Genomic DNA, 109781 nt, shown 5'->3' with positions numbered 1-109781 from the left:
CAGTACCATTCACTAAACCTGGTTAGTGGCATCACATTGCTTTTCATACTTCTGTCATCTTATGCTTTAAGTTCGCTTTGATGTTTGCTGAGTATCGGAGGATTGAATCAATGATCTCTCTGTCTCTCTTGTGCTATTTTGTAAAAAAAAAAAAAACACCAAATGCAGCAAATGAACATGGCAGTAAACAGGGTTTTAGAACTCGTGACTTAGATCTTGCTCTACTTCTGTCTGGGTAAGGTATAGTGTCCTTTTTAAACAAATATGAACTCACTTTGAAAATTTTAAGGCCACTTTTATCAGAAATGACTAATCATACTGGAGTTTTCCTACTCCTGTATTAATGGAAATCTATTCATAAAGTGAGAAGTGTACTGTTGTTAGAAACATGGAACACTGCAGTTGTCAGTGTGGCCAAGTGCACAGAAAAAGCTTTAAGCCTTTTTTAGCCTTCATAACCTCTGAACTGCCCCTAGCTGTAGTTATTACATTGCGTTGGGTGGAAGTTATTTGCAAGTTGACTGGCTCTTTACTTTTTGTTGTTGTTGCTGCTAGCTTCGCTTAAGGGAACCACTGATATTTATAGATGTATCTGAAGGTACAGTTTATATTATTGAAGAAGCAACTTAAGTAGTTTTAGAAACAAATGGAAGAATGCAATCATTGGTTCAGTTCTCTGTTATGTATAATGCATGATCTACTCTGACGTGAATTTGCTGCTGTCAGTGTCCGTAGCCATTACAGCAATTCTGACTGTTCAACTGTTCTTGACGTTACAGTGGACTAAAGAGGATGGACATAGAACTGCCACCTCTGCTGTCCCTAACCTGTTTGTTCCATTGAACACTAATCCAAAGGAGGTCCAAGAAATGAGGAACAAGGTTTGTAATAGCAGTATTTTTTAAAATTTATTTATTTGTTTTGGTCATCGTTACATGAAGTAACATACTTCTGAAATAGCATACTTCTAATGAACTAACTTACTTCTCTGTAATGGAATTTGGGGGGTTAGATAAGACAACTTTGGTATTGCCTCCCCCTTTATAACTAGATACTGAAACAGTTCCTAAATTTTCTGAACTCATCTTGGAAAAAGCTGGTATTACTTGTCCACTATGTGAAGACTTCCTTTGTCATATGTTTTGTTACTGTCAGACCAGTTGCTGGATGCCTCTGAAACAACCACCACAGTGTTTATGGTAGTCATTTTATTCTCTAAAGCCACCCTTTTACATGAGTGATCTGTTTTGACTTCATGAGTTGAAATTGTGGCATAGATGAAGTCTACCAACCTATCTCTGTATTGTATTTTATTATATTACGATATGCTGTGATTGTTGCGAAAACTTTTTTGTCCTCTGGAACTGCATGTCATTCTCTTCGAAATGACCTAGCAAGTAATTTTCCAGTCTCCAAATTTCAGATCTTCTCGTCAACAGTCTTCCAATGAGAAAGCCTTGAATACATAGATTTTTTTTTCCACTTCATTTCTTTTAAAGTGTAAAATAAGCACCAGCATCTTGTTAATGCTTAACTTGTTCTTGTTTTTTTTGCTGACTTCTAACTCATGGCCATATGGAACACGGGAGTTAGCCATAATGCTATGTCACAGGAAAGTCTGTGTAGCGTTACTGACAGCAATACTAATTTGTGCTAAAAACTTGTATAAAGCTGACAGAGCTTTTGCTTTTCCTGACTCAGCAGTGTAAATTAATGGTCACTTGAAATGAGCAGTCTGGTGAAATTGCTGAGCACTTTCTTGGTGTTTGAAACACAAATATTGCTGTATTAAAAATGAATGAAGTGGCTAAAAGGAGAGAAGTAAAACTTTACAACTTTTTGCTTTTCTCATGACAATAAGGGCAGTAAATGACAACAAATATATTTTGAATTAGTTGATAGGAATTTTTTGCCACTGCAGGATATCTAATTTAAATAGATAATACCTAGATTTAAATACCCATTTTCTGTTCCTATCTTCAGTTTTCGAAGATCTGGGGGTATTTAGAATGCAAAAAAAGAAGTTTGAATACTCTCAGAAGAGTGTCAGTTTATGTGTAGGTAAATGTTTTTATGCCCTTCTAAAAATATGGGCCTGATTGGATGCAAAAATGGAATGTTATACAATGTTACAGTAAGCTCGGTAGGAAGATGAGATTGTGTTATAACAGACTAGTGACAGAAACCTATAAAGGACAGATTGGGTACAACAGACATAAAAATCAGCTCTGCAATTCTCTTCTTTCCTTGCTTTTTTCCACAAATTGGATTTGTCTGCTACCTGATCTCTACAGTTTTACTATAAGCCAGTACCAAAAAGTGAGGGACAGTACAGACTGGTTCACTCACCCTTTCAAATTAAAAAAAAAAAAATGAAAAATTAACTACATTTTAAATTTTTTGTGTGTGTTGTTTATGTGACTGTATTCTGCTGCTTTCCTTTACAGATCCGGGAGCAAAACTTACAAGATATTAAAACTGCAGGCCCTCAGTCACAGGTTCTTTCTGGTGTAGTTGTGGACAGGAGTCTTGTACAGGTGAGAGTATAAAATGTCTAAAACCATTAGCTTAATCTGTGATGTCCTCTGCTTTCACCTAATGTGTTCCTATAAAATTATTCTTTAATTGGCAGAGGGTAACTGTTTATAAGGTAAGTCTTAGAGGTAACACTATTGTCTTTGCAAGAGTGCTCAGGATCAGAAATTTAAGAGGCTTCAGTCATGTAGCTTAAGCATGTCTGTGGAGGATGCTCCTTTTCTTTTTTTGTCTGAATGTAATGCATGAAATTCAGAAGGCTTATTTATATGGATTTAGATTCTTTTTCATAAGTAGTTGGGCTTTGTGATAGCTTTTTTTGTTTGTTTGTTTTCCAAGTTTATGTATCTGTTTAAGTATGAGTACTGGCCACAGCAGGCTCACTGTGGGGCAGTGGTGTTGTGTGTTAAATATTATGATAATACATTTGAGGAGGAGTTTGCAGAAGAAAAACCTATTATACATCAATAAAACTTCAGAGCAGTATATCTGGATATACTACAGATACCAGCTATGAATCATAGCTCAAAATAAAGTACGACTTAGAGCTATGCAGTTATTCTGTTAAACACACCTGAAAGACTTTAAAGCTCTATATATCCGAGTGCTTTAACTGCCTCCGATATGCATTTTATGATACACTTTGAAAAGTTTAACAAGTTTTATCGTGACCATAGCATTACTTATGTTGGGGGTCATATTGTGTGCATGTCGATTCATTGTCATTGCAATTTTATCTACCAGTTACTGTTTCTCTGCATGTTTTTAGCAAGTGCATAATGCTCTTGGTTGATGTTTTAAAGCCCGGGCTCGGTTTGCTCTGTTTACTCAATTTACTGTTGCAGGATGCTCCCCTCTCAGACTGTACGGAATCTATTGAAGGGCTCGATCTCACAGAGCAGGCCTTTAGTCCCGCTAAATCTCTGTCTGTTAGAAAGGTACTGCCCTGTCATACTGCTCTAAATACTGTTGTTCACCCTTCATTTTACCTCTTCCTTACCCTGTGACCTCTTCCCTCTGTTAGTTAATGATTTGGCTATAAAAGAAAGAAAAAAATAGATGGATCTCCGAACTATGTATTTGTGATTATACAAGCAGTTAAATTACCCCGTTAAAGTATATTGTAAGGATTTTATCTTTTACCTTGTCTGTAGAAGCTGATGAGGAAACGCTTTTGATATTAAGCTGTTGATTAGGTTCTGCATGTAGTGGGTTTGTTTTCGTATGCTATTAATATTAAATTACTCTAATTTGAGATCCATCTGGAGTTAGCTTAATGTCAATTTAATTACATCAGTGTAATTCCGAAGATATCCACATGCTCAGCGTGTGCCATGTCACACTGTTAAGCTTTGATCCTGCATTTTGTTTCCTTAAAACTTCCTCCAATAAAGGCTGATCTACAAGATGACTGAGTAATGCCCCACACATCTAAAATGCATCGGCATACTTGTGCTTAATGCAATATACCTTAAATATAGAATAAACTCAAGAAATGCTTGTATGGTTGTCCTTTGAAGCTGAGTAAACAGGTACAGTTTGCATAGTGGAAACACTCTGTCCTTAGTTGGTTTTGTCTCCCAGGTTTTGGAGGAGTTTCTTAGAGGTGATCTAACACAAGCACAGTGCAAGCTGTGCTTGATAAGCATCACTGTCTGATCTGCTGCAATGTTTTATCTAACAGATTCTTAAATCTCTATGCCTAACATCTTATCAGAATAGTTTTCCCATCAAAAAACAGAATAATTTGATTTACATCATTGCTGCAAAACTCATGACTTTATAACATTTTCTAGTGTAATCAGTCGGTTTGTATTGTTGGTAGATGCATCATACCGAGAATTCGATTAAGTTGTTTTTCAGTTTACAGTTTATTTTTCCTCTCAGAATATGGATAAAACAACAGTATTATTTCCAGGTTTAAGAGCAAAAGTAAAACAAAAAATCTTCATGGTAGTGCCTGCCCCTTATTCGGGCAGCTTCTCTGCTTGATAACAATACCTTTTGAAGTGAAAATTATTTTTATGATAGGCATCCATTGGTTATCACAACAGTTTGTTTCATCAGGGACATGCGTGATATCTTTCCGGTATTACTTTTGAAAAATGGCATCATCTTTCTATAAAACTAGTCAAATATTTTAAATGGATTTTTGTACGTGTCAAGGAACCAACAAAAGGCCTAAAGGTTATGATACTGCCTAGTAGTGTAATGGCAGGGTTTAGACATCATTTGGATGTCTTTCTGCTTTGGGGTGTCATTAAAGTGCTTTCCTCCTGAAATACCATCTAAAATTATATCAGAATGTCAGTTACAGTAGAAGCGGCCAATTTCATTCTTTCTTATCTATGTATGTATTACGACCTGAATGTTTAATAAAGAATTTCCTGGTGGGGGCGGGATTTAGAAAGATGATGCTGAAATTTAGTTGCATATTGTAGAACAAAGGAAGTATAAGCAAAGTTACGATGCCCATGTAAACCTCACAAGGAATGAAGCTGTAAGGAGACCTATACACCAAGGACTTAAGGACTTCTAGGTACCAGATAATTAGAAGTCTTCAGCTGACAATTTCTTAGACACTCAATTACAATTAAAGTAAAAAAGTTCCATCTAATTGCACTAAGTCTTAAAATGTATTATGTTTTCAACTAACATTGAGATTGTTATTAAATAGTAATTCACACTATTTCAGATGGAAAAAAATCCTATTTGTGTTTTGTATGCATGTAATGCTTTGAGTTTCTTGTGCCTATGCTGCATTAGTACATTCTCCGTTTTGCCTTGTCATTTGCTTTTTCCATGTTCTGAGAAGTCCTGGCCATGTTGCAACACAAACTCCTTGTGCATCATGAAACTCTATTCATGTTACAGACTTGGTTAAGTAAGATTCTTTGCTGAACCAAGAGGGAATGCTTGTTATTCTTACTAATAACAATTCCGCAATCTGATTAAAATGTATGCAAATTTTCATCAAGTGCAGGGGATTGCCTGTTTCGTGTCTGTTCCTTCAAAATGAAAATTCTGTGGCTTTGCTCTTCATGAAAAGCCTCCAAGTTCTGCCCCAGAGGGAGGTGGCACTGTGTTTTAGTGATGACTTCTACACGAACAGGCCTTTAAGAATCTTGGCTTTTTGGAGAAAGGCACTGCATTAACATCAGATTGTATTAAGTGTGATTGTTAACTTTGAAGTTAGACAGCTATGAACGTGCTGTCTGATCGAGAGAAATTGGCATGTATAAAGTGCTAATTCTGCTCTGTTGCTGAGAACAAGATGAAGTGCTTGCCTGTTGCATAATAGCCACCTCAGAGTAGGTTTGATTTTGTCTCTGAAAGCAAGATTCGGTGGAGAAATTGCAAAAAGACTTGGTAATCTAAAACTTCCAGGTAGGCTATGTGAACTTCCAAGGCTGGAATGAAGGTATATTGTATATCTTTAGCCGTAATCGACTTTCCTTTCTTGGATTTCTTGGATCTTTCTGGGAGAGTGTGCTCCTACAGAATTCTTAGGAGTGAAAACATTCTGTTCTTGGATATAATTTATCTGCTGTTTCTTCTGGAGGAGAAAATGTTGATATTCAAATCTTTACACGAGCAATCAAACTTCTGTCATGGAAAATAATACTCGAATCAGCATAATTCAGATTAATTCACTACAACACTAATTTTCTGCATGTCATCCTTTGTTGCCTTGCTTGATGTGAAAGAGTTCCAGGCCCTCTATATGGAAATCTATTCCTTCTCTACAGGCTCTTCTAATGTTGGAAGCAACTCCAGACCAATTTTCTTGTTCAGTTTTTCTGAATGTTCATAGGAATCTCCAAATAACATGGACAGGCTGATAGCTCTGCAAAGTCTGTCTACTTCAGTGTCACATTTGAAGATCTAAAATATGTCTTCTGTTATCAGATAGTCCTTTGTATTCCCTTTCCTTCGCTCTTGTTGGTCTCTTAGCTTTCTGTTGTATGTTTTTATTAAAATTCTTGGAAGACTGCTCTGTAGCCAGTTCGTGAAGTAATGCATCCCTTCTACTTGGATTTAGTGATGTGCATTGCAAAACTTATTAAGTTACTACACGGATTTACTTTCTCTATTAAATTGAGTTCTCTACTCTTTCAATTTTAATTTCTGGCATTTGAACTGATCATATATTGTTGATAACTGATCAAAACTGGATGAGTTAATCTGAAAACACATTTTAGCAGATGATGCCTTTCCTGGTGTCTTACCTAATTCTGCTTTTGGAATCCAAAACCACAAGTGCTCTTCCTTCACCATGCGTTATCTAATTTCTGTTGTTGCCTGATCTTTTCCAGTATTATTTCTCTTGGTTACTCAGTACAAATACTGTTGGCATTGTATTTTTTTTAAGCAAAAGTGACAAACTCAATGTGCTGCTTTTATTCCCAGCAGTTAAAAAAAAAAAAAGCATTTAAAGAAGAATAGACAATACCAGTGTATTGATCATCTTGCAGCAAGGTGCACATCTTGCTGTTTGTTGTTACTACTCAATCAATAGGCATGCAGTAAAACTTGGTTTCATGTGAGAGCTGTTCTACCCAGTCATTTTGGGTTTGGGTTTATCTTGCAGACTAGATTCAAAGACTTTTGAATGTTTGAGGGATACCAGCGTGCACTGTATGTCTTGTTCCTTCTCTGTTGGCTTTTTTAATCTTAGAAAGCTCTAGAAACTTAATGCCTGAGATCGGTGCTTTACAAGCCCATTACTTACCACTGAGTGTCATGGTTAAATCTATGTACGTAGTTTGGAGGGTGGGCAAGAAATAAGGGGGGAAATCTAAAATTACCATGGGCACCAATTTTCAGCCGCTATTGAAAGCTCAGACCTGTTTTGAGGGATGCTTTATGATTTTGACAAAACAGTTAAGATTTGTACAGATGATGATGTTCTGTGACTTTAATGTGTTACCCTGTGATAAAAGCCATAGCTATCAAGTGTGTTTTTTTTTTCCCCTGGTATTAAGAGAGCTGGTGCTTAATGAAATGCGTTGAGAACAGGCTTTTGACATTCTACTAATACTGTGTGTCTGAGACAAGAGTTCTTCCTCTCATTTTATGGAGTAAGGGAGGCAATTTGTAATATTTTGTTTCTCTCCTGCTGTTACCTTCAGGATCTTACAGCGGAGAGTTGTTATGCTGTTTGTTCTTCCATACTTCTTACTGGCTGACGTTTGCTTTCTGAAGAGAAGCACGGATTCTGCCAACCAGCTGTGCTTATTTCCCTGGGTTGTACCACACCACATTTCTGGAGCTCTCCACGAGGCTTTCAGAAATACCTAGCTGTTCTTGTCTAGCACCTTTTTGGTACTGACAGTTTGTCCTAAGTGCGGTTAGCATCCTGAGGAGTTCTCTGCCTCATTTCACCTTCAGTTCTGCAGTAAAGATCTTGTGCTTGTCCATTAAGTGTGGACATGGAATGCGCGTTTCTTCTTTCAGGTGCTATTTATTTTTGAACTCTGCATTCTAATGATTTAAGTATTGATACAAATAACATTTGAATGTGAAAGTGACTTAAGCAAATCAGCCCATGCTTCTTTGGTAATGGAATTCAGGTACCTCTTTTCAATAACAAAGACGATTCAGGCTTCACAAGGACAGGAGGCACAGACCGCATGTCAGTCATTTCCAAACTAGTACCAAATAAACGAGACTAAGCATTTGTCTTTCCAGTGGATATACGCAAAACAAGTCACCTGAAAGATACAAAAGCTACCCAGGCAAGCATCTTCTGTACCTGAGATGACAAAAAGCCAATGGCTTTAGTCTTTGCTGTATGGTTAGAGAAGACAAATGTAAAACCGTTCTATTAGAGAATCTCTGATGCAGCTGCTTTTGTCCATTATAATTTATTGTACATAGAATTGCTAACGTTTTATTTTTGTTGGTATAACATTTTATGTGGCTTTTATGACCAATGTTATAGATGTAAATATGCTAACTCATAAAAATGACAGTTAAGCTTAGTTACTTAAAAATTGCTTGTAGTTAAGTTAATCTGGTGTACGCAGAACACTTACAAGATGGCTTTTTACTCTAACATCTGTTAGATGTTATGTAGTAGCTAGCAGAAATGGCTTTTCTCTTATTTAAAAAATAAAAACCAACCTATGAGCTGAGTCCTGTTAACTTCTACAGGTATTTTGTACCCAGATTGCCATGCAATTGGGCCTAGTATCCTGCTTCTTTTGTGGGGAGAAAAAGAAACACGATAATTCTGTGAATTCAGCTAGACTGGCTGCTGTTTGATTTACCGCTTTAATGGTGGATAGTCCCTGGTGGAAACACTGATGTGTCTGTAAGAGTAATTGATGAGACCTATTTTCTCCTTAATATTAACCTGATGTAGATTTAAAACTAAATTCTACTATAGGATTTTTTTTAATTACTAATCTAACAGAAAATAAGTGTAACATTTTTCAGGATATCTTTTTGTTTTGTTTTCAGTTGCTTTGTAGCCGCTGTACTTCTCAGGGTTCCGTGAATTACTGCTGAGTTGCAGATGTATCTTAATTTTCTTTTGTCAGGGTGAACTGGTGACTGCATCAAAGGCAATAATTGAGAAAGAATATCAACCAAAAGTCATAGTGAGCACAACAGGACCAAATCCCTTCAATAAACTCACTGATCGAGAACTGGAAGAATACCGCAAAGAAGTAGAAAGAAAGCAGAAGGGACCAGAAGGTTGGTTTGTCTGTGCATTGTTTTTTTCTGTAATAGACTTCAATAAAAGCAAGCATGTTACTAAATTGGAATGTGGGTTACCTGCAAAGGCCGTAGGTTATTTTGCTTGTGTTCCAGTTTCTTCCAATGTGAATTAGGAATTTGACAGGAATGCTGGAGATAGGGAGGGCAATCCAAGTGCTGTAGAGTATTCTGTAAAATGCATTGAGTTAATTTGAAAAAAATATCCTGAGGTGTTCAGTGTGGCCAGTTAATGCTCCTATTAGGAAGCTGAAAGCTTAAAGCTTCAGTCATAAAAGTGTTTAGGTACTGCAGAGTATCCCAGGTTGTTCTGCTGTGTTTCCCTTAGCACTAGAGATCATCTAGGGTAAGAGAGAGATGTTGCTTTTTAGTAACAAAACTGCAGTTTTCTAACTCACTGAAACCTCTGGATTTGAGAACTTTGGGAAGATAACAAAATTTGATTGCTACTTGGAAATGGCACATCAGGGAGACTTCCCAAGAAAAAGACTTTCTAAATTATCATAGAATTAGGAGAGAATCTCTGTAAAATGAGATGACTGCATCTGAAGTAGTTATCCTGCCCTACTTCTGTAAAGTTTTACAGGATAATACTTCCTACACTTCTAATTCATCTGTGGTTAAGGTTTGAATTGAATGGTGCGGGAACTGTATGATGCTGGAACTAGAAGTGCAGTTTCTTTTGCACTGTGTGCTCCCTGCTGCTGCTTCTTGATAAGCCAATGTAGGAACCACTGGAGACTGTATATGTTCAGTTACACAAGTATTGGAGTGTCTGGGGGACTGGGATACTGTGCTGTCATGCCTGTATAACTGCATACCGTTATTCTCTCGGTAACATTGCTACATCCTTCTTAGATAAGATAGCAAAAAATGGAGAGACTGTGTTAGTGAGACAGACTCCAGCTGGGGAACAGAGTGCTTTGCTTAGAAATCAGAACATCAGTGAGCAAAACACTTCTCATAAAAAATCTCTGGATTTGAAAGGCAGGTCAAAAACCTTTCAAGGAACAGATATGAAGACTTTACAGGATCGTGACGCATCATCAGTGTCTAAATCTTTAGATAACACTCAGTTTGCTGCTGCACGGGTTTCTTGTCAGACCATGCAGCCAGTCATCACACATCTTAACCAAGAAGAGCCAGCTGGGCAGAAGTCCTCCCAAAAGGAATTTCATACTGCAGTGATCAAAGCGTTAAGGTCCAATCCCGACCTTTTGACTGAGGCCTCAGAATATGGTACAGTTGCACTTGCGATCTAAGGAACAAACTCTGTCTTCATCGTTTGGAGATTCTGTCAGTTGACTCCTATCTGTGGGACTGATTTCACTGTTTAATTGTCTAGGTGAACTGTCTGGAACAATGATTCTGTGTTGTTCCTGATGTATGGTGTACCCTATTAATTATTCCTTTGCATCTAGGGCTATTTAAACCTGGAAGCAAGGGGGACCCTCCTTACTAATAGCAAATATGCAAACCACTGTGAAATCTGTTTTGAATCATTCAATTACTGCATGTTTCTCTGATCAGCTGTGCAGTCTTTCATTCTTTTCTTTTTGTATGCAATTTTATTTACCCTGAATTTCAGTAAAACAATTCAAAGCAAGCAAAAGAGCATTAGCTTGTGTTGGTCTGATAGCACACACCCCTCCCCCCATTTATTTGTATCTTCCTTTTGATTTTTTCTCTCAACTTTTCTTAGGACAATATTCTGTCCTAGCTCATAAACCATTATATTATTCATATACTTTTAGTTATAAAAACAAAAAATACAGAACAGCACAACTGTGACTTGAACGGTGTTGTTAATACCAAGCTGTCACTTAAATTTCTTTTGCTTGTTTTGATATTATTTAATACCCTGGCAGACTTTTGATTCAGAAAAATGTGTTCAGATTTCTTGTGTTTGAAGCAAAAGGACACTTGTCTTTTCCCATGCTGAAGCATTTTGTCCGCCTCTTTAATTTCTGTTTGTCTACATCTGCAGAACCTTCAGAAGATGGCAGACAACAGAAAGAGCGAAGTCCCCCTGATCACACTTCAGCGCGCACTCCTCCCAGCACACCAATTAAAGTAGAGGAAGGTATGTTCTTCTGATTTGGGGGCCAGGGGAAGCCAGTAACTGCATCATTAGTGACTGACGCATGAAAATATATGTACTAGTATCTAATAAAGGTAAATTATTTCTTGTATTCTATTTTTATACTACCTAAAATATACCACTCTGAACTGCGTGATAGGAGTTCTGTTTACAATAATAAAGAAGTGTGCATTAATATAAAGACAAATTTTCATCTCTTCAGAATTGCCTTGTCATCTCTTGGTGTTTCTCAACTGATTTACTTGTTTGTGCACTTTATGCAAGAAAGACTTGCCCTTATGAAATGAAATGTCTGATGGTGAAACATACTAATTAGTTGCTTTGGTAAATCTCCTTCACTGATTGCACATTTCTTAAACATTATTGTACTTGGATTACACCTCAGTAAATGTTTACCAACTCAATTTCAATCTTAGTTTCATTGTTTGCTAACCTGACATGGTAATTTTGACTGAAATGAGACAGGGCTGGGAGAGTCTATGATTTCCTCAAAAGAAAAAAAAAATCTTGAACAGGTGTAATCTAATTTTTGTCTTGTTTCCTTTACCTCGTACATTGGATATATCACTCGTCTGTTAGTCTTCCATTCACTACTTCATCTCATTCTGTTTCTATAAGAATGGTTGCAACCATTCTTCTAATTTAACACAATGGCTGTGATGAATGCATAGATTCTCTATTTGTGCTTTTTTCTTCTTGTGGCTGCGTTACAAACAGGAGATGGATATGCTAAAGAGTACCTGTTACCATAGTAAGTATCATTCCATACTCTGACCTGCTTATGTGCTTTGCTTCACTCTTGCTTCTTTGTTTACTAATTTTTCTGTTGTATTGCGCTTTTTAAAAGGCAGGCTTTTTCAGTTGAGACACTGATTCCCGTAGTTCTTGATTTCATGAAACTCTAGGTAGTTACAGATTATATGTTAAAATGCCCTCCCCCTTTGAAAGAGACTGCAGAAGTGACATTGTGTGTTTCCATATCTGTGTCTGACTCCTTATAGTTTCAAAAGGAATAGTCTGAAGTTGTCCTTCAGCTATAGCTGAAACAGGTCTGGGAGTTTCTGCCCCAACAGTTTGCCGCTGCCTGCATGGTTTATACTTGGTGATGAAAGTTCCTAATCTATTCCAGTTCAAAAATGGTACCAGTGATGTAGATCTGAACTAATCCAGCACACACCTACACGGAAGTGGAAATGGAATTAATCCTGTTACATGTAAGCTGTAGGGAAACTCAAATTCCAGCCAAGGAGTGACAGCAAGTACTTGGTGGCAGCAACTTCCGCAGCTGTTTCAGCCAGATCTGCAGGGCTACATCAGATTATACTTTAAAGTAATAAGGATGTTTGGCCCACTCCATTTGTACGTCCTGTTGTATCCGAAAGCCAGTGTTTTTGTCGTAGATATAAACATCAGATTACGTCATAAACAACTGTGATAATACTAATAAAGTTCTAAAATCTGAAAATTCTTCTATGCTGAAAACTCTGTTCCACAAACTCATATGGGTATAAACTTGACAGGACAAACATACAATGCTTACCTTAGAGACTTGAGTAGTTGAAAATGCACATCATGACAACTCTGACTGGCAGGAGTTCTGCTGAATGACTGTTCTCTGTATACAACCACCTCTCAGTTTTTTTCCTCATATTCTTTCTGTTAAAGTGTAGCTAAGTCAGAAGTGTTTTATGTTTGAGTTATAGCCTAGTTTGTATGTTTGTCCATATGTTTGTTTAAAAAACAAGCAAGTAAAAAAAATATAAACCTTTATTTTCGTAAATAATGTTAATTGTAAACACAAGTATTAATGTTACTTTTCAAAGCTCTCTTATGCCACAATATATTTTATATACATATATATGAAGGGAGAGCATGGATGTAGACTTGATTATTCTGAAGGGAGGAAAAAAAACAGCATGAAACTGTCTGAGGTACTGTTGAATTCTTAAACTGTAAATAGTTTTTTTTGCAGCAAGATATAATTTGAAACCTTCTGGGCTACATTACGGAATTCCATCAAGTAAAATAACAAGCCTTTTACATATTGTATGCTTTTTAGTCTAATATAGAGTTCATTAATCTCCCTAACTCTGTAAAATACTGCTCTTTGTGAGCTAGATAAACAGACTTTTGTTCCATTCTGTCTTAATGTTAATCTCTTTAGTAGAGAAGAAGGTAATTTGACAAACTGGGAAGGGTTACAGTAAGTTTAAAATAAACTTGTTTTAAAATAATAGTAATAAATCTGACCAACAGACAAATACGGTGCCTGTTCTAAAACCAACCCTGCTAATGTTCTCAATTAATTCCTGAAAAAGTAAAATCCAAACCAAAAAGAGTGTAGTGGTAGTGAAGAGCTGTAGGTAGTACTTGTTATGTATATATATATGATGGACATTTGTACTGGTTAATCTAGAGCTTCAGGAGGCAGCTCGTAATGTACATAATTGCTTTCTCTTTTTTACTGTTTTAAATCCTGCCTGCATTATAACTTTAAAACTTCTAACTTGTGCATTCTGTGTGTTTGGAACTGAATACTAGTGTGTTTTGTTTATTTAACATATTAGATGTTTGTGGTGCTCTAGGCAGAACATGTTGGTTTCCTACCAGGTATTCACAGAACAGCCCTGTAAAGATATTACAGGATAGTAAGTCCCATGTGGCAGAAATAAAGTCACTGTCCTCTCTGTAAGAAAAATTGGGAAGTATCCAGTATTTTCTCTAAGTTCTTGTGAAAGCCGTCAGTGTTTTGGAGGAAAAAAAAAGATTTTAACTTTTAAAAGGGGAAAACATAGATGCCAAACATAGATGCCTTTCTTTTGTGCCTAACAGTGAGTATGGCCTGGATTTTGTTCTAAATTCCTCCTTACGTAACATCAGTGGAGATGTATTTGACACAGCTAAGGAGATACTTCTCAGCTTCAGTGCAGTGTTGAAAAATGCGGGGAACTTGAAAAGTGATCGTTGTTGTGTATGTATGCACAAAAGAGCTTTCAACAGAACATCTCTAAAGCATAGTGGTGAATGAGAAGGGTGTTACAATTTGAGAGTAGTGGTAAAATTCACCTTTGGACATTAAGTTGCCACTGAATTTTTGATGGTCCATTTTTCTGGGGTGAGATTTGCTGTATTGCATAACCTGCTGAGCTTATTTAATTTGATAAACTACATTGATTTTACTTATAAGAATCCGTAATATATATTCATATATCTTGCAAAAGAAGTGAAGCCTTTGTGATGGGAAATGATATTCAGAAACCACGTGTGTTAGACCTCATGCAAGAACATTATGGAAATCCATGTTTTGCAATTAAAAATTGGCAAGCCAATGGTTTAGAAATGAATGGATTTGCATATATCAGCTACAAATCAGCACCTTCTTTTAAACCTGCTGGGATAAAACTGAAAAATTAATCAAGATTCTGAATGCCATGGTGCTCTCTTCAATGCCAATGAAAACTGTAGGTTTAATTCCTGCTTACTCTACTAAGATCTCACGTTGCCTGCAAGTGATACACACTAAACATAAGAGAAATCTAAACAGTTGCTTTCTCGCTGGCTTACACCCACAGAATGGAATTGAGCTTTCTCTCTTCTGTGGTAAGAATCCCAAAAACAAACAAAACTTCTGAATATCTTATTTCTATCTCTGCTGAAAGCTAAAGAAGGATAGACCTATTACAAAGGCTTTTATGCAAAGTAAATATGTTAGTTTATTTTATAGAGTGCACTTACCATCGACTTGCTTGGCTCTCCCTGCCCGAGGGACACGAGTGAACTAACTGGGTCATTATCTGTCCGTCCATTAGAGACACAGCAGGACCAGACTTACAAAGATGACAGTGATGCTGCAACTTTCAAGCAAACCCTCCCAGATCTCACCCCTGACGAGCCTTCAGAAGCACTCAGCTTCCCTCCCTTAGGAAAGGAGGAAGGGAGATGTGATGAGGAAGTGCCCAAAAGCCAAACGGAATCACCTGCAGTGGAAAATAAGGAACCCCAGTCTCAACCTGCTGAAGAGCCCGTAACACCGACAGCTGAGGAGGGGACAGCAGCTGATGCAGGTAGTGATGAATCTCCAGGAAAGTCCCCATCAAAAAAGAAAAAGAAGTTTCGCACTCCTTCCTTCCTGAAGAAGAGTAAAAAGAAGAGTGACTCCTAAAGGCCAAACACACTGCAGAAACACTGTCATATTTTAAAATTCATTAACCACTAGAATGTACCAGATTGTACTGAGTGTTTTGTCTTATTATGTAAATGAATGCAACAAGTAATCCAACCAGCCCCTCGAGTTATGGCTTGATTGTTTAAGGTTATAACCAGAAATTAACATCTGAAAAGGTGCTAATCCTGTGTTTTCAGCAGCTACCGCAGATCTGATCCCTACTTTCTAATCAAATACCAATGATTTCCACGCAGAAGTCATTGAATCACTATTTATACTTCAAAGCCCCCACCGCTTTACAGGAGAAAAAGTTTTCACAATTAAAAATGCAACACAAATTGCTTACCACAAGAAGCTTTCTCTTTAAATATTCTGCTCAGAGTCCCAAGTAAATTTCTTCTTAAATGTTGACTTCTAGAGAGGATGCTTTTGCAGTGGTGTTTTCAAGGGGATGTCTTGAACTGACACGTAGGCTTCTGCAATCTTGTGATTACAGATCATGTTTTAGTAAAGCTTTAAGACTATCCATTCCTCCTCTCTTCCTCCTCTCTTCTGACTATTGTAACGAAATGAAGGTGTGTTTCACTTTATTTTACGTCTGGCACTTGAAATCATCTTTGTCTAGGAGGACTGAAATAACTGGCGTGTTCCGCTCGTGTGCGTTGAAGGAGCCCAGCCTTTCCAGTGAGTACAGCTTGGGGGAAATCTGTCTTTCAGTTCTTGCCTCCCTAGGAATCAGTCATATGGTAATTGGGCTGTTAGAAAAGGTTAAAGTGACTCTGCCAGAAGCTTTCCAGCTGGTGATGTGAAGCCTGGGCAGCTGTATTTTAGGCCTTAGTACGGGTTTATTGCACCTTCTTAAAAATACCTTGGGTGCACATGCAAACCTGTTGCATATAAACCCTATTCGCGGCCTTTTGTGTTTATCCCTTACCATGATAAAAATGTAAATGTGTTACACTATTGAACCTTCTTTTGATATTATTTTCACTTAAAAAAAAAAAAAACCACACACTGGCATTTCTTTATTTTTGTTGTTGTTGTTGCCAGCAGTAAAGTACAGAAATCCCAGCTAACCTTCTTAATGATGTATTTTCACAGATGTTTGCTATAAATGTTTGTTTAATATGTAGCATGGTAAAGAAAATCACTTTCACTACTGAATTACCTATTTTCCAGTTATTGCCATGCTTCTGTCTATCACTAATTGTAAAAGTAGTTTCCAAATCTGATAGGTAAAGCTTGCAAGAATTCTCCAGAAACCGTACGTAACTTACCCCAGCCCCAGGCGGGGAAGGCTGTGAATCGTGTGCGGTTTCCAGTATTAGCATTTCTGGTTGTAACAGCAGAAACCACTGAAAACTCCTTCGTGTGCGGGAGAGGGAGATGCTTTGACGTGCAGTAAGGGTCAGTAACAGAACATGGATGTTACCTTGTAGGATAATGTATTATTAACCATTGTGATTGGTAAAATAGCAGGAAATTAATGCCTTACAATTAATTCATGCAGTAGAAGCATCGAGTAAGAGGTGGGTTCAGCAGCTGGGTGCAGCTTCGGATTAGAAAGGCCTACATTAGGCCTGAGGCGTGGTGATGCCTTGGACTGGTTTCAGACAGTGAAGGGAAAACAGCTGAAATGGCAGAGCTGTAAGGCTTCAAGTGAGGGAAGAGGTTTGGAGGTAGTATCGAGTACCACGAGAAGTGTAACTTCACCTGTTCTGGGATGGGGAGAGGTAGGGCGGGAGTAGGAGCAGCAGGAATCACTGTGCGCGAGCCCCCTGAACAGTACTGTTTAGTCAGGACTGCATGGCACTAATGGCTTTGAGCTTGTACTTTAACCTTGTATGTCCTCTGTACACTAGGAAGCATACAATACTTATTTTGCTAAATTGTGTTTTATTGCAGGGTCGTAATTAAATTACTAATTGCTCTATGTTTCAGTTCATTAATGGAGTCCCTCCATTTATCTTGACCACATATGCAATGACTCTTAATTTCTAATTTTGTAGTTTGTTCTTTTAATTCTTTGTATTACAATATGAAATGTAGTCATGTATGGTATGGTTACACACTTTGGGGCAAAATAAAGTCCTGTATTTTTCTTTTTCTTGTATCATTAAGTTCTACTCACAAATAAAACTCTTTAAAAAAAAGTCTCTTCCCCTTCTGCTTTCTAGTTTTATTCTACAGTGTTTAATTAGCTGTTTTCTGTTAACGATTAGTATGTTGATTAATAACTGATTTCGTGTATTCTCAGAAAAATACTTCAGTTGGCTTCTATAGGACTTCCTTCCTAGCCATTCCACCTGAGCAGTAGGCAGGAGGGACACCAAAAAGCAGCAACAACTGGGTTTAGGCTGAAGGTCTGCCTGGGGGAAGGTGGCAGGGTCCTTCCCCGCCAGCCCCTCCTGCCCCCTCTGCCGAGAAGCCTCCGCAGCCCTGCCTGGGAGTTCTCACCCTGTCGGCAGCGGTCGGCTCCTTGGGGAGGCTTCTGGTTCCTGCTGTGGAACTCCGGACTCCAATCTTGCTCAGCCAAGTAGCAGCAGTGATGTTAGGCTTGGATGAAGCAGTGACTACGTGTGTACAACGTAACGGTTTATTTGTAATGCAAAAGGACAGTGGTTGGTCATCAAAAACATACCGTACAGTATTAGAAGTACAAAACATCTCAGTTGTGTATTAAAAACAGTCCACCTGTGCCAAAGTACCAGTCAGGCTCAGGAAGCCTGTAGTGTGCTGCTTGTTTTGGGTTTGATTGTCGGGCTTTAAGGCAGTTGATGCAGCTTTTATGAGGTCCGCTGAGAACTTGTGCAGATCTCATGAGGTGTATAGAAACTTCCCGTTAGACAGCTCTTGTAAATTTGTTGTCTGGTAGCGAAAACCAGGCAGAACTCCATTTTGTGGTGGCTTTGGCAGTGGGGTTGCTCTGGCTCATGCTCATGACCAAAGCAGATGAACAAAGGGCAGCGCTGTATGCACTGCAGGGGGGCAGTTAACAGCACTGGGTGCTGAACTCTAACTTCGGGCTATGCCGCGCAGCACAGTGCTGCTGTACTGCCACTCTCAGCTGGCCCAGCTTTGTCCCATGATCTGAATACTTTACTGAGCTGCATGTTCTTGTTTTTTTTCTTTTTTTCTGTTTGCAGAACTAGCCAAGCCAGCTGGGAGGCCACGGCCGACAGAATTCGTTGTGGAGGCTGCAAGAAATCTGAAATTTGCTGTTGCTGCATCTTTGCATCTGGCCTTCCAGAGGATCTTCCGCTTTGGCTACTGGAATCAGGTAGCGAGAATCAGGTCTTGGGGAGATCTTAGAAGCTGGTGACAGTTCTGTGGTTACTTGCTACCTTTGTCTACTCCTCCTTTGTCTGCTGTTTTATAGAACCAAGTAAAATGAAGGGGATGAGGAAGAAAGCTCCACAGACAGTGAAGCAAACCTCTGCCCCTGCCAGCCAGTAGACTGAAAAGGAAACAAATTTGGTTCTTTAGCACAGTTGTCCATGCATATAAGTGAGCAGGCATTCATAGCTCCTGCTCTCAATAACAAAGGGAGAACACAGGTGGCAGTACAGCTAAAATCACTGACTTTTTACTGTATATCCTTGCACATGTTACAAGCAGGAGGTGGCTAATAGTATCACTGGTAATAGTTCTCTTCCAAGGGAACAGCATGTTAAAGGTGGTTATTTTACGTGGGATATGTTCATTCCTGCCAGTGTAGAAACTGGGGGAGTTCCTATTCACTTATCCCACTTTAGTCACTTGGAAACTCTTAACTCTGCCCCAGCACTTCCTCCATGGCTGCTCATACGAAACGCATGTAAATCTAATGCTGGGAGGCACGAAGGGCAGTACGAGTGCTGCACTGTGGAGCTGTTCTGCCATTTTGGTTTTGCTGTTAAGTCCAAAGCTAGTCTCTTCCTTCCTGGCCGTTCCCTGCACGCAGTACCCTTGCTGAGGCACAGGGCAGTCGTTTGTGCCAGCGTGAGCCAGTTTGGCCTTTGGGTGCAGTGAGGAACCGGTGCTGGCTGTGCTCAGAGTTAACTTTGCTCAGAGTTCAGGCTCTGGTGTGCTGCATGGCTGCTTCCCCTGAGGGCCACTGGTCACTGCCCCGAACACCAGCAGCATTGGCCTTGTGTGCCTGCTTTAATCTGGTTTAGGAGTTGCAGGAGCTTTTAACGCAGGAGAGTTCTTTTCATGTATTGCAGATTATTGACCGTCCCTGCCTAATTTGTACAACATGGGGATGGAGCTTCGTGAGCTGTTAGAGCAAAGGAGCCCTTGATTGATCTCACTGACTGGTTTTCCCAGAGCCAGCCCTGGCACTGAGGTAGCCCCATGCAGCAGGCTGGGTTTCTTGCCAAAAAGGCTGAAACTAAGCCCAGAAAGGGTAAGAGCTGCTGGTCAGCTGCTGGCTCCTGCTGCATGCCGGGGTGTTCCTCTGCCTGTGCAGCCATGTGCTGGGATGGGTTAGTTTGATGCTGCTGAGATGCCTAAAGAATCAGGCACTACCTTTGGCTTAGCGTTACCTCTGCTCGTATGAACCTTTCAGTTCATCCACGAGGCTCCTGTTGATGCTAACGGGGCCCTCGCCCTGCCCTGGCCCTTTCCCTGCAGCTCTCGGGGACATCTCCTTCTGCAAAGGCAGCTGTAGGGCTCGGAGCTGGGGACTGGGGTTTCCCTTCCTGATCTCCTCCCCCCCACCCAGGCTGTAGGCTCCCCCAGGGACCTTGGCAAAAGGAGGAAGGGCCCTGCTCACCTGTGGCTGACAGGATCGGGCCCAGGGCCCTGGCCAGAGCCCCCAGGCTCCTCAGGATCCCCATCACTCTTCCTTTTTGGCCGGCAGAACCTGTGAAGGCAGAGAGTCGTTAACCAGGCTGCAGCGTTGTTCTGCCTGGGGCAGGGACAGCCTGAAGGGCAGGGCACTGCTGGGGCTCTTTGAGCTGGTTCTTTACGCCCTGTATCTGCCCATGTATCTGCCCCTCCTCTCATTTCACACTCACTGCACTTTTTGTCCCACAACAAGGTAAATGTGACTGCATCATTAAACACTCTTCAGAACTTGTCAAGCATGCGCGTGCATGGACAACATAGCTCACCCCCCACACACACACCAAAGAACACTTAACAAAGACCAAAACAGACGCAGAAAAAGGCTAAAACTTTACCATATATAGAAGAGCTAAATCTGCTTCCCTAGATTTTAAAGTAGTTAATTTTTTTTCTGCTGTGGCACAGGCATGTAAAATATAGGTGCATGGTTGCAAGTTTAAGTAAAGGCCACATAAAAGGAAAGCCCTACTTTTTCCCCTCAGCAAGCACTGTAGTGCTGGCGGCCTTGGTAATGAACCAAAGCTAAAGAAGGAGCTGGCTTCCACAGATGGCAGCTCAGCTACATCTGCCTTACAGGGTTCCGTAGCAACCAGCACCACATCCAGCTCTTTTCCAAGGAATCAGGAAGAAATGACTTCACTGCTGGCAGATGGCTGGTGGCTCCTTCAGAGACCCAGGCTCTTCCTTGCTCGGTGGTGTTTGTGCTCTTTGCCCAGGAGCCTCATTTTTTACCTCCTAGTCTTGATCCTCTTCATCATGACCAGCACGGTGGTTGCTTCAAGTTGACCCAGCGCATTGGAACAAACCAGGTTCCAGAGTACTTTCCTGTACTTCATTGTGGGATGTTTTAGATGTTCTCGGGGTTGGGATATTGTCTTCCCAGCCCCAGCGGTCGTACCTAGGGTCCTATCTAGCTTTCTTTTGGTAAAAAGAAAGAGGCATTATGGACAAGCCGCAGCCACAGTGCCTAGTCCAGCATTCAGCCCTAAGGCAGCCCAAAGACCCAGCTGTTCCTCCTGATGCATCACCAAACTTGAGGTCACTCCCACATTTGAGCCAAGTGCATACAAAGACACTTTGCCCAGGGGCTGCCCCTCCAAGCAAGGACACTCACCATAGCCTGATACCACTGCAGACAAACATGGGATAACAATGGCAGCAGCTGGAAAAACACACAAAAGAGACTGTCAATGACCAACAGAGAGTTCAGCTAGAAGAGCAATCGCGAAAAACACGTGGCCTGAACTTGTTACTACTGCAGAGAAGTATGCTGAGCTCCGGGGCACTGAATCATACCATTTAATCCAGTCCAATAACAAAAACACCCCCTCAAAGCCAACCTGCACGAAGAGCCATGTGCTCTGAGCAGGTGTTTCCCATTAGTGCCACTCGTTCCAGGAGCCCAAGGGAGAGGGGTGGGTGGGGCAGATCAGCTCAGGGGCAGCTTTCCAGAGGAAGGGGAAGGGAATCGCTCCCATTTCCACCAGGCAATGAGCTGCCGTACACAGAACCCCGCTGTCCCCATGCACAAGGCTTTACTCAGAGATGAAAGAGGCAGCTTGAGAAATAAGACAGTTAAGTTCAGCAAGAGGTTACAACATTTTTTAAACAAAAAAGCCAAGAGCTGCTCAGCAATTACTGCCCTCTTACTGCAACAGGGACCTTTTCTGCCAAGAGGGAAGTGCTTTCAGCATGCAAAGCAGAATCTTTTCTGGGAAGGGAAGGACGATTGGAGAGCAGGAACGATGGATTTGTTGCCTTAACTGCAGGCGCCCTAATTCCTTGGGGAGGGAGAGAGAGTGGGAAAAGAGGTCCCTCCTGAGGCATTTCTAGATGGCTTAGCTAGGGAAGAGCCAGTGTCTTCCACCCAGGTACATGGACTGGGAACTTTTAACTTAGAAGCACAGTCGAACAAACTGAATACCACCTCTCACGCCTCCTCAACAAGTGGCTTTCAAAAGCAAGGCAAGCTGTAGGTAAGAGCTAGAGTTTGAAACCTGTCCAACACACGGCTGTTCCTAGGCAAGCAAGCTACTAAACAGATGCAGTTTGTGGTTGGGAGTTTACTCCTAAATCAGTCTGCATCGTGCAAAAGAGAAGGCTCCTTTCATAATTAGCCTTATTTGAAGCTTCTCAACGATAGCAGTAAATCTTTTCTCAGATAGACACTTTGGTATTGCCCCGTCACTGATGAATCCAAGTTCATTCAGAATTGTTTCCCAGAATAATGGCTTAAGTTGTCAGAGTACCGTTTATGTAAGCAGTTATGCATCTTTGAAAACCATCTGCACTCATCAAAAGCAACGGGGAGTTTAGCTCCCTCCCTGAAAGAGGAGCTTGCAATGCAAGAGAGCAGGGCAGTGTCCAGCCAGCACAGCCCCGAGCCCCGACGTTCAGGACAAAGCCGATTTGCCCTCGCTCTTGCTCAGCCTGAATCTTGCTCCAGCCCTCACCTTAACATGGTGCAGCTCTCGTCAGCCTGTTGCCTAAGAAATAACGCAGCCACTTTTGAAATACAAAGAAATGCTCTCTTCTTTTCCTGAGATGAGCTATTCAGTGAATATTTTGCTTCTAAGGTCTGGTGATGGGGGGAAAAAAAACAAAACACGAGCTCCGCAGTGAGATGGGCCAACAGGAGCACTGGGGATGCTTCCAAATATCACCATGGCAACTTCCTTGGATACAAACAACACGAGGAAGCAACAGACACTATTCCTTCCAGTTTGTATAAACAGAAACATCAACTTCTGCTACTAATACCTTGAAATTAGAAGTGTGCCTTCTTAATTAATGAATAAATATGCAAAGAAAAATTACGTGTGCTTAGAATTCAGGCGTTTTGACTAGCTCACCAAAGGAGTACAGCAACAGTCCAACACTCAGCAGGGTCACATTTGCAGCCCATCCAATTAACAGGAAAGCTGGAATCAGCAGCATAATAGCCTGCAAAAATGAATGAGTCACACTGTTACATTTAAGCCAGACTTGTTAAAGCCTCACTCCAGGTGTCCTACCAGGTCTTTTCCCCTGATGGAATTACGCTTAAACCAGGGCAACCTTTCCTCCCAAGCAGACATTGCAAATTCATCTGGACGGCCACACATAAGCACAATTCACTTCTCTGTTCTCTCCGTGCCACATGACTGCAGACCACATACGCACTGGAGTCACCTATAACACAGGTGATAGTTCCACAGCTCATCTCCCAGTTGAGGAAAACATTGTTTACGCAGTTCTCTCACATGATCTGCATTCTTTTCTGCCTCATTGTGTGTGGAACTGTCTAGAAATTTAGTTTCATTTCTTCATCTTGTGAGCTAGCACAAGAGATCAAAAAGCTTGTGTGCTACAGCTCCTTTAATTTTTCACAGCAGCACTGCCTGATTCGAAGGGTTGTGTCAAACCCTCTTGAGCTTTTGGAGCCCATGTTTTTGGAGCCAAGAAGAAAAAATGGGGGAATTCACTAGGAAAAAAAAAAAGAAAAGGTTATTCCTCTATTCAAAGGGCCTGGATTTCAGCTCCCCTGTGATCTCTCCCTCACACACATTTTTTTTTTTCTGTGAAAACCGATCAGTTAAGACCTGCTGCACGGTTTTAATTCCACTCCCATAAAATGCCTCATTTTGAAAACTCGGTGATTAATGACACACTGTAACCACTGTGCTAAGAGAAGCCACATTTGCCATACAATCCAGATCCATAAACAAATCGCCAGAATCACCACAGCGAAAGGAAGAATTCCCCACAAAAGCCACTCGAGCCACACGCATCTGCAGAAAACATGCCCAGGGGCCTGCAGGTTTCGGCAGGGAGCACGTGGGTGTGTACGAGAAGCAACTGGCCAGTTAAACTAAATGAGTATTTCACAGTAACTACACTTCTCTGTGCAGGAAAGAGGAAAGAATATAGAGATTCACAGGGTGAACCACAGTTTGCATAAACTGCAGTGCAGTGACAGCGAACACAGAGGAAGATGATGCAGAGGATAGAGCAGCACTAGTGCAGCAGTGTGAGTTTTCTTAGGGAAATGCTTCCCCTGTGACACAACAAACACATCGTTAGCTTTTGCCTGCCAGGGAGCGGGGTGGAGTTGATTTCCCTAGCAGAAATAACTTTCAAGAAAAGCCGGGTCAGTTCACCAGGCTGCAGTGCGATTTGCCACTGTTGAAATCACACTGGCCTCAAAATAATGCATAATAAATTGATGGAGGCTTTAGCTGTCCAAGCAGACATGTTACCAAGCAGCAAGAGAAGTTCAGAAATGCTGGAAACCTGCTGTCTTTAGTTCCACACACAAATGTAAGTGACAAGACACATCTACTTGTCCCACAGCCATATAAGCTGCGTGAGCCATTCCCTGTCATCTCAGTGCAGTACCATCATCTCTACGATGAAAGAGGCAAACAAAGCAAAGAAATGCACACTTCTGTCAGAGAAACTGCTGCCTGTATGTTGGTAAATGCTGTTGTAATATGGAAGACCACAAGTTGTAGACTAGAGGAAGAATTCTGTTTACCCCTGCCCACCACTGAAATGAGACAGAATTTTCTTTTGATCCGACGAGTACAGCTATAGCCTCCAACCACCGCTTATTGCTCTTTAGACTGAATACATCAGATATAGGGGGGGAAAGAAAACAAAGATTTTTATATATTTTTTTTTACCCTTTTTACAGCTCTGATTTCATTTCCTGGCTTGATTCGGCGAGCATAACCTCCCTGGATGACAGCCATTGTTATTCCAATAAAGAAAAACATCTTGCCCTGCTGCATGCTATAAGGGAGGCAAAAACACAGGTTACAAAGTCATGCACAGAGTGTTCCACCCTGGGATGCGCAGGTCCAGTGTAGACCCTTTCCTGAGCAAGAGAGAAAATGCCTTTAGATGCTCACGTGAGCAGTGCAAGTTCTTAATACGTGGACATTAATTTCCACGACAGGCAAACAGAAAGAAGATGAACCCATTACTCAGAGACAGGGTGGCTGCTGGCAAATACTGCAGTGGTCTCTAGACTGCTGCGATGTAGCTGAGTTGTTCCTAGGGTGGCCCACAAAGAGCCCACACGTTACCTCGTGCCATGGCAAATCTCTGCCCTACATGCAGGAGCTGTTGGTTTCCGAGGAATTGGCACAGGCACGGTGGTGATGAGGCACTGCCCTGGGAAGCCTGCACTCCTTCCACCCTGAAATATTTCAAGTGTCCCTTTCACCTCTCTTATCTACTGTACTATGTGGATGTTCTCAGCTAGAAGTTCTCACCTCTGTAACAAGCGTGTTTGACACACAGCCTATACTGTCGGCATAAAGTCGAGTATCTCACTATATGGCTATCCTGAAAGGACTGTGCAGAAGCAGGCTTAATGCCCCAGAAGACCTTTCCTTGTTGCGCACACATTAATTAAGCCACAAACTGTAATGAAAGACAGACACGAAGAGATGAGACAAAATCCTGAGAATCACTGAAAGGAAAGGACGCACATACGGAATCAAGCTGCAAGATCATGTTCCTGGCTGGGAATCTTCCTATGAGCTGGCAGGAAAAATATTTCAAGCTGAGCTTCTTTTAGTGGATTCTGTTCTTTCTGCTCTAGTGGTTGACTAGAGGAAATCAAACTCTCAGATGTAATGACTGTGCATCGTATGCAATGCAATCACATGGCTATCCCTCAATCCTTTGCCTTTTTTTTTGAGCCTCAAGATTTGTCCTGATACTGAAAAACTCTTCTGGAGAAGAAGAGAAAAGATTTTATGCTAGTCAATCAATACAACTAGCCCAGCTACAGATATTTCAGAAGCTTTAGTTTAATCTTGTGCAATGATTTTCTTTAGGTGTTAGAAGGCGTGCATTCAATGAGTATTTCCTGGGGTGAGAAGCGGCGTGCCTATTTTTTCTTAAATTCTTCCCACAAAGCCCAAGTGCAAATGAATGCAGTGGCTGTTTTTTGACTCTTACCAACTGATGTTAGTAATAGTCTTCAAGCCTCTTTCTTGAAAATAAAAGACCTTAAATCAAGCTTTTGGAAAATAGCCTAGATGAAATACATGACATGTATCTTTTAAGCATGCTGTACCTGCTGAACTGGAATCTCTGGTGAGTAAGAAAACTCAGCGTATACTCCAAACCAGAAAACAGGAAGAGGTACAGGAAATAAACCACGCCCAGCATTTTCAGATTCTGAAGATCTAAACAAAGAAAACACCACAAAAAAAAGGGGGGTGGGGAAGAGAGAAATATGGTGGTCTTTTTCAAGCATTGCTTTAAAATATAACAGCAACAGTTATATAATAGCAGTAGTTATAGTTGACATCAAATAACTATACAGGGAAAAGGTCTTTCCTCGGATGCTCATTTTAAATAGAGACATGGCAAGACATGCCATGAAATGGATTCTGCTCATTACCTTCCCTCTGGTGAGAAAAGAGCCCGAAAGACTGATCTCTCCCTGTGTCTTTGTGGTCTCACTCATCCAGTCCAGTCCCTATTCCTCACATTTGTACCCTCTGATTTCTTTATTTTTAATCAGTTCCTGTATTCAGTCTAATACCTTGCAATGTTGCTTTCAGGACTATATTGGCTAAAATACAGCATCCCTTCTTCTAAGCCATCTACGGTCTTTGATAGATAGTCTTACTTGTTTTCCTGTGAATGCAGTGTTTAACATGTTTTCTCACGAGGCAAGTATTACCCCTTTCCTGATGCAACAGCAAGGATGATTAGTTGTTGGACCTGGCAAATGTTGATTCATTTTCTATGGCTTAAATAATTTAATGTAGTGAAATGTCCAGCTCAAACCCTACATCTCCAAATCCTGAAACAAGAAATAAAATTCCAGTCTAAAATTTCTTGTTTTGCAGCTTGGACCTGTATATTAACACGTCCCTTACTTATGCCTTGAGCTGTCTCTTTAAATCACTTCACTTCCTGCAGCCTACCCAAGCTGCAGCCAGTGCCTGAAGAATAAGCGAGTAGCAAGTCAGAAATCCTCAAAACACTAATGTCTAAAACCTGTTTTTTTGGGGAATATGAGGGTCAGCATAAGTTTATAAATTAATAGGGTGGATTTTAAAAGAGCACTTTTTAAAAAGTACTGCTTCCAAAAGGGCGTGACTAAAATCTGCACTTAGAAACCATCCCCACATACAAAAGACATAATGTAATACAGAAAGCAAGTTAACACTTAACTCTTCTCTGAAGGGGATTCCTTTCCTCGGGTGACTGCAGAGAACTGAAATAAAGCCAAAGGACTGAGCAAGTCAACGGCTGCCTGAAATCCAGATGTCACAGAGGAGACCTAATGACAGAAAGAGGTTTATTTTAAAAAAAAAACATGTAATTACTACTGCAATAAAATGACAGCAACAGTCAGAAGTGCTTCAATACCTACAAGCATTACCTGAGATGAAACAAGACCACTGGTATTGGGGTCTGAGCAACCCCCAGTAACATCCCAGACTTCCTGAACTGGCTCCAAGACTGTAACTAGAAGGTAAAGCACTGAAAGCAGTTTTCACTGAAAACAGATTCGTTCCTGGGTTGCTTAAAAAGCAGAAGCAGCTCATTCTGCACAGACTGAAGGTGGCTCGGTTTGGCTCCCTTTTTGCATCACCCCTCCTGTCCAATGAACATTTACCGGGTAGGGAATGGCACACCTGCCTGCAGCCTCGTGGAAAGCTGGGGATTTGTGTGTGCTACAGGTCTGAGAGCAGTAGGTGCAGCAGCACATCAGGTGACAGCCTGGTGTGGTACCGGTGGTTCTTTTAGCCAGCCAGTGACACCTCCTGGGGAAGCAACGGAAAATACCATTTCTAGAGAGATTCCTTAGAGAGATTTCTAGAGAGATTCTACACACCCACATTGTGTGGCTTTTTTAAGGGGAAAATTTATTTTGTAGCACTTCTGGTCCTCCTACTCCACACTTCTCAACCTAATTATACATCTAGTGACACCATCCCTGCTCTTCATCACCAGGAGCTTAGGAGATGTTTTTTCATACATCTGCAGGGAATTAAATTTTTTAAAGTTGTTTACTATTATTATTATTCTAAAACATGAAAAGCAAATATATATATATATATACACTGTGTAAATTCTTAAGGAAACGTTTCCTTTCAAAGTAGGAGAATTAAGGCTGTTACTTTGCAAGACAGTCACAGGAAGATATAAGAGGGACTCAAGAATCCTAAATAATCGCATTTAGCATTTAATGCCCTCAAAGCACTGCACAGGCTTCATCTGATGCGCTTCCTCCTCATCCCAGCTGGGGAGGGAGGAAGCTGCTGCCTCCTTCGATGCTGAGATTAAAGGGTAAATTACCAGCGGAACTTAACTTCAGCGCGTGCCTCGAGGATACATATGGACTGGGTTTAAAAAAAGCTGTAAACAAATCCACCTTTAGAATGGTATTAACACAACCTGGCTTGTTTTGACAGTCTTCTGAGCATCCAACAGCCCAGCTCTGGAGTCCGTTGGTCTCCCACCATCAGTCAGATCAATATAGCAGGCTGTTTTACATAAAGCCACGAGGCTGCTGATCCACATAAAACAAACTGGGCTATTTGTTTCCCCTTCCACTGCATGTATTACAGAGGGTAAAAAGACACTCCCAAGAAGAAGTTTCCTCGTGCTTTTATGAGGTCTGTTAGAGGATTTCCTGAAGCTGGCTCATAGCAATCCTCAGTTCCTGTGTTTGTTGGCATGATGGTGTTTGTAGTGCAGCACACAGACACTGGTAACAAGCAACTCTCTTCACGAATGTCTGCGAGTAATACAAAAATCTGCAGTTTGTACCTGTTTTGAGTTATTATTCATGTCAGACAGGGTGCCAAGCTGCTTTTGTACTAAAAGGCTGATTTTATTTATATAGAAATATATATTAATTTCTTTTCTTTTAAACTTCTCCTACCTTTGCCCTAGAAGCAATGATCTAGAAATGACTTCACCCACTGATTGATGAAAAAAACATAGTAGAACTGATAAAAGCATTTCGCCAGCCCCAAATAGCAAAGCACACACTGCCCATTTCAGGGAATGTCACCAGCTATGTGGAGTTTAGATCCTCTTCAGGTTCAAAATCTACAATGTCGTGTTTAATCTTCGTGCTTATGACTTATTATTGAAAAATCGCTCGATTTCACTTCATAATCACCCAGAGCACCTCGAACATCAGACATTTCTCACAGTGTCTGTTTCCTGTTTTCGTCTAATGCAGAGAGATTAAGTAACAAGCCTTGAAGTCACGGAGTCTGTCCAAACCAGGAATGCAGCCTGGGCCTTCCAAGCTCCAGCACCAGCACTCAAACCAGACACCAGAGAACAAAGTTGTAAGACCCTCCCTTCAGCAAGCCAGCCTTGATCATAGCAAGCTCAGCTAAAAATTGACTCAAAAAATCTTAAGGGGGCTAGACTCTACTAGACGTGCTTCTATTCCTCCCTTCTACCAAGCAGGTCACAGCAGGAGCTGTTTTGGCAACTCACATAAGACCAGCGTCTCTGGCAGGTAAAAGATAAAAACGCTCCCGCCACTATTCACCTGAAAAACTTAGGGAAGAGTTGAAAAAAGGGCAAAAAGGGTAGCAAAAACTCTGTTATCTTTGGATGAAAACTCATCCTTGCTCCCCCTGGCCTCCTTCACCTTCCCTTTTCTACAAGTCAATTCCAACATAAATGAATGAAATACTTGCACTTCTCTCGAGTCTCTTGGACTCAATGATCCCTGTGGGTCCCTTCCAACTTGGAATATTCTACGGCTCTCCAGTGAAAAGGAAGACTGATAAAGAAACACGAATATCATGAGAACACAGCATATTTCAAAGAACCAGATGTCCGATCCCGCTGACACACCTTCCTACCAGTTATCGTTACCATTTCCCCTTCTCACAGTTACGTCCTTCCAACATTTTCCACCGCGATACTGCAGCAGCCCCTGCTCCAGCTCAGCCCAGCCAGGAGCCAGAGAGGCAGCCAGCACACCTGCCCTTACCCAGTTGTCTGGAGGCCAGGGAAACTGCTCCTCTTCCACTCCAAGTGGGAGCGATTACCCAAAAACCAAGCAAAGCAGCCTAACAAGAGCAATTAAAAATACCCTAGACCACACGAACTGCATGGGTCCGCTACCCAAAGGCAAGCTGGAAGGAAACAGCACGAAAGCACTGATGCTGATCCCAATCATAAGCTCCAATGCCAGAAAAATCACCATCTCCTCAGGAATTAAACAACTTGTCTACTTAACATGACCTCGAGAGGCACCTATAAACCTGCCTCATGCAACACCTACTGCTGCAGGGAGGCAGAGTCCCCCAGAGCAGGGAGAGAGCGCTCATTTTCTTATCACAGTTCAGTCACGTTGAGGAGCACAGATTAGCTTATCTAGCTTATTGGCAGAACTCCCAAGAGGATAATGAAAGGGGGAGGGTATTGGTCAGGGATCGTACAGGAAGGCCCCAAAACCATTTATCCCTCCACAGTGAAGGTGGAATTGTTTTCAGAATACAGATTCACCCTGCAGCACTTCCTTACATAAACACGTTGCCGTCACCCCAGAGTGCAGCTCTAACCAGGGACAGGATTTTATCTGGAATGCTTAGAAGCAGCCAAATAGGAAAGAGGAACAGATGACACATGCAAGAGCTGTAAAAAAATAAAAAAATAAAGCTGCAGTGTTTGGGAACACACATAAGCAACCAATTTCACATCTGACACACCCTGCTGGGAAACACTCAAGGAAGGTCTGAAGCTTTGCCCGGCCAGGAGCGTCGCAGACAAGTTTCCTGAACAGCATTTCTCTGTATCAGCTAGGTTTGGCTGTCCAGAGACTGAGCATGATTCAACGTCTGAGTGCTGCTTAGAGGCAAAGGACGACAAGGAAGATCCAGTCCAGCTGACAACCCGAAATCAAGTGTTTCATCCAGACACGTAGGACTGAATTCAGGCTCTCCCACACCACCAGTCTTCCAAGAGACTTTTTATCAGATAGAAATATCTTGGACAGTGTCTGATCACACGGTATTAAATCATGATGCTAATACATGTGCTGCCCCACAAATCCTAAGAGGATTTTAGACATTTTCTCTCTGAGCTGTGCTGTCTTTCACAGACCTAAGAGTCATGGCTACTTTAGTGTTCACAATAATCAAGCACAGATAAAATAACAGTTAAAAAAAATCTAACGTACTGGGCAACTGGAAGAAAATCCACAGCCTCTGATGGATGTGCTTTTATGATTAGCTAAAATTCCTCTCTGGGGAGTCAAAATGATCATAGCTCCCTCCCAGGTTTCCAATAGTTTTGGGGAAATTCACACTTAACACACCAAAGGCAGCAATTCATCATCACGCTAGCTATAAACAGTTCTCACGTTACGCTGGGCTAGGAGGTGGGGCCATCATACAACCACCTTGATATCAGCCTGAATAGTATGAAATCCTGGTCCCAGGAATGAGCTAAATTCTTGAGATATTGGCTCAGCCCCTTCAATACTTCCAGTATTTCAACAGTTCTCAAATCCTGTTTTTGCAAGGAAGACAGACCTTCAGATTGAGAGCTCATTTACCCGTTTTTCTTTGGGAAGTGTCTCCGGAAGCAGGAAGAAGATGAAAATTAAATCAGCCACAGCAAACGTGAGTGCTAACAATGCGGAACGACGATAGAAGACTTCTCCTTTCTCTGGCTCCATGGCTAGGTAAGCTCCAATCATGGGACCCAGGGTAAAACCAAGGGAGAAGGCAACACCAATCATTGCCTGCAACGATACAAATGCACATCGACATGTAGTTTTAGTCACCAGTCTGTTCAGGTAGCTCAGTTCTAAAGCAGTTTGGATTCCTGGCATTTGCCTTAAAGAAATGCAGACACATACACAACGTAACCAAAGAGCACTGAGTGTGAAAAACCTGTTATTTCCAAATATCCCATTTCATTTTCTGCCTATCCAGCAAAGCAGCAGTGACAAACTGCAACGTGGTGAAGGGATACTATTCCTTACACAATGATGAGTGAAAGGAAGTTGGGAAAGGGAATAACAAGTTTCACCTCAGGGATTGTTCAGCCAGCAGATCCTTCAGCCATAGAATAAACTTCTGTAGTGTAAAACTGTTTGGGGAAGACAGGACAGCACCATGGTAGGAATTCATAGTGATGTCTATAGCTTCTAAATTGCTTTGGTAATTTCAGTATTAAGGAATATATTTCTGATAGAGCAATATATTTCTGATAGAGGCTGAGAGGCTTCCCAGAACAACCTGAATGCGGTACAGGTACTAAAGAGGATTTATTAACTCGCTGTGAAACCAGCACACAGGAAAAGAGGTAGAACCTGCACATAGGAGATGGGAGTTTAACAGAGAGAACATGGATTTGAATCATTTGTCTCAGTTTGGTTGGTTAACAATACAACAGTGCAGGATTTGGCTCATTTTCTTTAAGAAACATTCAAAGACATATACTCACACATGCAGGACCCAAAACTGTGCCATCCCAGAAACCAATCCTCCTGCTTTTCAGTCTATTTGCCTTTACCTGTAGCACTAAACTAAAGGAGGCCAGGGCACACTCAGGTGTCCCGACCGCCCCCCATCTTCAGCCCTGTTTCAGCCTGCCCAAGCAGCATTCTCTCAGACAATGCCCCAGCACACTTTGGGAACGGCATCAGTCAGGACCCTTCCCAGAAAGCAGAATAAACATGCCCACACTGCTTTGGAAAAGAAGAGGGAGTTAAGCCATATGGATGTGAGCCCAAGCTACTTGCTCTCAAGCCCTAAAAATAAGCTATGACCCATTTTATTTCCTACTGCTGTATGGCTATCCTCCTCCAGAAATGTATCTTGTCTCACCAGGATTGTAATAAATTGTTTGGAAAATTCATTAGCTATCACTGTGAAATCCCCTCCCAAGACGCAGCTGCCCCGCACGGTGGTTTATAACTCTGTTAATAGAAGTTTGGGCCCCCGAGGCTTTTTTAAGATAAAAGATCTAACTGGCAATCCACAGGCAAAGCTCAGCCTGCAGGGTGTTTCCATCTGGTCCGCTGCCTTTTGGAAGAGGAAAGGGCAGCTGTTCAGCCCACTCGCTGCTCAGTCAGCCAAAGCCACATCCATCACCTGCTGAGCTCAGATCCTGAAGGCACTGCATCATCCAAGGAAGGGCAGGGGCATGCTGGGCACTGCTGCTGCGCTGCCACAGCTTGGAAAGGTGAGAAAAAACAGTTGTCCTATAAGCGAGCTCCAGTTACCAAAACTGGGCCATTCTGAGATAAAAGATCTTTCAGTTTCTCAGCTATTATCATCAGGATTAAAGTTAGCAGCAGGAGGAATGGTTTTACCAGTTAGGCAGGTAGCTTTTCAACCTCTAGGACATCTGCATTTCACTTGGAGGTGAAAGCCACTGACAAGGAAAGTGTGAGAGCTCGCCAGCAAAGCCGTCTGGCACATTTTCAAAAGCAAGGCAGTATAGAAGGTCCTGTTTTCACTTGATCAATGAACACGCTGCTGAGGAAAATATTCGGAGCACCTGAAATCAATTAAAAGTTAGCCAGTAAACCCAAACATCTACCCCACAGGTATCACTTACCATGCCCTTGCTCCGTGCTTTTGGAGAGTGCAAGTCAGCAATTACAGCTGTGGAGAGGCTGACGTTCCCTTTGCTTATTCCACCTATGATCCTGGAGAGGAGAAAAATGCCAAAGGACCTAGAGGCAGCCCATAGCGTGTAAGATGCCATCAAACCCATCTGCAGAAGAAAGAAAGGGTTCTTTATAAGGGGTGGGAAAGTTTTTCTTATTCTGCTCATTTCGCTGCTAAACATTTGAGTTTCTTTTTCCATTCTTCAACAGCTGCTCCAAAAACTATACAACAGAAATGCCTGAACATGCTGATACTGTGCTGTGTCCTGGACAGTGATATAAAAAAAAGTAGAACCAAATCCATAAGAACTTCATATAAATGAAGTAGTGAGACTCTTAATAAAATAAAAAGTGTAAGAAAAGCTCAAAGGGAGCTAAATCAGCCCTGGGCACAAAACCGCTTTTGTACATCCTGCTCCATTTGTTTCCAACAGAATTTTGAGTTCAAAATAAGAAGAATTCACACTTCTAGCCCTTTAATTTCATAATCAATCATAAGCACACATATATTTAGTTCACTTTCCACAGCCCAACAGAATAGCAGGCTTTGTACATCATTCACTGCCAAGTTCCACCATACTTTGACTGCTTCTGTAATTAGAACCCCATACTCTGACTAGCAACAGAGAAAACTTCTTGGGGAATGTTCATTTTCATAAGAAATCCGTCCTTTTTTCACTGCCACATAGCAATGTCTAACCAACGCCAGGCTCTGTGAAATAGGTCATGAAGCGATCAGCACTCATTAGACACTTGGGGAATTAAAATTTACAGGGAGTAAATCTGTCATTTGTGAACTGTGCATCTGAAGTCGGACTCTCCTTCACAGGGGTGAGGGACTTTGGAAAATCCCAGATAGGTATTTTGGTGCCTTCTGCGTACAATTATGGAACCTCAGCTTAAGCACTCAATTTCAGAAGTGTAGCCAAGTGACTTGGCAAGAAGAAGCCCACAACCATCACGCCTGGAACACTCAATTTCCCTACCCTTTGTGCCAACCACAAGACCGTAGTGCCTACAACTGTGCAGTGAGGTGACATGACTGAAGCCAGCATGAGACATACCACTGTCAGCAAGATGACGGGCCTTCTGCCCCAGCAGTCTGACACAGCACCAGTGAGGGGAGAGGAGAAAAACTGCAGGATGGAAAACATTGAGCCAATCAGACCTAAAAAAAAAAAAACACACATAGATATCATTGCACTTGCTACTTTAATCTTAGATACAAAGCCAACCTGTTCCAGACCTACCAGTCTGTTAGGTCTGTTAAAAACACACAATGAAATGTAAAACAACAGCTATAAACAACAGCTTGTCTCTGAAACCAAACCACCCTCAAAATACCGATCTTCCATGGTTATTTGACTGAGGAGGCAACGGCACAGACAGGCCAGAGCAAAAGCGATAAGCTGGATGGGTCGCTGGTGACTTCACTGGTGAGAAGCTGTTTGAAACTCACTGGTTACAATGGTATGTAGTCAGTTTGGGAAACGTTGGAGAATCTGCAAATGTTTTCTGTTCCTAAAGCAGAGGGAATAGTCACAGTTCTTTTAAGAATTTTTTGATTGTTTGAACCTGATTCTGTCAAATATAATTAGCTTTTCTTTCCTTCTTATCATGGAAAGAAGGACACGAGCACTGCTGTTAGCAAGGCGCACTAAGAGGTAGGAGTGATTCCAACAGACTCCAAGAGTCTTTTGAAATCTGCCTCCAGCTTCTGTGATGTTTAATTCCTCTTTTCTCTTGCCATCTCTGGCTTCACACGCTCATTAATTTGCACTACACCCTCAACAAGCAGGCAGAAAAATGTCTTGCTGCCATATTTTTTCCTCTAAAGGAAAAACTGGGTTATACATCTCAGATCATTCAGTTATTAAAGCATTAAAGCTAAAAAAGGCTGAGGAGACAGAGACCAGAAGCACTGCTCCCATCGACTTTAAGGGAGGCAGAATATTGATACCAAACACCTTGGGGAGAAAAGTTCCTTGTGATAGCTCAAAAGCCCACAAAAGCCGGTCCAGTTAAACATTGGTGTCCTCAGGGCCTCAGCATGAACAGGGCAGGTTTCTGCCCTGCACAGGCGGCAGTCTAAGCGAAGATGAAGGACAGCAGAAAATATCCTGCACTGGCCTCTGCTTAACATCCCAAGTGTAATGAACCTTTCCACTGTAACCATTTAAAGTGCAACCAGAAAAGATGGGCTGAGGCAGCAGTTGCCTACAAATAAGATGGTTTGTCCATCCTCCCAGGCTCCTGCAGCCTTGGTCAGCTCTCCGGTGAGTGAACTCCACTCAACCTGGCAGAAAGCTAATCTAGGAAAAAGTGTTCTGCTGGTTTAGGAAATCAGGTGGATCACTAAGAGGAGCTGTCATCAGAGCCAGCAGAAGAGATGGAGTCAAACGTGGCAGATACCAGGTCAATGCAGCCACCTCGTCTACACCCTCACTGCCTGTGGATGTCAGGTAATTAGTGAACATCCATCCCATCATTGCTCTGTACTGCTCCTAAACACTTTTCTCCAAGAGAGAAAGCAGCAAGGGACCCCAGCTTCCTTCCCGAGCCAGTTTATTTGCGAGTTCCCAGTTACATATTATATTTTCTTTGAAAAGCAAAAGGGTCAGGTGGGCCCCTCTGGAAGGAACAGGGAGATTTCTCCTTCCCCTTGAAAGCAGCTGAGCCAGACCAAGGGATACAGCGCTCCCAGGGGTACGGGACACAGCAAGAAAAAGGAAAGGCAATGAATTGGACACGACTGGGAGCTCCCTGCCCCTTGTTTGAACAAATTCTGAGACTGTGAGGAGCCAGGAGCCAGGTCCCAGAGGAGACAGAAAGCGATTTCTGAGGGATTAAGGAAAACTGTTTCCTACCATTCAAAGCCAGTAATCCGACTGAAAACGAGCACTGGATTTCCTGCACTGCTCCTACTGGAGCTCACCCACACCAGAGTGTTCTAGTGACAGCAAATGCTTCTTGACCCTACAAGTCAGCAGCTCTACCGCGTTTAATAGGACTAATGAGATTTAGAAGCAGTGCTGCACTCTAGCTGCCCAGGGGGAGGTGGGAATTGAACTCACGAGCTCCTAATTCCAGTGTTCCCTACTGACTGGTCTCCAGTCACGTACAGATCAATTGTGAGGGGAGAAGAATTTCTGTGACCGGGCAGGGTAGAGCACAGCAGGCTCCTGACCCTCAGCTGGCAGTCTGACAATAAGGAGCAGCAGGCCTGCACTTCTGAAGAACAAATTAGGATAATTCAGGTTAAAATGGACCTCTGGAAGTCGCCTACTCCAACCTCCTGCTCACAGGGTCAGCTCTGAGGTCAGACCAGAAAACGGTCAGGGTTTCATCCGGTCAGAGGCTGAAAACCTCTGAGAACGGAGACTACAAAACCTCTTATGCTCTTTGTATGTTTTTTATTTTTTGTCAATTTCCTCATCATTCTCACAACATTGCAAATAACTTGAAAGCAACGCAGATTTTATTTCAGCTGTTTAAATTCCGTACCTCCAAACAAGACACTGTTGTATTTCCGCTCGGGAGGCATCCCAACCATCACCGCAAACCAGTCCACGCCACGTTGCAACGACAAATACAATCCATCCTGCAAAACAGAGAGATGGGAAACAGAAGCAGGAAGAAAGTTGCTCTGCTTTATTTTCAAAGACAGCACCAGAGCTTCACGAACTAGACGTGATGTAAGATGATTCCTTCTCTCCTTATTCCCCCATCAAAAATTTCATAGAATCACAGAATGCTTTGGGTTGGAAGGAACCTTAAAGATCATCTAGTTCCAAGCCCCCCACCATTTCCTGGTTGACCAGTTAGGCTAAAAATAGCTTAAATTGGGAATGCTAACAAGCAACAGGTAATTGGGTGTATGTGTTTGGGTGGGTGGATGTCTGGATTAGATCTTTTTAAAACTATCAGGCCTGCTACTTGCTAAAACCAAGAGTAAACAACAGTGGCACGTCCCGCATCCTTCACTTAATAAAGCAACCTGAGAGACGCTCTATCCCTCTGTGTATAGATAATTTAGACTGGGAGAGCCAGGGGCCTGTAGCTCCAGAAAAAAAGAGGTGGTGAGAAAAAAGAATGGTTCCAGAGAAGAGGAGGGGGACTTGAAAAGAAGGGGGCCCTAAAAAAAGGGTGAAGAAGATCCTGGTGATAGGAAATACTTTGGAAGTAAAAGATTCTGGAGGTCAGAGTCCGTGGTTAGGGTTAGAGACAGAGTAGGAGAAAAGACAAAGCCTACAGCTGCAGCTGGAGGCGGCCTGGGTTCTGATACAGAGGTGTGGGCTGAAAAAATAATTCTCCCCGACAACTTCTTCATCTTGTCTGGTAACACCTGAGAATGGCAACTGTGAGCAGCTGCACAGCTGGGAACCACCACGACCTTCTGCCCCGAGTTCCCAGAGCAGCAGCCACCTCCCCGCTAAGGATGGAAGTTGAAAGCTGGTGAACGTGATGCTGGGGGTGGGAGCAAACAGGATTTCCCAGGAGGGAGGCCCCACAACCTCTCTGCAAAGCTTGTGCCAGGGCTCCATCACCTGCACAGCACAGAAGGGCTTCCTGAGGGGCAGAGGGAACCTCCTGTGCTCCAGTTTGTGCCCAGTGGCCCCCAGCACGTCCTGGTGCCTGGGGTTGTTCCTCCCCAGGTACGGGACTTTGCACCTCTCCTTGCTGAACTTCTTGAGATCCTTGTCAGCTCCCCCTGCAGCCTGTCCAACAAATCCAGCCCTTAGCTATCTCTGGTGAACGAACTATAAAAAACCCTTAGGGATTTTTTGCTGGTACCACTGCCCTCAGCAGCCAGATGACAAGGGATAGATTTTGCACACAATTTCCATTTAGAGCACAAAATGCATTTAGGCATCAGTGTCTAGTTCTTTGTTTATCAAGACTGGGGGAATCTTAAGTTCTCAGCTAGATACAAACACATATTTTTCTTCAGCCAGATCTTCTGTATCCCAGTTTTCAGAACTAAACCTCAGCTTCACAAAGCAACACACACATCATACACGAAAGCATCTTTTAGAGATGAAAGCAACTGCAACACATGATCAAATAAAAAGGAAGAGACAGGGCCAGCAGAAGGTAAGTACAAGGAACAGCCCCTAGGAAATAACTGAATTTTCCCCCAGAACAAATCCCTCCCTTTAATGAAATAGCAAGAGGGAGGAACCTTATACAAGTTCACAAAAAAAATCACTTTTCAAACAGTTTAAATGGGCTAGATGTTATTCTGCCTACAACTATTTGAGTTGCCCCGAGACAAGGGAGTTTTCTTCCACCCTCCCCTAAACACCTCGTACCTAGCATTTCCAGCAGGCTGACCTCCTCTGTGACGTACCTCAGTCCGGCTGTAATAATCAAGGATGGAAGGAAACAGCGGCAAGATGAGAGCGAATCCCAACAAGTCGATGAACAGTGCCAGGAAGACGATTGCAATAACACGATTGCTGTTCTGCTCTGGCTTGTCATCGACGGAGCTGCTGCTGGTTTCTCCCTCTCTCAGAGCCATGTTCACAAGTGCTTTGATTCTAAAAAATGACATTTATAGCCAGTTAACAGGAAGAATTTTGCAGGCCTTTCATAAGGGTATCTTGCTGATTCTTCTCACTTCTCACTGCAGAACTCAGAGCAATAAATGTAAGCTGTGGCTTTATTAAGTTACCTCATTTTCAAAGGGAAGAGGGCCTCAACTATCTCTTCTTGGTTCTTAGCTCAACACCAAGTTTGCTCTCATAAAAAACAGACAATGAGGGCAATAAGATTACAAACTCTATTACAGGGGCATCCCAAATAAAGCAAAGAACTAAGAGGCCTTCAAAGTTTGTTAACATGCAAGTAAACTTCCCCAAAATGTTCAATCCAGTATTACAGTAAAACAGATAAGAAAGAGTGCTCGTTTTGATTATCCACATTCAAGTAACTACTTGAATGTGAGTACCTTCAATGTATCCTGCAAACAACTACAGCAATATCGCTTTTTTTTTTTTTTTTAAAAAAAAAGGTAAACTACTTAACTATTGCAGGAATGCTGCCCTCAAGATAAATCCTGGAGGGCAACAACAACTCCAGAACAAAATTCTGAAACTTGATTTTTTTTTTTTTTTTCAATTTCTGGCTGACAGCCACCAATAGGGTTTATGAGTTGAGGAATCAAATGACTGAGGCAGCATTTTAGTTTGTCTGAAATATCAGAACTACTAAAAGGGATGCTTTCTTTGATAATATTCCAAAACTGTCTTAAAGACCTTAACAAGGATGCAGGCCACATCACACTCAGTATTTAACAAACGAAGAAGTCAGTCAACACTCTGCAAAACTTCCATTTCAACAGATATTAAAAACAAGGAGCAAAACACAAACCATGAATCTGCAAACTTCAGGTTTGTAAAACATTTTATCTCAGCCATAAAACAATGAAATCCTTTCCACTGCAAAAATCCCTGAACATTTGTTACACTAAAAGAGTAAAAAGGGAAACAGAATTTCATCCAACTGAAAGTCATTCAATACCAAAATATTCATTGACTTCAATAAATCAGGACTGAAAACAGGACTAGATTTTTTTTTAATATAAATTCTGTTCTAGGTACGACATACCATATTACATATACAAGGCACTGTGCATGTAAAATCATGCCAGACTAACTGAAGATCATAACACTTTGTTATGCTAAGCTATAAATTGCTTTGTTATGCCAAGCTATAAATATTTTCATGACATTTCTCTACTTGTGGATTAAGTTTACTAGTGCTGAAGCAGCATGAAAGTTCAAACACGATGAGGTAACCATGGAAGGGGGCCACCTGCAATCCATTTATTAAGCTGTTGGCATTATGCTTTTAAATCTGCCAGAGAACAGAAGGGTTTGGTTATGTTGAGGAGCCTTTTATTTAAAATGGTGTGTCCTCACCACTACAAATATTTAGCATTTTTTGTTTACCCCAAAGGATATAAGAGTATCTGGAGCCCAGAGCAGCCATTTGTTTAGACAAGAAGTCCCTGGCCCTGGGTCTACCTAGCCACACGTTTAGGGATGGGTTCATTATGGAAGTTTCTATCCTGTTTCTCTCACAATTTGGGTTTTGTACCAAGGTAAACTTTATTCCAGGATTACTTACGCAGGGCAACATCCTTTATACCTCACTCCTGCTGCCGTTTCAGCTAGCGTGTGGCTTGAACCTCTTGATGCTAGCACTGACCTTTCAGCTAGCTCCAGTTTTGGCAATGTGGTTGCAGTTTCCCTTATGCAACATCCCAAAGCACTACATGTTTCTGCCTTTGTGCTCCATTGGTCTTGTTGTTCAAACCTCTCTATATTTTTTTGTTAGGCAGGAAACCACGAAACATTTTATAGACCCTGGCACCCTGTCAGCAAAAACAAAACGCTTCACCTCCACCACGACATCTGAGTTCCGTGGGACGCGGTTTAAGCGGGGGGAAGTTTTGGGGCTTGGGGAAGTTGTTCCTTTGGACACGAAGTGTCCCTGACCCCCTCGGCTCTGCCTCTCAGTGATTCCAGGCCCGTGTCCCGCTGGCTCCTGCCCTGGCCCTGTGATGACACCCGGCATCGCTGCGCCTCTCGGGAAGCGCTGAGCGGCCCTGCCCTGCCCCACGAGCAGGGATGTGGGCTCTGGCAGCAGGGCGAGCTCCATCCTTCTGGTGTTTTCTTACCGCCGCTTCCTCCTTCTGAAATCGCCTAGGTCTGGCTTCACCTGCTTAAGCCGTGGGAAGGCGTCTCTGTCTCCTTAACAAAGTCTTGAATCGGGTTAAGAGCTGGATTTTCAACCAGGAAAAAAAATATTAAATCAAATCTCAGATCAGAGAGGAAAGAGGGGCCTGCGAGAGAGAAAGGGGCGGCCGGGCAGGGCCGCGGCGGCGGAGGGCGAGGACCCGCCGTCCCTCCCCTCCTCCTCCTCGGCGGAGCCCCTGGGACCCGCACCCCGCTGAGGCGAAGCCGTGCCGGGCTCTGCCCGCCCCCCTGCCCTCCTCCCTCCGCCCTTCCCTCCCGTGCCGCCGGCAGGGCCGGCCCGGCGCCGGGCCACCTACCGCTCCTCAGGGGGGGAGCCCTCCCGGAGCCGTCCCCTGGGGATGCTGCGGGGCTGCGGCTCCTGCCGGGCTCGCCCCGGCGGCCTTCCTCTTCCGGCAGGGGTTGGAGCCGCTCCCGAGGCCCCGCAGCGGGCGCCGCCGAGGAGGGAGCCCGCCTCCGGCCGCCCGCCTCCCGCCGCCCCGCTGAGGGGAGCCCGAGGGGCCGCCGCCATCTCCCTCGCAGCGCTGAGGGGAGGCGAGGGGGGCTGCCTGCCAACGGCGAGGAGGGCGCCTGGCCGCGGTGGTGCTGAGGAGCAGCGCTTCAAGAGGCTCTTTGAGAGACCCAGAATAATAAAAGACTGCCCCAGCTCTAGTAAATTATGGGTTTTGCACTTAGGGGCGTCTTGTACTACACACTGTAGCAGTTCTTTCTCGTATCAAAGAGATATTTTGTTTAGTGAGAATCATAGAACCATTAAGGTTGGAATAGACCTCCAAAATCATCTTGTCCAACCATCCCCCTGCCACCAGTATCACCCATTAAACCATGTCCCTAAGCACCAGGTCCAACCTTTCCTTGAACACCCCCAGGGATGGTGACACCACCACCTCCCTGGGCAACCTGTTCCAATGCCTGGCCGCTCCTTCAGAGAAGAAATGTCTCCTCATTTCCAACCTGAACCTCCCCTGGCGCAATTTGAGGCCATTCCCTCTTGTCCTATCACTAGTTACCTGTGAGAAGAGGCCGACTCCCAGCTCCCCACACCTTCCTCTCAGGTAGCTGTAGAGAGCAATGAGGTCTCCCCTGAGCCTCCTCCCCCTTCTCCAGACACAACAACCCCGGTTCCCTCAGCTGCTCCTCACAGGACTTGTGTTCCAGGCCCTTCACCAGCTTTGTAGCCCTTCTCTGGACATGTTTCAGGGCCTTGATGTCCTTCTGGTACTGAGGGGCCCAAAACTGAACACAGTACTCGAGGTGTGGCCTTACCAGAGTTTAGTACAAGGGGACGATCACCTCCATGGTCCTGCTGGCTACACTATTCCTGATACAAGCCAGGATGCCGTTGGCCTTCTTGACCATCTGGGCACACTGCCGGCTGGTGGTCGGCTGCATGGCATAGCGCTGCAAGGCGTTGTTGTGGCCAAAGTGCAGGACCCAGCACTTAGCCGTGTTGAACCTCATCTCTATGGCCTCTGCCCAACAACTCATCCTGTCCGGGTCCCTCTGCAGGGCCTTCCTGCCCTCTGGCAGATCAACATTTCCCCTCAACTTGGTGTCATCTCCAGACTTACTGAGGGTGCACTCAATTCCCTCATCCAAATCATCAATGGAGATATTAAAGAGAACACACTCATTCTAAGAAGAGAGGAACGTTATTTCATTAGTTGCTACATAGCCATGTTGCACAGCAACAGTTAGTCGTGGCTTTGATAAACCCAAATTTTCTGGTATCTGACTAACAGAAAAAGGTAGCTGCAAAGTTCAGTTCCTTTTTGAAAAGAGATGTTCCTCAAACAAACTGCTCCTTTGAAATATGAGGTTTTGAACACAGAGAATGTGAACAAACTTGGTATTAATACTTCTGTCTAATGCTGCATCTGGTGTCCAACCTGCCTAAATAGAATGTGTGTATATGGTTACAAGCGGACTGAAAGCATCCACCTTCATAGTTTTAAGTACTTAATGATTTAAAGCAAATTAGTACAGGTTTTGAATGGCCTTCTTGTTCCCTTCCAGGTAATATAGTCTGGATGGTGGTGTGGACTTAGTAACACACGCATGAGGACCTCATGTTTGATGACGTGTCTGCCATGGATTCCCTAACAGGTTAGATTTGGAGGAGCTTATCTAAATGTACCACCAGGATTATCATGCTAATTAGGTCAAATAGTGAGCTGCCATTCCCTTGTGTATGTGAGTATTTATGTACCCAGTTTGGTGGGAGGAAAGGAATTTGGTACGTATAGCACATAAGCTGTAAATTTAAGGATTCTGTAAGGATCACTGCTGATTCAAGATTCTGTTTTAAGGTGCTCTGGGGTAAGTATGAATTATCATTTAATGTCTAGAAAATACACGTAGATATATTATTCTGGCTCTGAACCTCTGCATATAACTGAGAAGGAACCACCTGAATTCAGATATATTTCAAAGAACAAAAGCAAAACAAATGAAAAAACCACAACTGCTCCTGTTACTAAACCTGAAGATTTTCTGAGCACCGAGTCCAGCTGCATTACTGCAGTCAGCCATGTCGCACAATCCTGCATGCAAGCACACAAAGGAAGCTGTTTCTAGAACAAGACAGGTCATTGGACAGCCCTATCTCATTGGAAGGCCATTCCAAAACCTTGCAAGTCTACTAGATAAGAACTTAATTTTAGTTTTCAGATTCCATTTATTAATGTTGATTTTTTTATGTCAGTCTTATTTTTATTTTTTTTTATTTTTTCGCAAGTAACGCCTCTTTCCCTGTGGATTTTCCTTCTGTCACTAAAGAGCAATAGTATTAACATAAACATTAACAACTTAAAATGATTTAATGCCATATGGGGTTTAGTTTTTTAAAATTGAAGTCTTCATCTTAGTTAATATTTTATACTCAGGCAATGTTCAGATTGCATGGAAAATTTTAGTTATCTACCCCAGACCTAATTTACTGGATAAAAACAAACAAATACCTCAAAACAAAACAAACAACCCCCCTGCATCCCCCAATCCTTACAACTAACTAGTCATTTTAACTATGTAAGATGGAATAGCCAGTAGGTTTAGGATTGAAAAACTTCGTTAGTCTTTTGTCTTAGAACAACTGACAAAATGAGGACGATCAGAAGTAGACACATGATTATCACGTCGATGAATAACACCCTTCTTAACACTGCATTCTCAGGGGACTGCTAAACGATTTCTCACATTATGATAAATAAACGTAGAATATATCTGTTTGGCTTAGGCGACAAACATCAGAGAACAAAAGGAGCAAGTCTGTTGTGAAAATTTTGGCCCTGTAAGTAAATAGCACCTCACAGTCTCAGACTATGAGTAATACTATTATGGTTAAGTTGCCAAATGTTGTTTTTATTTTTCCCAAATGCCCAGAAAGAGGAAAGCAGCCCCAGCAGTTCCTATGGCTGAACAGGCTGCACTGCTGAAGACATCGGCCTATGTCCAGTAGGGCTGTAGGAGCTCAGGTTTTGTTTCACAGTAAAAAAATACGTGCTGAGCTTAGTGCAGCCCCGCTAACTCCGTACAGCAGAAGCTGATGGCAAAGAGTGATTGATGGCTTACACAGAATATGGTTATAGCAAGGTAGATAACTTCTGTAAGACATGACTGAGAACATCAAAAACCACACTAACTTCCAGCTGACAACCAAAAGACCGAACTTGTGATAAGGAAGCCTTTCATACTGTCGTAAGTACGGTAATTTATGCAGGTTGGTTTTATTCTCACCCTGTTCTTTACAGTATTCAGTTTCAAGGTAGCTGTTCTCTGGGACAGCTGATGTTGACAGACAAATTACCTTGAACAGTCAGCTGAACTAAAGGCAGAATGGTAATTTTCCTTTTTTTGTGTCTCATGACTTGATTGTAGTTACAGAATAGTTTCTTTTTTTGAGCTAATTAGTAACAGATTTATAATTCATAACAGATGTGTCACAAAGGGCCTCTAATGACAATTCCTGCTTTAAGAGCAACATTGCGACAAGAATGTAATGGTGAATGCAATTTTGCTCAAGAAACTTGATGAGAAAGGGTTTGGCTTTGTTGTCCAAAAGCCCAGACCTTCTTACCACCTTCTGTGGTACCAGGGCACCACATCTGCCCAGCCATGGTAACTATCAGACCTTACTGATCATTACAGAGGCAAGACAAGCTAATCCTGCATTCCTGTTCATGTAAAACACTACACGTTATGCACCAGTATCAGTTTTAATATATCATAAACCTGTGAGTAAATATTGACAGTCATTTGTAAAAGTGCATGCTGTGATTTTCATTCAGCAACTCAAACATATCTGGCATTCCATAGCTGTCCTGTAAATTTATCAGCTGAGGTTTCTTTGTCCTTTATCTTTTTTCCTCAGCATCCTAAAATATTCCTGCTCCTTGTCCCAATAAATGTCCTCTTCCACAAACACCATCATCCCATCTTGTGTCTCTCCCATATTTCTTTCTTCCCTCACTTACTGAGGAATAAGCAGCTGCAAGTGGCATCAAAAAATCACCGCCCTGGGATCAAAATACAGCTGTCAGCCTCTCTGTGATTCTAATACCCTGCTGGGCAAATCCTCTGAAGCTACTTACTGTTGGAAAAATAGTCAGATAAACTGTAATACTTTTCTGTCAGTTTATTTTTGCAAAGGACAAATATACTAGGACTAAAATGCTGATTTATAGTATGAAATAAGAAGTTAGTTCCTTTCTCATTGTTTCAGTCTTAAGTTCTTGGCTTGAGCCAAGAAGTTTTGTTTTTAAAGTTAATCTACTTTTTTATTATTATTTTTTGCAAAGGAGGAAAGAAAAGCTCCATACTGTGCCAAATGGAAATAAAACAGGAGGCACACTAATCTTCTGAGATCTCTTTGAAGTTTAGCTTTACTGATGTTGGAAAGGCTAACTGAAAATATATTTTGTTTTCAGAAGAGTGAATGGATTTCAAACGTAGAAATTTTACTTTTATGTGACATGACTAGCTCCCCCACTGGTACTTAGTATTCAGACTGTTTTAACACTTAATACAACTGGTTTTGTAAGCCAAAAAATCTGATGATATTCACACATTAATTACCTTGTTACAGTTGTACTGCATTTTCTTCACATAAAGTGCCTTTTTCTTTTTAAGGAACATACACAGGAAAACCTTTGACAAGTCTTGTCTTGCAAAGAGAGTTTTGTCATTAGTTTAATGCAAAGCTGGACTGTTTCAACTCCTCCCATCCTAGTTTTAGTCCTGCTTCCAAGTCTCATTTGAAAAAAAAAAAAAAAAAACAAAAACCACACCACAAACACCATGTTCTAAGCCAGCCTGAAACAAGCAGTCCTATCTGTTAAATCAGATTTACTGCCAGTGTTTGTGTCTTTCTTCATGAACAGTAGGTTAAGTGTTGCCATTTCTGAGTTACGCATTGGCCAAAACATAGGAGATCAGATCTCAGAAGAGTGTTTGAAAATGGAAGGATATTTTTGTTTTTGTTTGTTTGCAAAGAACCTTGGCCAATTATTTCATTCGTTCTAAGATTTTCTTCGTAGTTTGTTCTTTACACTGAACCTGGAACGTTAATGTGAAATGGTGTTTCATTTTTGTAAGCTTTGCAAGAAAATACTATAATTTTCTTCATTGCATAAAAGCTGTCACTGAGTCTATCAAATGGATTACCGTTTCTCAACGGATGCCTCAATCTTAACCTAGTTTACACCAGCACCTTTGAATTGAAAAAAGAACATTACAAGTATTTATTGGCTCTACCCAAAGAGCAGATGTTTTCCACAGTCGTGCTGGGCTCACGATTCTCAGTAATTCTCAGTAATTAGACATAAGTGATAAAATAAGTGGAAGAGAATTAAAGATGCCACTGTCATCTTAAATCAGACTGTTATGTTTATGCTGAAACAGTGAACTGCCCTAGATCATTGAGAATTTCAGAGCTAAACGTGATCCCAAAATTACTGAAGACAAAAAATTGATGTACAACTTCAACAAAGGACTTCTGCTTGAAAACCAATGCCATTAGTCCACCAAAACCAAGAATTAGAATATCCCAATGCTACAGACTAATTAAAATGTTACCGCTGAAGTTACAGGTATACTACCAGTACCTGAGCTGCTTGCAGTTATTATTAAAGAAATACCAAGGATTTTTGCTGTACATTTCTTTTTTGTTCAAAATAGTCTAAAACTTGTTTACACACTCTTGAGAATTCTAATTATTTATCCAAATATACTGTTGCTAAAATAAACAGAAGCATACCACATACAAAAATGTTATTTTATTTTTTTTCTTACGAAAACCTGTGGATTTATCCAATAAGCAGGTTCACTTTTTCAGACAGATCTGATGATGTTGTTTTCCTCAAAAGGAATACGTCCAACAAATGCAATTAAAATCTGTGCAAAAGCCATAGAATTGGGTCATTTTATACATCAGTAAAACCAAACTTTCTGTCCTTAGATAGTCCCAATTAATTCTTCATTTTTTTCCTTCTCATTGCTTTCCATTCACCCTCCTGTGTAGCAAGGCTACTAAGAAGCTCTTTCACTTTTCTCTTTCTGGCTGAATCTCTGTAAAGCAAACAATAAACATGTTAAATATTTCAGGGAGATTATATTAGGGAAAATAAGTAAGTACATTTAGACTGTAATCATTAATTTATAAAAAGCCCCACAAATCTTAAATTTCACTGACATACACTTTACATAACAACTTTCTGCATATTCTTAACTAGCGAAATGAAACTGCGAAGTTGAAAGTTAATATAATCTCTAACAAAAATACCTGTTTTCCCTAAATTGTCAACTTTTATTTATTTAAAGTTTTGTATTGATCGTTCTTGTCGGTCTCATCACACAGCAAAGAAATGGACAGAAGAACAACTCTTAAACTGGTGCTGAAGAAAAGGTTACATTACCTCTCCATGATTTCTGAAAGTTGCATTCTAGCCAGGAACTGGTTATCCTTCCGAATCTCACGAACAGCTCCCTTAAATTCACGTTTATGCTTGTGAATCAACCGCTTTCTTTCTTGCTCCTTCTTGTTGCCTCCCTGCTTTCTTCCAAACTCTAAACTGAAATGAAAATGTGTATATGTGAGCACAGAACACCTTACCAAAAAGGACTTCATGTATATAAGGAGTGAATTTTTGTCCAAACACTAACGGTATTTTTATTCCTGCGTATTATGTAATCGACTTGCAAAATAAGGAGCTGCCTCAGTGAACATACTGGAAAAACGCTCACCAGACTTTCTAACCGCATGTCATCATCACGCAGATGACGAGCAGATAACATTTTCCAGAAAACAGATACGCTTCAATCCCCCCCATATGTAGCCTGCATTTTGTTAAGACTGAAAAGCTAACGCAGATAAATAAAAGATGTCTGGAGAAAGATGGAATCTCCCAATGTATCTTAAGTTTTTGCAGACTTCCTCTACAGATGAATTCTGAAGAAACGGTCTCATCAGTTAACTTGGTGATAAATGTGTATGGCAGAGGAAAGCTGTCCTCTTCAATTAGCAGAATAAGTAAGACGCAGTTATGCCCTTGTAGATAAGAAACAGGCCTAAATGAGTCAGCAGCCAATATAAGGCAGACTTCCTGAATCAGAACACAGTTCTATTATCTACAAAAGGAAATTAGTGTTATTTAAATTTAATTCCAAACCAGAATAGAAAAGTGCACACGATCACTGTAAGGTCTATAAAAAGAAAAAAGCTCCATGTTTTTTGTCATTGCTACTGTTGAAAGGTAGAAAATTGCTCCTGAATGAGGAATGGGGCAATCGAGTATGCCTAAAGGAATGCTTAATCTGACACATTATTTGTTATGTTCCATGATACAGAGTACAGGAATATTTTGCCTGATCTACTGCACCAGTGAAACAGCCCTCAAAATTTCACCACCCATCTTTACCTTTATATACTTCAGCATGATTTTTATGAACAACTCACTATTGTTCTTGAGACTGAAATGCTTTTACAGAGCACATGGTAAAACATCAGATAATAACAACCCCTTCTCAACTGGAAATTTATTAATTTTTAACTGATTATATGGGCAAGAGCTGATTTCCAGTGCTAGTTTTTCCTCTCAAGATAATCTTTGCTCTATTTCTTAGAATTCCTCCTTTCTTCTTCTTTCCCTTCCTACCACCCAAGTAGCTGGTCCTTTGCAGTTTGTGCATAAAATGCAACAAAGAAACAGTTAGCTGGTTTATGTCCTGTTTTCCAAATCTGTTTAGTCTACTGAAAATCTCAATGTTTACATACACTTTTTCTTTCGCATACACTTTTTCTTTTGCACTAAGCATTGCTTTACTTACACTTTCACAATCTTAGGCGTATACTGTTTCAATGGCACTGGCTTCTTTTTCTCACAGACCAATGGAGTATAGTGCTTTGCTTTGTTCTCTAGCTCTTTCAGAGCACCGTGATACCATTCCTGAAAACGCAAATCAATTTACAACTTTGAAAGTGTTTCAGAGACACCATAATTCACAACTTATGGTAAATTTAATTAAAAGTAATGTCCTCCCCACACGTTCTTTTTCCAAGTAAAATTATTGCTTTTCTTTAGGACATTGCTAACACTGAAATGCTGTAATCCTTCCAGGCTGGATAATTTTTAAACACTTCAGCAATTCTATTAAGATGGTAACATGGACAATAAGAAAGGTCTGCAAACAGTTTCACCTAACAGAGGAATAAGCAAGACTAAAGCCAGTTAAATTCAAGTGCCTGCCTTTCAGAGTCATTCTAAGGATGACTGTTAATTTTATTTTGATGATAAAAAAAATAGGCCATTTTGCATCACCTATATTACAAAATCTTGTTCTCTAAGGACATTTCATGATGCCTCTTTGAGGAGAGGCCAATTCTGTTATATCCAGAAAAGACAGATTAAAAAGTATACTTCAAACTCATTGTTAGACAAATAAAAACTGACCTCACTTAAGTGAGGTAGCTGACCAGGTATATTTAGTTTATTTTTTCTGAGACAGTTACAAATACTATCTCATCATCTTGGTACATGTATTGGTTGTAGTAAGGTCTTACATCCTCATTACAAAAGTACAGGAGCAACTGGATGACCAGACTACTAGTCTTATAAATTAAGCCACAGAATGCTACATTATTACAGCTCAAGGTGCTGTTCTCCTCAATTAGAGGGATAAGATATACAATGAAAAAGATACTTTCTTAATATTCTCCACTCTTCTTTGGTTTCTCCAAAGAAACATCATTATGATTTCTGAAGAACAATTAAGGCAAATGCTTGACCCTTGTGAACATCTCACTGATGCTTATACTTTTTGTTGTTGTCGTTTAACCACAGATGAAGATCACTGAATTTATTAATGAACCAATCAAACCAATTATGTCATTCTTAATTTCATTCTTAAGGAACACATACCTGCATTTTTTCAGGATATTCATTCACTGGCACATGTTGTGTAAGAAGTATTTTGACAGGATGCATTATTTCATGGAATGATGGTAAAGACTCATACAGAACTGCACATCTTTTAATGAGATCAAAACACAGGGCTAGACACGATAACCTGTTGATGTACAAAAGAATATAAACATTTCACTTGTAAAAATTGCACTGGATTTTCCAATAAAATTAATCAAAGCAATTAAACTTGGCAGCATTATCAGTGTCTACTATTAAGACTGCCTGACCCAGCCAGTTACAAGGCTGTTTCTGGTTGTCAATTCAGACTAAAATTTCACTTTTACTGCAAGCAAATACCCAAGAAATCCATTAGCAACAAATCTTTATGTCAGCGCACAGAGCACAGCCAATGCTGTGTCTGCTGCTTGAGTAACAGGTTTTTATACTGGTTCTAGAAGTGTCACACTTCAAAACAGAATTAGTAATTTTTCTTTTTAAACTTTGCAACAAAATCCTTACTTATCCCTGAAGTAAGTTATGGTATAACAGATGCACAAATTAAAAAAAAAAAGTCAGATGTGCTTAATGAACATATTTAATTGTAGTCTTTTCTAACTTTAGGATTTGATTACTTCAGTGTCTCTTCTAACATGATATTTGTATGTAAATACAGTATTTGCTTCAGAAGAGCATGACGGTTCAAAGTACTGAGCATGTCCTCTGTCTCTGCATCATTTCATCAGTCCACAGCTGTACAGAAAAGGAATGGAAGGGCTGAGCACTCCAACGAATGCTCTGCGTAATGTTCTGACAGAAGATTAATATTTCCTATGCATAAAAATAAAGCAGAACATCTCACTGCTCTTACTCTTACATACCTGATATGATTCATTTCTGTTCTGCTGGCTTCCTTTAATCTATTCACAATACTCAACGGCAAATTTTGCTTCTGCCAACTTTCCAAATCCTTCTTATCACACACCAAAAGCAGTTCTAAATTTTTCCCCATTGGTGTGAACGGATGCACTACAGTATAGCCTAAAAACCAAGAATAATAATCATAAACAAATCAATTCTCAGCATTACGTCTGAAGAAGTTTTTTAATCATGCTGCCTTAAAACAAAACAAACAAACAAAAACCACCTTTATCAGACAAGGCTTTTCTAAAATAATGGACCACAGGCACAATCCCAAGTACGTACGGGGAGAGAGAAGACTAGAGAAGACGCCTGCCCTGTGGGGAACAGGATGGACAGTTAAACTGCCAGTGAGGGTGAAGCACTGGATATGCTTAAGAGGAAAAGGCAAGGGAACAGGACTTCCCATTGGAGTTACGAGTACAAGGCTTTGACCAGAAAGTGGGCAAGCAGCAGAGCGAGCACGAGAAGGGAAAGCTCCCAGTTACTGCACAGCACTGAGCCTCTCCAGTGACCTCTCGGCAGGGACCCTCAGATGCATGCTGTAAAGTCCCCTCCCACTCCAGCTAAGCAGTTTTAAGATGTGAAGTAAATGCACAATACACACTGGGGCTGGCAATACAGAAAAGACTTCAGAATCATTGTGCTAAATAAGCTGATCTGTGCAAATGGCACTTGCAGACTGATGTGAAAGAAGCATTTGTGGAGTTTCATGTTTAAGGTAGAGAATAATTTGCAGTCCCTGTGCTGGAGGTTTTTTTTTCCCTTAAGTCCAGCAAGCTTACGGTTGAAATTATTTCAAAAATTTATTATCAGCTTTATTTGTGAGAGGACAGCATCTTTCATTAACACTTCCATTAGCTGAGGCTATCAACAAAGACAATTCTTTCCCACTCCCTCCCCCTTCAGCTTTTCTACTTTCTTTTTTTTAAGTCTAAACCAGGTCAAAACCTGTACTTCAGTCTTTTACGAAGTTGTATTCTCTATCGTTTCTCCATGTGAGAAATTCTCCATGTGAGAAATGGCCAAACTTGCAAAATGAAATCAGAAAGAGTTCTATTTGCTAATGTTACTTATTGTCAAAATTGAACCCAAAGAAATTTGTGGTGTGATAGTATATCAGCATTCCAGAGAACTAGCTGTCAGCTCATTTTAAAATAGTCTGTGACGACGGCAAAACCATCACATTTATCAGCAACAGTTCCACCACAGATACTTAAAAACACGATTGGATATTTAGTAACTTTAAAACATCAATATTGATTGAAAAACTCTCAGAAAGAGAATGCTATGCCTCTAGCATATCTTTTATTGTGCTTTTCCTCACTGCTAACAGAAACCAACACCATGCAAATTTAAGTAGTGCAAAAACATTAGCAGAAATACAAAAGAAGTTAACAAAAAATAGTTAAATCATCAACCACCCCTAAATATTTTTAAGTAGTTCATCTGACTTAGAAAATGCTGTATTTTAACTGCACCCAAAACCTTTATAGAGCATATATTCCTAAGAGGGTAAACAAAGGATAAAATACTTTAAGTGCTGTGTAATGCACCCACTCTGTAACCTCTTCCCACCTCTTTCTGAGAGTTCAGCTGTCGGTGTTCTGAGAATCCAGGGCTTTAGCTCTGATGCAGCCCAGCTGTGTAACTTTGGCTCACACTTCAGAGGAAACGGCTAAGCTGTGAGAAAGAGCTGGGTGAGTCTGCAGGGTACAGCCACACAAGATAATAAAGGTGAAACTGCAGCACTAAGCTTCTTGAGAAACTGATTGTTAGTAGCTCAAGAATTCACAAAAAGAAAAGACTGTCAGCATGGAAGGGCATGAAAATCCTAAAGCAGAAAAAAAGGGAGCTGCAAGACAGCTTAGTACCACTGAAGACATACTGGAATGCTGCAGCAACAGAAGCTGAACCTTCCTCACCTAACTGATGACTACCCTAAGCACAAAGATTTCAGGTGATGAGCACAGTAATATTTTGCCTGTAGTTCATTAAATCCCAGATGTCTTCTGCGAGGATTTGCCGACAAATCATTGAATTTTTCACTTGAGAATATCCTGCCTACAGTCTCCTCATGCATGCTGACACTCAAGAGTGACCCAGGGATACTAGCACATGAATTAGTTACTACGCTCTGACAAAGCTTTTCTAAGTGAATTTTTGTCACTAACCTTTTCAGTAAGAAGCGTCAGATCTAGAATAACTTTAAAGCTTGAAATGAGTCGCCACAGGAAAAAAAATCATAGAAAGACAAAGACTGGCAATTAAAATCATTCGCTAGCATATGGATCCCATTGAAAAGACAGCTTCATTCTCACTGTTGTCTGCACAGACTGCTAAGTTTGCAGTTATGTTACAGCACAGCCTAATCCTCTGCTTGGGGGGATAGCTGCCTTCTGTTAAACTACAACAAATCCTCGTCAAACACATAAAAAGGAAAAATACCAACTCAGTGTTATATTTCTCTCATTTATCTGTGTGATAAGGCTATTAGTGGATAAGGGAGGCTATTTGCAGGGTACTCACTGGGAATCCCATAGGAACTGCGAATTTTAAGTGCAGTCCAATCACACAGACTACTTAGAACAACAATATTGCCAAAATACTGCACTCTGGGCAATGCTACTTTATTTCCCATACTAACTTCAGTTCTTTCTTTCCTACCAACATTAGAGAATCTCATTCATAACAATATGTCTGAGAATCAAAGTTGTGGATGGCCAACCTAGCAGATGATTTTGGTCTTTTGTTCAAAATACTAAACTCAGTGTGAAAGATAATTATTTAAATTAAAAAAAAAAAACAAAACTAATATAAAAAATAATTAGTCATTTATTCTAAACAAACTCACCCTGGGCTTGCTTTTTAGGGAGCGATATGTGAAGTATTCCAACAAGAAAATTGATGAGTTCTGGTACAAATCTTCTGGAGAGAGAGATGTATTCCAGGAACAAACAGCATATAAATAAACCTTTAATAACATCTTGCAGCGTTGTGATGCGACACTATAAAAAAGAAGAAAAAAGCACATCATGTTAATTAGTAAATGTCTATCCATCACAAATATAGCATCTCCCGCAAAGTAGAAATATTTAATAAGTTGTACACATTTAAGATCTGTAAAATGACACCCTTTGGACTTAAATGAAAACATACTGGCTTTCCCTTTCACACATGAAAAAGTATGTGCAGAAATGAGCAGAAAGTCTGTCAGAAGAGGTTTAGCCACTAGAAGGTGCTAAATCACAAACAATAAGTTCTTTTTACTTGTTTGTTTCTGCTATCTGACCTGTTCATATATTTCAGTCCTACTTACGCCCGATATCCATTTCAGAAGTGAAAAAAAGAAACATCTGGCTGAAAGCAACTTGGGTCTGTGACAGTAACAGAACTAGCTCAAGACTTTCAAAGCATATAAACAGGACATTTGAATAGAAAAATTAGGACGTATTTTAACTGCACTGCAATGCACTGTGCTAGATAAGATTTTAAGGAAAATGAACGCTGACGATTTTTAAGTACAGATCTCTCTTAAGTAGGACCAATTGCAATATAACTTATAACTTATAGTTGGGGTCCTAGGAAGAAACAAGGAACAATATGCTGAGATTCAACATCACAAACATACCTTAGTAAGTAGCTGACTCATGTATATAAAAGCAGGAGTTACAACTGGATGCCAGAAGTCAGATGTTGGAAACAGTAGAGATGTAATTTTCAAATAAATAAGCTGACGGTATATAAAACAGAGTAAAAAGGCAAAATATAGTAAGACACAATTCCCAATTGATTTTACACATATCTAACTGTGATGTGTAAGTAACTGTCATGTAGTAGTCTAAAAACACTAAGACATACATCATTGAGAAACCTGATATGATATACAACCTACTTACTGAGACGACTGTTTAAGTTTCATGAGAAAATGGACTATCCATTATATGCCTAACACTGCGTTAGTTCAATGAGGCAGCTGGAGGAGCAACCAAGAACTATGCCCACCACGCTGACCATTTATTCCATGAGGAAATGTGATAAAGTTCTGCCCACCACAACCACACACTCTCATCTCACATAAAGAAACGAACCAGTGGCCACAGAAGACCTGTGACAAATTTCAACAGGTCCTCAGCACAGACAATTAAGCAACCAGGATACTCAGGCACTAGCAGGTAACAAGTAACAAACACATCCAAGAGAACTAACCAGCAATTATGTACACTCCTACTAAAGGGAATGTCAGAGAGCTGTGAGTGACTGCACCTGTCGTGACTACAAGAATCTTAAACATCAGCTGCAGGGTAATTCTATAAATGGATCTAAGTGGACATTTACACAGTAAGCTAGACACAAGTCAAGTTTTATTGTTTCAGCTCTGTTTTCCTCTATGAAGTTTCTGTTGTAAATAAATATTCTCCTGAACTGTTTAGTTACTGAACACCCCTGATCAAATTAGATTAACTGTAGCCATGTGTAAAGTCTACTAAGGCAACTGGTCTAAGGAACCTTCATTCAAACAAGTGCTTTGGCAACAAGACAGTGATGTAACTCTACCCTAAAACTCAAAGATGGCTTGAAACCTCAAAAGGCCACTGAATGGGATGAAACTCAACAGTGCCAATGGTGTCTGAAGGGTGACAGTGACAAAATAAAAAATTACAAGCTCTCTACAACACGTTTCCTGCAAAATGTAAAACATCCTGAATAAAGACTCTTCAAAAAAGAACTCAATATAAATGTTGTCCAAGCTGTAAGAACCAAGTCAGCCAAGCAATTCCTTCAGTCTATTTTCCTTCAATACCCTAATATTCCACTAGGCAGCATTTCTCTCCCAGCTTGATGAAACAAAACCAAGTAACTTCCTTAGGATTACTAACTTATGGTGGGTCTTTGAAACATTTTAATAATCAAATACTCATTTTCCATATGCTCCACTTGTCAATTCCCTAACAGCCGTTTACCTAGACACTGAAAAAGGAGTGTGTTCAAATTTAGCATGGCCACTGAAATTTTGAAATATTACTAATACAAGATGGAAAGGTCAGTCCTTTCGCTTGGAGTCATCAATTTAGCATCACTCATATCAATAGTACTAAACGTCGTATTTTATATCCAAACATTATTTCCCTGTTATTCTTGTGAACCTAGGAGACAGTGAACTCCTATGGAACACTTTTTAAATATTTGCACTTAACATAATTAAAGAAATCAGGACATAACTGACATCACTTTTTCCTAGAAATACCCATTGAAATGCCATCAGGAAAACAAAGAATGTTCTGCTACGTAAACCGGAGCAGCAATTTTAAGATCTTTTCCCTTTATTAACATTGCTAAGTCACATTTCCACTCTGCAGAACGTTTTGTTATCTGCAGAGAGGCAATTTAAAATGTAAGAAACCTAAAAAGGCACAGATGCTAATAACTTATTATATGCTTTGAAATGCAAAATTATATTTCCTATCATCTGGCATTTATTAGCATTTCTGTACTCATGTAAAGAGCAAGAGATTTTCTTAGCAGTAGGTGTTTGTTACCGTGTCTAAACCTGGAAACGTTGCACGGCCTTTGACTTCAATTGCTTCTTCCATGTCATGCGCGGCGTCTCGAAGGACAAACTTCATACTGCCACCGGCTGCCTCAGGAAACATCTGGCAGAGATTGTATAACGGCCTATTAACAAGAAATCTAAGTCATGATCAAGTTACACCACTGATCTTAACTAAAAATCTGATCTCTGATTTGGTGGTTTCTAAATCTTAAATAAACAATTAAGAAATTAAAAACTTTAAAATACACTCTCAAATCATTTGATACGATCAAAGCGTATCTTTCTGAATCGCCTAACTCTTCATTTTACTGTACAAAGGTAAACTGGCACATAATACTAGGCAGCTCTCTACTCAAAATACTCTCAGACAATGAAAAGCACTTAAAAAGGCAGCAATGTAATTAACAAAATTGTTACTTAAAATGAGAAAAAAAATACCCACAAAGTTAGGCCAGTTGCTGGCCCGTGGACACTGCCTACAGGGAGATGCAGGCAGGAGCCTGCATCTGCTTTTCAGTATTTTCATTTAAAATGATTGTAGTGATATTAATAAATCCCTATTCTATAAAGCAATCAAAATGTGTTTAGACATTTTTACAAAGGCACAGCATGTGTGACTATCAGCAGGTTAGTGCTCTTGCTGATGATTGCAACAGAGCAATGCATGTTAAAGCTGCACAAAACAGATTTTTAAAAACTATTTCATATAGATATATAACACACATATAATACACGTTTTTTATTTCATGCTGTGTACAAATAATTCATTGAAAGAAAGTTGTCTAGCCTGCAAAGTCTAGCTAGGAATAACAGACTAGTTTTGGGTGGAAGGGAACTTTGGAGATCATCTTGAGGAAACCCCTGCTCCAAGCATGGCTAACTTCAAAGCTGCCCCAGGTTGCTTGCAGTTTTGTTGAGTTTTGTGAATCTTCAAGGGTGGAGATTCTACAGCCTCTCTGGGAAACCTGTTCTGACATCCAACACCCTTGTTGTGAAGGATTTTTCCTTCCATCTAATTGGAATTTCCCTTGTTGCAACTTGTGTCCACTGACCCTCATACTTTGCTGAATACCCCTGAGACAAATTTGAGTCTCTTTGTCCATTACATGTTTGAAGACAACAATGCCAAATTGACTAATTCCTGCAAAATGCTTCTTTGGAACATTTACATGGGCTTGCTTTAACACTCTTTATTTCCATTTTCATCTAGTTCCAAACCTGAGTGAATTACAGAATGGAAGCCCATGTAAGGTTGCACGGGCAACAGCGCACTGTCATTGCAAAGCTTCAAGTCCTTGATCAGCAATATAAATAACTTCATATACAGAAGTTTGCATGCACACATGGTATATCATTTATTTACTAACCGTGAAAAACATTTTACAGATCAAAAATTAATAAAAATCAAGAATTTGAAAATGTCTTGGTACAATTAATAGCTCAAAGAATATGTGAAGCAGAGTTAAACCACTAAAAAGCCAGAGAATCGCCAGTTGCCTACAATCCCAAGAGAACTATTTGAAAAAAAATACATTCAAAATGCCTCACCCTATGCAGCTTTTCTCCTAAAGCCATAATGTAGCAAAAGTCAACAGGATTTACTACTTACAGGATGAGTTTGTCAATTGCTTTGAGGTCTGGTAAATCCAGGTTTGCTAACTCCCCAATATAGTCCAAAAGGAAGCCAAACAGTTTCTGCAAGAAGCACAGCATGTTACAAATTATCAATGTTCTTTCACTGCAGGTATTTTTTAACAGCATAGAAAAACAGTGATACCAAAGTCAGAAAAGAAACACACGGTACATTGATTCTACTGCTATCCACAACACAGGAGCATATATATTTTATACTGCTTCCCGAATACTTACTAAAACTTACGCAGGAATTCAAAGCTAATTTCAAACCTTAAAATGCAAGACAAAACAAAACAAACAAACAAAAAACATACTTCCAACTTTGTTTTGTTTCCCACTGCAAGGCTTGGATGATTGCATTTCTGAATCCTTTCCAGAATAATAAGCTGTTGCTCTATTGTTCTTCCAGCCAATAAAGACTTAAATTTCTCATAGGATTCGGGAACTACAATGTAAAAACAAAAATTGACCAGACGAAACCTCAAACTTAGGATATTTAATTAAAGTGATCATCTAATAAATTTCCAATTTGAAAGTGTTACTTTTAGAAAAAAAGATACCATACAGTCTTTAAATAGTAACCTTTTAAACACTAATAACCTATCAATATGTGTGTAACATAACTTATGAACATAACTTAGAAAATAAGGTAAACATTTACCAACAATTAAGATTCAATTCATCCTGTATTTGCTGCTTGGGCTGAGCATAACGATGCTGACACCCACACAATGCATCAGAATTAAACTTAAGCATACATTCAACCATAAATTTGCCATACTGCAATTAGCTCCATGGTTAATTCACATCTAACTAACTTTGGTATAAAAGGATATTAAAAAAGTAAGAAACTTGCCACTGATGGAAAACAATTGTACAAAAAAAAAAAAAAAGACCTATTTCCAGTCTTCTGCATAAGTTAACGTGCTATAAAGCATCCTAACTGGTTCCGTTTTTTGAGTTATTTTAATGTGACTATTTTCTGACTAAGACAAAATCTGAATGCTATTTAAAGGGTTTGTGTAATGTATTATCTCCTTTTGATGAAAAAAACCATGCATTTATGGAAGCTGTTTGAAAGATTGTTCAATCTTGTAATGGCTCATTTTGTTAGAGAAACCTAGACTAGGACAAGAGCTAGTTGTATTAGCTACTTAATGTTAATGAATGTTTTGTGTAGTGCTTGGAACAACCCTACCTCCTTCCTCCTAGGCACAGACCCAAAAAGAGTCAAATTTCAAGTGTCTCCATTTAAAAATACTGCAATGTTATATCACAAGGATTACACCTGAGAGTCCTGCTTCTCTAAGCATCTTCTCTGACGAAAATGCCAGTCCAAACACTAGAGAAGGAAACCTCTCCTCATGCAAATATAGATAACAGAATACTATTTAAGATTCCCTTATGCAAAACACTAGCATTTTGAACTGGATGCATTGCTGGCCTTCAGAAATGAGCACATATCTTTCTGCTTTAACCCCCAATATGTATCTGTCAATTCTATGGCTGCTAGGAGCAGCAGAAACAGCTCTGGGGCAAAACAGATCCGTTTTCCACTGCTCACAGCATGATCAGTGCTAATCACTAGGAACAGGAGCTACTGACTCCTCTTGGAATAATAGGAGACGGTTACAAAGCAAAATGTCATAGATGAGCAGGAATATTTAAGATCCTGCAGGAGAGAGAAAGAGACTGGTTATAAAACCCCTAAAGACAATATGGATCTCTGGGTCCGTCCTTTGCTTACCAGCAAATGTATAAGGAAGCTCTGCTTTGGCAGCTTCCATTTTTGGATCCAGTCCCTCCATATTCTGTGACTCATCTCCAGTTGTCTCGTCTTTCTTCTCTTCTTTATTTCCTGCAGCTTCTTCTTCACTCTCAAGGTCAGATTCAAGATCAGAGTGGTTGTCTGCAGCAACATCCTCCTCATCTTCAGCAGCAGACTCTTCCTCACTTTGGTCATTCTCATTATCCTCCTTCCCACCTTCCTCTTCTTCCCCTTCCTCCTCCTCTTCCTCCCCCTCCTCCTCCTCCTGTTCTTTGTCCTCCTCTTCCTCTTCATTTTCAATATTGATTTTTCCATCCTGCCAGTAGAGAAAATAAGCCAGTTAAAACACTGATAAAGTAACAGCACTTTGCCAGAATCACCATGGAAAACTTTCATTAAAGGCTACCCTGACCAAGCAGCGAATGGCAGCCGTGCCAGCCAAGAAGGGATTTTAAGGAGAAAATGTGCATACAGGTATAAGAACAGTGGGGTATTTCCAAGGAGCTTAAAGAAACTTGAAGAGGTAATATCTGAGGACTAAAATAATCAGCAGGAAAGTAAAGAACACTAGCAGATGATATAAAAAATTTTTGAAGCATTCTTGGTTAGAAAATATATTTTTAAAATTACTTCTATGTATTAAAATAGTATATCAGATAAATAATTGTTCTCATCCTGATTTTCTTAATTATCAATTTAAATTCACATCCACAATTTGCGTTCTGTGCTTTGAGGACAACAGCAATTCCCTTGCTACTCACATGTAAGAAAAGGATCAGTATGTGCACATGTGCACCACAGCCAGGGTGACTCTTATATCAGCTTTAAGGGTGTATTTGCTCTGCCACCTTTATCAGAGCAACTTCACAAGGAACGGGTTCTTTCAGAAACTCACTCATTCTCAGGCTGAAATTCTGTGAAAACTGCACTGAATATAGTGCAAATTAAAAAATAAAAAAAGGCTAAAAGGGCCTACAAGGACTAAGGCCCTCTCTTCAGCCCAGAAGCCTTCTAACAGTGTTGAAGGGTACTTTGATAACAGCAGTATAGAGGGAAACGACTACTTCCCTCTCCTCCCCTCTACTCAGCACTTCTATAACCATATAGAATACAGCGTCCAGTTTTTCGGCCTTCAAATACAAGAAAGGTATTTATAAACTTCTGCAAGTTCAGCAAAAAACCACCAAGATCATCACGGGGCTGGAGAACCCACACTTTGAGGAGAGGCTGAGGAACCCAGGCTTGTTCAGCCTGGAACCAAACAACAGTCTTCCAGTTCCTACAAGGGAGGTCACTGAAAAGGCAGACCAGAGGCCTTCACTGCAGTACATGGTGGAAGAAGGAGAAGCAACAGAAGCAAGAAAGGTTCAAACTGATGATACAAAGAGAAACTTTTTCACAGTAAGGACCATCAGGCTGTCCACAAAGATTATGCAGCCTCTGTTCCTGGAGATTTTCAAGACAAGACTGGGTAAAGCCCTGAGCAACCTGGTGATTTCATAGCTGACCCTGCTTTGAGCAGGAAGTTGGACCAGAGTTCTCCAGAGGTCACTTCCAAACTAATTTTGCTACCTTTCATTTCAGAATTCTGAAAAAAACGAAATTTCAAATCTTACCTTGTAAGACAATAAACGTCTGTCATCTTTGTCCAGGATAAACCCATCGGCTAGATCATCAGCTGACACGTGGCTGGGTTTCTTTTTAGTCTCTTGTTCATCTATTCCACGCATTCGACGTAGCCGATCTGCCTGTGTTTTAAAAGAAATGCAATACACAGATGTGAGCCATCTACATGAATCATGTCATTACACCAGAAGGGAAGCTCCCTCAAATTCTACAGCTAAGAAAATCAGAGGAAGAAAACTAGCATTCTCCAACTACCCAATGAAAAGAAAAAGCAGTGACTTGACATACTACGGGCAAAAGCTGATGATACCTTATTTTTGTTGCAGAGTACGATCTCATAGCCTAATCCAATAATGTAAGTGATAACACACACTTGGAAGGGTTTAAATTGGGTTTACAAAAGCATTATGTTCTCACATTTTATTTATTCTTTATCTGCTTGGTTTATGAGACAATGCATCATTACTACATAAGCTTCTAAAAGCAGTTTATGATTCTGCAGTGTTTATCTGTTTCCCCTATGTGCAACAAGTTTGCAGTAAACACAATCATGTCTTAGGATTTTAACGTTACACTGAATTTGTAAATAGACTCAATGGGCAGTATCTGAAACATCGATTTTCAAAAGCATTTCTGCCTACAGAACCTGCCTTCTGTCTGCTACAGAATCTGCCTTCTGTCTGACGGACAGCTAGACTGTCCGTCAAACAACAAGACAAGAACAGAAAAGAAAAAAATCTTCCTGTTCTGCTGTCAGCTACTGAGCTTTCTGAGGTAACATGAAGGTATCACATGCCTACAGTTTTAAATGTGTCCCTAGTATCCCAAAAGAAAAAGGAGAGAAACGTTTCTTGACTAATTCACTCTTTCTAAAGGACTCAGAGCTCCACGTGGCAGAAGCAGCATGCAGCATTTCCCAAGAGAACCCTATTCCTATGCAAAGCAAAGCTGTACACATGCTACCACTGGGAGACTTGCGACACCAGAAGAAAGCAGAAAGTGACTTGGCCGTGCAGTAATTCAACTTCTGTGCAACAAGATATTTCCCCTTTCTGAAGTGCACCTCAACTCTGAATAATTTAAAACATTTATAGGCAAAGTGATACTGTATTTTTATTGAAGAAATGTCAACTCATTTCATAAACCTCACTAGTCATGTACTAAGTTCTATGTTTTTTTTCTTTTATATCAGATTGCAAACGAAACACAAACAGAGATTTCCTGAATTCGCCCTCTGACGAATTGCAGTTTAGTACAGCCGCTTTCAATCTAAGGTCAAGCAATGAATGTAAGTGGTCACTCCCAAAAGACAGGTTACAAAACAATCTAAAGCCATAAATGGTGTACCTCGAGCTTCTGGAGTCGCGCCTGCTCCTCTTTTGCCAATTCTTCTTCTGTCTTCATCCTTTCTGAAGGTTTTGCTTTCATCTCGAATCCAAGTTCTCGAACAATCATATCATATTCATCAGGCTAAAGAAATATTTATATAGTTGTTTATTATCTTAGTTTTATTATTCTGCTTTGCAGCCACCCCTCTGCCAGACATAACAACTAAAAAGACCTTTACGAAATAAGGCAAAGACCATGTCCAGAGAAAGCCACAAGAACATTCAACTCAGTATTAACATAAGGAACAGAACGAATGATTGGACAGAAACTCTCCATGAATTCCCCTCCATTTAAGTTACTCACAACTGAAAAATGTACAAATAGTATCATAAATGACAACTGGTTTACTTATTAAATGAAAAACTTCAAATATCTTTATTAATAAAACACCATTTTCTCAAAGAGCAACTCAAATTAATAAATTCATAGTTTACATTTCTCTTTATAAATACTGTCAGACATGAGCTAAGTCTCTGCCATCTTATTAGTTACACAGATGTCTACCTCAAAGAAGACAAAAAGGGATGCTGATACTCAATAACGCTTAAGCAGCGTACATGGCAGAACAGTTACTAGCAGAGATCGTACTGGACTTATGAATACAGACGTCCTGACAGATGTTTAAATCTCTAAACCATACAGTGGTATACACTAAAATTCAGTTCTACTAATTTTTCTTCCTATGTGCCTCTAGATGACTTTCTTCTATTCAACGTTAATATTATAGAGCATTACCAATTCACACTCTGCATCTCTCAATGTCAAATTGAGATTCATATGAAGCAAGGGAATCTAATTTTCCTTTTCAGCAAAGTACACTGACAAATTTTTTTGTCTAGGATATCACATTACCAACACACTGGAGTATTCAGCATATTACGAAGCATCTCAAAAATCAATACATCAAAATACAACCTTTTGATCCAGTATATTCTGTTCATTATTTACAATCAATTTTAACGTAAGATCAGTTCAGGAGTTCAATCTTCTGAAAAATGAATTCTACTGCCAGGGAACTAATAAAATATAATACAAAATGTGGACAAGAAAAAAAAAACAGTGCAACACATTACAGCGCCTATTCTTAAATTTAAAGGTTTATTTCTCTTAGGATAATTTATCACTAACAGAAAAAGTTTTGAGGCCATAACAAATTTATTCATTAGGTTAATATTTAAATTCCTTTTTTGTAAAGGCAGTACCCAAATCACAACAAGGAAAATTTTGTTGTCAAATCAAAGTTGTTTTATCCAATAAACACTGCAAAGGCATTCAGACTAAGTCAACATTCTCAACACTTTTTATTCTTCAGGAACATGTATTTGTCTTAAATATAACCTGCAGCTAACAGTGTTTGTTGTTCAACCTGCAACCTCTCTCACATTTAATATATAATAAAAAGCAACTGGTAATTGCAAAAAGATAAATCATATAAGTCCCTACATTCTTCCAGTTAACCGAACTGTCTTAAAACCGTAAATTCCCTTAGTGTGAACAGCAGGCAACATTTTATTTTGTGAAGTTATGAACTTGGCCTTACACATCAGACACTAGGACAGTCAAAACTACAAGTTATTAGAACAATAGACAGTAATCTAGCCAAAACCTTACCTTGGGTTTTTCTACCTCTTTGTCCTTTCTTTCTGACTTGGGCGTTTTGCGAGCCATAAGGGTTTGGATTTCTTTCCAGTCATTGTCAAGCTTTTCTGTGAGTTCTAATGCACTTTCTCTCTGACTTTGCCTCACTTGCTAGAAAAATAAAACACAAACGCAGCAGTTACGTTCAGCTGAACATGACAAAGCATTTATAGCACAAAACCAAAATGCTGTCTCTAGCAAATAATTTCAAATACTTAATATTTTAAAGGTAAAAACTCTCTGTGGCAGAAGCAGTACAGTTATACTGAATGCCACACGGGCTGTATACAGAAAACAAGTTATGTAAGTCAAGAGGAGAGATTTAGAGATACAAAAGAATGGTAGATATCCAACGCATTTCCTAAAACTTCTTCAAGGGCAGATGGACTTTATGCAAGGATCTCAGACTCTTTTCCTCAACAGCTATCTACCTTGCTTTCCAAGCCACTATTTTACTCTGCAAAGACAGAGATCACAATGCCTTCTTAACCATGCATAATTTATACATTAGGGCTAAAAACTCACCTTTTCTTGTTTAGATTTGGCTATCAACTCTTCTATGAGTTCCTTTCTAGATTTAGGTTTTTCCTCCTCATCTTCCTGCCCACTTGATGCTTTTTTATGAAGCAGGCCTCCACCCCCTCCAAAGTGAGCAGCGGTTAACTCAGCTAGAAGAGAAAATAAATTGTGAATCCTTTTCAAATCCATACATCAGTGCTGATGCTGCTGGGACAATATCTCCCTATTACTTGAGAATGGGAGCAATTGAAAGAATTTAATCATCCATGTACTATTCTCATCCCTATAAACAGCCATACCAAGACAGAGATGCTGGCCACATACCTCAGGCTGACAAACATCTTGTGTGAGATAGGAATATGTGTTTTTTCAAGATCCAACTAGTATTTAGGTGCAGAGATGTAAGAAAGCAACTTAAACTTCAGATGCTACCCAACACCCTCTAAATATTGGTAAAAATTGGTATTGGTTAATGCTGAAAAGCCCACAGATTAAAGAAGCTTGCCAGGAAGGTCGTTCCAGCTCAACCTCTGCTAAGATCCAGACAGCTGTTCCATGTGTGGTTAAGAAGTAATCAAAACTGGCTTAAACTTCCCAGCCGATTACATAACACTCTTCCTCAGTGAAGGACAGTACAGAACAAATGATGAACACGTACCACCAACAAAAACAACAATGAAAAAAACATAGAGCAGTGGGATATTAGCCGACATGTCCTACCTGACAACGTTCCTCTTTCTTCTGTGTCACTATCACTATCCACAATATCATTCAGTTTTTCAATTTCTGCCAAAGACTGGCCATAGTGAGTCAATTCTTCATCTTCATTAAGGTTATAGATATTTTTCTTTCCATAATTTTGCTAAGAATAGTAAAACAAACCAATTAAATAACAAAAGATTTCTAGCTTCAGGCAACAAATCAATAAAGACAGTACTTTCAACGCTAATTGACGAGATTCTTACTCCAGTTCTCCGCAGTTTTAAGAACACTACCAGATCAATCTTTTCATTCAAATACCTTAAACCTTAACCGAGGGAGCACGATGCATCTCATACTAATGTAGAAATGAAGTAACTCAGAAAACTTAAGGAAGCTTAAGTTTTATCTGTATACCATTAACATCAACGATTCAGTATCACATTTCTGACCTAATGAACCTGACTATAACCTACAGAGAGCACGACTAGACAATGATATTGCACTGCTCAATGTTCAACTCTGGAGACTGAGTATAATGAGGTGGAAATGCTGGTACTGCACATACACTTCACGTTACAGAATGACAGCAGGTTACAGAGTTCCTCTAGTCAGCAAATGAAATGGCCGTTCTCCAGCAGTTATAGTGGAATCTCAAATTGTACTTGATGGTGGTTGCCTTTTCCTAAATCAATTCCCGAATCATAACAAGTCTAGAACAAAGAAAACCAATCGATCAAATTAGAACTGGCTTTCTTCATAAAATTGTAGAATGGTTTGGGTTGAAAGGGACCTTGAAGGCCACCCAGTTCCCACCCCCCTGCCATGGGCAGGGACACCTGCCTCTAGCCCAGGCTGCCCAAAGCCCCATCCAGCCTGGCCTTGGGCACTTCCAGCGATGGGGCATCCACAGCTTCTCTGGGCAGCCTGTGCCAGGGCCTCACCACCCTCTGAGTGAAGATTTTCCTCCTTATATCTAATCTAAATCTCCCCTCTTTTAAAGCCATTCCCCCTTATCCAATCACTGTACCCCCTGACAAAGAATCCCTCCCCAGCTTTCCTGTAGCCCCTTTTAGGTATTGGAAGGCTGCTCTAAGGTCTCCCCAGAGCCTTCTCTCCAGGCTGAACAACCCCAACTCCCCCAGCTGGTCTTCGTAGGAGAAATTCTTGCACATCAGTGCTCAAACGTCCTCAAATACATTTCTGCTTTAGAAAGTTGTCTTGCAAAACCAGAGAGATTTAATGGAAAATTCTGTATTCCCACAAACATGTTCTTTTTTTTTTTCCCTCTTAAGAGCTCCTAACATATAAATTATAAAATAGAAAGCATTAGCCTGCAAAACTCTCTGTTACGGGCAACCCTACCAACCTGATTTTTTTTTTCCAAATTCCCATTGCTATACTTTACCTGTCTTTCCAAAGTGAATCGTCTTATCATCTTTTCCTCTGGACTTATTTTAGTGTTATATTCACCAAAACGTTTATCCTTAAACACATTCGTCTTTTCTTTTTCTTTATATTCTTTCAGTAATGTTTGGGTACGCTAGAATAAAAAAAAGGAGATTAAATTAAAAAATGAAGAGAATAAATACTTCCAAAACCAAGGCAAGAAAGGCTCTATAGTATCCTGGCAATATCATCTAGATGATAAGAATGCAGTGAAAGAGAAGTGAAAACTGAACAATGAAAAGAGATGAGAAGTTCATACGACATACTCAAGAGTCATTAACTACCCTTACAAGCTGCCTAGAAGAAAACAAAACACTGTACACTGTACTTCATTTTGTCACATATAAAAACTGAGCTTTGCTTCTGGAGAATTCTAATTTCAATCTGAAGCTTAGTATAAGAGAATAACATATTAAAGAAAGTAACAAAACCCCAGTGCCAGCTGAACCTCTTCTGGTCTTGTCATCTAAGACATAAAAAATGAAGAAAAAACAAGAGGGTGCATACATCTAGTTCTCTGCTTTAGTGTTGAGCACAGGGAAGTTATGCATCAGAGAAGTAAAAGGAAGTTAGCAGACCTATATGAGCTTGCATGTGCCGCACTTCTGGCACAAGCATGAAGACAGGTTTACTTTTCAGTGCTAGTGATCTAATTCATTACAAACATTTGATTTACCCCACTATTGAAACCCGAAGACCTTCAAACGTGACATTAAATGCTATTAAATTGTCTCAAATCTAGACAAACGGTAATGAGGACTGAAAGCTAAAATATAATTTCATGCTGAAATTACTACATAGTTCCTGAAGGAAGAAAATACTGGCTGTGCTTAGATTCAAAAAATCCATGTTCATTTAGAACATGTTAACTGAATCTGATGGACAAGTATCTTTGCTACTGATAGTGCAATGAATTGCAAGCTACTGCAGTGAAAAGGCTGAGTTTCCTGCAACGGGTTTCTGCAGCCCCACTGAGTGTCCCGAACTCGCAGACACCCCCGTAACTGACAGCAGAAGCCAGGCTTCACTATGACAGTTCTACCTTCTGTTTACTTCCTACACAGAATACTTAAATGAGCAGCGTTAAAGTTGCATGATCAAGTCCATTAATGTATCTTAATACCTTGGATATGGAAAAGCACCTTTGTTTATCAATTATTTGATATCCTCTCTCATTGATTACTTTTCTTCATAAAACTTTATTTAATGCATCACCTCCCACAATGCATGTAAAATGACAGTTTCTTTCTGCTGCACTATTTTTTAAAAGAACTTCTCTTTTCAGTACATGCTTCAAATTCCGTTTTGTTTTCATATCCAGATTCCATATCCATATCAGAGAGAATCTCAGGGACAAACTTTTAAACTACAGTGCTTCAGTGTTAACAGAATCTACAGAAAATGTTACTTCTTTCCTGTTTTGTTTGCAGAGACAGATCAGAAACAGTTTCAGTGCTTCACTAAAGGATAGGGCAGATGGCTGGAATCGCAGATGCCTCGTATAAGACAATATTTCCCCTTGCGCAGCATGGATTTTGGTCAGGTAGCTAGTGATGCCAATAGAGAAAGAAGGGGAGAGTTTTAAAGGGATCATGGGTGGAAGACAAAAGATTTAATCTTCTGAAGTTGTATGAACACTCTGTTGAGATCAATGAGGACACAGCATTATTTTGCATCCTAACGTCCTTCCATAACATAACTATTTAACCACTGCCCAAAAAGCAATCAAGTTTTCCAAATCACTGGTAGTTTTTGCATGTCTACGCAGTTCCCACTGCAGTAAGGCCCTACTCCTCTTCCAGGCTTTCACTATTACAATAATATTGCACCATTAAGAAACTTAAAATCCTGCAGCATCTAAATCTGACCGAGATAACAAACAGTTGTAACTATCTGTTCCCTAGTCCACTGTTTGCATCCTGACCACACGTGCTGCTGTGTTCTGGTCCAGGGACATTTGAGAAGAGGCTCATTCCCACACACGTGATGAGGGCTTGCATCGATGAACCACGTGCAGTGCAGTGGGGAGGGACATTTTGTCAGGCTCTCCATCGCCATCAGAGCAACATGAGCAGAGATGAGGCAAGGTGAGGAACCACTTGTGCCACGCAGGGCGGATTTACCTCTCACCTCCAGGCCTATTGCCTCTCCATCACAGCTGCTGTCCTTCCTTCCCAGTTTTGACCCCCTCTTACCTTCTTGATGGCCTTGGAGCGCGAGACGCCGGGCAGCCCCACGTCGTTCTTGGTCTTCCTGCCCAGGATGTCGAACTTCTGCCTGTTGACCTTCACCTCGAAGGGGTTGCTCCTGACCATGGCCATGGCTGACTCCGCGGAACCCTTGCCCCGGGAGGGCGCGGAGGCCTTAGGCCTCCTTTTCGCTGCCTTCCCCATTCCCGGGCAGGAGGGGACTCAGAGGGGACAAACAGATGGGCGGACAGACGGGCGGACAGACCCAGCAACCAAAATGGCGGCGGGGCAAAACCCCCCTCAGCCCTCCCAGCCGCCCCCCGCCCCGACCAAATCGCGCGAGACTTCCCCCGGAAATCCCGCGAGATGCCCGGTGCGGCGCGGCGCTGCGGAGGGAGCCGCGCGGTGACCGCGCTCCCGCACCCCGCGTGCCCCCAGCGCCAGCCACGCACCGGCGGCGGCCCCGCGAGTCTCGCGAGAGCTTCCCCCAAGCGTCGCGAGACTTGCCGCCCTTCTCCCCTCCCGCTTTGCGATGACCCACGGGGAGGCCGGGAGAGAGCCCCCGCGCGCACTACGAATCCCAGCATGCAAAGCGCGGCGGGGGCACGGGAGACGCCGAGCTGTGCCGCGCGGGGGCTGCTGGGAGTTGTAGTTTCGGCGGGGGGGGGAAAGGCAGAGGCGGAGTTGCCGGAGGAGGAGGAGGAGAAGGGCGGCGAGCTATGGTCGGGGCGGGCGGGCGCTGCCTGCTCCTTGCCTCCGCCCTCGGGGAGGGGGAGGCCGGTGCCGGGCCGAGCAGCGGGTGATGATGGGGAAGAGGCGAGCGCAGCGCTGAAGGGCCGCGGGGCCGGATGAGCGGCGGCGCGGCGCTGGCGGGGCGGGAGGAGGAGGAAGAAGAAGACGGAGAAGGAGAAGGAGGAGAAGAGGGGGCGACGGAGGCTGCCCTGAGGGGAAGGAGCCCCCCCGACCATGGAGATCGAGAACATCGTGGCCAACACGGTGCTGCTGAAAGCCCGGGAGGGTGAGAGCTGAGGGGGGGAGGGAGGAAGAGGAGGGGAGGGCTGAGGGAGGAAGGGGGCCGGGGTGAGGGGAGGGAGAGGGGCCGAGCCCTGCTTCGCACCACGGAGGTTTTAGGACCCTTCTGCTGTCGGGCTGCTTCGGAGAGACTCGTCCGCCTGTGCCTGCAAAAGGGCCGAGGGACCCCAGGCTTCTGTGGAAGACCCCGACCCTTCGTCTGCCCGCAACGGCCGCCTCAGGGAAGCGGCCGCCTGCACCGTGCAGATGAGTTTTTCCTCACGTTGTGGGTTATTTCCATGGGGTCAAACCTGCCGGTTTATTCCCCAGAGCACCTGGACCTGAAGATTCCTCTCCCACCTAACAAACGTCTTTAATAGATGCAAAATTCCACTTACTGCAACCATTTTAGTAGATACAAAACTTCACATAGCAAACAATCATTGTTTACAAAAACCTCCTGAAATAAGATTATACTACTCCTTTTTTACATATATAGCTTTCCATTAAACGGCCACTTGAAAGCCTCTCCAGATTACCACTGCGCTCTGTGTGGAGTCTGTTTTTCAGCGACGAAATGCGCAGATTCTTCTTGGATTGGATCCTGCTTTTCTTAATTGCCTTGAGAAGTCCCATTAGTTTAGTTGAGCTGTTTAAAGTGAGTAAGAACAACAGAATCTTCTCCTGTATGTTTTGCAAGTTCCTCCAACTCTAAATGGGTTTGGCACTTACGCCATATGTGTATCCAGTTAAGTTTGCCTTAAGCAGCAAGAGAGGAAAATCAACTTTCTGGCTTTGAAGTGGGGTTTAAAAACCAGAGCAGCGATCACAATTTGGGCTATTTCCCAACTTCAGCTGAAAAGACCACCTCAAACCGTAGGACATGTTTTGGCTGGTTTCACTGACAGTACATGTCTGTGGTGCTGCCTGGATTTGGAGTTTGCATTGAAGTGATCTGAGAAATGAAGGGAAAGTGGAATCTGGCTCAAAACTTTACTGTGCCCAAACGCTTACCACAAAGAGTGGAGTGGTAGTCTGGAAAAGCTTTTAAGTGGCTGCTTAATGTCAGGTTGCCTCTTTAGTTAGGGTTTCACTATGTTTAAAATAAATTACAGTGGTAGAACTGACCAAACAAGATATTTTAATGAACTAAATGAAAGTCTGACAGGAGAAGATCAGCTCTACCTGATGTGAAGCTTTAAAAAGTAGTGGTAATAAACTGTTACTCTTTTGTACCTTCAGATGGCCTGGGCTTTTTTAGTGTAAGCATGCCCAATAATGCCATTTCTGGCTTTAAAACTCCACTGGGGGAGGGACTTGTACCTTTTCAAGTCTGTGCCCCTGTGCTTGGGGTAGTTAGCGCATCATGTTTTTCAGAATGCTCCCTAAAATGAAAGTAGTTTCTGTCTGTTGCATTGTCTTTGCTGATCTGTCTGGCTTACTCCTGTTGGGACCATCCCATAAAATCCCTGTCCCAGCCCTCTTCTTATGTGCCTGGTGTGCTTTAAAGGAACGAAATTTGTAAAGACAATATGTGAAGTAGTTTATTTCAGTGTAATGTATTCATCACTGAAAGGGCCTCACAACTGGGACAGAAAAGCAGATTTACAATTCTTTTTTCTTACCGCTTCCATTTAGTCTTACTGTATAGTGTATGGAGAGGTGCGAGGGAGTGGAAGAGTGCAGGACTACTGTTGCTCATGGAAGAAGGTGAAATCCTAAACTAGCATGGAATAACAGCTTACCTGATTTTCATGTGCAGGCTTGAGGCATATCAGTAATTCTTTCTCCAGTTTCTCAGTGTATTGCAGATGAGAAAAGTGTTTACCTGTATAAATATATCAGTTGTATAAGCAAAAGCAGTGAGGTGGGAAGTACTGAGCTCTTGTTTTATAGTTACCAGGAACATGCTGAAAGAAATTAGTTTAGGCTTAATTATGGTTTGCATGGTTCCCTGTCTAACTTGAGGTGCCTTCATGATGAAGATGATGGTAAGAGAAAATCGTATTCTTGAAAGCATCTTGCTAAGTCTTTTAGCCCTAGAGGTAACTTAGCTTCATTTTACAAACACAGAATGTGAATGAATGATGTTGTGTCCTTGCCCTTATCTGGTATGGCAGAGGCTTAATCAGAATTCAGAAATGCCTGGTAAATAGTGTCACTTCTAAAGAAAATTATAACTGGGCACATAAACCAGACCTGACATTCAAAATTGTGATCCCAAATTTGTGTTCCTCAGTTTCCTCTAATTTTAGGCAGTAATGTTTTTGCATGTGAATGCTGTTTGCGTGTGCACATCATTGGGGTTTTGCATTTGTAGATGCACAGAATTAGCACACCTTGGACAGCTAGGTGCATGTCTAGTGTCTAAAGCTGATCTTACACATATAAAGCTTGCTGCATGTAACTGGAGAGCCAGGAACAAATAAGTGTTCTTAGACAGAATGTAGTTTTTCTGCTACTTTCTCTGCTACAGAATAAAACCCAAGTGGTATGGCTGTCTGCCTTCAAGTTAACAGTCTTGCTGATAATTTGTTTCAGTAGAGGCACGAATCATCTAGTTCACTTGGTGTGATGATAAGGTTGGTTTATACAAGTTTGCTAGTCCCAGTTTTGAGGTCAGATCAACCCCCTGCTTTCCCCCAGCCTCCAAACTTCCAACGCTGTTTTGTTGCTGTTCTCTGAGAGGATTTTAAAAATGTTTTCATAAAATGAGTTATTTTAATAGAAGCCTCGCACTTTCCAATAATGGCTTGTAATAATATCTCTGCAGCAGCTACAACACTTCTTTATGCGAAGGAGGAAAGCTGTGAGAATTACTTAGCTCCTTTTAACGTGACTTTGTAAACAATCAGATCATCACACATGGGTGTTCGTGGTGGCTAGCAATGACTTTTGTAGGTACCTAGTGCCAGAAAATGCTGTGATAACATAGAGTAAGTACCCTGTGGTGCTTTACAGCTGAAAGATGGAAGAGTCGGGAGCTGTAGTGGGAGTTTTCTCTTTCTTCCACTTTTCCAGTTGACCTGCCTGTGCTGAGAGACTGTGCTGCTTGTCCGCAGTGGGATTTGCCTCCAGGTGAAAATTGTAGTGCAAGGTGCTCTGGCATTCCCTGCCCCAGTTCCTTGGGATAAGTGGCCTGCGCTAATCCAGCACCCTTCCTCTTCTGCATACTTTGCTTTTTAAGGGTAATCTCTGGGAAGGAAAACTTCCTCTATAGGTCAGCCCAATGGAGGAACAGCACAAGTGACTCAGTAGAAAAACAAGAGATTATAAAGCAAACCTGAAGTTGATTTTGTGAGCGCTGTAGTGCAGGAACTGAGATATAAAAACGGCTAAGTGATAGTGATGTGTGAACTGGGAGACAGACAGTGAACAGCCTTGCAGTTTCATGATCTCCTTACTCAGACTTCTCACATACAGGGATTTTTATGTGTAAAAGAATATAGCAATATAAATTTTAGTTTTGTACAAGAGCAGAGGAATTAACAAATTCATTTTTTCCTAGCAGAAACATCTTTGAAATTAGTATCTCTTAAAAATATTGAAGAATTTAACCCAGACATATGACCAAATAATAAATATAAGCTAGGTTATTCTGAAAGAAATCTAAAAGTTCAGGAACAAAACTGCATTTTGTGTTTTATACTGGCTTTTCTCTTTATATTGGTAGCTTCTGTTTTTCATAGCCATTTCAATCACTCTCAATAAATCCTTTGAGTAGATGTAAGCTCCAAGTTCACTTTAGCATCCCACATGTAATCGGTGAGGTTTTGAAAGAAGTTCATCTCTGGATATTTTAAACTGCTTAAGAGCCTTCCTTTTTTCATTGCCTAAAGTAATATTCTCCAGAAATACTACCAAGGGGTAGATCTGGAGGTCCTTTGAAGTCAATGGCAGTTCGCTCCAACTGGGGACCCGTGCCAAGAGCACATTTCAAACATACCTGGTCCATTTGCATCCACTTGCAAATGCATTCCTACTGCCCTGGCAGGAGCAGATTGCAAATGAGAACGGAGTCTGCTGGTAGGCATACAACGTGCTGCGTGCCGCGATTAGGTTAAGCTGAATTAAGATCATGCCTCAATCGGAAGCGGAGTTTCCCCCAAGCTCTTGGTTGTGTTGGTTCAAGCCTGTGGTTGCCGAAGGGGTCCGATGGTTTATAGGTCTTTAGGTTTATAGGTTTATAGGTCCAATTGGAAAGTAATCACGGGTACGTGGCTTGTTAAGGTGTTTTTTTTCCCCTGTGTTGTTGGGTGGTGGTTTTTTTTTTCTCTTTTAATTCCAAAATTAGATTTCAGATGGATCAGCGAGCTCCTGTGCGTTTGGTAATTGTTCAGTGCAACCCAAGGATGGAGTTAGCAGGAACCTTTTGGTAACAGAATGCGATCGCAGTTTGGTTTCAGCTAATCTCGAAAGATACCTGCGTCAGAATTGAAACTTTGTTGGGGTAACACCTCACAAAAAATAAGCAGCCCACTCAAATGGTGTGTTTGATCTGTCTGGGTCTAAAAGTAACTGAAATAATTCTGCAAGCAAAATTAACCCTACTTTTGCTTGCAATAAAAGGTAACAACTCCATATAGTATTGGTGATGATACATGGGCAAATATCCTGTAATGAGTGTGGTTGTAATTAGGAACAAAATCCGAAGGAGAGTGCTCAATTCACTGCAGCTTGGCTATCAAACTGAACTAAAATTGATAATTACTTAAGGAGTATGAGTAAGTGGGAAACCAAGGCACACTCATACCCAGAACTGCACTCTTCACAGTCCATTCACCGGCAGCAGATATAAATTTTAACGTGAGAGCGCTGCGAGTTTTTGCAGTTGCTGTTATTTTTGTCTGTTCTTCCCTTATTTGCCTCCTCTGTTCTGTTGCGCTCCCTTATTGCATTGTGTTTTAAATTGCTGTAAACTCATTGTGGCAGGAAACATGTCTTCCTGTGTTTGTACAGAATTATGCACGATGTCTGCCTTTTTGTCCTTTATTTAATGAACTGTAAGAAGAATGCATGCGGGCATGTTGGAATCTAAATAATTACATTTACTAAATAAACACAACATGAGAGGCCTAGTTATTGATATACATTGCTGCTTTGCTGCTTTCTAATGCGGCAATTAGAGCCAGAGGCTTCACGATGTACTTTAAGGAGTTAATGGTTCTTCCATGTCTTCTACAGTCAGTGCGTGCCGTCGTGATAAAGAACCCTTGTTCGTCAAGGAGCTATCTGTAAACTTGGAGATTTCTTGCTTTTTTCTGTTGTTTCTTTCCTTGGTAAACCCTGCATATTAAGCTGTTGTGAAAGACGTGTTATGGATGTTGCACTGTTTGACTTCAGGGTTAGTTTAATAAAATCTAGGTCAGATCAGCAGTTACTTGAGTCGATACAAGACTTTGATACCTCGTTGCTGAAGAAGTGCAGAAGCTGTTCAGCATAAAATCACAGATTCATTAAGGCTGGAAAAGATCTCCAAGATCATCTGGTCCAATGACCCCCCAGCCACCAGTATCGCCCACTAGACCATGTCCTTACACATATTTACTGGAATTGTATGTAGAGCTGAGGGGAAGAACCAGTAGCTCAGATGGTTGTAGCAGTGGGAACACTACGTGGTGGGGCACGTACACAACCTGCAAAAGTGCACACAGAGACACGTGTGGTTTTTAACCGCTTCCAGTGCTGCTGCTCTATCAGATGAGTGAGAGGACTCCAGGTTTACCTTGCTGAAGGCCCACTCTAGGCATCTGAATACTGGCATGTGAGCAATATTATCTTTAAAACGCCATGAAAGTCTGTAATCTGTTGTAGTCTTCTAGGTGTTTGTGTACTGACCTCTTGCACTTTTGCTTCTGCTGGTGTTCAGAAGCTCCTTGGCCTTTTTAATGCTGAAGGGTTAGGTGCCTACCTTGTGCTGAAACCTGAACTTTCAGCTCCCCGACTCTATATATGTGTGGTGCATCTAAAACTCAGAAGGAGAATGGCACTCTGTTCAACCTAGTTGTGAAGCTGTGACCAGGCTTGTGTTTCTTGACACCTCAGTTCCCAGGAGAACATCTGGCTGGTGCCATGGAGAAGGGTGCAGGCACCCCGCAAAGTGCTACTGCGAGCTGTCTGGAATTGTAAGCATCATGAGTAAAGTGACGTTGGGTGTGAACTCGTCTCCTGGCCTGAAGTTAGCAGTAGTCTTTCACCACTTCGGAGTTTACTGTTATGATCTGTGGACCTGAGGAGTTAATTCTGTGGTGCTGTGTGCCTTGAAGGTGGATTTTGCATGGTCAAGGCTTACCATGGCAGGTCATTGCTTAGTGGACAATGCTTACAAACATCTTTGTACTGTAAGGCCATCACCGAGCTTGAATATTTTGATTTCTTGGTGAAAGGTTTCAATTCTTTTCATGAGTGGATTGAAGGAAAATGTGGCTGCGAGTAGGAGGAGCTCATGTGAGTTTAAATTTTTTTAGGAAACTTGTCTGCAACTTTTTCTGCTGTAGGATAGGTTTATTCCAAGACAGTGTATGTACCTGGATTATCCTTTTGCCTCTCCGTGTAGGTGATGTAGAGCTCCTGAATCAATCCTTTTGCATTTTGAAGTGAACCACTCGAACGACTTGTGCAGGAAGGGGCATGTGGTAGGTCCTTGTCTTGATGCAGTTGGGCGCTCTCAGAGCTCGTCTGGGTGTGGTCTGGTATGAATTTCTCAGCCGGTATCTGATGATCTGCTTTGTGGACTCTGTTTTGCAAGAGTGATGTTGTAGCAATCGTGCACCCCTGCGCAGCTGCGTGCTTCTCAACCACAGGGGTGCACCGGCAGGGAAGCTGGGGCTCGGAGGTCACCGAGCAGCTCAGGAGCAGAATGTCAGTGACAGTATCAGCCCCTGAATCTGTGCACTTGATTAACCAAAGACAGGATGATACTTCTCAGTATTTTCATTCTGTAGGACAGAAACCAAGTTTTCTCTCTCTGTCCACCTTGAGGAAGACTGGCTAGCAATGATCCTTCAACGTTGTGCTCAACGAAATGAACATCGTGCTTCTTGTCCATAAGGGAGGTCACTGTGGCACTGGGCAGTCTGTCTGCTGGTTTGAAAAATATTGCAATTTGTGTAAATCTGTTTCCACGCCAGATTGCTTCGTTTTACCGCAGTAGTTTCTTTTTTTGCAATTATTTTTGTTTCTACTGATGAATAAGCCAGCCACTTTACGTGTTTACAAATGGTGCTTTGAAGACTTTTTTTTTTTCAAGTTGGAAAATGAAAGCATCTTAACTTCCACATACCTGATTTTAGAACGTATTCTTTTAAGAGGCAAAAACACGTAAAGAGGCAAATGCTGAGATTCTAACTCTGAGAAGGTAATTTGGGAAGGAGGAGAAGGTTCTTATGTACTTGAAACTGTAATTGCAGCGTTTCCCCATTGTCATGGTGGATTGCTGCATCCACCCTTCTTTTTATAAAAGATGAGTCGCTTCAACTTGCACATCGTTCTAGCCAACAATTACATCTGAAAGAGGTGAGAGTGGTAATTCATCTGAAACGCACAGGTCAACCATAAAGCAGACTAGTCTAATGGCTTTGTTGCTGCCGTGTTGGAAAGTAAGCCATTGGTCTTTCTACAAGAATTTTAGCTCAAGTATTTTAGAATGAGATCCAGAGCAGAAGCTCTGAAATCAATATTAAGACACTCTCACAAACCACAGCTGTTAGAATTTAATTTCATACTTGTTTTGAACTGCCTCAGAAATGGAAAAATACGCTTTTCTGCTGTTAGGGAATAATATGACAAATGAATTGTTCTCCTCCATAACTTTTACCAGAAATGGCTAATTTATCTGTAAATTATGGAGCTCATACATCCTCTTCACATTATTGGGACATAAAGACCTTCTGTGCTTTCTCTTGGAATCTAAGAACAGGCGGTTCAGAGAAAAAGAAAGCTTGATGATTTAGTTGATGCTTATGAGCATTTGATTCTTGCGTATCATTAATAAATTATGTAGCCTTTATTGAATTCTCTGAGATGGGAAATGCAACTATATTAGAGTGTGTGGTCTCTTGTAGAATGAAGTTCACAAAGGTCGCACAGGAACCAACTTGCCAAATATTTGCAGCAAAATACAGCAGGCTGCCTTGAGCTGGACTTGAAGTATGATGTACAAATCCTCATTTTTAGTGCTAATTTTTTCTTTTGCTGTGCTTTAGAAGATATATATTGCAGTTTGGTTTTACTTTTTTCATGCAGCATTGTGGTGTAAATTTGGGTCAGTTTGTCGTTCGTGGTCTATGCTCGTTGTGCTGGGTCATGCACAAGAGTCGTTCTGAGCAGTTTCTGAAAGAAGAAATTTAACTTCAGTGGACCTTGCTGCTTAGTGTAAGTTTCAGTGGCATGGTTGAAAATAAGGTTGATGCTTCCGTCCAATGTTTTTCTTCATGTAACAATCTATTCTCAGTCCTTTTCTACTCAGTGCACATGTACAGGCTGTCAATGTTTAGTATTCCTTGATTTTGTCGGTGTTCAGCTCTATAAGAAATACATCTCTTGGCTGTGTGTGGTTTGTTTTTTTTTTTTTTTTTTCAAGTATATATTCAACTCTTTCTTAAATATCAAAAATATTTTGTCAATCTATTGGAAGTTTGCTTTAATGATGCTGGTAATGTTAAAGCTTCACATATAGTTCTGCTATTGCATAAAGTAGGCGTTTCTGTTCTAAAGTATTTTGGAAGGTGGATGACCCACAAAGCAACGTGAGGAAGGATTGCTGTAGAAGGCTTTTAGGGAGTATGTATCAGTTCAAAGAGTCTCTGCAAGCCAGCTCTTTAAGGTTTTGTATTTCGTATTAGTTTACTTTTCTGCTGATAACTAGAGTTGAGAGTTTTGTTGCAGCAGCACAGTGAGACATCAGTGTTCCCATTAGCAAAGATCATTTAAATTTGATTAGAGCTAAGGTACGCTGAGCTGGAGCTGCTCTGGCAGCAGCGGTGGAACCCTTCAAGATACAAGTTTGAGTGAAGTGTTCATTTAGATCTGTTTTATTATTCTGAAGGTGTTAGTTCCTTTCTCCCTAACAATTTTGTTCTGAAAGACCTAAGAGCACTGTTTGCTGCTTGGTTTCTATTCGGGTTACATAGGGTAACTCCCTTCCTCCCTCTCCCATTGTGGTTAACAGTATGCAGTGCTTTGATACAGTTAGAAAGTCTCTGTGCACTTTTGCTGCTGTTCTGTCATGTGGAAACGCATCTGGCCGTATCACTTAGTAAAATCTTCTTTTAAAATATTCCGCAGCACAGAAATTTCTCTTCCGCTGAAATGTTTTGCAATGAAAAAGAAATGTGTTCCTGTGTGTCCATCCGTCTCTGCTTTTTTGATAAGTACGCAGGTCTTCTGCAAATGCAACTGGCTTCCTCAGGTCAAAGTGATGCGCTAAAATTCCATTTTTAACATAGAAAACGGAGCACTAGTGAATTTTTGCAAACCAATCTAAAAATATTGTAGCTTCTTTTAATCGCTTCAATACAAGAACTAAAAACTGAAGCATTGAAAAGATCTGGACTCGACAACAATTAAATTCTGTCTACTGTTATGTATCTTAACATAGCCTAGAATAAATAGCATGTATTTGATCAGTGCCCACTCATTTATCCCTAGGGGTCTACTACTATTATCTCTACAGCTTTTAAAAACAAATAAACAACTTGACTATTCAAAAAATGCATTTAAAAACTTGAAGTGTTTTGTTACTTGACTGTAATGCCTTCCATTCTTCACTGGTTGAGATGTAACTCCCAGATTTTTTTGGTTTCTGACTTTGCTGATGTTTCAGTTTTGTTTGCAATTTTCAGAATTCCTAGCTATTTGCCTTTTCTTTGCAGACAGATTCTGTATGCACAGCCAGAGCCAATGTTTGTGTTGCAAAGAAACTTTCTGCATTTGTAGTGTTTTGTATAAAAGTTTCTCTACATAAAGTTTGTTACTGATTTGGATATCCTTGTCGATGGATTTCTTTTTAGACGTGAAAAGCAACCTGACAGATCTGTGCAGAAGTGACTTAATTTTATGCTGCTTGGAATCAGAGTTTATTTTGACGTGATGTTGTGTTTTACATTGCTTTTTTGTTTTTCCTCTAGGCAAACGAAGTGGGCGTAGCAAAAAATGGAAAGAAATGCTGAAGTTGCCGCCTGTTAGTCATTGTGAAAGCATTAGATGCTCAATCGGTAGGTATCCTCTAGAGCAGTCTGTCTGATCCTTGAGAAGGAAGAGGGTAAGTTTGGTGGTGTTAAATGGAAGACTTCTACCTGCTCCGAATGCAGAGCATTTGGACCTTTAACATGACGGAGAATTTATGGGAAAGTAAATTTACAAGAAGATAGAAGCTGCATCGTAGCTCCTTATTTATTAAAGGAAACTGCTTCTGAAAGATAAATTTGCAAAACTATGAACTGGAAAAGGGAATCGTATTGTAATTTGAATGGCATGGAAATAAATTTCCTTTTCTTTTTCTTAGTCTTGTAATCATTTTTTAGTCTTTTCTGGTTTTAGTCTATATTCCTTCTTTGCAAACAGTCATGTTTGCACTGGTGTTGCTGTTTCACAGTATTGTTGATTTCCAGCCTCATCCTAAGTGAAACTTAACTAAATCATTCAATGTGCTTTTGGTTTTTGTAAATGTGATAGTCTATCAGAGACAAATGTGGCTGGAAGAGTGTGTTTCACTATTTATCAGGATGATTTCGATGATGTCTTTGTTAAACATGTTAACGTAAAATCTTGATGCTTTAGTGTTTTTTTCTGTCCCATTCTTAAATGGGAATAAGGATCTTGCTGTGGCAAAGATAAAAATAGAGATATTTACTTCTCATCTGTTTCTCAGAAAGAGATTATAACCAGCTTTGCGACAAACAGCCAATAGGAAGACTTCTCTTCAGGCAGTTCTGTGACTCCAGACCAGACTTGAAAAGATGCATTGAATTTCTGGACGCAGTGGTAAGCAGTGAGAAATGGGACATGGATATCCGTAGGCAATAGCTTATCCTCTTTTTTTGTTTTTTTTTTTGAAAAAAAGTTTGAATTTTCGTATTAGTTTTGGCTGAGATGGAGTTGATGAATTTTCAGAGTAGCTTGTATGGTGCTGTGTTTTGGATTTGTGACCAAAGCATTGCTGATAACACCACTGTGTTAGCTATCGCTGAATAGTGCTAACACAGCATCAAGGCCTTCTCGTTTCTCACTCTGCACCGCCAGTGAGCAGGCTGGGGGGCACAAGAAGCTGGGAGGGGACACAGCTCGGATGGCTGATGCCAGCTGGCAAAAGCTATATTCCATACAACATCTGAATCTGACTTTCTTGGTTTCCTCTTTAGCTAAACCACTCTTTTCTTTTTCTTGTATTAGCAGGTTTGTACTTGCCAGCTATAAAACTGTAACTTTTGATGGACGTCAATAAATTCTGGCTCTGCTTCTTAAAGGAAGATGTTTATTCTAAAATCTGTGCCATCTTGGCATGGACAGAAGTATAAAAATGGCATGATGGGAATAAGAGAAATAATTCTAGAGAGACCATGCCATTTGTCTTCTGGAGCCTAAAAGGATGTGTTTACAAGGAGTATTACGTTACTCGGACTTGAAAATGTTATAAACAGATTTCAAAATGCTGCAACTGGCATGCAGGCTAGTCTAGCCCTAGGCTAACTGGCCCTAGGCTAGTCACAGTGTGCTATTTAAAAACTACAGTGGAGATGGAAATTTAGGAAACTATGGAAGGAGGGAAAACAGATTCTAGAGAGCAAGGGAAAAGGAAGTGTTTTGATATCTTTGCGTTTTGGTATCTAACTCTAAAGAATGAGGGGAAGGAGGAAGTGTCCCCACAGCCATGTTTGGTAAAAATCCGTAAACTAAGCCCACAAGGGGAGGGGAAGAGTGATGGGAAGAGTAGGCAGGCACACACCAGGCCTTAGGAGAAGAGAATAAGAGCTCAGGGCATTTATTTCGTCCTTCTCTCTCGTAGTTAATTCAAGACCAGTAAGATAGTCTGAAGCTGAGACTGCTGCCAAAACAACATTTTTTTTCTCATCCCACCCATTTTTTGTTCTAATATATGTTCAAATGAACAAAGAAGAGAGAAGCAAGGTATTAGTGCTGCTTACACGCATGCTAAAATACAATCTTAGAATGCGGGATGCTTCTGAAAGGTGCAGGGTGTAAGAAAGTACATGGGTTTATTGCTGTCTCTCCACCATTTCTTCATTCCCCCCGTCGGCATATAAAGTGAGACACTCCATCAGCTAAAAGGAACTTTTGGTGTGAAATGGAAAGTAGAATCGCCTTCTGTTTGTGGTCATGTGGTACCTGTTTTAATTTTGGGAATCCAGAACAATATTTTTACTTTATTGGAATAAACATATCTCGTCTTCATTCTGCATGGTGTTGCAGCTCAGAAGAAGCAACAGTGGTGACCGTTTTTCTGTGGTCAATGAATCTTTGTGTAATTAGGCTTACTCTCCAGGTGCACTTCATCATACTCTTCTGACATGTAGGAGCTATTTCTAATACCAAATTTCACAGACCAATTTGGCAATGGTATATGTAGAATGAATTGAATGGAAATCCATTTGGTAGAGTTAAATAGCCTGAGGTGAATGCAAACGAGTTTTTGCTGAGCCAGACACAGCGGGGAGACCACTGACAACGGCAGATGTAACATCATTGTTTACAATTTCTGTACGTTTTTATTCCCTAAGAGCTTGTATAAAAAGTAGTAGAATCTTAAACAGCGCAAAAGAGAAAAAAAATCATGTGCGTGACTGTAAGACATGGGTGTCTTTGCAGATGTTATTTTTCAAGTGAAATTGTTTCTAAGAAGCTACTGTCTTACACTAACTGAATATATTGAATTGTTTTAAAATATGCAACCTATAATGTTTTGTGGGTTGCAACACTTGTATGAGTTCTAAGAAGTCTGTCATAGTTGAGATAATCCGACATAAGAGATGATTTCATGATTTACTTTTTTTTAAACTTCCATTTGAAAAATCTTGGTGAAGAAGCACACTTGGGAATCACTGAAATGAGAAGACTCTGAAAAGCTAAGATAACTCTAATCTGAGTCTCATGATCCAAAAGCTAGCATGCTCCCTTGATCAAGGAAGTGAGATAAAATATCTGCTATCTCTTCCAAATGATTTGTGAGCTAGCCTGATTCTCCTTTCTGGACTGAACTTCAGCAAGCTTGTTCAAGGTTTTTTTTTTCCCATTTGTTCTTTTTACTTTTTCTGTAAGGTGGTGATGTGAAGGGGAAGGCTGTGGCTGTGGAGTCTTTATATCAGGTTGTGCCAGATCACGTTGGCTTTTTTTGTTTGTTTATTTTTGATTTGTTTTTCTTTTAAATTGTAGACTTAATCCTTCTGAGAATAAACTTTCTGGCATAGAATGACCATAGAGTGTCTTAAGAGCCTGGCATATTAACTTTAAGAGTTTTCTGATTCTCTTATATGAAGCAATGTGGTTTCAGCGTCATGATTATGTTAGGAGGCCAAAATTAAGGTGTTACAATGCTACTTCTGTCTACATGTTTTGAGCAGTAAGACTGGTAAGTTTTAACTCTTGCGAAGGTGTGACCTTAAAGTCTGGAGTCAGCTTGTGGCTTTACAGAAAAGAAGAGTTGTGAAATCGTTGAATAAAACTAACAGAAAAATTAAAGCTAAGAATTAAAGTTATCCAATCATCCAGTGACTCATTTCACTAGCTGGGGACAAGGTTACTCAAGTATGAAAAAGAATGGGTGGCAACTCAAACTTCCCTCTAAACCTCAGTGAGTAACAGAGCTTAGCTGACAAGACTGTCTCTTAAACTTCCTTTTAAATACAGTATCTGTGTAAACCGGTATGCCAACGGCATTGGCAGAGTTGAAAATGTTAAAAAGCGTTAAGTGCACTGCTGTGGTTGATTAACTTTTCTGACTTGGTAAGGTTGTTTGGTAGATGAAGAAGAGTTGTGTGCCATTAGACTGGTTGTTGTGGAATTAAAGTAGCAAAACCAATGGCTTGGAATTGTTTATGGATTTGAGCACTGTGTTGAAGTGGTTGATACCATAATGTTTCAGCAGAAGATGTTGATGACATTGCAGTGAGTCACTGTGGCTTAGCTGATTGATTGCAGGACTCGAGATGAAGGTTTCTGTAATTTCCAGTATTGTATGTTTGTTTGGCTCTTGAGCTGTCATTTTTATTTAATGTCTTGCTTTATAAAGGTATACAACTTCTTCTCTACTGATTAGATCGATTACTTGGAACTTCCTCTGAGGTTTTTAATGATTGTTGTCCTAATATGCCAGTGTTATTATGGGTGATGCAGTCCTCCGTTCTGGAGGTCTGCCCTATATTCTTTGTTCCTGGGTGCATGCATTTACATTTTGAGATATGAAATAAACTTTGGTTGAGTTGGCCCAGCTTACCAAGTTAACACAGGTTGCTGTTGGAGATTGTTCTTTTCCAATTAATCTTTCCTCAGCTCCTGTGTTATCTTTAAGCGTCATAACTTCTGATGTCTGCTTCTAGATTATTCCTTAAAATTATTAATAGTAACCAGTCCTTGGAGCTTTTCAGTACCAGTGTGTTTGATGTTTTCTTTCCAAACATAGTTACCTCTGGAGCTCTATCAAACTGCCAGTTTTTTTATCTGAAAAACACCAAATGTCACAGTGTTCTTTTTCTACATCTCAGTCCATATTTTACTAAGTCAAAAACTTCACAAGATGTTCTATCTACTCAGTTTTATTATCTCAAGGAATGAAGAAGGGTCAGTTTTAGATATCATTTCTTTTCCAGTTAACACGGCCTTATAGAAAGTAGTAATTTTATTCCAATCTTACCTAAAACTGTAATAAAAAAGGGGGGGGGATCATTTACTTAGCATCATGTGAAAGACTGGAGTGTTAAATATCTCTACCATAATTTAATTTTCAATTCTATTCCCCTAGGCTGAATATGAGGTATCTTCAGATGAAAAGCGTATAGACTGTGGCCTGAAAGTCTTAGAGACCTACTTCACTAATGGGGTAAATACGTTGTACTGCAAGATATTGTCAAATGTGTTGTAAATTTCAGATACGCTAGACATTCAAGTTGTCACGATGTTTTTAGAAAATTGATGTTCAAACTTTGTTAGTCCAATTTTTGGCTTTCTGAAATGTGTACTGCCTTCTAAAATTGTGAAAGTTACCTGCTTAAGCAGATATTTTGCTGTTAAAACTATTGTAATTGTGACTTACTCTCCTATGCTTTCAAATTAAAATACTGGTCTTAGGTAAAGATATATTTTTAAACAAATTTGTTTAGCCTCCAAGGAAAGACTTATTAACAAAGAAACTCAGTCTGTTCTTTGATGTCTGACAGAAGCTTTTCAGTGAATATGTAATTACATATCTGCTTTGTATGAACAGACTCTCCTGCGTCTCTTACGTCAGTCACCCTGAAAAAGGCTTTACCCCATATGAATGTCTTTCAGCAGCCTTAAAAGCAGATAGACTCCAAGTTTGGAACATCTTCTCAGATAGTCTCTTTGGAACTACCATAAGTCATATGCCCTTTTGGCGAAAAACAGATTTGTTTGGGCTGGTTTGAAATAATTTCCCAAACTGTGTGGGTGTTTTTCTCCTCCCTTCAATCCTGCCAAAGCAAGTAGATAACTTGCTCTTGTGGTAGTAGACCTATCGAAAGAAAAAGAAGGTTGTATTATTGCCAAATCTGTTTCCCAGGATATTGAAATAGAAATGCATTGAATGTTCTTTTTGGGGAACAAATAGAAATTTTGTCTGAATCTGACTTCTGTAGTTTTCTCATTAGCCAAACCATTCTTTTCCTTTTCCCATAGTAGCCGGTTTTATTTTCAATTTAGAACTTTCACTGTATTAATTTACAAAATTGTTTTCATTGTTGTCTTTTGTTTGTTTTAAATAATGTGAAGTCTGCAGCACACTTGCCAGAAATACCTCAGGAAACAGTAAATGAATGTAAAGCAAGACTGGAAAAGAACCCTTCTAAAGACCTTTTTGTGGACTGTACCAGGTAAGTTAAAAATGCATACTGCTGTGTTTATGTATCTCGAGAGAAATTTATGCATTTGAGACAAATGAAATGTGAAGTTATTACACCAAGAAATATTTGGTGTCTGACCTGAGTGTAGGTAAGATATTTGGAAAAGATTAATTGAAAAGACTAGGTTTTTCCTTCAGAAACTATGCTTAACTTCTGCAGAACTTTTTCTTTAATGCTGTTTTTGCTGAAAATTGCATTATCTTCAGGTGGTTTAGCTGCTACCAAATATTCTTTATATTAGAATGGTATTTCTTTATTATATTTTTAACTTCTGAGGGAGTTCTCCTCTGTGATAAAGGTACGTACAAAATCTAAAATTAAGTTAAGGATTGGGACTTGAAAGGCTTGTGAATGCTGTTACACAATTTGTGGTTCTTGATAATGGGTTGAACTGAGGCCAACAGTTATATTCCACTAAGGTGGCCGGTTAGAAGATTGATCGTGGTAATTAACACAAACTCGTTCTGTTCAGAAGTCACGCAGTGATATTTCACACAGCTGCAGCAGGGAAGGCTTTTCTTGGAGGGACTGTACCTGTTTACAAGTGTTGCATGTCTTTCTAAAGCCTTCATGCGTCTAATACTACTGGTTTTTCAAGGCATGCTTGGTCATGTCGGAAGGCTTACAATATGTTTTGTCACTGCTTGGGTCATCTCCCTGGCAACAAAAATCAGCATAGTTTATAACCACCTAAGATTAGAAGATTGAAAGGGATGTGTGAGAACACCTAATAAAACATGTCTCAAATGGAAGATCTGTCTTGTAGTCATGCCCTTTCCCCCGTCCAACAAATACCTGAATACAATTTGAGTGACTTCCTTGTTTTGTTTCACCTCGTTGTGTTTACTTTAAGGAGAATGATAAAGATGCATGGAGTTCAGGTTTGGATGTGTTATTTAGCATTCCAATTTCAAATCCTAGAATAAAACTTCACCTACCAGCTTCCAAAGAATGTATAAAAGCTTATAGATCCTTTCTTGTAAATACCTTTCGGAGGTCATATTTGTGGGGGCCATAGTTACATTGCATAACTGCTGATAGGCCAGTGTTTAGGGGGGCTCGAAGACAGTGAGAATACAATGGTCAAACTTTCTAGTTGCTGTAAGTAACAGTAGTTTGGCATTCACTAGTGTTTCGGCAGGAACAGTTTTCTGTGGCAGCCACTCTGTGAGATATCTAGGTTAAAACCATCGTAAAGCACAATGACCGGGTTTTTCTGCCTACAATTTCATTGATTATGTTGATTTTAATAGATTGGTCTGCTGCTTCATCAGTTTCTCAGTATAATTCTGACTGAGTTTATTTTCCTGTTGCTAGAATTGTCCATGAATACCTAAGCAGGAGACCTTTTGAAGCTTACCAAGAAAGTGTGTTTTTTTCCCGTTTTTTACAGTGGAAATGGCTGGAAAAGTAAGTGTATTTTTTTTATAATGTTTGTAGGATAATTTTGCTTTGCTTTGTGACCAGTTCTGCTTGTTAGGCTATAAATGCTGTAGAGCCCTAATGGATACCATTGCTTATTTGAGAAATTATGATCGGAAAGACAAGGTGTAAATGATCATGTTCATGGGACAGTGAGAGAGCCACTACTATAACTGAAGTATCTGTTCAGGAGTCTTTATGTAGTGAATTTGTATTACGTAAATGCAAATTTATTATCATATTTCTGTATGTTTGGCTGCCAAGTGTGCAGTGGGATAAAAATCTTTCTTGGGAATTCTGTCAGTCTAGTTTTAAGTGTAGTCTAATTAGTAGTTAATAAGTATGTTATAAAAGTAGATTAATCTGCTATGTGACTGGGTAACTAATCATTTTTTTCAAGGTGGTAGAGACAGATCTAGTAATTAAGACAGCAAGATTTTTCTTTACCAGAAAATAGTCTTTTGAATCAATACTAAATGAATGTCTAGACTTTTTCACAAGGTTGAAATTGGTACAAGTTCATTCTTATTCAGCGCTTTTGGGAATTGTGATCACCTATTCAAGCATTAAGGTGTTTTGAGCATGAATTTTATAGTAAATTCTAATTACCCTGTGTCTCTGACTGAATTAGTAGCAAAAGCCAGGAAGAGAACTAGGGAAGTTACTCAAACAATTAAACCAAATGAACATCCATTTGCTGTATTGAGAACAAAGCTGCATTAACAGTGAATGCTCCTTAAAAAAAAAAAACCTGCTCACCACCATGAAATAGCCCTGCCCTGATGCATGTTTAGCAGTATTTTAGCATAGAATGGCTGACGTATTTACTGCTTCCAGTTATCTCTTCCTCTTCCACTACATCAAAACCTAAACAATTTCTTAAATTGCTCTTGAATCACTGTTGCATATCACAACTCTCTTTTTTTCTGAAAAAGTGAAACAGCAAAGCAAAGAACAGTTTACCTTTTTTAATGCTGCATTGTAAGCATGATCTCGCTGAAAAGCAGCCTACATGTCAGCGTACTGCAACTAAGGAAGAAAACTGGAGGTAATAACTTGACTGCTGATGAGATCAGATAAGGCTCTAACCCTAAATGACACAGCTTTTTTTTTTTTTTCATGCTATTTTGAATATCTGGTGACCACATGAAGGGACCCACGGTTCTAATCAGTGCATCCCTCTCATTTTAAGTTCAGCTTGTTATAATGCTGTCTTCATGAGGTCAAAGCAACTGTTATTAAGCCAGATGCCATTGAACAAGAAGGACAAAATGAGGACAGACCTCGGGGTGGGGAGGGATTACAAACTCTTATAATTCTTGTTACAGTAATTGTTTCTTTCTGTTAATCAGGCAGCCAGTAACCAAGCACACATTTAGGCATTACCGAGTACTAGGCAAAGGTGGATTTGGAGAGGTGAGTACAGAGGTATCTTACTGTAAGGTACTGCATTAACCTTAAACTTTAATACAGAGGAAACGCAGGTTTGTTTGTTTATTTACTTTTTTACTCTTGGCTCTAACAATCTACATTTTGACATCAGCTGGCAAACTGTCATCAGCCCAAACTGCTTTCTTTTAATGTCTTATTATGGTAGATCATGCACAAAATTGGAGAAAACTTCCCCTGACTATGACAATAGTTGCTTCTGTTTAGAATTTTTACTTGGCATTGAGAACATAGTTTTGTTTCTACTTAGTAATTACATAGTGTATTCATAAATTTTATGTGAAAATCCCTATATTTATTTCATTCCCTTTATAATTCACTGTTCTGTTTTTTAAATCTTTCAACTGTATCCCTGTATTGAAGGGAAAGGAGGGTTACAAAATTACATAAGACGTTAGTCCTCTGTCCTGCTTTTCTAGATATATACTGTTATCACAGTTGGGTATTTCACCAATACAAGACCTGCAGTTTTACTGAACTATTCAATCCCAGCAAACGTGCCTTGGCTCCTATATAGTGTTGTTTCACTTCTGTTATAGCTTTTGTGACACTCTTAAGTTGTTCTGTGGGTGAAAGTGCTGTTTTGATACTTACAGGCCTTCATTTTCTGAGATCATTCAAGAGTTTGGGGAAAAAAAAAGGAAGATACATATATTTTAAGAAAAACAAAACTTTATGTAAAACTAGTGTCTCTGACACACCTTCTCTCTTTTTAGGTGTGTGCCTGTCAAGTACGGGCAACAGGAAAAATGTATGCATGTAAGAAGCTAGAAAAAAAGAGAATAAAGAAGAGGAAAGGTGAATCAATGGCTCTAAATGAAAAAAGAATTCTGGAAAAAGTGAATAGTAGGTTTGTAGTAAGTATCTAGTTCTGATCTTGTTCTCGTGAGTTTGTCCTGCATTGTTTGCTTCATTTCAGTCTTTTCCGGGAGCTTTTGGCATAAGATATTTTCCAATTGATTTAGAGAATGTGTGACAGCTAAGATAAATGATTGATAGAGTAACTAGTATGCTTTATGTGATTATTAGTAGTTCAGTGCAGAAAGTTTTTATACCCAGTATTGAATTAGTTTTAGTCTGCCTGTTAAATTTAGCATTATATTACATTGTCTTAAAATTGTTTTTCTTTGAATGTGCTTTGAATTCTGCTTTAAAACTTCAAATGCACTTTTAAAGCATTTACCTGAAACTGAAGGAAATAAAACTGTAGTGTTCTTCCAGCCCTATCACCACTTCATTCCAAATACAGCAAGAAGAAAGACTTTAAGGAGCTGTACTAAATCTTTACTGTTGGCAAATTCTAAGCCAGGCAAATAAGCAGTTATTTGAAAGAAATGGAATAGAAATTACACATTTGTTCTTAAATATTTTTTTTAGTTTCTGTAGCGTAGGGCAGCTTTGAGTCTTGTGTAAGCTCAGGAAGATGTTTTAGCAATGCGTAACTGCTGAGGTATTAATAAAATAAGGTATACATGTATGTTGTTTTATAAAGTGTAGTATAGATAACATGCAGCTGAGGGTTCTCGTCAATAAATCTGTTGTCTGGATGGGGCTCTATGGGTATCTAAACAGATATGTTCCTAAACTGCTGCATGTGGTGATACAGAGTTTGTTTATACATGCAAGCTAGTCTGGATTCCTTTGTCTTGAAGTACTTTACTCCAGGAAGATTAACATGATAGGGTTGCTCAAGGTGTAACCTTACTGGACAAGAAAAAATTCTCCGCTTTGCTGGTTTCTCTCTTTTTTTTTTTCCTCCAATGAATTCATATATTGCTTATGTTGGAAAGAGGAGCTATGAATTGTATTGGAGTTTACGAGCAAATAATGGTCATCTTCTCCTCCGTCCCCTTTTCAGGTTAGTTTATCCTATACATATGAGACAAAAGATGCCCTGTGTTTAGTACTAACCATAATGAATGGAGGGGATTTGAAATTTCACATATATAACATGGGAAATCCTGGCTTTGATGAAGAAAGGGCTATTTTCTATGCTGCAGAACTGTGCTGTGGTCTGGAGGATTTACAGAAGGAGAGAATTGTTTACAGGTGAGTACCATCTTTAGTACCAGCTCATACCTTGATATTTCCATGTCTTTTTGGCATTAAACATATGAATTGTTTTCTATTAAAGCATACTTGTATTCAAACTTATAGTGAAAGAAGCAAAAAAATGTAGTTGTTTTTTCACCATGTGTCCCTTAAAATTATTGATCTTACTTGTCTTCTTACTGTTTATTCTGGTCTAGGTACTTGCTGAATTCTAAAACATTTTAAAAAAAAGTTTCAAGATTTGTTTGCAAACTGATAGAAAATCATGATTTGCAAAGCAAATTGATTAGCAATTCAAATAAATAAGTAAGCTTTAGGAAAATGTATTTGCATTCCTGTCCACTCTGAAGTAGATGTTCACAGAAGACTGAAGTCCTTTGCTGCGTTGCTCATTACACCCATGTCAGTCATAATCTTGCATAGCTTCCATATAGTGAGTCTTAGACTTTTTCCATCCTCTGTGTGGAAGTCTAACATACCCACACAGCAGTCAGTCTCAGACATTAGCAGAACCACAGAGTAAATTGGACTTACACATTGTTCCCTAAAGAGTTTGGCTAATCTTGTGATGATATGCAGTGCATTTTCGTGTGTGTGTAGGAGGGAAGCAAGGATAAATTGAAGAGGCATGTTTTCACTCATTATTCTCACGTGGATCAGCTACAAGTATGTAATTTCTTGCTTCCCAAGTGAAAACAAATGTGATTGTTTAAAAACAAAAACAAAACCCACAGCCCTTGTGTTCAAGTTCAACTTGTTAGCTATTTGCATGCTAGATCTTCAAGCACATATGTTAAATCCTGGTGTCATCTGTAATTTCAGACTTCAGAGTGGTCATGGTGTCTAATCTGTCCTTTTTTGTTCTGTTTTTCATCAATTTCCAATTATTGGGAGTTTTTATGGCCTGCTACGAAAACGCGGTTTGTGAGCAAGGAAAAAAGTAGTTTCACAACCAACTCGTGGGTAAAATTGCATCTTAATGAAAAAATGGGAATTATTTTTAGTTCTGTGTTCATAATGAAATGATGGACCAAGAGTCAGTGCATGTGCTAGTACCAGAATAATCTGTATGCTCAGGGTGAAAAAGAAAGAGCTTAAATATAATCATAATACCTGAAGACCTTATGACATTATTTAAACAACTCAGTATAGGACATACTAAGGGAGTATGTCCTTTAAAGTAACTCCTTCATACTAAGGGAGTTACTGCCCTCTAAATAAATGGGTGAAAGGAGACTCCAATTATACCATGTCAACTCAGCCACACTTGAGGACTAAAACCAGAAAACGTTTGGATAATTTTATGGTCTCAGTAGAATTACTTTTGGCCCTGCTCTTATTAATAAAGAATGACCAATTCCATGCAAGAAAAAGTCTTGTTTTTTTCTCCTTTGCTAAAAGTAGTTTGTTTTCCTGATGATCTGTTTTTTTTTCCATATGTATTTCTTCTTGTACAATGTATTTAGGACCATAGTTTTACATTTTCCATTTTTACAGTCAAGAAGCCAAAAAAGGTGGTCAAAGAAGTATTCAGGATGTCACTACTTGCAGTGATATGTTACATGATCAAAATTCTCTGTCAGGCATCTTAAAGGAAGTGCATTTAGGAATCAATACATAGAAAATGTATGATTAATGAACCAGAAAGACTGGAAGAATTTTCCATAATTATTTTACTCTCACCAAAGAAGTTTTGTTGGCAACCTGCAGTAGTAATGTTTTTGTGGGGGACAGAACAACCTGAAGGATGTTTTCACTATTTCTGCAATTTATTTTTCCTAATTGTGATAACTAATATTTTTCATTTTCTGGAGCAAGAAGATACAGAAGGAAGGTTCTTTGTCTCTTGCTGTCACTTAAAAAGTATTCAATACTGAAAGGAGCACTGAATTTCCAAAACCAAAGCTAGTTCGTCTTATTGTTGCCCTATCCCAAGAACTATTACAACTCTTCCCGGTGGAAGGGACTGAGCCAGGTTACGTGTTCAGTAGCAGCTTGTGAAACTATCTGTAACTTGCCGTATGTTGCTGACATTAGAAAAAACAAGCAAACAGACAGGAACGAGTAGTGGAGTTGTTCTTCCGTCTGCTACAGAAACCGTTTGATATGTAGATCAAAATCAGGATTCGCCTGGAACAGGGTGGGGAACAAATACTACCTCCTTTCTTAAAGGGACTTCGGTGCTGCAGTTTTACTGCTGGAGTTACCTGTCTCTGCAAGGGTGGTACTGTTTTTTTTTTTTTTTATCACATACGCTGTTGTGAGATCTAGATTTGGCTCTCAAACTCATGTAGGTGCCCAAAGCTCCACTGCTCAATGTGCCTGCAAGGCCAAGATTGCCTGTTGAATACACAGTGTATAAACGAAATAGCTCCTTGCCCATCTGCTGCTTTTGCTTCAGAGCAGACACCTTTACACTGAAAGCCCTTGAAGGATTTCATTCAGTGCTGTTCAGTGACTGCACTGAGTTCCAGACCCTACGTGAAGCACTTCTTCATCAGAGAACCCCTGAGTTAGCAGACGATGGTAACAATTCCAGATAATCTTGAGAGTATTACATTTATTTCACATCTTTGTATCAAGAAATTTTCAGTGCAGGAGGGCTGCTGTAAGCTATAGCAAAAATAGACCACTGCATTTCTAGTCCAATTAAAAAAGGATATATTTTTAAATCTATTTTTTAAATGAACCTCTTAATTTGGGGGGGGGGGGGGGGTAGAGATTTGAATATCCCATAACATGTTTGTTTTTTTCTTTTGTTCTTAAAGGAAAAGTTTACAACATGTCTATAAAGTGCACAATTGCAACACAGCAAATTAATTGCTCTTTTACTCTTTCTTGAGTCTTGCTAACACTTAATAGCTAAGGAATGTTTCATGTGAAACTTCTGTTCTCAGGAAAAGAAGTAGCAGACACTCTTAGTAGAAAGTTGATTGCAAACAATCCTATCTAGATGCAAGTGCCTAGCAAGCTTTAGAAGCTGCATGTCCAAAATAAAGGAATTGAGTTTGAATGGATGATGCTTAAGTGTATGCTTTTAGTTCTCTTTGTTGATGTTCTGCCAGCATGGGATGAAATGGAGCACCAAACTGCAGCAAGTACTGACTTGTCTTGCTGGTGTGGGTTTGCATGGCTAATTGCTCAGGAGAAAGGCCTTCCACTTGTGAGCACAAGCTTGGTTGTAAGATGGTGGTTTTTCATATCAGGATTTTAGTGTTGTGTGTCTCTCATCTGTGAATTTTTTTTATTTATTTTTTAGCATAAATGGAATAAAGAGGTGGGAAACTCAACAGTTCTGTGGTTAAACTGTTTGTATTACAGGTCCTCAATGTTACAACTTTTTTGTATACAGGTGAAAGCTGGAAAAATACCTTTTATCAGAGCCATTATAAGAAGTCCTGTATTGCCTCAGTTACCGTTCATGATGGCCGATAATTTTACCTCTATATAATTCATATTTTTTTCTGTTTAATTTGTAGAGACCTGAAACCTGAGAATATACTCCTTGATGACTGTGGTAAGTAAAAAATTTTAAAATTGGAAATCAGGGATTACAAAACTAATTAACACTGTGCCAGAAATCAAAGGAATTAAATGGCATCTTCATAACAGGAGGGACCTGACTGACAAATGTTAATATTCTAATGTGTTTTAATTAGTAAATAAATAAATAATTAAAAACAACAAAAAAAACTGTCCATGCTTTTTAGAGAGTATGAGAAAATAATGTGGCTGCGGAAGAGGAGAACAACACATAATGTTGTAGGGGTCAGTTTCCTACCTCAGAATGACTTTGTTTCCCTTTTACTCCTCCTTCTCCCTCCCTCTTTATGTAATTTGGCTTAAACTTTTGCATGGATTTGTTCTTTGTTTGTCTTTTCATCTTTTCCTATGAAAATGTAAATTGTTAGAAGCAGTGCCAGAATTACACTTAATAAGTAAAATATAATATTAAGTAATAAAGAGGAAAAATCCTGAGGCATGACTGTTTGTTTTAATACTTAACTAAAACAGAGGGTTTGGTGGTTACTGGTGTAGATTTGGCTTAGGAGAATAAAGGAAGTAAAGAAAAATATGAAGAAAATTTTTTTTTTTTTAATTTTTCTTCCAAAAGCCAAATTAATTTTCTATAATGGCTTTGTATTAAATCTATCAGAATCTTTTGAATTCACTGTAGAACACGTGCAGCAATCACCTTCTTCTAAGCTATGGATGAATATTACCAGTTTGTTCTTGTAATTGCTGAGTATTAAAGGAAACTTTGCTTTTGGAGTCACTAGCACAAAGCTTAACTTACTTTTTTTAAAGTCAGCGTGTTCTGACTGATAAAATTCTTATTTAAAAAAAAAAAAAAGCTTATGAGAAGTCACTTTGCAAGAGCTAAAGCTTTGCTAGACATCAAATGCATTCTTTAATTTTTCTCTCCAGCAATGTCTTGCAAAAGCAGGTTTCTTTGAGGAAAAATGTAGCCTTACAGTACTTCACGAGAATGTTTTCTCTGTGCCAGGGATATTCTGATCTTGTTCCAGAGAGCAGAGGGGACTAATTAGAAAATCACTTCAGGAGCTCAGATAGTGCACTTGACAAGGGGTTCATCAGATGTCAGGGAAAAGAAGAGCATCTGCATGTATTTAAAATAGCATTTGCTGCTCAAGAGCATGTAGTTATTTCTAACCAACATAAAAAGTGACACTTAACTTTTCCCTCTCTCTCTCTCTCTCCCCCCCCCCGCCTCTCCCCCTCTCCCTCTCCCCTCACCCCTTGATTATCTAGCACATGTAAATAAGAAATGGATATGCTAATATCTAGCACAGATGCTGCTGAGCTTTTTGAATGACAAAATATTTGCAAAGGACTGTGTCAAATATTTGAATAGGCTACCCAGAGAGGTGATGCAGCATCCACTTTAGAAGGCTTTTTTTCTAGAAACAGATTTTTTTAACAAAATTTGGAGCAGACTCTGCTTTATCTGGAGGAGGGTGTGCTAGAGACCTGAAGTCCTTTTCATCCTGAATTATTCTGTGAATCTGTGATGGTTCTGTGAATAACACTGTCCCTGACAACATATGTAGTATTAGAAATGTGTTGGGATTTTTGTTGTTGCTTTCACCCCTAAATCTTTCTACTACAGTTGAAGAGCAATTTTCAGTTTGAAGATTCAGTGGGCAACGAACTTGTCCTTTTTTCTATCTAGCCTTTTGTGTTTTTAGTAAGAAAATAGGTTTTGTATTTTGAAATTAGAACAATATCAATACAATTCTTGCTTTGAATCGCCTTAAATCATTTTCTGTTGAGTCTGTCCAGTAAAGAGCTGTATCTGTTCATGGAGATGTGAGGGAGAGTGGGATGAACTTGTTTCCTTTGCCCTTCTTGGACTCTTTCCCCATCTGAGCAATATTGTTCATGACAAATCACAGTTCTCCATAAGTTTGCTTTTACATTAGAGGTACTAGTGTAAATGTCACGCATAATAGGAGAGGCGGTTAACTTGAGTTGGCTTATATTTGGCTGATAAATTGAAATAAACGCTGAAGTTTTCTGCATTAGACTGAGTCATGAGAAGGGGAAATCCTAATAATGAACTGGCATGTTATAAGTAATTCTAAGTAGATTTGGTTGGGCTACTTTTCTTTTTGGGTAGGAGTGGGGATAGCAATCCCAATTTCTTGCACTCAGCATTACTAGGGTACTTTGTTAGAGGAAAACCTGATGTTCCAGTAGAGGCTATAGCTTTGTTATATTAGGAATAAATGGAGAAAATTCTGATGTTTTGTTAGGAAGTGAGAAAGCTAGGTGTTTGTGTGTGGGAATACAGCATGGAAAAATACAAGTATCTATTACGTAGATACAGAACTCAAAATAAGCAGTAATAATTTCTTTGATACTAGAGTTGCAGCCTACGCCAAAACTAGGAACAGTGTACTTGACAATATCTTTGTGTGTGTGTGTGTATATGACCTTCAGGAAATGAGTTAGATCTCTACCTCTCTTCCTTTACGTGTTTTTAATTAAAAAAAAAAAAAAAAAGCATGTGGGAGGGACAAATAAATCAGTCCTTTCTAGTTAAAGAAACTTAATGCTATGAGATATATGAAAGTTTTGATAGTTTGGGTATCTTTTTATGAGGTATGCAAGAGAAATTTGTTTTTAAACACCATTGTATTTTATTATTTGCTGACCATATTTAATGTCTTTTAACATGAACAGGACACATTAGAATTTCAGATCTTGGATTAGCTGTGCAGATTCCAGAAGGAGAAACGGTCCGAGGACGGGTTGGGACTGTTGGTTACATGGGTACGTGAAATATCCTTTGCTAGTTATGTTTTACCAGCAAGTTGGGTTAAACTTCTGCAAATATATGAATGACTTGTACGAAGAACTATATTGTAACTGGGAAGAAAGGTGATAGTACATGGTGGAAAATGTTAGTAGTCAGTTATAAGCCTTCCAGTAAACTTGAAGGATTAACTTTGGAAATTCTAGCTTTAGGTCAAAGAAAGCACTTAATTTCTTCTGAACTTAAGCATTAAAAAACTTAGATGCTTCTTTTGGATACACAGAGTCCTCACCATAGAAATTAATATTTCTTCAGAGTACAAAGGAGTTGCTTAGAAACTTTTTCCACAGAGCCAAAAGAGTACCTGAGGATTTTTCAGTATTTAACCAATTAAAGTAAATTGTCATGGTTTTTGTTTGTTTTGTTTTGTAGCTCCAGAAGTGCTCAAAAACGAAAAGTATACATTCAGTCCAGATTGGTGGGGTCTTGGGTGCTTGATTTATGAAATGATTGAAGGACAGTCGCCATTTAGGAAGCATAAGGAAAGGGTCAAACGGGATGAGATTGACCGGAGAGTAAAGGAAGACCAAGAAACATATTCAGACAAGTTCTCTGAGGAGGCAAAGTCCATCTGCAGGATGGTGGGTGAAGAGATATAGAGGTTTGAAAATTAAATTTCTAATCCTTTTTAAGAGATGAACTGCTTTATTTTAAAGTCTTCTATTGAAGAAGACTTTATTTTTTTTTAAAGCTGGGTTAGTGTGGAATAAGAGTTCTTAAATCTTTCTCTGGTTCAGATGGACATTTCTGATGCTCTGTGAGTTGCTTGTTTATCAGACTTTGAGAATTCAGAACTTTTTTTTTCAAGACAAAGGGAGACTGCGTGAATGGATTCCTCATTCATGTGAATGAAAAAATGCAGCACCTCTTAGACCACACGATTATGTGACAGAGCACAATAACATCTTCAACTTTGATACTGTATGGGGAGAAATGGCAGAGTAGTATACTAGTTTCCTTGCCTACAAAGAGTCCCTGCAAGACAGCAGCTTTTTTTTAGTCTTCTGTGTTCTTAAATTTAGTAAGAATCTCCTATGCAGAAAGCTTCAAAAGTTTTCTTTACTAGTTTATGCAAAATGGGTAAATTACTTAGCCCATTGAAAAAAAAAAAATGTAAATATGTATTTTCTGAAAGTAACATCAATTACAAAAGCCTGGCATCAATTTAAAAAAAAAAATAATAATAATAAATAAATATATATATATATATAAACTTTGGGTCTAATCTTGATTATATCTTGAAAGTGAGTCTTTTTTCTTTTTTTTTTTTTTTTTTTTGTCTTCTGAAAATCTTTTTGCTCCTGGAATGTTGTAGTTTGGATTTCCAGTTCATTTTGATACCACAATGGATTTCCAGTTCATTTTGATACCACAATAAGGTTCATCTTGTAAAAGGCCAAGTAAAAAAAAAAAAAACATTTTTTTCTTTAAATTTTGAGATTATATCACTAGATCAGCTTTTTTTATTCATATCTTTGCAGTTACTTGCGAAAAATCCAGGTGAACGACTGGGCTGCACTGAAAATGGAGCTGCTGTTGTAAAACAACACCCTATTTTCAAGAATATTAACTTCAAGAGACTGGAAGCTAACATGTTGGAGCCCCCATTCTTGCCAGATGTAAGTAGGTGAGACAGATTTGATTAGTATCTAAAAAAGGCATGAACTGTCATAATTCTGTGTCAGTAATCATGTGAACTCCAGCGAAACCTTTATTTACATTGGCAGAAGAATGTCATTGTGTAGCTGTTGATGGCTAGTTGTTTTGTGGCATTTTATCTGAGATTACCACTACTGTAAATTGTTTTCTATGGCAATGTGGAGCTTTGTAGCTGATTTCTTAGCCCTGAAAACTCTACTTTCCTATATCAGATGCTGAATAAATAAAGATCAGCTTTGAGGAAATTACTCTGGAGTTGAAAGGAAGGTAACAGAGGACAAGTGAATTATGACAACCAGTAAGAAAGTCAGAGATGCTGCATCCTCTTTCTGTTTTCAATATTCCTGTTCTGTTATTTGCAGGATGGATAGAACTTCTGAGGTGCATTATGATGGAGATTATTTAAGTTTCTGCATTTCCATTAAGTGTATAGTGTAGTTTGGTGATCACCAATGTTAATAAAATAAAATATAAAATTGCAGATATTTCATGCCCCTCTCTGCTCTCCTGGGCGGGGGGAAAAGAAAAAAAATACTTAATGAAGCAATCTTGTCTTGTACTGCAGCCACGCGCCGTGTATTGTAAAGATGTTCTGGACATAGAGCAGTTCTCAACAGTAAAAGGAGTGAACCTGGATACTACAGATGATGACTTCTATTCCAAGTTTGTTACGGGTTGTGTCTCAATCCCTTGGCAAAATGAGGTATTGTATATTTCATAGAAGATTTTCTTTAGCACAGAAAATTTGAAGACTTAGTAAGGGATATAATCATGATATTTACTTTTGTGGAATATGAAGAAGTTTTTCCTTTAGACTTGTTTGCTTAGAGACTTTGGAAAAAGTTTCTTCCCAAAACATTAATAAATTACTAAAAATGGAAGGACTGACATAAATTTGCATAAAATAAAGTCTGGCATCTTGTCATCATGCTTGCAGCCTACGGAACAGTATTCAGCATCAGCATCACCATACCTTCCTTGTTCTGTCACATGTTATGGAGTATTGCAGTTCATGCCCAAATGTCACTAGAGTATCCAAGTGGCATAGTAATATAGAACTGCAGGTTTACCTTTTCTAAGGTTTCAAAACAAACTATTCAGCATCAGTCAACTCAGACTTTCTATTAAGGTTCTTTGATCTGATTAATGAATGAGCAGTCTGGGATTCTGCGTAGATAATTTCTCCTACTCAGTCAAGTTTATTAATAACGTTCAGTTCATGCTATAAAGATATGCTATTTGTTAGGCTCGGTTGCTCTGAAATGAGCTGAACAGACAGAAAGAAAACCAGGTACGTAACAATACAGAAAGCAACTCCACTTCTCGTCCTAAAAACTGCTTATTGCACCATAGGCAGGAGAAGTGCCTTCCCAAAGTGAAGGAGCATCACGATGTTTACCTGCATATTGGTGGGGTTTTAGTTTTCTGGGTGCTCAAGGTGATTGTAGACTGTGCCTTCCTTCCTGTAGGTCTGCAAATGGTGTTTTGGTAGCAAGTAGCTAGGAGTACCCAGTCAGAGTAAATAGATGATAAATGGGACGTGTCTGAGAGGCTTGTATGGATACCTAATTTATTTCATGTCTTTCAAAGATGATTGAAACAGGATGCTTTGAAGATATTAATGCATTTGAAACTGATGGTACTGTGTCACCAGACAGAGAGAGGTCTCCTAAACCAAAGAGAGGCTTCTTTCACAGACTTTTTAGTGGAGAGGTAAGGGTATTTCTTTTCTTTGATAAAATTACCAGTGAGACCTTAAAATCTATTCACCTATAGCATTTAAAAAAAACAATGTGATAGGAGAAACAGGTTTTCCCTGAATACTAAAACTAATGAAACCTGGCTTATTGTGACTTTGCCCCTCACTGCATTTCAGAAACTATAGCAGTCTATAACTCCAGGAGTTTTTCCTCCCTCAGCATTCTGTGTTCCTCTAGTATCTGCTAGCTGTTGACTGTGGGGAAAAGGTAGTGTATATTGCTAACAACTGTCTTGTAGAGCTTTTCTTTCTGAAGGTATTAACTTGGATCTTGTTCCTTACCTATTCTGACAGTTTTTTGTAGAAGAGTAGGTGATTTGAGAGATAATTGAGGGCCACCTGTGTAAAATCTTAAATAGAGCTGGCTAATGTATTCAGAAGTGAGTGTGATTGGGCAGTGCAACTTGTAGTACTTGCTCCTTTAGAATTACTTTAGAAAGGAGTAAGTACTCCCAATGAATCACAGAATCATTCAGGTTGGAAAAGACCTCTAAGATCATCTAGTCCAACTTTCAACCTAGTACTGAATCATTCTAGTGTATTAAGCTAAGCAAAGAAAACCCCTAAATGAATGAGTGTGAAGAAGTGTTACGAAACAAACATTAAAAAACTTCAGAAAGTTTAATGCTATCACCAAAACAACAACATAAATATTTACATAGCTTTTGATAATGCACAGCCTTTCTTACAGACATGAGTTCTCCTCTTTAATAAACGTTTAGATGTACATGAATTGAATCCCCAAATGTTTACCATCTAAAAGATAGGACGGTGTGCTTGCTTATAGGTGGTGAGAAATAGGCTGTTTCAAAAGTCTTTCTGTAGATGTTTCTCAGAATTCTGCTTGCTCAGTATGCCTGCACTTAGAGTGGAATTATTTTGAGAAGCATGAGTGTATTCCAGTAGAGAACACTTCTCTAGAAACTACTTTTGCTTTCAAGCGGAAATGGAATTTTAAATTCGCTAGGAGCGTATCATTAAGTAGCCACAACAGGGCCGTGTATTAAAATTGCATGATGATGATTTTTGTCATCAGCTGGTAATTCACCCCCTGTAAAATGGTACGATGCTAATGGCATGTATAATAATACTGCCATTTCTAGTTCACGTTTCCAAATTCACTTCATCCACTTTCATAGTAAGAGAATAGAAGGAACGATTAAGTGTAGAATCATAGAGTACCAGAGTTGGAAGGGACCCACAAGGATAGAGTCCAACTCACATTGCTAAAGTTAAAGCTTGTGTCTTACCTGTGGTCATATCAAACGGAATCAGCAGGGTTTGTACTGTCCCAAGATATTGTTCTTTGTACTGAGAAAGAGTCCTAAAAATATATGTTGAGAGCTCTTAAAGTAAAAAGACTGCAGTTATTTGTCCTGTGAAGTTAAGAGAAGTACAGAACCTAAGGTTAAATGAAACTTTAATGACTTGAGCTTTGGGGCTGGGCTGTGGTTTCCTTTGATACTCCCAAAGCATTTAGTCAGTATGGAGCAAAATGTTCTGGAAAAAGATCCAACCCCCTCCCTGCCACCCAGCCTTTGTGCCCCATAACACATACAAACCAACAACAGTGTTAGCTCTGCAGCTAAAATGTCCTTGTCTTTTCTTACAGGTCTGCTTTAAATCTGATTGCAGTGATGATGAACAGGAGTCCTCCAGACTTTAAGTCATTTTACTGTCATCAGAAAGGATGAGCAAACTTTAAATGTTTTATATCTCTGTAGCAAAGTGTATTATATATATTTTTTATCTGAGTTCAAGAATTTTTGTACATTTGTACTTCATTTGTTTTAAGATGTATATTTTCACTAAAGCTTAATTGTACAAAAAACGAGTGCCATTTGAGTGAGTGTGTTTCTGTATGTATTTCATTTCTTTTTTTTTTTTTTCTCTCCCCAGTGGAATGAATCTAGAAATACTAAAAGGATTTTAAAGTACAGAGATAATACCCATGGCATAAATTTAACTTGACTTTATGCTTCTGCTAAAACTCTTCTTGTTCATTAGGACCTTTATTAGCTGTTTTTCTTAACAGCAAAGTTACTGTACTGATAAATTTTGTAATTCTGTTGTTATCTGGCGTCATGGCAGTGCTATAATCTAATGCATCTCTGAAGAAACTGCTAAGGGAAAAAAAGGAATTCAGTGCACTGTGGCCAGCTATTATGAAATGCTCTTCACTTTTTAGATCTGATAATTGCCTTGGTCTGTACTTACTTTTTTATAGAATTCTGGGCATTTAGCTTAATCTTGTAACAAACTGTACTTACCCCATTCTTCTCCTTTCTACCTGTCTTACACATTCTCTCCATACGTTTACTCTCTACATGCAAGTAGACCTATGCCAACATTTTTATATTTTTTAGTACTTTGCCCTTACTAAAAGGATTTCTTTTTACCTGTGGGGACTCATTTTTATTTTTTCCTGCAAATGAAATTGTTTACAACTCCATGTAGGATGTTATGGTTTTATGATGGGTTAAAAAACAAAGCACAGGCTCTTCTTTAATACCTTCTTCCCTGCTTATTACGTTGTAATGTGCAATGTTGTAGCATTGACAGTAATCACTGCCACTGAGGGAAGGACAAGGTAGTGTTAAGTATAGAATTTAATCATGTAAATAATCTTTACTTATAACCTTTGAAAACTTACACATTAAACCTGCTTTTATGGTAACTTAACAGAGATGTGGAGCTGGTATTGAAGTTTTAGTTAAGATTACCTTACGTTCATTAGTAAAACTGTTTCCATTCTCTTGGAAACTTGTCAAACATCCATTCTTCTGGGCTCAAAGCATGCCAGACTTTATTTTGTAAGACTTTGAGTAAAGCAGTTTATCTGTGTATGAGAATAAATTCAGGGAACACATATAAGAGCCTCGTCTGTTTTCAAAATTTCAATTAGAGTATTGAAATCTAATGGAATGTTCTTGGAATTGGAGATAGGACTTTTGTTATATATTATGTTCTATATTCTGAAGATTGTCTCCACTGAGCAGGCATTTTTTTCCTGTCTCTAGGGCTGCGATCAGACTGCATATGTTTTATATGCACAGACCAACTGAATATCTCTCTACCTCAATAGGTTTTTGCTTGTGATCCACTGATCCATTGGGAGAAACTAAAGCTACTTCTGAAAGGCTCTGATGATATATTTGATCGTTAAGCCTATTGTCAGGTGTAAATTCACAGTATTTTGTCTCTAGTGACAAATGTTTTAGTTTGTTACAATTTGAAATAAGTTGGAAAACCAGTGCTTTATGGAATTCTGCTGGGATTGAGCTGGTATCTATCTGAAATTATTCCTCTTGGATATTGTGGCACAGAAATGCAGAGTGACTCTTCTCATGTGTTTTTGGTGCGTTTCCTGATGTCTAAAATGGCACAGAGGACAGCAAAATGACTACTATGGAAAGTACAAAGAGGAATTGTTGGGAGGGGAGTTTGAATGAATTACTGGATGACAAGTCTGATGCAATAGTGGAAGGATGGGAGACTTCACAAAAAGAAATATCTGCAGTAAGGGTGTTGGCTAGAACCATTATGTGTGAGACAGTGAGTTGCCATGGTCTGACCTGACCCTCCTTATTATGTACCACAAAAAGACCTGACCCTCTTTATTATGTACCACAGTAATAGAAGGAATCTAAAAAGATGGGAATGGAGAAATAGAGAAGTAACAAAAGTGTTTTATAAATACCTGCCTAGTTGGGCTATTGATCATGTTTCTCTTTTCAACAGGCTTTATTTTTTAAGATCTTAGGTTTACCGTTTTGAGGCAAAGGTGACGGTGTATTGACACTACACATACGGAGTGACAGTCTGCATTTAATGCTTGCTTAGAGCAACATGAAATTAGGTCAAGAATACCAAGGACACAAGCTGGGTAATTTTTATGAGGAAAATATAGGAATTGGCTTTAACAAATATAGAAAATCTGAAATTAAGTTTAATGTGCATTTCAAACCTTCTTTTCGTTTTGGAGAGAGATGGATTAAAGAAAAAAAAGGGCATGTGTGTGGGGAATCAGCCCCCCATTTTGGAGTGCTGAGGCTTAACACTTATTCTCCAGGGATCTGTGAAGAAAAGAGACTAGATGAAGAGAAAAGGCAAGTCATTCCTAAGAGCTGGTTCCTTCAATTATTTATACATCTGCTGTTCTGGACAAGGTACTCTGACCACGCAACAAAGTGTTTTTTTGTGTGTGTGTTTTTATGACACTTTCATTTCACAAGTTTTCCCTTGTGTTATGAATAATACTATTGATTGGTTGGTTTGTTTTTGAGGGTAACTACATGTTTGCAGGGTTAAGACCTATTTTTTTTTTTTGCCAGTAGGGTCAAGATGGCATTTTGCAACATAAAAGTTTGTTCCTTTTTGTCATTCAAATGACCTTACTCTTTGCACAACCAACTAACCTTATGTAATAATAATAAACACATTAAAGCTGTTGCCATCTGTGCAAGTATCAAAGTATTAAAATATAATCAATTAGAAGAGACGTACAAGCACATGATGACTAAATATTGTCTAATGTGAATTCCCTGATGAGTTAGAAAGGACAAGAAAGTAAAATCAACATCATTCTCTTTATACGGTACATAGAGATTAAGATGTTATGCTGTGTAATCTAAGGCGATTAATATTGCTTAAATGTCTTTACTAGAGTATTATTAGCTTGGAAATTCATTTTGAAAGTGCAGAAAGGGGTAAGGAGAAGGGAGAGCACATGGAAGTGAAATATTGTGGTTTGATAAACGTAATATGAAGTTTGCTCTTGATTTTTTTGTAGGATGCAACTGAGACAAAAAAGGGGGAAGGCAGCAGGCTGTGATTACTCATGATGTAGCCTTTTATTTCCATGAGGCTGTAATTAAAAAAAAAAAAGTCTTGTCATTCTGTATGCCTTCATTATAGCTCCATGAATTCAGGTTCCAGATCCATGTTACAATGTTCTAATCGCAGTGAGACAATCCCACAGCCCAAGTGCTTTGTTCTATTGGTGCAAGATACGGGAAGATCTATGAATTTGATGGAGTTATTTGCATGAGCTCAATCTCTCTTTTCTGTGGCTTGTGTTTTCAAGCATTTGTGTATGTAAGTCTTAATGTCTGCTTGCACATACCTCATCAATCTATATAGAGAGCTCAAAATTGAAACTGTGAAACAATGTACCAGGATATTATTGGCTTTCTTAATGCTTTTAAATGTTGTGATCAACAGAATAGAATCTTCATGCCTCAGGGTTGATTTCTTTCTTTAAAAGAAATTGTCACCTTTTTTTCCTCATTGTTGTAGTGTTCATAATAAAGATGTTATAATCTAGAGAGGATACCAACAAAAGAGTCTCAGTTGAAGAAAAGAGGACAAAAATAATTACTGTATAATCATAAATAGGAAACCTGTGGTGTGTCAATAACAAAGAGATAGTTCTTAGTATATCTTAGCCTTTAGAAGATGTTGCATATTCAAATAATCTTTAAAACGATATATCATTTTAAATTTTAAAGCAACCTCAGAATAAAATTGTCTGATTTGAGAAATCAGTGATAGAAGCTATTAAAAACCAAAATCCATTTTTATAGTGCACTTTGATTATTTTTCCAAGTATACAGATGTAAGAAATTTCTCATTGCCATTTGTACAAATGAAGAATACTAGTTCAGTTGCAAAATTCTGATTTATCTGCCGTCTCTGATGAATTTTAATAAGGCAGAAAGTATCTTTCACAATTCTCAGACAAAATCTGATACAGATCATATCTGTAGTCATGATAAGCAAGAGATCTTATTTCACAGAAAATTCGATATACTCAATTGTAACAAGTTAATAAAATAAGTCAACGGAAATAATATTTACTATGGTTGACTACTTGATATTATACTAATTTAACATTGGAATTATCACCTTCCTTTTTGTGTAGATTTTCAGAAAGTACATACTTCAAGACATACTAAAAAGGGATTAAAAAAAAAAAGGAAAGTAATGTTAAGCTAAATTTATGTTTACTTTGATTTGATTTACCTGCTTGACTCATTTTGGTGATGATGATGTCTCTTCTGCTGAGTGTACAATTCTTTTATTTTATACTTGTTTTTATGGTGTAACTCACGTTTTGCACATGGCACGTAGGTAGCCTTTCTCTCATGTTCCACACCTGTCCAAAATACCAGAATTCTTCCAAGTATAACGATGTTGGCTGTTAAATGTGATGTGTTAGTTTCACAATCTCCAAACCACTGAATTGTTCTTGTATGAGCTGTTTTCCTGGATGTTCTATCACTGTTATTCCTGAAATAAAAGCAAAACACTGCCACATATCTCAACCACAGGTATTATTGTCTAATGTGATTTATTCACCATGTCTATCATGGTAGCCGGGATAGATAAAGGAAAAATGGTAATAAAAGAAAAATCACAATTTGTTGAAATAGCAAATGTGTTTTACATGCTCTTCATTACTTGTTTATTTATTTATTTATTTATTACCAATGTGTGTCTGTTGGATCCAGGAAAAAGTACCCTGGCTCTGTTGTATTTGCTCAACTGATACCATATCTCTTGGTCTCAATTTTATTTTCTACATGAATTTCAAACAGATTTATGGGGATGGGCTACTTTTCGTTAACACATTTAGTCTGGTAACATTATGATGTGGATGTAAGATCAGCCAGTAGTAGCTGTACCTCAACCCGTCATCAGCCTTATCATCCATGTTGAATTTTCCATTATTGCTAAAACAGACTAACCAGACAACTCTCCTTGAAAGAATTTATACCTTGGCATTAGTTGGATTTGTGTTTTATTTGTATCACATACTTTTCAACAGTAAGTTGCTTGCATTTTTAGTGTTTTGCCCTATTTATGTAAAGACTTTCACTGTAATTTTCTGATAGGAGTTGATGGGATAAGCATTTAATTGTTTTACAGAACTGCTTCAATTTAAGTGTCTGTAACAGTAATATAACCATGCTATTGGCATATTGCAGATTACCTGTGCATATGTTGAACTAAGCAGGCCAGTAGTCCTGTGAAGTTTGTACTATGTGAGAAGAACCACAGACCTGCTGAATTGTGTTTGGAAATGTTGGCTTAAGAGCCGCTTCAGGACAGTGCAAAAAAATATTCTTGGCATGATCATCTAATCTGTTTTTAATCATTAAATGAAGAGGTAGCCTGTTAAAGCCTATGCTCTTGGTAGCCTATGGTTAGGAAACATTGGCAGCATTCGTGCCTTTCTTACAAACAAGGTAAAAGCGCGTTTCTTCTTTTTGCTCCTTGAAGTGGAGATGAATTCATCGTCATCCACTGAATTATATATAACCTTTTAGGTATTGGCTGTTACTCCATTGAGACTGACTTTTTTTTTTTCCTTTGTGGTAACAATGGCTTTAGAAAAAATCCCGTTCTCCAGCCCTTTCTGCTGCTTCTTGCCTTTTGCCAGTTGTACACAGCTTTGTTTTTGCCAGTGCAGCTGTTTGTGGGGC

General features: G+C 39.8%; 4 protein-coding genes across 22 annotated transcripts in view; 2 read left to right on the top strand and 2 right to left on the bottom strand.

The window, feature by feature from the left end:
• Positions 1 to 15641, top strand: part of ADD1 (adducin 1) — a 59614-nt gene extending 43973 nt beyond the window's left edge. For 4 of the 13 annotated variants that reach the window (XM_083833019.1, XM_083833013.1, XM_083833021.1 and 1 more), the window contains exons 11-16: positions 780 to 881; positions 2448 to 2537; positions 3381 to 3473; positions 9081 to 9237; positions 11246 to 11341; positions 15169 to 15641. In XM_083833019.1, the coding sequence (XP_083689145.1) occupies positions 780 to 881; positions 2448 to 2537; positions 3381 to 3473; positions 9081 to 9237; positions 11246 to 11341; positions 15169 to 15521 (891 nt within the window). In that variant the 3' untranslated portion in view covers positions 15522 to 15641. Of the gene's footprint in view, positions 1 to 779; positions 882 to 2447; positions 2538 to 3380; positions 3474 to 9080; positions 9238 to 10245; positions 11142 to 11245; positions 11342 to 12076; positions 12111 to 15168 lie in introns of those variants that run through there. The other 9 variants (XM_083833025.1, XM_083833023.1, XM_083833015.1 and 6 more) reach the window with 5 other exon arrangements.
• A 2465-nt stretch (positions 15642 to 18106) lies between these two features.
• Positions 18107 to 42758, bottom strand: MFSD10 (major facilitator superfamily domain containing 10). Of its 6 annotated transcripts, none has more exons than XM_083833037.1 (14): positions 42740 to 42758; positions 41654 to 41755; positions 39320 to 39509; positions 37474 to 37570; positions 35034 to 35137; positions 33918 to 34076; positions 31903 to 32091; positions 27537 to 27645; positions 26425 to 26536; positions 25019 to 25127; positions 23207 to 23297; positions 21469 to 21516; positions 20281 to 20370; positions 18107 to 18981 (listed from the first exon to the last, which is right to left on the bottom strand). In XM_083833037.1, exons 3-14 carry the CDS (start codon positions 39488 to 39490, stop codon positions 18875 to 18877), a joined length of 1386 nt encoding a protein of 461 aa, XP_083689163.1. In that variant the 5' UTR covers positions 39491 to 39509; positions 41654 to 41755; positions 42740 to 42758; the 3' UTR covers positions 18107 to 18874. The 6 variants fall into 6 exon arrangements, with proteins under 6 accessions (XP_083689163.1, XP_083689162.1, XP_083689159.1 ...); XM_083833036.1 differs by lacking the exon at positions 42740 to 42758 and adding an exon at positions 42029 to 42169; XM_083833033.1 differs by lacking the exons at positions 41654 to 41755; positions 42740 to 42758 and adding an exon at positions 42029 to 42646 and having other exon boundaries at positions 18107 to 18892.
• Positions 42759 to 47981: 5223 nt separating this feature from the next.
• NOP14 (NOP14 nucleolar protein) lies at positions 47982 to 70998 on the bottom strand. The gene is made up of 18 exons (XM_083833012.1): positions 70518 to 70998; positions 68282 to 68416; positions 66895 to 67036; positions 66181 to 66323; positions 65629 to 65766; positions 63976 to 64098; positions 62619 to 62750; positions 60982 to 61318; positions 59549 to 59679; positions 59209 to 59294; positions 57586 to 57721; positions 55677 to 55778; positions 54900 to 55053; positions 52006 to 52165; positions 51143 to 51290; positions 50052 to 50170; positions 48641 to 48796; positions 47982 to 48293 (listed from the first exon to the last, which is right to left on the bottom strand). Exons 1-18 carry the CDS (start codon positions 70713 to 70715, stop codon positions 48194 to 48196), a joined length of 2640 nt encoding a protein of 879 aa, XP_083689138.1. The 5' UTR covers positions 70716 to 70998; the 3' UTR covers positions 47982 to 48193.
• Positions 70999 to 71222: 224 nt separating this feature from the next.
• On the top strand, positions 71223 to 108629 carry GRK4 (G protein-coupled receptor kinase 4). Of its 2 annotated transcripts, none has more exons than XR_014583146.1 (16): positions 71223 to 71529; positions 81650 to 81736; positions 82393 to 82505; positions 86497 to 86574; positions 87483 to 87583; positions 88931 to 89023; positions 90388 to 90451; positions 91201 to 91341; positions 92343 to 92533; positions 96016 to 96053; positions 98744 to 98833; positions 99249 to 99457; positions 100358 to 100503; positions 101101 to 101238; positions 102126 to 102248; positions 103907 to 108629. XR_014583146.1 is itself a non-coding variant. In XM_083833031.1 (16 exons), exons 1-16 carry the CDS (start codon positions 71478 to 71480, stop codon positions 103958 to 103960), a joined length of 1710 nt encoding a protein of 569 aa, XP_083689157.1. In that variant the 5' UTR covers positions 71228 to 71477; the 3' UTR covers positions 103961 to 108629. The 2 variants fall into 2 exon arrangements, 1 of the variants encoding a protein (XP_083689157.1); XM_083833031.1 differs by having other exon boundaries at positions 71228 to 71529; positions 100358 to 100495.
• The last annotated feature ends 1152 nt before the right edge of the window (positions 108630 to 109781 follow it).

The sequence above is a fragment of the Anser anser genome, assembly GCF_964211835.1.
Source record: "Anser anser genome assembly, chromosome: 4".
Lineage (NCBI taxonomy): Eukaryota > Metazoa > Chordata > Aves > Anseriformes > Anatidae > Anser > Anser anser.
This window is presented reverse-complemented; position numbering and strand designations above follow the sequence as displayed.

What these genes read in the sequence shown, in the direction of transcription:
- NOP14 (XM_083833012.1), bottom strand. Translation starts at nt 70,715, where the DNA reads ATGGGGAAGGCAGCGAAAAGGAGGCCTAAGGCCTCCGCGCCCTCCCGG. An exon ending in GCTCCAAGGCCATCAAGAAG is followed by an intron (nt 68,417 to 70,517) that starts GTAAGAGGGGGT and finishes TTTTTATTCTAG; the next exon opens with CGTACCCAAACATTACTGAA. An exon ending in GATTCACTTTGGAAAGACAG is followed by an intron (nt 67,037 to 68,281) that starts GTAAAGTATAGC and finishes TACTATTCTTAG; the next exon opens with CAAAATTATGGAAAGAAAAA.
- GRK4 (XM_083833031.1), top strand. Translation starts at nt 71,478, where the DNA reads ATGGAGATCGAGAACATCGTGGCCAACACGGTGCTGCTGAAAGCCCGG. An exon ending in AAGCATTAGATGCTCAATCG is followed by an intron (nt 81,737 to 82,392) that starts GTAGGTATCCTC and finishes TCTGTTTCTCAG; the next exon opens with AAAGAGATTATAACCAGCTT. An exon ending in ACAGACTTTTTAGTGGAGAG is followed by an intron (nt 102,249 to 103,906) that starts GTAAGGGTATTT and finishes CTTTTCTTACAG; the next exon opens with GTCTGCTTTAAATCTGATTG.
- MFSD10 (XM_083833032.1), bottom strand. Translation starts at nt 42,240, where the DNA reads ATGGCGGCGGCCCCTCGGGCTCCCCTCAGCGGGGCGGCGGGAGGCGGG. An exon ending in CAACAGTGTCTTGTTTGGAG is followed by an intron (nt 35,138 to 37,473) that starts GTACGGAATTTA and finishes TTTTTTTTTTAG; the next exon opens with GTCTGATTGGCTCAATGTTT. An exon ending in GGAATCCCCTTCAGAGAAGA is followed by an intron (nt 26,537 to 27,536) that starts GTTAAGTGTTAA and finishes TTCTTTGTTTAG; the next exon opens with ATCTTCAGAATCTGAAAATG.